Source organism: Doryrhamphus excisus, linkage group LG20, assembly GCF_037039965.1.
Source record: "Doryrhamphus excisus strain RoL-2023G ecotype Guam linkage group LG20, RoL_Dexc_Guam_v1.1, whole genome shotgun sequence".
NCBI classification, from domain to species: domain Eukaryota; kingdom Metazoa; phylum Chordata; class Actinopteri; order Syngnathiformes; family Syngnathidae; genus Doryrhamphus; species Doryrhamphus excisus.
In genome coordinates, this window is record NC_136376.1 from 9,829,717 (window position 1) to 9,973,895 (window position 144,179).

The 144,179-nt window shown below is 40.9% G+C and overlaps 6 protein-coding genes across 13 annotated transcripts; 4 read left to right on the forward strand and 2 right to left on the reverse strand.

The window, feature by feature from the left end:
• Positions 1–1,178: 1,178 nt before the first annotated feature.
• Positions 1,179–7,299, forward strand: LOC131108000 (opsin-5-like). Its single transcript, XM_058058577.2, has 6 exons — positions 1,179–1,399; positions 1,649–1,854; positions 4,723–4,822; positions 5,233–5,337; positions 5,415–5,638; positions 6,689–7,299. The coding sequence occupies exons 1-6, from the start codon at positions 1,261–1,263 to the stop codon at positions 7,157–7,159; spliced, it is 1,245 nt and encodes a 414-aa protein (XP_057914560.2). The 5' UTR covers positions 1,179–1,260; the 3' UTR covers positions 7,160–7,299.
• A 3,176-nt stretch (positions 7,300–10,475) lies between these two features.
• On the forward strand, positions 10,476–44,865 carry vit (vitrin). 5 transcript variants are annotated; one of them, XM_058058320.2, is made up of 23 exons: positions 10,477–10,817; positions 19,862–19,940; positions 22,023–22,088; positions 22,548–22,704; positions 22,777–22,910; positions 22,989–23,066; positions 24,259–24,465; positions 26,146–26,190; positions 27,865–27,903; positions 27,991–28,041; positions 28,391–28,453; positions 28,889–28,951; positions 34,636–34,710; positions 34,850–34,915; positions 35,254–35,316; positions 37,629–37,691; positions 37,845–37,892; positions 39,517–39,582; positions 39,753–39,900; positions 39,981–40,084; positions 40,811–41,037; positions 42,374–42,887; positions 43,804–44,865. In XM_058058320.2, exons 2-23 carry the CDS (start codon positions 19,907–19,909, stop codon positions 43,980–43,982), a joined length of 2,490 nt encoding a protein of 829 aa, XP_057914303.2. In that variant the 5' UTR covers positions 10,477–10,817; positions 19,862–19,906; the 3' UTR covers positions 43,983–44,865. The 5 variants fall into 5 exon arrangements, with proteins under 5 accessions (XP_057914305.2, XP_057914303.2, XP_057914304.2 ...); XM_058058324.2 differs by lacking the exon at positions 10,477–10,817 and adding an exon at positions 10,902–10,964; XM_058058323.2 differs by lacking the exon at positions 10,477–10,817 and adding an exon at positions 11,178–11,367.
• A 1,518-nt stretch (positions 44,866–46,383) lies between these two features.
• Positions 46,384–77,008, reverse strand: LOC131107880 (striatin-like). 2 transcript variants are annotated; one of them, XM_058058325.2, is made up of 17 exons: positions 76,650–77,007; positions 65,139–65,242; positions 62,756–62,829; positions 61,383–61,461; positions 59,787–59,957; positions 59,366–59,501; positions 59,135–59,297; positions 58,146–58,256; positions 55,561–55,704; positions 55,329–55,465; positions 54,869–55,044; positions 52,577–52,624; positions 52,373–52,494; positions 51,923–52,090; positions 51,707–51,847; positions 48,875–49,063; positions 46,384–47,848 (listed from the first exon to the last, which is right to left on the reverse strand). In XM_058058325.2, the coding sequence occupies exons 1-17, from the start codon at positions 76,860–76,862 to the stop codon at positions 47,679–47,681; spliced, it is 2,346 nt and encodes a 781-aa protein (XP_057914308.2). In that variant the 5' UTR covers positions 76,863–77,007; the 3' UTR covers positions 46,384–47,678. The 2 variants fall into 2 exon arrangements, with proteins under 2 accessions (XP_057914308.2, XP_057914309.1); XM_058058326.2 differs by lacking the exon at positions 58,146–58,256 and having other exon boundaries at positions 76,650–77,008.
• A 1,201-nt stretch (positions 77,009–78,209) lies between these two features.
• On the reverse strand, positions 78,210–102,948 carry heatr5b (HEAT repeat containing 5B). 3 transcript variants are annotated; one of them, XM_078787200.1, is made up of 36 exons: positions 102,897–102,948; positions 99,645–99,782; positions 99,352–99,563; positions 98,278–98,386; positions 98,022–98,171; positions 97,511–97,682; positions 96,862–97,019; positions 96,535–96,784; positions 95,647–95,799; positions 95,289–95,539; positions 95,068–95,179; positions 94,850–95,002; positions 94,679–94,778; positions 94,493–94,602; positions 92,661–92,824; positions 92,362–92,537; positions 91,546–91,651; positions 91,268–91,458; positions 90,111–90,270; positions 89,779–89,968; positions 89,493–89,662; positions 89,222–89,366; positions 88,950–89,129; positions 88,569–88,823; positions 88,155–88,336; positions 87,982–88,050; positions 86,081–86,260; positions 85,764–85,998; positions 84,174–84,386; positions 83,848–83,975; positions 82,310–82,454; positions 81,949–82,221; positions 80,394–80,618; positions 80,151–80,302; positions 79,830–80,043; positions 78,210–78,634 (listed from the first exon to the last, which is right to left on the reverse strand). In XM_078787200.1, exons 2-36 carry the CDS (start codon positions 99,768–99,770, stop codon positions 78,327–78,329), a joined length of 6,117 nt encoding a protein of 2,038 aa, XP_078643326.1. In that variant the 5' UTR covers positions 99,771–99,782; positions 102,897–102,948; the 3' UTR covers positions 78,210–78,326. The 3 variants fall into 3 exon arrangements, with proteins under 3 accessions (XP_078643326.1, XP_057914299.2, XP_057914301.2); XM_058058316.2 differs by having other exon boundaries at positions 95,647–95,802; positions 102,897–102,947; XM_058058318.2 differs by lacking the exon at positions 102,897–102,948 and adding an exon at positions 99,914–100,417 and having other exon boundaries at positions 95,647–95,802.
• gpatch11 (G patch domain containing 11) lies at positions 100,418–103,551 on the forward strand. Its single transcript, XM_058058328.2, has 8 exons — positions 100,418–100,539; positions 100,806–101,032; positions 101,126–101,167; positions 101,245–101,365; positions 101,442–101,532; positions 102,068–102,175; positions 102,781–102,862; positions 102,929–103,551. The coding sequence occupies exons 1-8, from the start codon at positions 100,490–100,492 to the stop codon at positions 102,982–102,984; spliced, it is 777 nt and encodes a 258-aa protein (XP_057914311.2). The 5' UTR covers positions 100,418–100,489; the 3' UTR covers positions 102,985–103,551.
• Positions 103,552–103,682: 131 nt separating this feature from the next.
• On the forward strand, positions 103,683–119,175 carry eif2ak2 (eukaryotic translation initiation factor 2-alpha kinase 2). Its single transcript, XM_058058327.2, has 19 exons — positions 103,683–104,127; positions 104,230–104,344; positions 104,413–104,549; positions 104,625–104,739; positions 107,731–107,804; positions 107,894–108,037; positions 108,136–108,268; positions 112,608–112,663; positions 112,739–112,823; positions 112,985–113,016; positions 113,429–113,465; positions 113,562–113,602; positions 113,678–113,797; positions 113,908–114,033; positions 114,121–114,319; positions 114,393–114,530; positions 116,202–116,303; positions 117,667–117,729; positions 117,818–119,175. The coding sequence occupies exons 1-19, from the start codon at positions 104,015–104,017 to the stop codon at positions 117,944–117,946; spliced, it is 1,959 nt and encodes a 652-aa protein (XP_057914310.2). The 5' UTR covers positions 103,683–104,014; the 3' UTR covers positions 117,947–119,175.
• The last annotated feature ends 25,004 nt before the right edge of the window (positions 119,176–144,179 follow it).

Below are 144,179 nucleotides of genomic sequence, written 5' to 3' on the forward strand. Positions count from 1 at the left end.
CAGCTAATTGGTCCACAATAATAAATGGTTGATTAGGGCAAATAGACATAGATATAGACGTCGTTATTGTCATTGCACAATAACACAGCAGTGAAATTGCCAACAAAATGTTGTTGCCTGGCTCCCGTGTGATAATAAATAATAAATAATAATGTGGAGAATAAATAGATTACATCAAATATGAACAACAATGTACAGCGTAAACAGTAATTTGTACAAATAATTTAAATAATTTAGAATAAATAACAATAATTTACAGTTTTGGTTGTGCATGTGGGCAGGTAGAGGGGCTGCTGCTGCTGCACCTTCTTCGCCAGAGAGGAGGTGCGGAGTGACCAGCCGAGGTTGTCTGTGATGTGCACCCCCAAGTACTTGGTTGCGTTCACAACTTCTACGGCCGTGTCGTTGATGCAGAGTGGAGTGTGGCTGGGACTGGATCTCCCGAAGTCGACGATGATCTCCTTTGTTTTGTCAACGTTCAGGACCAGGTTGTTCGCCTTGCACCAATCCACAAGGTGTTTCACTTCCTCCCAGTAAGCCAGTTAGTTGTTGTCCTGAATGAGGCCCACAACTGTTGTGTCGTCCGCGTACTTCAGGATGTGGTTGTTGCTATATCTGGGGCGACAGTCATGGGTCATCAGGGTAAACAACAGGGGGCTGAGAACACATCCCTGGGGTGAGCCGGTGTTCAGAGAGATGACACTGGATGTGTTGTTGCCCACTCTGACATACTGGGTTCTATTCGTGAGGAAGTCAAGCAGCCAGTTGCACAGGGAGGTCTTGAGGCCCAGCGGCTCCAACTTGCATACCTGGTCCTGGATGGATGATCGTGTTGAATGCTGAGCTGAAGTCCAGGAACCGCATCCGTGTTGGTGAATTTTGGTGAATGTATTTTATTTAAAATGCTGTTGTCATATTATAAGATACATATCGGTTTTGAACTTCTCCAAATGATTTTGTAGTGTAGAGAAAAAAAATTGTCTGGTTAAGTCCCCACTGAAGACCCAGGTACCAAACCAATTATCTCTCGACTAGCGTTTCCCCCCAAAAAAGCATCTATCTGCTTATTTGTTAACAAATAGATAGGATTAGTGCTGCAATTATTGGGATGCTGAGTGGTGAGGTATTAGTGGCAGGGTCTAAGCTGGATTTAAAAACGAACAGACCGGTTGTCTGGACTAGAGGATCACAGGAGTGTCCGGTGGCAACAGAAGAGAGTGCAGCTAGAATTCATGCCTTGGTATCATCAACGCGTAAGCCATGGAAATAACAATAAAGAGTTTTCCCATGAAGGTTGTCAATATTCCGTGGAGAAATAACAACTTGAGTAATCTGCATACGGAACCTCCTCTGTCTGAACATGGAGAGACCATCATTGGGGTCTACCTGCTGGTATTAGGTAGGTCTGCTCTTATATATATTGTGAGGTACTGCTTATTGCTGATACTAGTAATATACTTCTTAAACTACAATATGCAAGTCCACTACTAGTATTAGTCTACTTAGTCTACTTAATTACGGTTCATGATTATGAGGTGTACTGTATTTTAACCTCTCTCGTGACTAATGCATGACGTCCGTCCAGTGTAGAATAATATTCCTACGACTCTTCCTCATGTGATTCCAATGCCAATCTATCCCGTCACAGGATGGCTGTCCTGGTTCGGAAACAGCTTAGTGATTTTTGTTCTGTACAAACAAAGAGCCTCACTGCAGCCGACAGACTTCCTGACTTTAAATCTCGCCATCTCGGACGCCAGCATCTCAGTATTCGGCTACTCCAGAGGAATCCTGGAAATATTCAACATCTTCAAGGATGACGGTTTTCTAATCACTTGGATTTGGACCTGTCAGGTAAAACGACCTTACTATCATGATTTTAATTGATATCTGTTTTTTTTTTTTTTTAATTAGTCAATCTCAACCAACAAAGCAAATAAAAGGAATGTGTTTTTGCATGGAGCGAGTACACATGTGAATGTGTGTGTGTGAAAGGGATTATGAGAGTAGCTGCATGTGTGCTGAAGGTTAAATCTGTAATGAGATTACAAACGTGAAGACCTTTACACGGGGGAACCTCTTTGACCAGAATGTCACCTGTCAGAGATGTTTGTTGCATGAACATAAAGGTGCACAAATCAGTTCTATCTAGAAGACCTCCTGAACCCCCCAAAATTCAACTTTGTAGTGATCCCAGGTACCAGACAATAGTACAATGATACTGGGAAGAAAATGAAAAAAACCATCATGATGGAACATGAATAATTATATTATATTATATTATATTATATTATTCATTCTCTACCGCTTTTTCCGGTACACCCTGGACTGGTCGCCAGCCAATCACAGGGCACAAATAGACAAACAACCATTCACACTCACATTCATACCTATGGACAATTTGGAGTCGCCAATTAACCTAGCATGTTTTTAGAATGTGGGAGGAAACCGGAGTACCCGGAGAAAACCCACACATGCACGGGGGAGAACATGCAAACTCCACACAGAGATGGCCGAGGGTGGAATTGAACCCTAGTCTCCTCGCTGTGAGGTCTGCGCGCTAACCACTAGACTGCTGTGCCGCCCTATATTATATTATATTATATTACATTACATTACATTATATCCAGGTGAAATCAGACATGCAAGACAGTCCCGGTAATCTGCACAATGTGAGGGTGAAGGAAACGTGATGACGGACACTAATAGGATTTAGGAGAGATCAAGAAAGGGATCAAGTAAAAGACCTCAAGTGGACCATGCACCTGAAAACGCCACAGCGGGGATCGTAGGGCTTGCACGGTTAGAGCCAGACGGAATCCCAGTAGTATCATTCCCTTTAAGGAGAGCCAGGATTAAAAGATAATCAAACATTTGTCTTTCCAAACAGTGGACTTGAAGACCAGGCGGGTGTTGTTCTTTCATCTACTTTTCAGAACAAGCAGTGAACTTGTCAAAAAGCTTTTTATGGAACTTAGTTTGACATTTACAAGTGTCTTAAAGACAATTTTTTTTTTTTTATGTCCGTGTTGATGTATCATGTTTTCAATACCTGCAGCTGTGAAACATTAGCCAAACAGGGAATGATGCTAAATACTGTCTTTATCTGGAAAAAAGAAAAAAAGCAACACATAACTGAAAGTCAATACATTCTGGTGAATGTTTTCATATTTAATCATGGCTAGCTAGACACACCATCCACCCAAAAATATTACTTTCCTTTTCCTGGTCACTTGTTGCTAGGCAGGATTCATGTTCACAGCAGAGAAAGGATATCATTCCAAATCATATCAATATCATTCCAAAATAGGACAAGTTTGCAATAATTCAACTGATATCATACCTGGACCGAATTATTCTCGTTATTCTTCAAAGGCAGTTGTGCAAGATTTCACGCAAACAATCAGAAAATCTGTCAACAACTAAAAATTCAGTGAGCATGAAAACAGCAGCATTTATTTCCATTCTGGTTTTCTAATTAACAGATGAAGAACCTCAGAGGAGGTTCACTTATTTTTGCACTTGCACACACAGCTGGACCTATCCAATGTGGTGCCTAGGCAGGATTTTATATGATTTATATTCACTTACAAAATAAATTGTATGCATTGTTTTTACTGTTGTCTTTCATTTATAAGATAACACATCATCCAATTTACATGGTTACAAATGGCAAATAAATACCAAAAAATCAGTAACTATATTTAATACAAAGGTTATATAAAATTCTTCATATAAATATAAGCAAACTATGTATGTAACAATACAAGCAGTTGATGTTTGCTAAATACAAGGATGAAGAGTCTTGAACCAGTCATGATGTGCTATACATATCACTATATTGACACTTACTATGGTACCCATTATGTCATTGGATGCTCATATCACCTCATACTTCAGTATGAGGTACATTATTAAAAAAAAAACTTAAACTGTATTATGGAAAGCAGGAAGTGAACAAATGTAACAGTTACTGATTGTAAAAGTACCAGATGGAGGGGTAGGATTTAATAAGCTTTGCTTCTTCCTACTCCTTTTGGACATGTGGAACTGTGAACTGATTATGGGATGCACTCATAGACATAGACATAGACATAGACATAGACATAGACATAGACATAGACATAGACATAGACATAGACATAGACATAGACATAGACATAGACATAGACATAGACATAGACATAGACTTAGACATAGACATAGACTTAGACTTAGACATAGACTTTCTTTATTGTCATTGCACAATAACACAGCAGTGAAATTGCCAACGAAATGTCGTTGCCTGGCTCCCGTGTAATAATAAATAATAATGTGGAGAATAAATAGATTACATTAAATATGAACAACAATGTACAGCGTAAACTGTAATTTCTACAAATAATTTGAATAATTTAGGATAAATAACAATAATTGTAACAATTGTAATCTGATGCATGTTCAAATGAAATAAAACCATTACCATTACCATTGCCATTACCATTACCATTACCATTACCATTACCATTACCATTACCATTACCATTACCATTACCATTACCATTACCATTACCATGTATACATATGTTGTATATGGAGAGACGTAGTTGTTATCATAGTCATATTTGGCGTCACTTGGTTGCCCATTAGGCAATATGGCCGCCCACTGAAAGAGTAGCATCCCACCCCACCTCAGCACCATCTCTAACATCTCTAACATCTTCTTTATGTGTGTCTGACTAGGTGGACGGTTTCTTCACGCTGATGTTTGGCCTGGCGAGCATCAACACCTTGACTGTAATCAGTGTGACCAGATACATCAAGGGATGCCATCCCAACAAAGGTCGAACCCCCTCAACCCCCACCAATCCTCACATTCCACTAGATCCTGAGAGAGCTAATAAAACCTGATGACCAACCTTGTGGTGGTTGTTTCCACCAGCGCTTGTCATGTGACTCCGCATACCAACATGTCATTAAGCTCCTTTAAAGTCAGTTTCTATTTGGGTGTTTGTGTCATGCATGAGAGTGTCGTGTGTGTGTGTTTTTGTGGTTGTTCATAAAAGACAAATCTGTCTCTTTTTACATCGGTGGTTGAACTAACGACATCTGCGGCGCATGTGGGATAGGATTTATCGTGTATCGCTGCCAGCGTAGTCCCCGAGTACTTTCTTACGCAGCATTGTAACCCATGGCAACAAAGAACAGCAGAGTTGCATCATCTGTTGTATGATTGTGTTTTTTGGTTTGTAGGTTGCTGCATCACCATGAACACCATAGCAATATCACTGATCTGCATCTGGACCGGAGCAGCGTTTTGGTCCACTGCACCATTGCTGGGCTGGGGAAGTTATACAGGTCTGTCTCTTTAAAAAAAAAAACAAAAAAACAGCACCTTCATAGATATTCATATTTATGTGTGCGATAATCTGCAGATCGAGGATACGGAACATGTGAGGTGGACTGGTCCAAAGCTAATTATTCCACCATCCATAAGGCCTACATCATCTCTATCCTCATCTTCTGCTTCTTCATCCCTGTGATGATCATGCTCTTCTCCTACATCTCCATCATCAACACGGTGAAAAGCACTAACGCCATGTCGGCGGATGGTTACATCACCGCCCGGCAAAGGAAGGTGGAGAGAGATGTCACAAGGGTAAATAATAAATATTTGTACAACTTTTTCTTAGCATTAGTCTTCATGGAGGAAAAGAATAATAATTGAGAAGCACTGATTTAATACAGACCTCACAGCTAGGAGACCAGGGTTCAATTCCACTCTCGGCCATCTCTGTGTGGAGTTTGCATGTTTATGTGGTGGCATGGTTATTTTGGCTAACTATATATGGCTGCATTTGTGTCAAGGTGAAAGTTATGTTTGTGTATCGTTTTCTCTCCCTTTTTTTTGTTAAGAACTGATATTTTGGGCTGCACGGCGGTCGAGTGGTTAGAGCACAGAACTCACACCCTCGGTCATCTCTGTGTGGAGTTTGCATGTTCTCCCCGTGCATACGTGGGTTTTCTCCGTGTTCTCCGGTTTCCTCCCACATTCCAAAAACATGCTAGGTTAATTAGTGACTCCAAATTGTCCATAGGTATGAATGTGAGTGTGAATGGTTGTTTGTCTATATGTGCCCTGTGATTGGCTGGCGACCAGTTCAGGGTGTGCCTCTTGCCCAAAGACAGCTGGGATAGGCTCCAGCACCCTCTGCGACCCTCGTGAGGAAAAGCGGTAGAAAATGAATGAATGAATGCTTTAATACATGGCGGCACGGTGTACAAGTGGTTAGCGCACAGACCCCACAGCTAGGAGACCAGGGTTCAATTCCACTGTCGGCCATCAATCTGTGTGGAGTTTGCATGTTCTCCCCGTGCATGCGCAGGTTTTTTCCGGGTACTCCGGTTTCCTCCCACATTCCAAAAACATGCTAGGTTAATTGGCGACTCCAAATTGTCCATAGGTATGAATGTGAGTGTGAATGGTTGTTTGTCTATATGTGCCCTGTGATTGGCTGGCGACCAGTCCAGGGTGTATCCCGCCTCTCGCCTGAAGACAGCTGGGATAGGCTCCAGCACCCCCTGCAAAAATGAAAATGAATGAATGAATGAATGCTTTAATACAATGGCCTTATGTGGTGGCCCCCTGCTGGCCATTAGCTGGTCATTACACTCACTTCATTTCTGTTTTTTATGTTGCTCTTTCCAGATCGCCATAGTCATTTGCACTGCTTTCATCATGGCCTGGTCGCCGTACGCAGTCGTGTCCATGTGGTCGGCTTGGGGCTTCCACGTTCCAAGCACAACCAGCATCTTCACCCGCCTCTTTGCCAAGTCCGCCAGCTTCTACAACCCTCTCATCTACTTCGGTATGAGCTCCAAATTCCGCAAGGACGTGTGCACTCTACTGCCATGTTCACGGGAGAACAGGGATGTGGTTCGCCTGCAACGCTTTAAAAATATCAAGCTCAAGGCTGAGGCTACGCTCCCACCGGCACCCCCGCTTGTCCAGGTCCTGGAGGCCAAATACACAGCGAAAGAAGTGATGCAGTACAATCCTGACAGTGACTCAGGAGTCAACAGTCCTCCTGAGACTCCTCCATCTGACACACAGGAGATCTTCCACATCAATGTGCCCTCCCATATTGAAACCTCAGAGTACTGTTGTGACAGACTCTAAAGACTGAAACCATGCGACTTGAACTAATACTTGAATTATGATGGGGAATTCAGAGAGAATTTTCTATTTTTTGGTCTTACCCATGTTAAAAAAGACGTACAATGCTTTGCTACTTTCAATAAAGTTATGTATTGTCTGATGGTTAATGCTGTGTTGTGTCATTGAGCCCCGGCTAATTCATGATCATGTTCTAATCTTGTGACACCTCCTATACTTCAGAACTAACGCTAATCGTTTAAATACTATACTATATACTATACTACTATATACTACTATATACTATACCAGGGGTGGGCAAACTTTTTGACTCGCGGGCCGCATTGATATGACAAAATTTACGGTGGGGGGGGGGGGGGGGGCAGACTATATATTTTACACGTAACAGTCCACCTGGTATTATTGTATCTGTAAAATTGTCATGCAATCTGCTATTATTATTTATTATTTTATATTTATATTTAAATGTTTGAAAAATAATAAAATATTATAATAATTACAATAAAATTAAAATAATAATTATTATATTATTATGTAAAATATGCAAATATAACAATAATATTATATACAATTAATATAATAATTAGCATTAATATAATAATTATAATAATCATAATAGTTTTAATAATAATTATAATAATATAATAATAATATAATAATAATATAATAATAATAATAATAATAATAATAATAATAATAATAATAATAATAATAATAATAATAATAATAATTATTATTATTATTATTATTATTATTATTATTATTATTATTATTATTATTATTATGTGCTTGTGTCCCTTTTTTCAGGAGCACTTTGTAAACAACAGACCATGTCAAAAAACAAAATTGATAAAACCATCAAAAGGTTGGCTCAGGCCATGATGCCAGGTTGTATGTTGAGTTTAAATGAAATACTTTGGAAAGATTGGGCGGGCCGTATTCAAACACTTGGCGGGCCGGATGTGGCCCCCGGGCCGTAGTTTGCCCACCCCTGTACTATACTATATTCTATACTTGTGAGCCAGCGACAAAATGGTAGCTCTTTCTTTACCAGGAGCCAATCACAACCCATCTAAAATAACATGAGGCCATAGAATGCTAAAATTATAACACCGAAAGGGTAGCTAAGAAACATACAAGATAAGTACCAATACCGGAAAATCAGGAAGAGTCACTCATGTAGCTTTTATGCAAGGAAAAACGTCATCAAAATGCCATAAGGGTCACCCCAGTACCAAAAGCAACCAATCAGTAAATAATGGAATGCATCCTGTGTCATCACAGTAAAAGAAGCATAATATGTTCATTCATTCAGTATTGGATGATATCAAAACTGAAACCGATATTGTGTATGTCTAACTACTACGACTAAGTAAAGCACCTCAGTGGCACCAAAAACATCTGGAAACTGTCTGAAACTCATCCCATGCATGTGATGGCGCTCTACATGGTGCCCCCGGCTCCTCATGCCAACGTACTTCCTACATTCCCAGAGGGATGCCAGACTGCCTTCTCTTAAGTATAGTGTCTGCAGCACAGAGAAAACAACATTCATTAACACAATCAGGGGGTCTTAGTTTCACAGTGGTCCGGTTCTTTGCTCCCAAGCTCTCAAAACGAACAATGTGGGCGTGACCTAATCTGTGTGTTTTTCAAGATGATACAACCTATGGAAATTTGTATAGAAGCTTTAAAATGGGCAAAATAACCCAGTACTAATTAACACTCATCTGCACAGAGGCCTACTAATTAATTGATAATTGACATTTGAATGTCGTTATAAGAGTAATATAAATGCACAGAGACTGTATATGACCATCAGAATTCATGCTTCCATTCATCACAGCAAGTCGTCAAAATCCTGAAGCAGCAAAACGGCCCAAGACCATCACACTACCACCACCATATTTTACTGTTAGTATCATGTTGTTTTTCTGAAATGCAACCTTACTTTTAAAAAGTTATTTTTAACCTTTTAAAAGTTAAACTTTTGTCTTGTCAGAACACAGATTTTGCAAAACCTTTCGAAAAAAAAATGGGGACCATCAAGATGTTTTTATTTGAAAAGTCCAGCCTTAATGTTCTTTTTGTTCAGCAGTGGTTTTGGTCTTGGAACTCCGGCATTTCTTATGGTGGAGTTTTGAACACTGACCTTACCTAAGACAAGTGATGCCTGCAGTTGTTTGGATGTTGTTGTGGGGTCTTTTGTGACCTCTTGAATGAGTTGTTGTTGTGCGCTTGGAGTAATTTTGGTTGGCTGGCCACTCCTGCGAAAGTTCAGCCATGTTTTTCAGCCATGTTTTTCGCCATTTATGAAGAATGGCTCTTGCTGTGGTTTGCTGGAGTCCCACAGATGTAGATATGGCTTTTTAAGCTTTATAATTAATCTCAGTTAAGTTATGTTTAAATCTTGGGGCAACTTCGTTTTCACACAAGGCCATGTAGCTATCACTGACTAATATGTAAATGTGTTTGATCATCTGAAACATTTAAGTGTGACAAAAATGTTGTTGTCGGGTCTTTTGTGACCTCTTGAATGAGTTGTCGCTGTGCGCTTGGGGCAATTTTGGTTGGCTGGCCACTCCTGCGAAGGTTCAGCCATGTTTTTTTTTTGCCATTTGTAAAGAATGGCTCTTGCTGTGGTTTGCTGGAGTCCCACATATTTAGATATGGCTTTATTTATGTTTAAATCTTGGGACAAGTATGTTTGCACACAGGGCCATGTAGGTTTTGATTTTTTTTCCTCCCTTCATGAAAAAGATTCATTTAAACACCGCATTTTGTTTTCATTTGTGCTATCACTGACTAATATTTAAATGTGTTTGATGATCTGAAACATTTAAGTGTGACAAACATGCAAAACAGTGGATGAAGTTCAAAGTCGCACTTAATGTAGCTAACCACTCGGTGGACGTCCATACAAAACACAGCTCGTTAGCATTAATGCTCAAAATGAAGCATTCCCAGCAGGGCTAACTAAAAGCACTTTATGCTGTATAAACAATAACAAAGATGACACAGTGCGTTATACAGTATGTTACATTATGTATGTCTGTGTAATATAAATCAACAGGTTTTGGCTGTCAGTCTGGCATTTGCACCCCTCCTTAGGGTTGACATAGCACTTAGTGTGTTTGTGTGCTTATGTGCATGTGTGTGTGTGTGTTGGGGGTGCACGTGCATGTGTAGTGTCACCACAAGTGAGAGTGGACATGAATTGGAGTGTGTCTGTCAAAAAGGTGCTGATTGGTCTATACGTGTGCGTTGTGTGTGTGTGTTTGTGTGTGTGGGTGGGTGTGTCGTGACAGAAGTGAAAGACCACATGAAAAGATAATTACCCATCAAAACACAACACACAAGTAATGAAAGCGTAAAATGCACGCAGGGATTTACTACAGGCTGTAGGGTCCACGCATCCTCTTGTGTTTGAGTACGTGAGGAGCTTGCGTGTCTCAAGTGGGACGGGCAAACAAGGAGAAAAGCTCCGGCCTGCCCTATCCACTTCTCCACTTCTAATGAGCAGCTCGGCTCGTGCAGGAGTTAAAAAAAACACAGTCCAGGTGGAAGCTTGACTCACTTGCATGGAGACGTCAAACTAGTAGTGCGCAAGGATATTAACATCGGTGACGCAGGGCTTCGCTGGATCACTTCAACTCATCGGGTAAGTTTCATTTAATTACTCGGTGGATGTGAAGCATATTTGGAGTGTAAATAAGCAGTTTCACAGCAAATGTTTGCTGATGCCGGAATGAAGGATCTACTTTCTGCGCATAATTGACGTTCACGTAGACTGTGGGACAGTGATTCGGTTTGTGTTCACTTTTGTTTTTAGCCGTTTTCAATATATTTAAATATATATAATATAATAATATAATATTTGAAATGAGTAACTGTTTAATTAGTATAAAATGCTATAAAGTACAGCCCCTACCCGTGGAATCACAATGAATTAGCTTATCCATTCATTTAATGGCTGGTGATTCATTTTTCCTCGATGGGAAGCCATTTTGTACTTCTAAACCTGGCATGTATTTTCTATTCCGAGAAGGATTTTTTTTCCTGTACTGTGTTTAATTTTGGGCCAAATTTGATCAAACTGAAGTGGTCTGTAAACAACATGGCTAGCAGTGAATTGGAACAGGCTGTGGCTTAATTGTTAAAGTAATCCAACATGTACAGTATTGGATCTGATCAACCAACAGTCAGGTTAGGTAGGAATTCTTAATCTACTAAAATGACAGGATTCAAACAAATAAAAGAAGTCATAGTCCAAATACAGTGGAAGCTCAGTTAGCATATGCAACGATTAGCGTGTTTTCCGCTAAAATTCCGCCTCAGTTTACATACATTTTCCGGTTAGTGTACAATATGGCACATGTCTTATTGTCACTACAAAATGTAACATACTGTATAACGCACTGTGTCACATATTGTCATTTCATATTATCACTAAACGTCTTTGCTAATACATGGAAACAGGAACCATCGCCCTTCTATGATGTCATCAGCAGTTTACCATGTAGTTCTTTGCTAACTATCACAGTTATGTCGTAAGTGTCTGGTTTTCTTTTGATCACAGCTAGCAAAAATACAGACAGTTGAAAAGGCCAGTATTTTGATAATAAAAATGTGAGAAACATTAGTGAATTCAGGAAATAACTCATAGCAAAACAGACAGGTGGTGTGTCGCTGCCACATTGCCATCTTTGTCAACAATCACGTCATCAATCAAGGTAGATGTAACGTTCAATGTTAATTTTCCCTTTCATTTCATTTACTATTAGTAAAATAGCGAGGCTCATTTGCGACTTTTCCACAGAAGTGGGTGATCTGTTGATGAGACCCAGATGTCATTCATTCATTCATTTTCTACCGCTTTTTCCTCACAAGGGTTGCGGGGGTGCTGGAGCTTATCCCACCTGTCTTTGGGCGAGAGGCTGGACTAGTCGGCAGCCAATCACAGGGCACATATAGACAAACAACCACTCACACTCACATTCATAGCTATGAACAATTTGGAGTCGCCAATTTTTGGAATGTGGGAGGAAACCGGAGTACCCGGAGAAAACCCACGCATGAACACGGAGAACATGCAAACTCCACACAGAGATGGCCGAGGGTGGAATTGAACCCTGGTCTCCTAGCTGTGAGGTCTGTGCGCTAACCACTCGACCGCCATGCCGCCTCCCAGATGTCATTTTCAATTATTTATTAGCACAAATATATACGGCAATTCTAAGTTCTGCATCCTTTTTGGGTTGCGATCTTCAGTTTGGGAAGCAGTATTGTTATGACATGATCCCCTGATGCTGTCACTTGGCTTGTTGATACAGTACCCGGCACATCCAACATGCTTACAATACAACTGTGGATCCAGCAGTGAATGCTGGGGATTTAGCACTCTGGTCCCTGCACTGTATGTGTGTGTGTGTGTGTGTGTGTGTTCCTCTGCCATCTCCAACTGTAGGATGAGCTGTATTGTAAAGTTTCCATGGCACTGAAGTAAACCTCATTTAGAATGGAAGTGGGTCAAAGCAGGACAAAGTACACTTTTTCTGCCTTTGTGCCTTGTGTGACTGTAAGGTATTATCAGTGTTTGTTTTAGGGGAGGAAATCCATGAAAATGTCTTTCAACATCCAAGTACAGTGCAGGTGTACATGCAGAGTGATAGATGATCGACTTGGCTGCCCTTTGGAAAAGGTTCAAGCAGCCGCCCTACATCCTGTCACCTGTACCTGTACTCCTGCCAGTTGTCTCTTATCATCCCACAGTCTGATTGCCTCTGCAAGTTCTATTTCACTGTGTCATGCATTATGCAACACCTCTCAGTGGTGAAGTCTGCTTTGCACTTGTAATCTACTAACAAGAGGGTTACCCTGACGTGAATTGTGCTATAATTCCTGCAACTATGCGGCCTGTCTGTGCTGGCAGGTTTACTACATAGTGAGTGAAAACCTTTGAACAGAACCTTTCACCTTCGGCCATGACTGTGGAAATAGTTTTTTACCAGCATTTCTGTGCACTTCATGTGTCAAGCGTGTTGATCATGTGTTTGATTTGTGAACCCATGCAGCTGCGAGAAAATTCACTGATTCGTGTCAGGTATGCTCATCCATCAAAGCGTTTAACCCTTTATAGGGCACTCACTGAAATACTTAGAAATTTAAAAATTCAATCCCTGAGTGTTCCACCCTCGGCCATCTCTGTGTGGAGTTTGCATGTTCTCCCCGTGCATGCGTGGGTTTTCTCCGGGCACTCCGGTTTCCTCCCACATTCCAAAAACATGCTAGGTTAATTGGCGACTCCAAATTGTCCATAGGTATGAATGTGAGTGTGAATGGTTGTTTGTCTATATGTGCCCTGTGATTGGCTGGCGACCAGTCCAGGGTGTACCCCGCCTCTCGTCCGAAGACAGCTGGGATAGGCTCCAGCACCCCCGGGACCCTCGTGAGGAAAAAGCGGTAGAAAATGAATGAATGAATGAATGAATCCTTGAGTGTTATTGGGGGCTATAAGAAGACATTTTTTCTCTTTTTACTTTTTAAAAAAGTTTCAGGTTTTGGGTGCAAATCAAGATCAAAGAAGTTACCATATACGGTTCCTTGCCCATTTAGGTTATGGAAAAGGGACAGGTCAAACTGTACAAGGTGACATCAACAGAGGTACTGTAGTTAGAGTGACTGTGATCAACTTATCATGGTTAGTTTTTATGTTTGGGCCAAGAGTGTCGGGCCCCAAGCGTCAGAAAATTGCAATTTCCGACTTTTGAATGAAGAAGGAAGTTTGATACTCTCTGGCTGATTGATCACAGCCCATGATGTCACTTCCTGTGACATTGTCTGATCTTGACATGAGAAAGTCACATGACTCTGTTGCCTTGCTGAGACATGGGGAAACCCTGTTTTTTTTAAGTTACCATATATGGTTACTTGCCCTATAAAGGGTTAAGCAACCGGACACTTCATTAGGTACACCTGGACACTGCAGTGAAGTGCATAAGCAGTTCGAGTCCAATTCAAGCCAAGCTTTGTTTTTCACTTGTAATTTTTCAATCAGTTGCACCAAATTTACACGTTTGGTGTCTGAATGGATATGGCTATAGTAGTGTAGTGGTAGTATATACCAAAAGAAAGATTAGACTATCATCTTTCTACCTTTTTCTGTTTTTTAATAATCAGCAGTACAACAACGGTAGGTTTCACAAAAATATCAGTTCATTTTCTACCGTTTATCCTCACGAGGAGCCTATCCCAGCTGTCTTTGGGCAAGAGGCGGGGTACACTCTGGACTGGTTGCCAGCCAATCACAGGGCACATATAGACAAACAACCATTCACACTCACATTCATACCGATGGACAATTTGGAGTCACCAATTAACCTAGCATGTTTTTGGAATGTGGGAGGAAACCGGCGTACCCGGGGAAAATCCACGCATGCACAGGGAGAACATGCAAACTCCACACAGAGATGGCCGAGTGTGTGAGGTCTGTGCACTAACCACTCGACCGCCGTGCAGCCCAAAATATCAGTTCTTAACAAAAGGAAGAAAAAACAATACACAAGCATAACTTTCACCTTGACACAAATGTAGCCATATATAGTTAGCCAAAATAACCATGCCACCACATAAACAACACAAAAAAATGTTGTGTACAGTTTTCACAATTGACTTGGCTATGTGGCTGTTTTGTCATTTTAAAACTGCACCAAACATGCTGTCTTCTATTGTGGACTTGCATCATCACCTCTTTGTACCTCTTCACCCCAAAAACTGTCAAAGACATATGTATATGTTTACATATACGTCTTTGGGAGCGAATGAGCTAACTATAAACCTTTGCCAGATGAGAGCAGTTATTTCACGCCAAAGTTACACGTTTTAAAAAGCTGCTCTTTGAACCCCGTAAGACTGACTGACTTGAAATTTCTTTCACAAGCCCAGCTTATCCTCTACAAAAAGTCTTCAGACCATAAAGGTTAGTCAGTGGAGAGCAGTTATTTAACCCCACAGTTACACATTTGAAAAGGCTCCACAAGCCGAAGTTTCTCACAGTCCAGTTCTCTACTTGACACTGGTAAACTTCACATTTTGTTGGAATTTACGTACATTATGGAACATACTTATTCCTCCTATAAAGTAATCTCAAAAAGTCTCCACAAAGTACCAATAACGCCCCATTAACATATAATGTGATGTGCATATTAACCAAGCTACAACAACATTCATATTAATTAATTATTCATTCATTCATTTTCTACTGCTTATCCTCACGAGGGTCGCGGGGGGTGCTGGAGCCTATCCCAGCTGTATTCGGGTGAGAGGCGGGGTACACCCTGGATTGGTCGCCAGCCAATCACAGGGCACATATAGACAAACAACCATTCACACTCACATTCATATCTATGGACAATTTGGAGTCGCCAATTAACCTAGCATGTTTTTGGAATGTGGGAGGAAACCGGAGTATACGGCGAAAACCCATGCATGCACGGGGAGAACATGCAAACTCAACACAGAGATGGCCGAGGGTGGAATTGAAACCTGGTCTCCTAGCTGTGAGGTCTGCGCGCTAACCACTCGTCTGCCGTGCAGTCCTAATTAATCATTCTTAATATTATTAATAATATTAACATTTTTATGCCGAGATCAGATGGATGGATGGATGTCCAAGTGCACAAATTAAAAAAAATCACTCTACACTTAACTTACATATGTTTGTTTAAGTTGAGAATGCTTGCTCGACAATCATAGCTACAAAAACGATAATTTTCCCTCATTTATCAATCACCATTTATTCAAGCATCATAACAAATTTGCATTGGATGATGCTGAATAAAATGGCGTATGAGCACAGGAACATTTTGAATTGAACACACTGAGTTTGTGATTTATGGTAACACAGGTATGGCAATGTGTATTTTGTTATGAATGTGTGTCACAGAGACCACAGGAGAGCTTATGTCTCTGCATGTTCCTTCATAATTTATTATCTACTGTACAGGAAACTCCCCACTATGTTTGTTAGGGATCATTCGGAATACATTTCATAGCTTGGAGTGGCTCAAGCTAAGAATACATTTATTCAGGTAGAGACAAGGGCATGCAAACAATAAGTAGAGCTCAACTGTACTTCACGAATGTCCTAGCAGGTGTCAGATCTGTTGATGGAGGTCTGCCTTTCAGGACTGGCGGTACGTGAATCTGTCCTGGCTTGCTCACCGCCTCATCTGTGATATTCATTCAGATAAGTCATTAGACTTGCATGTCAAAACACAACACAGTGGAAAAATGAAGTCAGTGCTCATGCATGTGAAGTTCAAATATAGAGCTGTATCAGGGAAAGTGACGCTAGGTTTGCAATATGGATTAGAAAAATAGACCATTAAAAATAAGACAGGTCATTGTAGAACACGGGTGGGCAAACTATTTGGGCTACGTTGGGTTAAAAAATTAGGCAGAGGGGCCGTCCATATATAGGTTGGCATCAAGCAGAACAACATACTTGCTCATGGTGCAACAACACGGAAACAACAAATCAACAGCTAAACGCTAAACACAACACATAACTCAAAACTGTTTCTTCCAAATGCCCACAAGGCATGCTGGGTAGTCCAGCTGGAACAACAATATGAAGTATGGACAAGATATCAAAAGTATGCTAACTACTCCTTTTTTACCTCTTTGTCAACATATTTTCCAATATAGCATACATCTTCAAGCATTAAAAATGACTCAGGGAACTAAACGTTGTTGGACTGTAGACTGTATCATGTACCCAGAAAAAATATTATGTTTGATTAATGTTCATGTTAAAGGTTAAATAACTGTTAATAGTTAACCTCTCTATCCGTGTGGAAGTGGTAAGTTTTTGGCTATTTAAGTTTAAAGGAAATAACTTGAAGGCTACCGTTTAGGTCGCTAGCTCTCTAGTTTGCGAGTTAGCATGTGTATACATCTTCAAGCATAAAAATGACTCAGGGAACTAAACGTTGTTGGACTGTAGACTGTAGGCACAATAATCATAATAATAATAATAATAATAATAACACGGAGTACAGTTGTAGCCCAACTCCACTTAAAACTCAAATCTGAATCTTCGACATCACTTCCTGTCCACATGTCCAGAAGACATTTATTGAAACGCACACAAGCACGGGTCTTATTTTCTCTGATTATATTTATATTGGGTAATGTAAGGGTAAAGGTGACTATAGGGGTGTTATAGGCGTGTCAGGGGTCTATTTCTAGAGGGCTCTAATAATATAACAAAACATATGTACAAGGTTGTAACCACAATGAACGGCGGAATACTGTATTTTTATTTTTTTTGTTATTTTAAAGGCAGCACTTTAATGCGTACAGACAACATACAGTATTTATTAATTTCACTTTTGCATCTCAAAGCAACTATGTTGTGTTCAAGGACCACTGACCAAAGTATGAAATTGAAATGCTTGACAAAAAAATTAGTGAAGCATAAAAAGAAACATAGACATTTTGTAATTTGACTTTTTTTATATTCCAAGTTTATGCTACTAGGACTTTTTCTCGTTAAATAATTTTTTTCTGTTAATATTGTAAAATTACTGTCTTGCCATTTTTTTTTGTTTGTTTTCTTGTGAAATTATATCTTCAGAATGTACCACAGGCCAACAAAACAACATTTCATACTCACCCTGCTCTAAACCTTATTATACACCTCTCAGCATAACATTACGTTTTGGTGAAATCGCAATAAAAACTACTAATTATTCACAATTTCAAGCAGAGAAAAAAAATCCCAATTATGAGGGAGCACAAAGTTGTGGCCGTGATCTCCTGTATCTTCATACTGTATCACATCCATATTTTCTATTTTCTCTCAAGTTAGTTACAATCCATGATGGCCTAATATTGTGTTTTAAAAGGAACCAACAGTGCGACCGTGGTCATGGAATGGTCACATGTTCCAGCTCTTTCACATTGAATGTGTGTGTGATGAGAAGCCGCCCTCGTGGGAGGTACAGCATTCCAGCGTTAACAGGGAGAGCTCAGTCAACACCTCCTCAGTAAGGAGGTACAGTCAGCAGGCTCAGTGAATTCATCCAGGGGTCTGGAGGTGAAAGGCACTTCTGCTCTGGTTGACATGACAAAACAGCCTAAAATAAATGTGTGCCAATGTAGGATTCATCTTCAAACAAAAGAGGGCATCTGATTGAAGACGGTTCATCTTTGAAATCTAACTTGGTTCATGTATACCCTCTAATTGCATAAGACGTGATGTGGCCAAATAGTCTCTGTTGTTCTGGTGGGATACTACTTTTAGAATAGTTGATGTTGTTTTTGATCAAAACCTGACGTAAATTTAATGTTAGGTTCATTGGAGACTCCAAATTATCCATGAATGTGAGTGGTTGTTTGTTTGTCAGAAAGGTTACCGGACCAGAGCGTACATCCGTGGTCTCAAACACGCGGCCCGCGGGCCAAATGTGGCCCGCAGGACACTAGTTTGAGGCCCTCGCCTTGATATGAAAGTTTAATGTTAGTGTGGCCCGCGTTTGATATGGATGCTGTATGGTATCATGTACCCAGAAAAAATATTACGTTTGATTAATGTTCATGTTAAAGGTTAAATAACTGTTAATAGTTATCCTCCCTATCCGTGTGGAAGTGGTAAGTTTTTGGCTATTTAAGTTTAAAGGAAATAACTTGAAGGCTACCTTTTAGGTCGCTAGCTCTCTAGTTTGCGAGTTAGCATGTGTCTCAAGACCCTGCAGTTGCGCAATATGTTGTAAATAAAAAAAAGTCTAAATGTGACTATAGTCGTGTTTTGTACATGGTGTATTATTTCCTGTCTTATTTCTAGTGGTTCGTGAGATGATTTCTATTGTGCAAAGTGGCAATTGTTTACTTTCGAGAAGAACAACCTTTTTTATTTTGCACACAAATCCGTCCATGTGTTTTGCCTTTGTGGATCATTTTGTGTATTTTTGTGTATTGTGTATAATAAACTATTTTAACGGCTTCTCATCATGCATTTTGTCCCAGCAAAGCATTTCATTGGACAAGGCTAATAGGGCACCACAATAATTCATTTCCTGGCAGCGGTATCCAATGAAATGCTTCGCTGGGACGGAATGCATGATGGGAAGCCATTAAAATAGTTGTTGTTGTTTTAATTTTAAGCTCATATTGATATTTGTATTGGCGACTCCAAATTGTCCATAGGTATGAATGGTTGTTTGTCTATATGTGCCCTGTGATTGGCTCGCGACCAGTCCAGGGTGTACCCCGCCTCTCGCTCGAAGACAGCTGGGATAGGCTCCAGCACCCCCGCGACCCTCGTGAGGAAAAAACGGTAGAAAATGAATGAATGGTATTTGTATTGTTGTTTTTCTTAGCTACCTTTTAGGTGTTAAGTTGCTGTGTGATGATTTTAGTGATGACTAATGTTATACTGACTAATAACCTCCTGCGATTTCCAATCAGTTGACAGGCTCATTGTCACTCATGATTGGTACCTGGTCCTCACAGACCATGCCATTTTATTCTTAATAATTCTTTATTCTTAATATAGTGTGTGTTTCACACACCAGCAATTAGGATAGATATATTGATTATCAAAACCAAATAACAAATATTTGCATCATTTTGCATGTAAAATGTGTCCACTGTTATATACTGTTGTTGCAATACAGTTTTGTTTATGCTGTCCCTCAAAAGGAGCAGTCCAAGGACATTTGGCCCACTGAACCAACACACCCCATCATGATGAGGACATGGGTGACTGCCATCTACCTGGGTGAGAAATATTATTATTTATTTATGGCAACTTAACAATGGAGCTATAAGAATACAGCAAAACATGCATTCATGTCATTTGAACCAAGAGCACTGAGTGCTTCTACAGTTTACAACTTTTACCCAAAATGGGAAAAAGGGAGTAGACCCACTAACACTCTCTAACTAATGCCAAAACACACAAAAATCCCCACACAGGCATTTTATTGTTAAAGATTAGTTGATATTACGTCTCACTGGCTGCATAACACCTCGGCTACACTCTTTTTCTTCCTTTTGAACTGAAGAAATGTTGCGTTCCAGGTCGCGTGTTTGAGTACACACACCAACCCTAAGTGTTTTGATTAGATTCAACAACGCTTTTGCTCAATGCCAATGTAACTGAAGTCATGATCAACTTCATCTGACTAAAGTTGCAGGGCTGAAATGGACTTTGACAAAATACCAGAACAGAAAAGGAGGGAAGTTTACTTTTTGACCTCTCAATGACTCTGGTAGGTTAGTGTACTGTAGAGTAATAAACAATTTGTGGTGTCTGACCCAGAAAATATCTGAAGGACAGCTGGTATTGGCTCTGAACTTTATTTTTGTGATTTCAGTAATGTTTTACTTTAAAATGTCCGCAAAAGAACAGTTAAATACATGTATTTTATTGTGTTAAGAAATGCTGGAGGGTCAGATGCAGTCATCAAAAGAGAACCATAGGTTCCCTACCTTGATCTAGTGTATTTAGTTACATAAATATATATAAATACATATAACAGTTGTCAGTATGATGCAATGCAGTTATACGGCAAACTATAGCCATCCATCCATCCTCTATGCCACTTATCCTCACTAAGATGGTGGGGGTATGCTAAAACAAGATAAATAAGATATGACTTTATCAGCTCCACAAGTGTAAATTCCATGTTTATAGCAGCTAAAGTACAAGAATAGCAGGTACAGAAGCCTATAAGAGCAGAGAAAGTGCAAAAATCAAGGTAATATAGATGTTATATACCAGGGGTCTCAAACTCAATTTACCTGGGGGCCACTGGAGCTAGGGCCTGGGTGAGGCTGGGTTTTCCAAAAAAAACCCAAAAAACGCATTTATTAAAAACAGAAAAATGAATAAACCAATTGCTTTGGTTCCGATATTCTACAAGAAAAGCTCTGATAAAACATTCCACTGTTCTCAAAAATCTTACTTTTTATTTTTCTACACAAAATAAGATGAAAAATAAATAAACAAATCAAGAATAAAGAAAATCAATCAATCAGTAATAAATAAATAAAATAATAATAATAAAACGGCAAATAATAAAAACTTAAGAAACCACATATAGTTGGTGGGTAGACAAATTATTTTTTTCAGATTAAAATGAACAAAGCATTATTAGAGCGCTGTAGACATGACAAAACACGACTATAGTCACATTTATACTCTTTTTATTTACAACATATTGCGCAACTGCAGGGTCTTGAGACACATGCTAACTCGCAAACTAGAGAGCTAGCGACCTAAACGGTAGCCTCCAAGTTATTTCCTTTAAACTTAAATAGCCAAAAACTTACCACTTCCACACGGATAGGGAGGATAACTATTAACAGTTATTTAACCTTTAACATGAACATTAATCAAACGTAATAATTTTTTCTGGGTACATGATACCATACAGCATCCATATCAAACTTGCGCGGGCCGCACTAACATTAAACTTTCATATCAAGGCGGGGGCCTCAAACTAGGACACTAGTTTGAGGCCCCCGCCTGTTATATACACTATTTACAGCTGTGGACATGTCAATCAAGCCAGCGGTTTATTGCATGGTATATTGCATTATTATTGCATGTTTTGTTGCACAGTTATTGCACAGCTAATGTACAGGATTTTTGAAGCAGTTTTGTTATGGAGTACACCCTTGACTGAGGGGGTAAAGAAGACTTTAGTCACTTCAGTTTAGAGAAGACTTTGTGTGCATGTGATTAAGTTGTACATTTGTTGTACATGTTGTACAGTATACGGTTGTATCGCTTCTTCACAAGTATCATTCACTACAACAAAAAGACAATGCTGTCATGTTTTTTCCTCTCCCACAGTGCTCCTGTTGTCCTGCGCTAGTCAGGCCAAACCGAATGGATCAAAGAGCAAGAAACCGAAGCAAGGTATCTACGTACCATGAATGGACACACAAACCTATAATTTGTGTGTCAGTGGCAGCGAGGCTGTCTCCGCCTTCCCGCTCCACTGCTCTCTCTTCACCTTCACTCATTGACAAATGGCTCAATGTATAAATCACTTCTTAAACATAAAAACTGCCACTGATTTATTTTATTTGAGGTTTCCCCTGAACCTATGACTGTGATTTTCTAGGTGGCTAAACTTTAAATCAATGCACTCATTGGAATACATGGAGTGATGATGATTTAGTAGTGTAAATTATAATGCAGGATAATCTCTACCAACAGAATTACATTGTTTGGATTATTTCTATAACAACGAATCAATTGTTAGAATTCTATCAATCCACTTATCTACATACCGATTAATCGCTAATCCTTTCAGCAATTCTTTGTTGTCAAAACAAGTTAACCAACATCTGTAAACATGTCCTCTGTTCATAGTCGTACCTGCCATCGAGTGCGACGTCAGAGCGGGAAAGATCAGCCTTCCGGAATTCATAGTCAAATGTCCTGCACACTGTCGGGAGACCAAGCAGCAGGTGTACGGGACGGGTGTGTTCGCCTCCATCTCAAGCATCTGCAACGCCGCCATCCACAGGTAAACTGCACAATGACTCAGAAAAGCTCACACAGGAAATCATATGCCGTACGTGTTTTTGTATCCCAATAGTGGAATCATCACCAATTCAGGAGGGAAAGTGATTGTGAGGAAAATGGCAGGTCAGAACATCTACAAAGGTAGCAACTCCAACGGCGTGCGCTCTCTGTCACTTCCGAAATGGAGGGAATCATTCGTTGTCACAGGTATTCATAACGGAGCTTCGTATCGAAGGCAACATCAGAGGTGACCCTCTTCTTGACTGATGCTTTGTTGTGTTGTAGAGGGGAAGCCCAAAAAAGGAGTCATCTACCCTTCTACCCTTGACTTCGTTCCTTCAAGACCAACCTACGTGAAGACAAGTGAGGAGGGATTCTTTTTTTTGCATTTTAGAATTGTGTCAGTTATTATTACAGTTTTTCTTGATTGTTGAAACACATTTTGTGAAAGGATGCCTCATATTCTCAGAACTCTACACACAAATCAAAAAAATCACTCACACATTTCTGAAAACCCCTCAATTCTCCTGCAAAATGAAACTTTACATCCAAAACAGTCTTCATTCTTGTCAAAATGGTGTTTTGTCTCCAAATGAGGCACACAAACCACAATATGAACAAACATTTATATGAACCAGTTGAACACTGATGTGCTCAGTGTAAAACACTGTGATTACATCATATTCATCATGACTCGGGCCTTTTTGTGTTCAGTGTGACACTTGCAAAATATTTTAGAATTGTTTTTTGTTTTTTTTGTATTTTTTTGACTCAGAACACAAAATTACACAGAAATATATATATTTTTTTCACAGAAAAACAATCTACAAAGTGTTCAGCACAGTCAACACAAAGTTCCACATACAGTGGTCTACATCTAAATATATACAGGTTCAGTTCAAGAAATAATAATCAAAAATAATAATGAAAAAATCAATCAATAACAAAGCAAAAGACTATGCTGCATCACGTCTTCTGTTTGGGTCAGGCCACAGCTAATTGTAAAAATGTGTGACAGGTGTTTACCCATGTGATGAGTCAGTGTGAATAATAGGAATATTCATTTGACTGTTTTGAGTGGCATTGTGTTCTTTGTGAAAACAAGAAGTTAACGTCATGAAAATTGTGCCAAAACTCAGAGAATTGTGTGTAGTGTTTTGAAAAAAGTGTGTTGTAGATCTGCAGTCTGAGTGTAAAGCAGGAATTGTGCTTATAGTTTAGCAGACTTGGTTCATGGAGTTGGTGCATTGGTTATATGTTGTAGTCATTGGGTGTCAGGCATCACAAATTGTGTGTAAACAATCGAGAAAAACTGTAAGCCAATTAAGTAACACCCAGGGATCAAACGAGGGGACCATAGATGAGACCAACCTTCTTCATTGTGGTCATACAATCAATGATGGCAGGCATTCGGTTCAATGGGAAGTCAAAACACCATCACTCTTTTGAAGAATGTCAGGAATGATTTCAATGTTGTAGCTACCGTAGTTCTTCCCCCAATGCTCATCCATCTTGGAAGACGAATGGCCGCCTTCACCTTGTCATCTCCTCTCAGGTCAAAAGGACAAAGCCCCCGCGGTAACCACAGCGCTTCCTCCAACAACACCAGCACCTGACCCCACCACGACGGTGACCACACCCGAACCTACCACTATCACCGCCACCACTACCACCCAAGCTCCCACTACCACTACAGCTCCTCCGACACCACCACCCACCACCGTCAAAGCTCGTGCCATCGTGCACAGGGTCAGAGACGCAGGTAAACCCGACAGATCATTGCATGTTTTATTGTTCCTCATGGATCCCTGCATGTCATGTGGAGGATTATGTACCGTAATTTCCGGACTATAAAGCGCACCTGATTATAAGCCTCACCCACTACATTTTTAGAGGAAAAGCGATTTTGTACATACACAAGCCGCACCTGTATATAAGCCGCATGTGCCCACATTAAAACATGTAAACATATTTACAAAGAAAGACGAGTTTTCAATACAATAATAATAATATAACTTTCTTCCCAAACGGTTCCTGTGACGCGGCAGTAAAACGGTAGCAACATGGTAACAACACGCTAGCAACACAATAGCAACACGGTATAACAGGTCTGGTAAAACAGGTCTGGTAAAAGAACATACTGGTAAAAATCACGGTAAGCCGTCTTCATCTTCCTCCTTTTGAACTGAAGCCATGGATTAGTTTATGCCAAGTTTACGTGCAGCAGCTCTGTTTCCTTCTTTATCGGACAGCTTGATTGCTTTTAGCTTGAAAGCTGCGTCATATGCCTTTCTTTTTGCATTTTCCATGATGAGGGTATGTTCACGCTAATTTCATTTATGCACACGACGCATATATTCCACCGGTCTTAATCTTACTTTTTCTACTCGAGAGCCCCTGGCGGCCGTTAGAAAAATGACATAAATTGGCCGCATCACTGAATAAGCCGCAGGGGTTGAAAGTTTTGGAAAAAAGTAGCGGCTTATAGTCCGGAATTTACGGTAATCCAATCTACACAGAAGATCCACAGTTCCGTCTGGATGTCTGCCTAACTAACATCTACACAGCAACGAGTCGCTCCGGCCTCTCTATCTCCCAAAACACATCACATACATGTGATTAGAGGAGGTGATTCCAAGTGCTGCTATGACAAATGGCTGCTGCACGGCCGTGCATTTATGCTCATACTCATTTGGCTAACTGACTTCAGTGTACAGTTGACATCACACCTCGCAACACTCATTATTCAGCAGAACCTCGCTTTGCACAGGAGTTGTTTTTTTTTTTTAATCAAACATTATTGCTACAAATTTACACTGCTTCGGTTACTAGTCGAGTGCCAAAACAAATCATTGTTGACTCTGTGAAGGATTTTAGAATGAGGTCACTACAGATGATTTCCTTACAGGGAATTTTTTAATCATCTTTATTATGTGCATATGTGTGGTTTATTTGCTCATAGAGCACACACATACACAATGATGAACTCTATCTGTTTCTTTCCTTCGTCTTTTCAAGCACAGCGCCATGCTCTGATGAGGTGTTCAAGCTCACTTTTTTTTTTAATATAGGACCGCTGAAAAAAAAAGTTGATAAAGAAGGCGAGAAGCACTATTGAATTCAATAAAGAAGTTGTGGCAAAGTACAAATGTAGCCTCTGCTACAATAGGATTGTAATGTAAAGGTTCCTTTACAGGGGGAATGATTTAACGGAGACACATAACAACAGTAAGTGAGCTGGGCCAGTGTATGTATTGATTATTCTACCTGCTGCTGAAGTTGACACTAAAGTTGAAGTAAGTAAGTATACAGCTCTAACCGTTCACTCTTGAAATGAAACCGAGGTTCCACTGTATAAGTAAACATTCGTGCGACCCATTTGGGGTGCACAAAGGTTCCAAATGATTCCGCTTCTTCAGCCGTTTGTGTTTCTTCTATGTAGGCAGCAGTCACCCGTACCTTGCCTCTGTAGCAGCTTCCAGTTCAAGTGAGTGAAGTAAAGTAAAACTACTATATGTTATGATGACATAATGGGGTGTTGGGATGATTGTTGCATTCTAAGCTAACCTATGGCAAGTTGCTCCGAGTTAAAGCCCTTTTCACTATAAACGTGTAAAAACTATAACCCAAAGAATTTTTACTTCTACAAAAGGTAGCTTTAGGGCAATTATTATTTACAGACGCTTAGAACTGTACAGACAGACAGGATAATTGGCTTGTTTTTGATCCTCATATTAATGTAATGTTGTTGTATGATTCACTTTGCATTTTTGCCAAAATATTGTCTGTCTTTGTACAATTCGGCATGTAACAACGTAGTCCGTTTTCCCCGTACTTTATTGTTCTGAGAAATCGAGTGTTCAAACAAAGCACCCTACGCTTCGCTAACTCACTGCCTGTGCTTTTTTTATTGAGCATGGCTGCTAAATAACATGCCATGGGGCCAAAGAAAGTTGCTTCTTTGTTAAAGAAGGTGAAAAACACTTGAATTTGATCTTGTCAGGATGTCCGGTGAAGTCTGCATCAGCAATAAGTTCCATCCATTTGTCGACTACATCACGGTTCGAACATCGTTTCTTGCTTTTTCAGAAATTAACTGATAAATTTTAAGTGTATTGCAACTTAACAATCCGACACAAAATTAAGACTTAGGATAATGCATGTTTCAACATTTTTTTTTAGCACAAGTCATAATGTACAGTATTTACTTAATCAGTGTAAGACTATAAATCAGGGGTTTCAAACTCAATTTACCTGGGGGCCACTGGAGCTAGGGTCTGGGTGAGACTGGGCCGCATCAGGTTTAAAAAAAAAAACAAAAAGCGCATTTATTAAAAACAGAAAAATATACAAACTTTTTCAGTGCTTTGGTTCCGATTTTCTACAATAAAAGCTCTGATAAAACATTCCACTGTTCTCAAAATCTTAATTTTTATTTTTCTGCACAAAATATGAAAAATAAATAAACAAATCAAGAATAAAGAAAATCAATCAATCAATCAGTAATAAATAAATATAATAATAATAAAATAGCAAATAATAAAAAATTAAGAAACCACATATAGTTGGTGGGTAGACAAATTATTTTTTCAGATTAAAATGAACAAAGCATTATTAGAGCCCTGTAGACATGACAAAACACGACTATAGTCACATTTATACTCTTTTTATTTACAACATATTGCGCAACTGCAGGGTCTTGAGACACATGCTAACTCGCAAACTAGAGAGCTAGCGACCTAAACGGTAGCCTCCAAGTTATTTCCTTCAAACTTAAATAGCCAAAAACTTACCACTTCCACACGGATAGGGAGGATAACTATTAACAGTTATTTAACCTTTAACATGAACATTAATCAAATGTAATAATTTTTTCTGGGTACATGATACCATACAGCATCCATATCAAACTTGCGTGGGCCGCACTAACATTAAACTTTCATATCAAGGGGGCCTCAAACTAGTGTCCTGCGGGCCACATTTGGCACCCCCAATTAACATCAAAGTAAAATTCTTTGAGTTGGAGTACTTCAATTGAAAAAGGCTTGTACGGTGAATAGAAATGTGTATTGTATTGATTGAAAGTGAAGTCAGCTTACTGCTGACTCAGTTCCATACATCTTTGCCTAAATATATTTATGTTATTCCACCACCGGTGTAGGACAGTCACAGAGTGCTCAAGGCAAGAGCCCCAGCCAAGGTACACCACTGACTCTGCAGCTCTTGGAAAGTCAGTTTACACCACATGCAGCAACTCTTTGACTCATGTCATGACATTTCTTTGAAGTATTCCGAGGGAGTGCCTATCCGAATAGATTCCCGCAGCGTGCCAGTGCAGGTAAAGCCAACTTTAAAATAACCCCGATGATGCTATTGTTCCTTTTTTTTCCCTTTCATACTAACACACACAACCATGCACAAACCTCTTCTGCTGCTTTCAACACATCTGCTGAGCCTCATTCAGGCCGCAAGTGTTCTGTGTTGTGTTTTCCTAAATACCACTCAATGACTGTTTTCAGCTCCGATCATACTTAATTAGTAAGTATCCCTCGACTTGAATGTCATGCATTACAGATAGAAATACAAACAATCAGTTAAAAACATTACGCTTTGGATTACATGTTATTTTTGTTGCTATTTGAATTACATACGGTCTCATGATGTTTGTCTACTGGTCCTGCCTTCAGGTCTACGCAGAGCTGAGGCTGTGCCGGCAGTGAGGAGACAGTCTGCGTCTCCAGTTGGACCAGGTCAGCCTCCCTGTGCACACACACATACACACACACACACATACACAGGTAGATATGATGTGACCAACATGGAATGTAGGTCAAGGGCAGTGATGCTAGAAGAATGCAGGAGATGCTGGAAGAGTGACCCTGGGGTCCACACCCATAAGCCCCAGCTATCTGCACCCCAAGGCTGCCTCTAATCCACCCAATCAAGCTCACATTCCTTTCCCAATAGCCCCCGTTTTCTGTCATCATCAGCCGCATCCTCTTATTGAAGATAAAAGGTGCCTGTTGGCATGTAAATAGACCCTGTTATAGTCTTTATTCTAATATGAAGCTGCAATAGAAGCTGAAATTGTGGTGTAACCTTCCTCTTTCCTCTCTTCTTTGTCTTCTCTTTGTGTCCCCTCACTTCTTCTTCTTCTTTTCCTGTTTTTCAATGGATGCAAGCAGCTTTGAACAGAGGTCAGGCAACCCAACAGGAGCGAAGTCCAGTCTTGAGCCAATCCAATCCTGGTAAGTGATGGCAGAGCACAAGCAGGAACGCTAGTAGGTGGGGATCAAAAACAGTCAAGTCAAGTCTATTTGACTCATATAATGCACAGCAGGTATCTTGAGGGCGGCACGGCGGTCTAGTGGTTAGCGCGCAGACCTCACAGCTCGGAGACTAGGGTTCAATTCTCTGTGTGGAGTTTGCATGTTCTCCCCGTGCATGCGTGGGTTTTCTCCGGGTACTCCGGTTTCCTCCCACATTCCAAAAACATGCTAGGTTAATTGGCGACTCCAAATTGTCCATAGGTATGAATGTGAGTGTGAATGGTTGTTTGTCTATATGTGCCCTGTGATTGGCTGGCCACCAGTCCAGGGTGTACCCTGCCTCTCGCCCATAGACAGCTGGGATAGGCTCCAGCATCCCCCACGACCCTCATGAGGAAAAAGCGGTAGAAAATGAATGAATGAAGGTATCTTGAGAACCACAGTCTTGTTGCATTAAAGAAAACCAAAGCACTTTGGCGACGGAGGTAAGGAAAAACTCTCTTGAAGTAAGAAACCTTGAACTGGTTATGCAACTGTATGGATGTGTTGCTTTAATTGCTTTAATGCAACATTTTGTGAACCTTATTGATAAACAATACTGTGCACATCTTCCCTATACACTAAAACTGCACATTATGGACTGGCCTTTTATTGTGGCCAGCCTGAGGAACACTTGTGCAACGATCATGTTGTCAATCAGCATCTTAACTCATTCAATACTAAAGACGCATTTATACATTATTATAATCTCATTCATTCATTCATTCATTCATTTTCTACCGCTTTTTCCTCACAAGGGTCGCAGGGGGTGCTGGAGCCTATCCCAGCTGTCTTCGGGCGAGAGGCGGGGTACACCCTGGAGTGGTGGCCATCCAATCGCAGGGCACATATAGACAAACAACCATTCACACTCACATTCATACCCATGGACAATTTGGAGTCACCAATTAACCTAGCATGTTTTTGGAATGTGGGAGGAAACCGGAGTACCCGGAGAAAACCCACGCATGCACAGGGAGAACATGCAAACTCCACACAGAGATGGCCGAGGGTGTGAGGTCTGTGCTCTAACCACTTGACCGCCGTGCAGCCCAAAATATCAGTTCTTAACCAAAAAAAAGGGAGAGAAAACAATACACAAGCATAACTTTCACCTTGACACAAATGTAGCCATATATAGTTAGCCAAAATAACCATGCCACCACATAAACAACACAAAAAATGTTGTTCACATTTGACTTGGCTCTGTAGGTGTTTTGTCATTTTAAAACTGCACCAAACATGCTGTCTTCTATTGTGGACTTGCATCATCACCTCTTTGTACCTCTTCCGCCCAAAAACCGTCAAAGACGTATGTATATATTTACATATACGTCTTTGGGAGCGAATGAGCTAACTATAAACCTTTGCCAGATGAGAGCAGTTATTTTACGCCAAAGTTACACGGTGTACCTGGAGAAAACACACGGGGTGAACATGCAAACTCCACTCAGAGATACAGAGATGTCTGAGGGTGGAATTGAACCCTGTTTTCCTAGCTGTGAGGTCTGCACGCTAACCACTCGACTGCCGTGCTGCCATCAAATCAATTATTTTATGTTTTTCTTTGCGCGAGAGGCAAAAAGAGGTGATGATGCAACTCTCCACTAATGCATTTCACTTCAGAGCAATTTTAAACCACAAAAACAGCCCCAAGGTGGCAGAGGTGTGTTTGCCCTGTGATTGGCTGGTGACCAATTTGGGGTGTAGTACTCCTTTCACTAGCACTCAGCTTGGCTCAGCTAGCTTTAAGTAAGTACGAACATTTTTTTAGGACACAGAAACCCCTGCTTTGGATGTTGAAGAGACTGTTGGTTGCAAATTGAATGTTTTTATTTCCATTGATTGATAGCTCGTAATGTCGGGATGCTGTGGTCCTAAGAGTACAGTACTCAGTAGTATGAAAAATGAGCTATGAATATGTTGCCAATAAGATGAGTGATGGCAAGATAATGTGGCGCTGCATTCATCTTGTGCCATATCTGTTGAGATGATAAGACAGTGATGAGAAAGGTGCTCTCTCAGTATCGTAATCCTATATTCCAGTGCAGCCCATCTGGCCTGGCTTCGTCTTTCCGATCCTTGTAAATGCTTCCAGAAGGGAGAGCCGGTTCTACATAGCGTGGTTTCACATCCCGCTTCTTGGCTCAAGGAGCAAAGTGCTTCTGTTTTTGCTTGTGTGGAATGCAATCATTGGTCCCTATAATTAGACAGCTTGGTTTAAAAAAAAAAAGCCAAAATGAGTTTATCGTACTGACCTGTCGCTCATGACAAGTTTATTAGTAGCAGCGATGGCAGTTAGCGCTCACAACAGCTACTAAACTTGTGTTTAATAAAGTCATGTTTTTATTGATGCCCCTGAGGGACATTCTTTAAGGTTGAGGTGAAAGGTCAGAGGTGGGGTCATGAGGGATCAGTGTCACTCCAAAAAGACACCTCGGGAGAGAGGATGATGCTCTTATAAATTTACGAGTACTTTTTTCTTTGCTTTACTGAACTGCCGCCAACAGATGTAACAGTTTATATTGCACCATGAACACACGTCTTTCTCTTTTCGGTATGTTCTAAAGATATACAAACAGATAAAAGAGACAACTCATTATGATTGGGAACCACTTATTCTGACAATACAGTATCAATGTTATGAAATGCGATGAAAATATACACTCTGGTGGGGACGCACTTAAAAAAGCTATTTTTTTCATATGATAACAAGTGTATTTTCATTCGTATACATGTTTATTAGGTAGATTACTTTTTCATTGGCAATGTAGCATCTTCATATTGAGTGTTGGACGATAATATAAAATCAGTGATGGGAAAGCGCGGCACGGCGGACTAGTGGTTAGCGCGCAGACCTCACAGCTAGGAGACCAGGGTTCAATTCCACCCTCGGCCATCTCTGTGTGGAGTTTGCATGTTCTCCCCGTGCATGCGTGGGTTTTCTCCGGGTACTCCGGTTTCCTCCCACATTCCGAAAACATGCTAGGTTAATTGGCCACTCCAAATTGTCCATAGGTATGAATGTGAGTGTGAATGGTTGTTTGTCTATATGTGTCGTGAGGAAAAAAGCGGTAGAAAATGAATGAATGCTGGGAAAGCCTTTCAAACTCATGGACACATATTTATATATTTATATATTTTGTGAGAAAGGCAAAAAGAAGCAACTGCACAATAGAAAAGATGATATTGAGTGCAGTTTTAAGCGGTTAAAAACGGCCACAAGGTGGCAGAACTGTATTTTCTAAGAGCTCGGCATGCATCTTTGCCATGCAATAACACACTCCACAGCAAGCAGGAAGTACATGTACCTGTTACTGTACTGTACTCTTTACACCTGTCCATCCTTCTAATGCATCCCTTTCACCACAAAAGAATAACCGTCCTGTCTGCTGGACACTACTGGACCTTCGAGCGGCATTAGATTGAGTTAATCTTTGCGTCCTTTCTGTCTACACTGTCATACATTTTACAATAATACTCCCACGCTCCAGTGAGCAAGTGGCGTCGCAATCAACACAAAGCCAGCCTGCTCGCTGCCACAGGATGGGAACGCTGAGCCCAGGCTGTGCATTCGTGTAAGCCACACATCCATTGGAGTAAGTGTGCACTGAAGTGTGTTAAGTCAGTTTGGATAAATGGGATGTTCTGGTCTGGTGTTCCATTACTTACTGTAACCATGCAACAGTTCAGTGTTTCTTCTATCTTATAACATGCAGTCTAGGAGCGTGTGTGCAGACATGGATTGAGGGGAGTTTGCATGTTTTGTATATATAATGTGATTCCCTGGTGCCCCGTTCCCAAATTTGGCTGGGATAGGCTCCAGCTCACCTGGAACCCTAATGACGTTCCATGTTAAAGCAGCAGTATGGGTCATGTATGTTCCTGCAGGACTCCCCTGTACAGCTAGTACACCAATGTCATTAACTACAGTTGCTGTAGTGAAAATGTATGTTAACTTGTCCACCACTAGTATGTACCAGGGTTCAAGGTTGTGAGTCATACCAAAATAATAATTGTTCCTTTTTTTGACTCAGTCTTTGATATTTTGTTGAACCTGTTGGAAATTTGTCCTGTATTTTTTTTCCAAACATTATGACCATTTTTTGTGGAGTTACATGCACCAATGCCGAAAATGGTCCGATCTCGTCATGTTAAAGAATCCTTCCATATCCCATTTTCCGACAATTCCTGAAAATTTAATCCAAATTTATACAGAACTTTTCAAGTGATTTTGAACAAAAACAAGACAAAGATAAAAACAGGCAAAAACATGACTTCTGCACTCTACTTGCAGAGAGATCAATGACCTAAGTTCATTTAAACAAGACACTGTTTCAGCTATATCACAAAGCTGAGATGCAGTTTTTCCTTGAAGTATACATACTGTAACTTCTTAGCACATGCACAAGCAACTGCACAATAGAAAAGATGATGTTGATGAACCTGTTGGAAATTTGTCCTGTATTTTTTTTCCAAGCATTATGACCATTTTTTGTGGAGTTACATGCACCAATGCCGAAAATGGTCCAATCTCGTAATGTTAAAGAATCCTTCCATATCCTTCCATAGTCCTTCCATATCCCATTTTCCGACAAATTTTCTGAAAATTTCAGCCAAATTTATACAGAACTTTTCAAGTGATTTTGAACAAAAATAAGACAAAGATAAAAACAGGCAGTTCATTTAAACAAGACGCTGTTTCAGCTACATCACAAAGCTGAGACGCTGTTTTTTTCTTGAAGTATACATACTGTAACTTCTTAGCACATCTATGTGTTGGTTTGCAAAATATCAAAGTGGACCTCCTATATTTTGTGAGAAAGACAAAAAGAAGCAACTGCACAATAGAAAAGATGATGTTGAGTGTCTTTGATATTTTGTGGAACCTGTTGGAAATTTGTCCTGTATTTTTTTCCAAGCATTTTTTGTGGCGTTACATGCACCAATGCCGAAAATGGTCCAATCTGGTAATGTTAAAAGAATCCTTCCATATCCTATTTTCCGACAATTCCTGAAAATTTCATCCAAATTCATACAGAACTTTTCAAGTGATTTTGAACAAAAGCAAGACAAAGATAAAAACAGGCAGTTCATTTAAACAGTTAATTTAAACAAGACACTGTTTCAGCTATATCACAAAGCTGAGATGCAGTTTTTGTCTTGAAGTATACATACTGTAACTTAGCACATCTATGTGTTGGTTTGCAAAATATCAAAGTGGACCTTTGCATACATACATTTTTCACGATGTGGCCCTCTGTGGAAAAAGTTTGCACAAGGCCTGAATCCAAAAAGCAACAGCATGGAAGGACAATTACATACGCAGCCCATGAAGCAAAGCAACGTGTAGCAATGACAACGACTAATGTGAGACAGCTGAACAGGATGCAAGTGGAGGTAAGGAAGTAATTGGCGTATAGATAATAGATGGATGTGTGTGCATACTTTGGCCCTCCGCTGTCTCGTGCAGCTCAAACATACTTAGTGGATGACTTAGTACAGTATGTTTGGTGTCTTGACTCAAGGCCCAACATCTTGCGCATACTCCACTAATGACGTTTTATGGAGGTCACAAGTATGATGTGTGCGCTGCCTCATGCTTTCTAATCTTCCCTGCACAGTTTTACCCAGGAGGGACTGGGGCCCTCCGTCGTTCCCTCGTCCTGAGTGGTTCCCTGGAGCTAGGCGATCATCAGGTACACATACATTAGTGAGACACATCTTAAAGGAACTGTACGTGGAGGGTTCCTCCAGCCAGACATTATTTCTCTTCCTGCTTTGCATTTGTTTATAGTCTTTGGAGGCCATACGTGTAACGCTGTGCTGTATGTTCAGATGTTATTTATGCAGCTCCAGACTCAGGATACACCTGGAGTGACTCGGACAACCCTGAGGTGACAGGTAAGTCTGGTTGATAACAGTGCGGTGTCAGCTACCCGCTCGTATTGCTGCATGCTGCATGCGCAAAAAAGGCATCATGCATGATCATGTGACTGATACGGAGCACAGACATGTGTGTTGATTGTGTGCGAGTGATGTTCATGTTCATGGAAGAGCGAGAAAGAGCGCGAAGCAGGCTACAATTTGAGCATGTGATCATTCTGCACGATGCCGTTGTTTTCACCGGTGTGGGATTGGGTGGCAATCATGACATGACCAATCGCAACTGTGGAAATGAGTGCTTGCCCTCCGAAGTTCAATGTGGGGATACTAACAGGTCTCAAACCATCCTCCTCTAGCTCAGGATCACAGGCCTGATATCTCAGACTTTGAGCGCTGGTATTATAACATTGGATCATACCGTAAGTGTTTTTCTCTTCTTTTTATACGGGACTAACAAGTCTTGGGAGTCACTTTAGTATGCTCATGTCACAACAAGTAGCCTCCTGTAATTGTAAACATTGTAAACACACCACCTTTTTAAATGGTCACATTTGTTCTCTAGGGGTTTGCTTTTTTTGGGTCGTGTGTTTATAAAAATACTTGACAGGATGCTTGATCTCTTTCCATTTGGCATGTTGGGATTTGGTTAAAGGGTTGGTGAAGTGGGAAATTAAAAGCGGCCTCATTCGGTACAGCAGCTGCACTCTAATTTTACTTTCATCCATTGACCGAGTGCAGTACATGGCAAGGTTTACAACATTACTCTCTAATATTACAAGTTTTTTCATGTTATATTACAACTTTATTCTCATGCATTTACAACTTTACTCTTGTAATATTATGATTTTCTTGTAAGTTAATGACTTTTTGTTGTTGCAAATTGACAACTTGGTTCTCTTTTTTAAAAAACTCCAAAATCTGATATTTCAAGTATTACATTTACAAATTGATTCTCATAAATTTACAACTTTATTCTTTTTTCTTAAAAAAAACATTTTGAGAATAACTTTATATTAAACAAAAATTTTATTTAACGTTAATAAAATGTTAAAACAAACATTAAGGACTTTTTCTTATAATATTATGAATTCATTTTTCTAAATTTACAAATATGTTCTCTTTATTCTAAAAATAAAACCTGACATTTTGAGTATGACGTCTTAAATTTATATTATTAATATTATTTATATAATTTAATTTATTTACGTACATTTACAACTCGAGAATAATGTAATAAGTTTTTCCTTGTTATATTTTGACTTTATTGTTGTAAATTCACAACTTTATTCTCACTTTATTATGACTTTTTTCTGAGATTTTGAGAATAAATAAGTAAAAAAGTAATACATTTATAATCTCATTCTCGTCATATTCTGACTTTGTAATTTCTGCCTTTACTCTCATAATTTTACTAGTTTTTCATCATAACCAGTTATACATCATAACCATAACCTACCAGTTTTTTCTTGTCAATGTAGTACTTTATTCTTGTAATTTTCCAACTTTATTTTATTGTCGTAATAGTTAAAAAAAAAAAAATTCAAACACTAGTTTAACAACACAGCATGTTATATAACAGATGAACTTGTTTGTCATCATATGCTTTCACATTTGGACTACAAGATTTTGAGAATAACTTTATATTAAACAAAAATTTGATTAAACGTTAACATCAAGGACTTTTTTCTCGTAATATTACAACTTCATTTTTGTAATTTAACAAATATATTGTATTTATTCAAAAAAAAATCTGATATTTCGAGTATGAAGTCTTAAATTTACATCTTTATTCTCATAAATGTACAACTTTATTCTCTTTTTCCTAAAAAAAAATTTAGAGAAAGATTTCAAGAATAATGTCGTAAATTGACTACATTTTTCCTTGTAATATTCTGCCTTTATTGTCGTAAATTTACGACTTTATTCTCACTTTATTATGACTTTTTTCCGAGATTTTGAGAATAAATAAGTAAACAAGTAATACATTTACAATCTCATTCTCGTAATATTCTGACTTTGTAATTTCTGACTTAACTCTCATAATTTTACTAGTTTTTCATCATAATACTACCAGTTTTTTCTTGTCAATGTACTACTTTATTCTTGTAATTTTCCAACTTTATTCTCCGGAATTTACAATTTTATTGTCATAATAGTTAAAAATGAAAAAACAAAAATCATGATGATTTTTTTTTTCCAACACTAGTTTAACAACACAGCATGTTATATAACAGATAAACTTGTTTGTCATCATATGCTTTCACATTTGGATTACAAGTTGTTCATTGAAGGCAGTAGAGGTACAGACTTACATCAAGAATACGCTTCAGTGTTAAGTCCCCCTCGCCACAATGTCAAGCTCCACATGTTATTGCTCATTTAGTTCCCCCAGTAAGAGTAAATAATTATATTTTCCGACATGTCAAAACTACTCCCTTATGTGCGATTAGGGCAAAGTCATTTCACTTGTTTATTGGCTCAGTTCCGGGCTGTTGACAAGACCCAAAGAACCCTCGCTGACCGATTACAGGTCGGAGCACCATCTCTTTGATGATGCCCGCAAAATAAATCTGAAAAGAAAGCAAATTCCTTCCCAGCATGCACCATTAAAATCCTAGCAGATGAGAGCCGGAGCCAGTGGGGAGAGGGCCGACTGTCCCACAGCAGCGTGCCTGTTTGGCATGAGACGCATGTCAAAGTGAGGCGACGACTGAGCCTGTGTTCTTTTTAGTGTCCCGAGCCGCTGACTTGGAGGGCAACCGCCAAGCGCCGCTGGATACAACCCATACAAGAGGTGAGTTGTAGTCAATATGGCTGCAAACACCTGCTTGTATCCAGCCAGGCATCAGCTTTCACATCCATAAATCACATTTGACATGTGACAGATTTTCATGCCAAGCCCCTCTTGCATGGTAAGTGACTTGCTTGTATGCTATCATCTGTGCAGTGGAGACAGTGGACACGTGGAGACCAGATGCAAACCTTTATGAATCAGGTGAGATTTGAATCAATACTTTTAGTTGTGCCTATCGGTGGATCTGCACCGGCACCAAGTAAGTCCCCAGCATAGACTCTTAATACAGACCAAGCTGAGGTTACCCGGGGAAAAGCATCTGGCTTTGTGGCCAGACTGTAATTGAAGGGATGTTGAGATAATGTCAAACAGCATGATGGCTGGAGGATAAAAGCGGCCCCGTTTGCTATCATGTTTACCGAGAGCACATGCTGGAAAGTGGACAGCAGCTGTCTTTGTGGGACATTCCATGACAAAATAGACTTTTTGTTTGTTATTCTGACGTTTTTTTTTTTTTTACTCTGATCTACATATTTCCATTCTTTGATGAAGGAGATACTAGCGGTACGTTCCAAAGCCTTGTCTTTAAGATAGCAGAAGTCAGTTGAGCAGGTTAAAAAAAGGTTTTTGTCTTCTGCTGTCTATTCATGGGTTACTCCTTGGATCAAGTTTGGTGTCTCCTGCTAAAAATCAATGCATTTTAGGCGAAGATGGCAGAGGTTTAAAATGTTTTCTCAAGATGTTGAGCCGAAATGTTGGTTTTTTTACATTAGAAAACTTTTCTATTAATTCATTCATTCCTTTTCTACCGCTTATCCTCACAAGGGGTGCTGGAGCCTATCCCAGCTGTCTTCGGGGTACACCCTGGACTGGTCGCCAGCCAATCACAGGGCACATATAGACAAACAACCATTCACACTCACATTCATACCTATGGACAATTTGGAGTCACCAATTAACCTAGCATGTTTTTGGAATGTGGGAGGAAACCGGAGTACCCGGAGAAAACCCACGCATGCACAGGGAGAACATGCAAACTCCACACAGAGGGTGGAATTGAACTTGGGTCTCCTAGCTGTGAGGCCTGTGCGCTAACCACTTGACCGTGCAGCCTCTTTTCTAATCATTTACTTCACAATAAGTTCATAATACAATAGTCCCTTTTTTCATTTAATTGGTTCCAGACTTGACTATGTGTTTCTAACATTACTAGAGCCCTCTAGACATAAACTAACACCCCTATGGTCGCCCCCCCCCCCATGTATTAATCAATATACTAAACAGAATAAGAGAAAATAAGCCATTTGAGACATAAATAAGACTTGTACTTGTGTATGTTGCTGTAAATGCATTCCAGGAAATGACGTTGGGAAATCAGAGTTGAGTTTTAGCTTGCGGGGTAACAGTATTTATGTTGAGAGGTAATTCAAACATGCAATAAAAGCCTGTTGTTCCGATGACCAAGTTCATGGCTTTTGTGTCTCGCCGGTAACAGTACAGTAACATTACTGCCACCTGGTGACCAGAATAGAATACCACCATTGCAACGCCTTTGAATGCATCTTCTGAATATATTTGTGTCAGACACATTTAGACGTTTTTATGCTTGAAAATACCTAATTTAGGCAACAAACGTGTACAATTTGCTTAAATTAAAACATATATTTTGACTAATATTTGTCATGATGTTTTATTGTATTTTTTAACACTTTGATAGCATGACGCTGGGAAATTCGAAGCACAAAGTGGTGGCGACGACTGTAACAATGATATTTATGTAGCATATTTTTAGGTCTTTATCTGTGTTGTGTGAATTGTTTTCCAGGTTTCAATGTGAGAGAGCAGGCACCTGCACCGAGAGCACCAGAACCTGTGTCACAGGGAGACCCAGGTATAAGGGGTGGGGTAAAATGCTAAATAAACCGGGGTATTATCATGTCAAATATATACATACAGTGTAATACTTTTGTGACAGTAGTTGTGTTTGTTGTGGTGTATGATGTGTATTATGTGAAAGTATTGTTTTTATGTATGATGACTGGAAGAATTACCTTCCCTTAGACTGCAAGGTTGACTTGGTCTTCCTGATGGATGGGAGCTGGAGCATCGGGAAGCGTCGTTTTAAGATCCAGAAGGACTTCCTGGCTGAGGTGGCTCAGGTCATCAACGTTGGCGTGGCTGGGCCCATGATGGGCGTCATCCAATATGGGTCGGCTCTCGTCTGTCCTGTTATAAAGAGACATTATCAGATCGAGCTAAATCTAAAGTGGGTGTGTGTGTGGTGTTCAGGGACGACCCTGTGACAGAGATCAGCCTGAAGAGCCACTCGAACTCCAGGGACGTGAAAACCAGCATCGCTAAGATTGTGCAGAAGGGAGGCCTCTCCAATGTGGGTGAGTGCCAGCTGCTGCACACAACGTGTGAAAGCATTATTGTTTTTTTTACATTTTTTTTTATGAGCCAAGCGCATTTTCACATGCAAGGATAGAATTAGAGCTAAATTTGTTGCCAGATGCTGTTTGCTAAATTACAGTCCTGCGTCTGTAAACTGTGTTTTTCTTTGCCTCAGAAAGAAATGCTTTTTGTCAACTCGGAGAGAAGGTCGGGGGTTAGACAGAGGGGGGGGGGTCTGAAGTGAAAGTGGCATGTGTCCACTACCACATGTGGCTTTTGGGTCAGCTTTAAATGTTGCACACTGATACAAATAGCATTGTTTGTGTTTGCTCGCTCTCTAATCATGCAACAGTGTGAGACGTTATAAAAGTCACTAACAGAGGGTCCCGTGTTCTGCCATTTTTAGACTAGCATGCAGCCTTTGACATAGCAAATGACAGGATAACACCAACTGTATAGTTTATAGACATACTAGTGTGTGCTTGTATAAAAGATACACATGTGATTATAGTTGTTATGTCTCACATATGGCGCATGTATAACGGTCAGGAAACACTGGCAAGACCCCCAAACCTCAAGTATTTGATAAACTGAGACTTTATTTTAGCTAAGCGTGGAGAAACTTGTTTTTCATTTCAGTCCTTTGCTATAAATCTGTAGTTCTTCTTATTCATTGCCATATCTGCTGTCTGCCATCGCGTTGCTGCCCTCTTGCGTTTAAACAGGGAAGGCCCTGTCCTACATCAACAAGTTCTACTTCAGTGATGCCAACGGGAACCGAGGGGGAGCGCCCAATGTGGCTGTGGTGCTGGTGGATGGCTGGCCCACAGACAAGGTGGAGGAGGCGTCCCGGCTAGCGAGGGAGTCCGGCATCAACATCTTTTTTGTCACCATTGAGGGTCCTGATGACAACGAAAAGCAAAACCTGGTTGAGGCCAACTTTGTGGACAAGGTACGACACATTAAGGATCGTGTTTGTCAAATGTTACGCAATGGTGTGCACCCAAAACAGAAGCTGGTTCTGGTTTGGTTCAAGTCTGGAGCAGGCCTAGAAACAGGCTCCTCATACAGTACGAGGCTGGGCTGCATCAAGTACTCGGAAAAAAATGTACTAAACAAAAAAAATTGTTTCATTCTTTCATTCATTCATTTTCTACCGCTTGTGCTCACGAGGGTCGCGGGGGTGCTGGAGCCTATCCCAGCTGTCTTCGGGCGAGAGGCCAAGCCAATCACAGGGCACATATAGACAAGGCCGTCCAAGAGACCAACTTCTGGACAATTTAGAGTAGGGGTGTCCAAAGTGTGGCCCACAGCCCATTCTAAAAATATAAACGTACAAGTAACCAGAGAAAAAAAACAGCAAAAAATGTAAAATCAGCAGTAATTTTAAAAGAATAAAGTCTAAATATTAAAGACGAAAAAGTAATATAACATGACAATTGTGTAGTAATATTTCAAGAAAAAAAATATTTATATTTAAATATGTAATTTTAGTAACATAAAGTTTGAAATTCATTCATTTTCTACCACTTTTCCTCACAAGGGTCGCGGGGGTGCTGGAGCCTATCCCAGCTGTCTTCGAACGAGAGGCGGGGTACACCCTGGACTGGTCGCCAGCCAATCACAGGGCACATATAGACAAACAACCATTCACACTCACATTCATACCTATGGACAATTTGGAGTCGCCAATTAACCTAGCATGTTTTTGGAATGTGGGAGGAAACCGGAGTACACGCAGAAAACCCACGCATGCACGGGGAGAACATGCAAACTCCACACAGAGATGGCCGAGAGTGGAATTGAACCCTTGTTTCCTAGCTGTGAGGTCTGCGCGCTAACCGCTCGAGCGCCATGCAGCCCGCAAAATTGTTTCAAGTATTGAAAAAAAATATAAAAAAATAATGTAGTAGTAACCTGACTGAGAGCCATCCTGTGGGAGTTTCTCATGTAACGCTGCTTCAACTTCCTCGGTTCTGTACCGCCACAGGAAACTTGTGCATGACAAGTTTTGCACGTCTTTTTCGTAACTTCCTTTGACAGTGAAATGCCTTTCACTTCCTGGTTGCGGTGGAGCCTGTATTTCAATGCGAGAGATGCAGGCCGAGCTCTTATAAAATGGTCGGCTTAAAACTGTACCAACCGTGCTCTCTTCTATTGTGGCGTTGAAATTGTAGCCATGATTATTATTATTATTATTATTATTAAGAACTTGTCTTATCTCTTGTTTATTTTGGAGCAAGCAGCAGATTTTCCGTTGACATGAAATGTGTCTTGCGGTCCCGCAGGCTGTGTGTCGCACAAACGGCTTCTTCTCCATGCCCGTCTCCAGCTGGTTCGCTCTGAGAAAAGCCATGCAGCCTCTGGTGAAGCGAGTGTGCGACACAGACCGACTCGTGTGCAGCAAAACCTGCCTCAACGCCAACGACATCGCCTTTGTCATCGATGGCTCCAGCAGCGTGGGTACGGGCAACTTCCGTACCGTGCTGCAGTTCGTGGCCAACATCACGCGAGAGTTTGAGATCTCAGACACGGACACGCGAGTGGGCGCCGTGCAGTACACGTACGAGCAGAGGCTGGAGTTCGCCTTCGGTCAGCACAACAACAAAGCCGAGCTGCTCAACGCCATCAAACGCATCGACTACTGGAGCGGAGGGACCAGCACGGGAGCGGCTATCACCTACACGGCGGAGCAGCTCTTCAGCAAGTCCAAACCCAATAAACGCAAGATTATGATCGTAATCACGGACGGACGCTCCTATGATGACGTCAGAGCACCTGCACTGGCGGTCCATAGTCAAGGTGAACACCCGTCTCTCTTTGGACTCTTTTCAGCCGTCCCAAAGGACACCATTGGGCCATTGGCACAATGTGCAGGTTAAGGCCGTCCAAGAGACCAACTTCTGGTCAATTTAGAGTAGGGGTGTCCAAAGTGTGGCCCACAGCCCTTTCTACAAATATAAACGTACAAGTAACCAGAGAAAAAAACAGCAAAAAATGTAAAATCAGCAGTAATTTTAAAAGAATAAAGTCAAAATATTAAAGACGAAAAAGTAATATAACAAGAAAAAGTTTGAAATATTAAAGAAAAATATTTCAAGTAAGAATTGTAATAATTATCAATAATTTAATTATTATTATTAATACTTGTTTTCCCAATAATAATTTCAAAAAACTAAACTAAACTAAATAAAATTGGAATTTATGGAAAATTACATTGGGGAAAAGTTACACTATCAGAATAAAGTAATCATATTACAAGAATAATGTTGAAATAGCTGGAACATGAAAAAAAAACAAAAAACAAAGCAGCTGTAATTTTACCAGAATAAAGTCAAAGTGTTGAGAGAAAAAAAGTTGTATTCTAACGAGAAATATTTAGCAATTTTACAAAAATAAACTCATAATATTATGAAGACAACTCATTTAAATATAAAATAAATATTTTTTAAAATTTTAAGTTGTAATATTATGAGAAAAAACAAATAAAATTAATATTTTGAAAATGATGTTGGTGGAAAGGATATGGGAATTAAGTCATAATATTACGAGAAGAAAATTTACAAAATATTTACGTTGAAATTAAAAAATGGTTGTTAAATTTGACATCAATCAATGTTATCAATCTATGTTATTGTTGGCTTCCAGCTAGAGATGACGTCATCTTCCTCTATCTATTTTTTTATGCGTAAGCATCCTTCCTCCTCCTGTGTTGCAGGCGTGATCGCCTACTCCATCGGCATTGCCTGGGCCGCCCAGGATGAGCTGGAGTACATCGCCACCGACCCCGACAAGGAGCACTCCTTCTTTGTGGATGAGTTTGACAACCTGTACAAATTTGTGCCCAAGATCGTCCAAAACATCTGCCAGGAGTTCAACTCCCAGCCCAGAAACTGAGGACGGGTGTAACGGGGGTCCTGGGCTGTCCTAACGCAACACTGACTGTAAATTTACTCTTTCTGTTGGCCATATGTGCCACATTGGCTGCAGCTCCTTGTATTTGAACAGGGAGGGATGTTCATTTAGGTGAGGATGGGGGGGGGGGGATTCCGACAGAACAAATCTTTGACAATCAGTATTTGTTCCCAAATGGAGGAGTGGTGCTGATGAGAAGGAGACTGAATCCTGTTTGTCTTATGTGCTTGCACTTTCCTAATCCTCTTAGTGGCTCTAAATGTTGTACCACGCTCTAGTCGCCTTTTATGAACACTAAACATCCAAATCAGGGATGTCCCTTTGCAGCCCGCGGCACATACTAAAAATATCATTGAACAATTAAAACTATTTTTAAAAATGGAAAACGAAAACTAGAATGAAACAAAGTATTAACAGAAGAATCTCTAATCTAATAAGAAAGAGTTGTAACTTGAAAGTTGGAAAATTAAGTTGCAGAAAAAGTTATTAATATAGCAGAAATGTTTTATGATCATTACACGAACAACAGGACAGAAGAAATGAAACACATCTCACTAATATATGAATAAAGTCCAAATATTATGAGAAAAAGTCATATTCACCCGAGAACAGAATTTTACGGGAATGAATGATGAGGAAAAATAATGTCATTTTAGGAAAAAAAAACATTTAAAAAAAATACTGTATATATTCTTTTAAAGTTGTAATATTATGAGAAACAAAACAAAAACAATGTTTGGAAAATGACCATATTTTCTGGACTATAAGTGGCACTTTTTTTCCTGGTTTGGCTGGCCCTGCCACTTATACTCCGGAGCGACTTCTATATGTTTTTTTCATGCTAACAGCCAAGAAGGGGGGGGGGGGGGGGGCGCTAGGCTTGTGTGCCAGTATCCTATCACTCGGCTACCACTAAAAATCTACAATGAAAACATCAAAAATCATATTCTGCAGTTTATAAGCTGCAAGTAAACTAGTTATGTTGTTTAGGCGCTAGTACATGCATGCATGTTAAAGTTCATTGGAGGCTCTAAATTGTCCATAGGTATGAATGTGAGTGTGAATGGTTGTTTGTCTATATGTGCCTTGTGATTGGCTGGCGACCAGTCCAGGGTGTACCCCACCTCTCGCCTGGAAGTCAGCTGGGATAGGCTCCAGCATACCCCCGCGACCCTAGTGAGGATAAGCGGGATAGAATATGGATGTATGTAGTATATCTGCAGACTCTTCCAATTGTAATACCCTCATTTGTGATTCATGATAAAAGTTGGTCACACATAGTTGCTTATTGCTAGCTGGTGCTAATTCATTATAATTGCCCCACAGACCAATGAGGGCGGGGGTGGGGGGGGGCTATGAATCATGTTCTTTTTTTTTTTTTCCACATGAAAATACTAACAGTGAAGATGAACAGTGCCCTCTAGAGGGACAAGCCTCTCACTGACCTCCTCACAACTTCGAATTTTTCTCTTTATCACGTTTTTTTCAAAAATATCAATACAATAATCTGTAACATGGGCTAATGTTGCGGCCATTACCTACACCAAGATAAAACTCAAGTACAGTGGTCCCTTACAATATGGCCGTTCAATTAGCACGCCTTCATTATATATTGCTTTTCACAAATTAATGATGGCTGTGTCACGGTAGACTATGGTCTATTATCCGTCAAAACATAATGAAATACAAGTCATATATAGTATTCTGGTCACTCGACGGCAGTAAAAAAAGAAACAATGCGATATTACCTTAACGCTGGCATGTCCGACATGATACTGCAAATTGGAGGTGAACTCGCTAGCTTGCTAGCTAGCGGCTGTCTCGAGTCCCAGCAGCAAATGGTTGAACAATATGTCGTAAACAAACAATAAGAGGCGTGTAAATGTGTATTATTTTATGTATACTGGGCTGTAATAATGTTATAAAACCGTATTTAGAAAGTAATTGGGTTTTCTGTCCAAACATATTCCATATATTGTCTGTGACTTCCTGTTCATAATAGGTGTGCTATTGAAAAGTGGTACCAACATGATTGACCAATGGGAAGCATCTTTACTGGCACGTGGCACTTCCTCTTGTGGCTTCTTCGATTATGTTACTTTTATATCAAGCTCTGTAAAGTTAATGTTTTTTGGGCTCCTTGCAGACTATGGTTCTTATGTTGCTGTGTTGGCATGAATGGTTGTTGGAATGAGGCTTATGGGCACTGCATGACTTCTTTATTAGTTCAGAGTATTTATGAATTTCTCCAATTTGTCATATTTGTACATATTCATATTCACATCTTTTTTTTGTTGTTGCAATTTTTCATAAAATAAAGACAACGTGACAGAGTCGTTTCCCGAACATGTGCATGATGAGAATGATTGACACCAAAGCCGAGTTGATCGTTTACAGCAGGTTTTATTTTGAGCATTGCTTTGATTTACAAACCAGTGACTGAGAAAATGGCTCCTTTGATGCTTGCACTCCTCATCAAATTGATTCGTCTCGCCTCACAGTTACAGTAGGATTAGAACTCGCAGGTCATTTCACCTCACACCGTGTTAGAATGTGAATGTATTATTTGAGAGCGTCCTAAGTACTGCGCTAAGTTCCTGCTAAACACTGGACTACCGTCAATAGCTGGGCATGACACATCACGTTGTAATCGAGCATGTCCACACAGTTGGGAGGGGGGACTACAAACAGTACAAGCCATTCAATTGGAACAAGAGCAAACTGGCCAAGATCAATGAGTTATTCCTAGAATGGACATCAATAACCAACTTTTTTCATTAACTTTAATAGGATAACCAAAAATGGTTTACTTTAGACACAAATGTTTGTACGTTAATCTTACTTGTCAAGTGTACAATAATCTACCAAACAGACAATATAGTGTATCTGCTCTGTGTCACTCTACCAGCCTTGCTGTGAAAATGCACAAAACTGATTCCCAAACACATTTATCAAAAAGGAGCACTCAAACTCACACTGCACAGTTAATTTTAAGACTGAATATATATTTTGTCTATTATAAGCATTTGTCATTTTACACCCGATGTTAAAATCAGCAACCAGATTCGTTTGTGTGCCGTCCCCCTCCCTCCCCGTTCCCCCCCAAAACAAGCTTGTTAAAATAACATTACTGAGGCCTTTTAAAGCAAAGGCACATTTGTCAACAAGTGTTTTCAAAAAGGAAAATAAAAAGGCAGACCAGCAAGCGGAGTCAGTCAGGGAAGCCAAGGAGAAAAGAAAACTTACGGGGCGTGTCTGATGAGGGAAAGGCCTGAGGGGTGTGGGCTGGAGTTTGAGGAGCAGAAGACCGGCTTGAAACCTTCTTTATTCACTCCACACACTTTCTTTCACACGTGTCCTGAGCCTCCTTGCTGTGGAGGTGAAGTCTGTAGTTGCTGCTGGGCGCTGCGAGCGGTCACACCCAGGCCTGCCTGGATGCTAGACGGGGGGTGGGGGGCAGGAGGACAGTTCTCCTCCGGACTGGCCTCCCAGCCCGACCTTCACATGGTCAGCCCTGGCCTGTTTGCAGCTACATAGTCTGACAGGAAACCAGAGGGCGCTGTGGGGTGGAATTGGACCCGTGCCTGAAGGTCTCTTCCCCTCCTGTGCCTCTATTGGTCCCTGATGACGGGAGGCGGAGTCGGGGGAGGGGGCTACGGGGAGAGACGCCTCACTGCGTCATACAAATACCTTAGCGAGAGCGTCCGCCCCGGCGCTGGCGATGTAGCATTTTGACGGATGAAAAGCCACATCGTGAATGGACTCCTCAAACTTCTTCCTGTGAGCCGTGAATTCTTGGATGCAGGTTTTACTCTCCAGGTTCCACAGCCGGATGGAACAGTCGTGACCTGCAACATGGACAGAGTCAGCGTCTCAGGGTGCAACGCTTTATCACTAATATATATATATATATAGGGCGGCACGGCGGTCGAGTGGTTAGCGCGCAGACCTCACATCTAGGAGACCAGGGTTCAATTCCGCCCTCGGCCATCTCTGTGTGGAGTTTGCATGTTCTCCCTGTGCATGCCTGGGTTTTCTCCGGGTACTCCGGTTTCCTCCCACATTCCAAAAACATGCTAGGTTAATTGGCGACTCCAAATTGTCCATAGGTATGAATGTGAGTGTGAATGGTTGTTTGTCTATATGTGCCCTGTGATTGGCTGGCGACCAGTCCAGGGTGTACCCCGCCTCCAGCATCCCCCGCGACCCTTGTAAGGAAAGCGGTAGAAAATGAATGAATGAATGAAGGTATCTTGAGAACCACAGTCTTGTTGCATTAAAGAAAACCAAAGCACTTTGGCGGCGGAGGTAAGGAAAAACTCTCTTGAAGTAAGAAACCTTGAACTGTTATGTAATTGTATGGATGTGTTGCTTCAATTGCTTTAGTACAACATTTTGTGAACCTTATTGATATGCAATACTGTGCACATCTTCCCTATGCACTAAAACTGCACATTATGGACTGGCCTTTTATTGTGGCCAGCCTGAGGCACACTTGTGCAATGATCATGCCGTCAATCAGCATCTTAACTCATTCAATACCAAAGACGCATTTATACATTATTATAATCTCATCCCATCGTCTATATGTGCCCTGTGATTGGCTGGCGACCAAAGTCAGCCCCGAAGTCAGCTGGGGTAGGCTCCAGCATACCCGCGACCCTATTGAGGATAAGTGGCATAGAAATGGACGGATGGACATATAATAATATATCATTTGTACAAATAAAAAACTTCCCCTAGAAAAACCTAACCTCTCTGCAGTTGAGTAAACAAAACATATTAAGTATTTTGACCGTAAAGCAAAGTGTGTATTTTACTGTGTGCCCCTCTTATGTAGTTTTGGCCAGTCAGGTGCAGGTTAAGACACTTACTGCCCGACATGAGATAGAGTCCATTTGGGTCCACAGCCAAGCTGGTGACAGCATCCAGGTGTGCCACCATCGAGTGGACCAGTTTGCCAGTGTTGTTGTCAAAAAATTTGATGTGTCGGTCCTCCTGGGCTGTGATGGTGATGGGGAGGGTGGGGTGGCTGAGGATCTTGTTGATGTGACTGGGAGGACCTGGGTAATAACAGAAGGGCATGTAGAAACTATTATAAAAATACATGATATTGGCAAGACTCACTTTTTAATGAGTCAATCAAACTGTCAAGTCAAACCATTGTCCAAAATAATTTAGATAAGACGAACATGAGAAAAAAAATATATATACTTTTCATTGCCCTCATTAAGCAAATCATATTATTTTGCTAAATTAAACACGGGAGATAAGGTGGGTAAGAATCTGAACCGGAAGTGGGGATCAGCTCCGTCTGCATTAGAGCACACTTCCCTTTTAGCAGGTAAGGCTGCAGACAGGTGGGATCGAAAAGGTAGTCAGAGCTGCGCCCCAAACCTTGCGCAAGCTGGAGCTACAAAACTGAAGAGGCAGCCGGTAAGAAATTCCCCTTAATATTAGCGCTGTGGTTTGATGTGCCCGTGCCACGTAAGGCACAACTCTTTTTTTTTTGGATCACGTCCCTCCAGCGTTGATGCTTTGGGCATGTGTGCTTATATTATTTGGAGCCTTTATAATAATTTTAGTTACTTGACAAGATAGGCGAAATACAAATGGTTTAATAAGCAGATCAAATAAAATAACGAAATAATGAAGAAAGAAATTGAGTAAAGTATAGGTTAATAAATGCAGGTAAAAAAGGGATAAAAATATTTCCAACCGTTGTCAAAAATGTATAATGGTTACTGTACTGCTGAACAACATGACACTGATTTATATACCTTATACAGTGAAGAAAATAAGTATTTGAACACCCTGCTATTTTGCTATTTCTCCCACTTAGAAATCATGGAGGGGTCTGAAATTTTCATCGTAGGTGCATGTCCACTGTGAGAGAGATAAACTAAAAAGAAAAATCCAGAAATCACAATGCATGATTTTTTAACAATTTATTTGTGTGATACAGCTGCTATTAAGTATTTGAACACCTGAGAAAATGAATGTTAATATTTGGTACAGTAGCCTTTGTTTGCTATTACAGAGGTCAAACGTTTCCTGTAGTTTTTCACCAGGTTTGCACACACTGCAGGAGGGATCTTGGCCCACTCCTCCACACAGATCTTCTCTAGATCAGTCAGGTTTCTGGGCTGTCGCTGAGAAACACGGAGTTTGAGCTCCCTCCAAAGATTTTCGATTGGGTTCAGGTCTGGAGACTGGCTGGGCCATGCTAGAACCTTGATATGCTTCTTACGGAGCCACTCCTTGGTTTTCCTGGCTGTGTGCTTCGGGTCGTTGTCGTGTTGGAAGACCCAGCCACGACCCATCTTCAATGCTCTGACAGAGGGAAGGAGGTTGTTCCCCAAAATCTCACAATACACGGCCCCAGTCATCCTCTCTTTAATGCAGTGCACTCGTCCTGTCCCATGTGCAGAAAAACACCCCCAAAGCATGATGCTACCACCCCCATGCTTCACAGTAGGGATGGTGTTCTTCGGATTGTACTCTTCATTCTTCTTCCTCCAAACACGCTTATTGGAATTATGACCAAAAAGTTCTATTTTGGTCTCATCTGACCATAAAACTTTCTCCCATGACTCCTCTGTATCATCCAAATGGTCATATGCAAACTTAAGACGGGCCTTGACATGTGCTGGTTTAAGCAGGGGAACCTTTCGTGCCATGCATGATTTCACATCATGACGTCTTAGTGTATTACCTACAGTAACCTTGGAAACGGTGGTCCCAGCTCTTTTCAGGTCATTGACCAAGTCCTGTCGTGTAGTTCTGGGCTGATTCCTCACCTTTCTTAGAATCATTGAGACCCCACGAGGTGATATCTTGCATGGGGCTCCACTCCGATTGAGATTGACCGTCATGTTTAGCTTCTTCCATTTTCTAATGATAGCTCCAACAGTGGACCTTTTTTCACCAAGCTGCTTGGTAATTGCTCCGTAGCCCTTTCCAGCCTTGTGGAGGTGTACAATTTTGTCTCTGGTGTCTTTGGACAGCTCTTTGGTCTTCGCCATGTTACAAGTTAAAGTCTTACTGATTGTATGGGGTGGACAGGTGTCTTTATGCAGCTAACGACCTCAAACAGGTGCATCTGATTCAGGATGATACATGGAGTGCAGGTGGACTTCTAATGGGCAGACTAACAGGTCTTTCAGGGTCAGAATTCTAGATGATACACAGGTGTTCAAATACTTATTTGCAGCTGTATCACACAAATAAATTGTTAAAAAATCATGCATTGTGATTTCTGGATTTTTCTTTTTAGTTTATCTCTCTCACAGTGGACATGCACCTACGATGAAAATTTCAGACCCCTCCATGATTTCTAAGTGGGAGAAATAGCAAAATAGCAGGGTGTTCAAATACTTATTTTCTTCACTGTATACGTATGTATATTATTATGTGTGTATATATTATATAAATTTATAAATAGTATGTATATTGTATATACTTATACACCCTTTTTTATTTGAAGGTTTTCACCTGTGCTGTGCTGTGCTGTGCTGTACCTTGCCATAATGAGACTTGCGCCTCGCTAAATAAAAACCAAAAAACAGCAAAAGCATAGAGTGGATCCAGTCTTTCTTCAGCGTGGCTACTCAGCCCCCCTTTTCAAGTTCAGGGGATGCGCAAGTAAGGTCGACAATGCATTATGATCCATCTCCTATTCAAATACTCGTGTTAGTAAAGTCCACCTTGCTCTCCATTGGACTCCAGACTGAGGACCTGTTGACGCGTCTCCATGTTGAAGAGGCCGATCTCGCCACTAGTGAAGGATGTAACCAGGTGAGCTGGTTCGCTGCACACCAGATCCACAGAAGAGGGAACCCCCAGCTCTGATGGAAACACAACCACACATCAGTTACACAAAAGTTGCATTGCACATAATGAGATAAGATTCAAATGATTACTTTTATTTTCATTGAATACTGCGAGGGCAGGAGAAGTGCTGTTGGCGTCCCACAGTCTAACTGTCCCGTCAGCTGAGCAGGAAAGGAGGCGCTGGTGTGCGCTGCTGTACACCAAGCCCCAAACCGAGTCGGTGTGTCCACACAGCTCCCCACGCAGCACTGAGGAATCTGTTGACACGCACAACCAAAACTTTAAATTATTGTTATTTATTCTAAATTATTTGTACAAATTACTGTTTACGCTGTACATTGTTCATATTTGATGTAATCTATTTATTCTCCACATTATTATTTATTATTACACGGGAGCCAGGCAACAACATTTCGTTGGCAATTTCACTGCTCTGTTATTGTGCAATTACAATAAAAAAGTCCATGTCTATCTGTCACACAGCAGTACTCCATTAATCTGAATAGTTCTCATTTGACCAAAAAAGGTGGCAGTATTACCATAGGAATCATAAGGGTCAATGTTGGGATTGGGCATGTTCCAACATTGGATGGTGCCGTCCACTCCTCCACTGAAACACTGCTCCCCACTGCTGCTCATGACCACACTCAGCACAGCCCCCCTGTGGGTTGAAGTATAACAGGCTTTTAAAAGGCATGTCTCTCAAACAACATAAAAATGTTTTCATTTGTTAGTCTTTGTACCTGTGGGCCCTGAAAGTGTAGATGGGCTCCACATCTAAAGATGTACTCCTGTGGACACAATTCTCATTGATCACAAACTCGGAAGGTACACGGCACATTGTCTTCACTCTCAATTGTAACACATTAGAGGTAGATGTTCAAAGATGCTGTGATGAAATGTAGTATTCTACCCAGGTCACTAGGTGTCAGTAATGTTACTGTAATGTTGGGTGAGACACACAGTTATCACATACTACAGTATTAATTGGCCCTGTACCCTAGAAACCGCCCATGAATGATACGGAAAAAGGCCGAAACAACCAATCAGAGAACAGCACACGAGTGCTTAGTGCTTCTCCAGTCACCAAAAAACCCAAACTTGATTAATGGAACTTTAATTGTGTGACATTGATAAGATAAGACAGTTGATAAAATATTATTGTTGAAATATTTTTGCAATTGTTGTGTTTACACTGTTTAGATACAGTAAACCTTGGATATATCGGAAATTCGCTCACAACGGACAGATAAAAAAGAACCAATTTTTATGTAATGCATTTCCAATAAAAATTCATTGCAAAAATCTGATTTTTTTATAACGGATTTCGCCTATTTCGGACAAAATCTCCAGTCCTGTTCCAATTTCCCCTGGCATATATCGGATGGCCGCATCGTGGCCTTTGATCCATCTTTGATCCATGTTCACAGCCAAAGGTGAAGATTATAACATCTTTTTATGAATTACAGACATGTACATGAGCATGTACAATGAAATAAAAAAAAAATTCTCAAATCTGTAGAAATGCCTTCTTGTTGCTATTAGGGAGGTTTAGAAACCAAACGATAAACGTACGTAAGTGCAAACGATAATGACGTCACATGCTATTGAAATGTATGGTAACTTGCCGACTTGTCAATAGCCTGTGACGTCATTATCGTTTGCGTTTACGTTTGGTTTCTAAACCTCCCTAATAGCAACAAGAAGGCATTTCTACAGATTTGAGATTTTTTATTTTGTTGTACATGCTCATGTACATGTCTGTAATTCATACAAAGATGTTATAATCTTCAGCTTTGGCTGTGAACATGGATCAAAGAAAGTTCCCCCATGGCATTGCGCGTCCGTGTAATGAATGTGGCAGACATTTTCCGGTATACGCATATAACGGATTTCGCTTATATCGGACAAAACCAGTGGGAACAATTGAATCCGATATATCCGAGGTTTACTGTATAATACATGTAATAAACTGAACATTTTCTGGAAACAAAATGGTCTTTTGATTAAATAGTACGTGATAATAAGCTCATGATTAAATAGTATGTGATAATAAGATCATCAGACCTTCGGTCTCGGGCTGATACTGGCACGCGGGGGCATGATACTGGGCCTGATACCAGACAAACCATGTGATAACCTATAAGTATCAGACTTGATGGCCTGAACAACAGCCTTTTGTTGCAAGTCTGAATCATTTCACAACAGGCACAATAAAATCTTAACACGGGTTACTGCTGCCGCCATAACACACGCCAAGCTAAACTCTAAACCCCTGACACCACTTCCTGTCTGCTTCCCAATTTGTTCACTTTTGCACACATTTACAGCAACACACACAATCTTAAGTCTTATTTACTGTATTCCATTTACACATAAGGAATCCTACTTTGCAGAAACTCACTAATCATGATCAAGCATGGATACAAATACTTGCAATATTAAACAAGTGATTATCCATCCATCCATTTTCCTCCGCTTTTCCGGGTCGTGGGGGCAGCAGTCTTAGTAGGGAAGCCCAGACTTCCCGGTCCCCGGCCACCTCCTCCATCTCCACCGGGAGGACACCAAGGCTTTCCCAGGCCAGCTGTGAGACATAGTCCCTCCAGCGTGTCCTAGGTCTGCCCCGGGGCCTTTTCCCGGCTGGGCATGCCCGAAACCCCTCACCAGGGAGGCGTCCGGGAGGCATCCGGACTAGATGCCCGAGCCACCTCAACTGACTCCTCTCAATGTGAAGGAGAAGCGGCTCTACTCTGAGCCCCTCCCGGATGGCTGAGCTCCTCACCCTACCTCTTAGGGTGAGTCCAGCTACCCTACGGAGGAAACTCATTTCAGCCGCCTGTATCCGCCATCTCATTCTTTCGGTCATGACCTAAAGCTCATGACCATAGGTGACAAGTGATTATTGTACTACCAAATCAGCGTAATGAGTGCAAACCGTCCCCTGAGGCCAACTGTGTCAACCCAGTGGAAAAATCCCATCTTCCCCAGAATGTCATGCACAATGAGGAAATAAAAACAAGCAGAGTGCTTACTTTTTGGCTGGAGTTGTTTTCTGAAGGTTCCACATTTTGAGTGTGTGATCTTCCGAAGCAGTGATCAGGACAGGCTCAACAGGGTGGAAGGTTAGGGCACGAATCCCGTCAAAATGGCTCCGGAGAGTAAATTTAGGATTCCAGGTTTTCCTCATTGCGTCCTTATTGTTGCCAATCTGAGGAGAGAGTCTCTAGTCAGAATTCGCTTTCACTAAGGTTGTGTATGTTTATAGGAAATTCCAAAACAAAAGCTGAAAAGAGAATAAATGAAACTCTTAATTGTTCCTCTTAAAAATATAGTGACAGCGTCCGCAGATACGCTATCGACTCTACATCTTTTCGCTGACACAGTCAATTATTTCACTGTCTCTTTAAGCTCTATTCACCACATGCTCAGAAATAGTTCTGCTCAGAATGATGGCCTTGTGGGATTTCAAATCTATTTGGCCCTCCTACTCACATCGTATGCCAGGCTGTCGGCCTCGTTGGCAACAGTGAGCCCAGCCAGCTCGCCAAGGCCCAGCTCACTCTCCATGGCCTCGTCTGAGCCCATAATGAACGACTTCCCTGAGGTGGGCGGGAAGGTCAGCGCCTCCACTGGAAATAAACAGACAGCTTGTGTCATCACATTGTTACAGGACAATTACAGGCAGGCTAAGACGTAGCGTGCATGTATATTCCAACATATTCACCTTCATCTGGTCGGCCCCCATCATGCTCGTTGAAGCGCACCACGTTTGGCCGTGATTGGGCGGTGGAGGGAGGCTGCATGTGGGACACATCCTCTGCATCTCTGAGGTTAGCCAGCATGTCCTGCAGCTTGGACCGGTTGGGTCCTGTTTAAAGCACACCATCAGGAGTGGTGTTAATAAGAGACATAAATGAAAATACAGAAGGAAAAGAAGTATACCGCATGAAAAAGAAGGGAAAGCAGAACTGGTAAGAAATTGGAAAACAATTAGACGCAGAAAGGAAATAAGGGACAGAATGGAAGTTAGCAGCAATGCTCGGTGTCAAAAGAGAGCAAAGTTGGGGTTTATCAGTAAATGTGGATGTGCGTGGATGGGAGTTGCTGTTTTTAATTTCTGTTGTGACATTGAATTATAAAGATCACACCAGCTCAGTGTGAAGCAGCTCTGCTCTATGCAGGAACATACATGAAGTTAAACACAGTAACAGTGCTTTTTACCTGTTAGATTAACACCTCAGCAACACAGAAATCTTACTTAATTGACATCTGTTTACGTTGTTAGCAATGGCTCCCTGGAAGTGCTTCTTTGGTTGTAAGGGAAAGACACATTTGTTTACAATTTCTGCGGAGAGTGTATCTCACCTACAGTGCATGCCCTTACAAAGAAGCCCGCCTATGTGTGACATCACAAACCTCCAGTTTTACAACGCCCTCTGAAAACGAGCGTTTTGAGCCATGCCAAACTTCTTTCAGGGCTCACTTCCAAATATGCAAACCTCCTTATCTGAAACATTGGCATCGTATAACACGAGAATACAACATTATAATTACATTTATAAGTCAGAAAAGTGGAAAAAACATAATAGGTCCCCTTTAAGTAAAAAATATATGCACATTTTGTGTCTGATTGCGTACAACTGCTTAGCTGATATCAAAACTTGTATGGAACAAAATTTTCTCAAACTTAATAGTGACAAAACAGATATTATCATCATTGGTCCCAAAAACATCACAACACCCACCCATAACTTCTATCTTCAATTTGACAGCGACACCCTCACTCCATCCGCGCTCATCCGCAACCTTGGTATCCTCCTGGACCCCACCCTTTCATTTGAACCCCACATCAAACAGTTAACCCGGACTGCATTCTTCCATCTTAAGAACACAGCCCAACTCCGTCCATCACTTACATTCTCTGCCGCTGAATCCCTGATCCATGCATTCATCACAACCAGAATGGACTACTGCAACAGTATTCTCTACGGTACACCTTCCAAAACCCTCAACAAACTACAATATATTCAGAACTCTGCTGCCCGCCTCCTCACCTCCACCCGCTCCCGTCAACACATTACCCCTGTCCTCCAAAACCTCCACTGGCTTCCCGTTCCCCAACGCACTCACTTCAAAATTCTTCTCATATCGTACAAAGCCCTCCACGATCTGACCCCCCCCCCCCAATATCTCACAGACCTGCTCCATCCACACAATCCCCCCTTCGCTCCTCAGACTCCAACCTCCTGGCACTCCCCTGTAAGACCAAGCTCCGAACCTGGGGAGACAGAGCCTTCTCCATCGCCGCCCCCACCCTCTGGAACTCTTTACCTCATTCACTCCGTGCTTGCCCTGACTTTCCCAGTTTCAAAAAACAACTAAAAACCCACCTCTTTAAATCTGTTTTTAATGTCTAACTTTTTATATCTGACTGCTGTGCCCTGCCCCGTTTTTTCTCATGTTTTAACTGTGTATTAACCAATGAATGTTGTATTTTGGTGTGTCTTCTACTCTGTTTACTTGCTTTTATTCAACTCCATTCTTCTGTAAAGTGTCATGTCTACAGGGCTCTAATAATGCTTTGTTCATTTTAAATCTGAAAAAAATAATTTGTCTACCCACCTACTATTTGTGGTTTCTTAAGTTTTTATTATTTGCAGTTTTATTATTATTATTATATTTATTTATTACTGATTTATTGATTTTCTTTATTCTTGATTTGTTTATTTATTTTCATCTTATTTTGAGCAGAAAATAAGATACTTGAGAACAGTGGAATGTTTTATCAGAGCTTTTATTGTAGAAAATCGGAACCAAAGCACTGAAAAAGTTTGTATATTTTTCTGTTTTTAATAAATGCGTTTTTTGTTTTTTTTTGGAAAACCTGATGCGGCCCAGCCTTGCCCAGACCCTAGCTCCAGTAGCCCCCAGGTAAATTGAGTTTGAGACCCCTGCTGTACACAATCACCATGGCTGCTGATGACAGTGCTAATACAGAGGAACATGATTGTGAGATAACATCACTCCGATATCTGAGTTTTTGAAAGAGACAATAGTATATACTGCAGACCAATACATTTGTGTGGGACAGAAAAACATGCAATGACTGAGTGAAAGGAAAAAGTGGTGACAGATTTGGCAATATGAAGCACAGAACAGAACCCATTCAGGATGAAACGACAGACAAGAAGAAGTCAGAGCAAAGCCAAGTAAAGGGCGTTTGATTGGAGCTTTTTGACTGAACTCAAGAAAGTGAGGCTCTGCGAAGAGAGGACAAGAAGGGAGGCAGTGAAGCCTGTCAGGACTTACTCTTCACCCCCTTTTTCCCCTTGCGTTCCTTTCTGTACTGCTCCTTGAGTTTGGTTATCAGACTCTGGTCCACGTCCCAGGCCTCAGATGTGGGACCTTGATCGTCCTTGTCTACACAGGGGGGACAAAACCAGACCGAGAGGCTGTTGAGGAACTGCCAAGTAGTGAGCCCCAAAAGGCCCTGTGGTGTGGGGGTTTTGGAGAGCAGTGTTTCTGCTGTGGTGATACTGCTCTGGAGGCTCAAGTAGACAGTGGGTATACAAGAGCATCTTTTCTTTAATCCGTTCACTCCTGCCTCAGAGAAATATGTGACAACCTCACACGTATTCTTTATGTGTAGGATTTCCTGCCTGCTAAAAATTCGCCAATTTAGATATTTGGCTTGTGTATCAGGACAAATATGTGTAGAAATGCGCCCCACAAAGAGATAATTTAATTGTTGGAAAATTATGAAAGAATTGTTAAATTTTGTTTCACTGGAATTAGCCCATCATGTATAGGCTCCTAACTGACCAACTCAATACTGCAACCCGTTTCCCTATGAGACCACAATCATATTTCTATTTAAATATACTATATATAGCTACATCATACTTTTCTTTAAATCTGTTTACAAGCCTGCTAAGATTGAAGTGAAATTAGCACATTGGAACAAGTAAGGCCCAAATACAAAGAAAAAGCCCAGCGTTTTTCAGCCCGTTTTTGTCTGGCTTTAGTCTGAGGACAAGTGGGAGACGTAAACATCAGACTGATTAAAGACACAGGATGTCAGAAATTGGTGTCACAGGCCGGCTATGGGAACACACAGTGGAAGACGGCACACAATATGAGATCAATTCCATTGGTTGTGATTTATGAGCACAGGACAAATGAATGAAAAGTACAACAAAGACATTACACATAAGAGTCAAATTAGCAAATGAAAATAAACAGCTATCTCTTTTTGTATATTGCATGTGTATTCATTTGTATAATTCCTCCAGACTCACCCCAGTCGGTCCCGTCGCCCGTGCCTCTGCACTCAGGAGAGATGTCCATCTCGTCAGGACTCGACAAGAAGTCAAAGCCCTTCAGAGCATCTTCTGTGTCTGGGTCCTCGCTAGTGTCCATGCTGGCTGGCGGTGTTGATGATGATGGCTTCTTCCTAATGATCTGTACGGGACATGCAGGAACATCAATTATATCATTAATAACCTTGTGATTATCAAGTCTATTCTTACCGTCCTGGACTCCACATTAGTCCTATCTCTCCCCTCACTATCTTCGTCATCATCCTCGTCACTGAACTCAGCTGCCGCATTCTCGATGAACTTGAAGGCCTCCAGTACTGCGCTCGTGTCCGAGAGCTCAGTTTTCCTGTTGAGGAGTATTGGTGCATCGATAAACACATTCACAGTAACAATTTCAATACTTGCAACTGTGTATCTGCTGGAAAATGGCAGACAAAAACATTCAGTGAGTGACCTCATCATATTAAACTGCATCTTATTCATAGAGCTGTTAGCTGTTTGTAGCAGCCACTTGATTAGTTTCCAACAATTACTTAAGTTAACAGTACTACAATGAACCACAATGGCAGCAGAAATACTCCTGGGTGCGTATTTTGGTAATATGACAAGCAGTACTGTAGGAAGAACTTACCCTCGAGTGCCCATGCTCTTTGTCGATGTGTCTGTCCCATTGACCAACGGCTCGGGACCCATACGCTCACCAGTCTTCCCACTTCCATCGCCGGCTAGTCCTAACAACGCCCGGACACGCTGTGACTTCACATCTAAGATGGTGTCTGTGTAGCCCACCTCCTGAAGGTATCTAGAAGATGACACATTTAAATAGTTAGATGGTTGTTTGAGGTCCAGCTTAAAGGAGCAGATGTAATGTGGACTTGACTGATTCTCCTGCAAAGTGGGAAAAATTGTGTAATGGCATTGAAAAGATTGAAAAATGCATTTTTTTTTGTAATTGCACACCACCACCAGCGTTTGGAGCTTCAACGGCACCCTGTGTGAGACCCTGCCATTTAGCGTCACTGAAATGAAGCAAACCGCTGAGTCAACTGTTGTTGACGTTAGTTTTTCACCTGCACAGATGACGGTGAGTGTGTAGCTAAAATGCTCATGTGTGATTGTACCCCAGAAGATGCCGACACAGCCACCTGCTGCAACTACTTGAAGATGATACTTAGTGGGCAACTTCATTTTGTTCAAATAATACATCACTCCTGCATGTAGGAGTAACTAGCAAAAACCGTCACCTGAATTGGGTATCAAGTATCAATTAAAAAGCAGAATACATGCAGGATACTGTGTATTACTACAGTAGTGCTGCTGGTTTGTTGTACATTTCATTTCCGATTGATGAATTTATTACTTAGTAATCACTTTATTAAAATTATTTAATATGTCCTCTAGTATAATAATAATAATAATAATAATATTTAATGTCACTAAATTGTAGTTCAGAGACTGTTTAAGCACTGGCACAACTTCAAAAGTACCAGTTGGGCCCTGGTATTGAATAATATGTAAATGATATCCAATATCCAGTGCCGACCAGAAAAGGTCTGATTAACAGCATTTTAGACAAGATGATTCTCATCATATTAACACTTTGAATCACAAAATATGGGCTGTGTGATCGGCCAGCATGTTGGGGCAGATGATGTGTGAGGCTGCAGTGTGGAGACTAGAGAAAGATCTTCCTCAGCTTAAAGGGACGACATGGCAAAATTACCAAGTGAACAGATTTAGTCTCGGATCTATGAAAATTCAAAAATTTGGATGAACAATCCAAGGAAAAATCCTAATCAACTCCCACATAGCACAACAAAATTCTGAGATGATGGGATTTCACCAAGATCCAGCATTTGAACATGTCAAATGTAAAATCTGGATCACATCTAGATGGATCTTAGTTTAACATGCCAATTTCTGACCTTGCTTAAACATAGATTATTTTGTTTAATCCTAATAAAATATTTAAAATGAATGAATAAAAATACATCCACGCTGATAAAAACAACCTACTGTGTACTGAAACGACAGAGAAGTAATGACTGGTGCTGCCCATGTGAGGGAGCTCTTGTCCACGGACAAAGATGTACACCTTACACACCAACTGTAATTTGTATGCAGTCATGCATGCCAGGTAATTACATTCACACCTCATGCGTGTTTTGCAGCTCCCCCCCACAAAAAAAACCAACTGTAATCCTAATATGAAGGTTTGCGTTCTTACTGTCTGAGGAGCTGACGGCCTTGTTTCCAGGACAGTTGATTGTTCAATGATCCAGAAGTCTCGTTCTCATTCGTCTCGTCTGGAGGAGAAGAGAAGGACACAAATCAGGGCTCCACAAAGAGCATGGCCTGACATAATTTCCACTCGCTAAATTCAACCCAAACATTCTTGCATCACCACATTATGGCAACAGCAGTTATTTCACTTCCAGCGTCTCAGCAGAATGAGTGAATCAGTCAATAGAATTATATATAATATTGCTTAGTTTTATATGCCATACAGGAAAGAGCAGTGATGTGCTTATGCTTGCAGTATCCAGTATCCTCTAATAATACCGTAGGACTCAAAGCTCACTGTGATATTCATTATCATTCGCGCTCTGCTTGAGAGTCAGCTGGAACGTTTGCATAGGGCCATAGATAACTAACAACCATTTGGATGGGGGTGGGACGGGTGTATCACAGGGGGGTTGGGGTGGTAGTGCCACATACCTAGAGTTGTTTGGAAGTGGGTCACATGCCTAAGTCGGGGAGGTGAGCATTGGGCAGATGTGTCACCATATGAGCAACACCTCCCACTTCGTGTCTCTGTGCCACCCACCCCTCACCACCTAACACCTCTTCCCTCACCTCCCGTCATCAACACTTCAAGGGTTTTGGAGCTTTGAACAGCATTCATGATTAGAGAGCATTGGGGAAAAGAATTAACTTCATGACAGCACAGGACTTGACCAAAAGACCATAAGCTATTCAAATAATAATAATATATGGGGGTATGTGGCATACAAAAAGTGAATCGTTTTAGACAGTTCACATCCAATATACACTATCCTGTTTACACTGAAGTAAACCGTGATAAAGTGGCCTTAAATCAGTTACCGTGCACTTGTTAGAAAATGGCGTTGAACTACCATGTGGAAATAGGAACAATTTACATTTAAACAATGTATTATTCAGTACAAAAAGTCACAAACTATGGGTGTCTCATGATGATGTTACTTTGATAGATGTAACTTGAAGTAATTATACAGTATTTACAAAATTAGGTTATGTTTATCACAATTTTCGTGATTAGCAAAACAATACTCATAGAGGTCCAGAGTTTCTTGTGCTGCAGTAGAGGTATGAAAACTGCTTGTAAATAAACACATGGGTTACATAGTTGTGTGACAGATTCCCTAACGCAATACTAAATGTTGCCTAATGGCAGAAATGACACTGTTTCCATATTCAAGGACATAAAAGGAAACTACGGAGACAAACAAGATTGGACATGAATGAAGCCTTCCCATGTGAAACGGTGATGTCATGAAAAGGTATGCGAACACAATAACAGTGATTTAGCAGACAAGATGGAGGCAACTGCAAACTTACCGGAATCGTAGCTTGGAGGTTTCACATCTCCTTGATTTAATTCTGTCCCATATTTTAATTTATGGTACTTTGCTCTGTAAGTAGAACAAATGATAAAGATTCACATGAGCAAGGCCCACACAAGGCTGATTAGACAAAGCTGCAATGAAAAGCAAAAATCTGAATTACATTTCAAATGTAACTTTTTTGGAATTTTGCCCATCATTCACAATCCTTATGTGAAAAATGAACACATATTTATTTTCCTTTTCTGTGCATTATAACTCGAGAACCTGAGTTAATATGAGCTAGCTAACATTGAGACACACCTATTTCGATTATGCCCTGTAAAAAAAACGTTGCATCGTTTGATATACTTGCTGTGATCAACACATACAGTGATGATAACATGTAATAGTTGCAGTATATTTACATATTTTGACGGTTTAAAACACACACACTAATACACATACTTATGCTAGTTCTGTCAACAGCAACAGCAGCGATGTCCGCTCTCAGAAAACAAATTAACGATGGCACTTTGAAGTAGTTTCCTACTTTCTTGCATCAAATTCACACATGTATCAGCAGCCCAGCCTCGTTCCAAAGAGTACTTTCACACCTTTCAGTTCCCACAGCTCCAGCACACGACTCTCTTCATGTTTTAAATTCATTTAGAGTCAGGTACAACCTACATTCAAACCAATATCTCACACCACTTTTCAGAAGCTCTTGGAGACGTGACCGGTTGCCAAGCAACCGGTGAAAGTGGTGGAGTGGTAGTAATTCTGGGTTAAGCGTTGCTTCTGAGGCAGTCGTGTGCTCTCACACTGGGGAAAAGTGGATAAATACACATTAAGCGCTAGAGGACAATCCCACGCTTGAAAGACCGGCCAATGAGATTCTTCAAATTGTAGGGGAAGTCTAACAGATCAACAGCTCAACATTGCCTTCTAAAAAAAATCTTAAAAACAATTCTTAAAAAAAATCTAATCACAAGTGGACATCTTGAGACCCAGCTGTGAGCACTTCGAACACTGGGAGATCTGCACACTCAGCACTTTGAGGTTGTCAATAGTGATTGTGACTTTCACCATCATTCTTTGAGAACAAAAGTGTGGCCTGGGCAACACCGTGGGACCATATAATGTCTTCTGTGTAAGCAGAAATAAGTAAATATAATCTGTGGGTCTGTTTGGAAAAACACAGTATATGACCTCCTATGCTCACATTAACCTCTAAGTAGGTTTGGTCAAACAAGACGTAGATATTGTAATGGAAGTGATCAGTATTCCATTCATATGTGGAATGCAGTTGTTCTATGGAATAAACACTGTACTGAAACCAGTGCACATTTTGGAGGTGGGAAACAAGGAAAAGAGACACACAGTCATAAGGCAATACATTCAGGTCGGCAAAATTATCAAGTTAATTTTAATTTATTGTGTGATTTATTTATTATTGGGGCTGCACGGCAGTCAAGTGGCTAGCATGCAGGCCCACAGTTAGGAGACCCAAGTTCAATTCCACCCTCGGCCATCTCTGTGTGGAGTTTGCATATTCTTCCTGTGAGTTTTCTCCAGGTACTCTGGTTTCCTCCCACATTCCAAAAACATGCTAGGTTAATTGGCGACTCCAAATTGTCCAATGATATGAATGTGAGTGTGAATGGTTGTTTGTCTATATGTGCCCTGTGATTGGCTGGCGACCAGTCCAGGGTGTATTCCGCATTTCGACAGCTGGGATAGGCTCCAGCACCCACGCGACCCTCGTGAGGATAAGCGGTAGAAAATGAATGAATTAATAATTTATTATTATTAGTGCCCATAAAACAGTTTTATTGTTTTTGAATGAGAAATCTTGTCATATTTTAATCTTTCAAGACCTTGTGACACCCCTAATGTGTGACAATGTCTTGGTGGAGGAGTAAAAACTGTTTTATACGTAAGGACCAAGTGAGATGGTGACAGGCCGGTACACTTAATATAAATCTTTGGATTTCTCAAGAAAGAAAGCTTTGGCAGTGACCTTGTTTTGCCTAAAGAAAAAATAATACATTCTCGTCCTCATTCTGACCATCTTGCTGACACATATTCCCTGAGACGTCACTCAACTCGACCCGGGAGAATGTCACACCACTACCAGCTTATGCTGACATCAGCTGAGACACTGTAGGGGATTTTCTCATGAAATGATAGCATTACTGAATGAAACACCCCCACAGGTCCAACAGTTGATTTATTGACCTGTGAGAACCACTTCCACTCTACCTTTTCCGCATTTCTCTGGGCAAAGAGGCCTTTTTTTCAGCAAGGAAATTGTGTAAACCATGATTGTAAGCAACTTGCAGAGGTTTATGAGTTTGTAGGAGGGTTGCAGCAGCAGTAGGCGTTATGGCACTCACCTCTCTTGCTTCAGCGCATACTCCAACATTTTGATCCTCCTCACAAGGTCTTTCTTCAGATTCTCCTGGCCCTTCCTCTCCCCTTGTAGGAAGGCGATTTGAGCCTGAAAATGCAAAAATAGGTGGCATTTTAGAGGAAGAGAAGAAACACATCCATTACTTTTATAAATAGACATTTGGTTGGTTTGCTGGTATCCTGTGATAGATGTGCAGTTTCTTGGAACAAAGACCTGATGTGAACCTCCACAAGGGTACAGCACATCAGAGGAAAACTACTTTTGTGGAGACTGAAATAGGACGATGTCAAATCAATATGCGTGGCAGGATGGGAAACAATAAGTAAATGTGTTCCCTTCTATTTTAATCGAACCTACTCGCTGTCCTACGCTATAACAGCTCCCTCCTCCAGAAAATCATCTTTTTAACAGGCAGCAGCTGTTGACGAACTTTTGAGTCAGCATTACACACACACACAATATAACACTTTTTCACAACACAGTATACCCGTTCATACAATACATTACTTAACATTGTTTTCACTCATTTTTACAGTGTGGCGGATTTATTTTGTTGTGGCGCTGCACCCCCATCAATTACATGTAGCGAAAACCCGGCTCGATATGGGCATAATTGGCTATGGTTCAATTAATAATTAATACAATGAATTGACTGTGTCAAATTGATAGCTGAATAATTGCATCTTGAATCAACTAAGGCAAAAATGAAGGGAACTACTTGACCGCAACTAGCAGAAGACTTGATTTCGTCTCAACAAACAAAACAACATGAATTAATGGAAGTTGAGCTGCATACATGCAGACGTCATCTGTGGCACACCAGCTTGGAGTTACTCTGATCAATATCAGCAGCATCGATTGTAAACATGACAATGATTGTTAACAATAATTGTTCATTTTTCCATGCAATTCATCACTCATCACCAGTGTGCATGTGAAGGACTTGTTTTACTTCCACAAGGTTTTATTTTTATTTGACTTTGGAGCAGCTCTGCACTCCGAAAAAGAATGATGACATACTAACGAAGTGCAATGCTTACTTTGGATTAACTATGGCAGACAAATTGGTAGAAAGGAGCAAAAATAAGATGGGGACGCATCCCTTTTTTTTTGCTGTTAATGTCCCAGAGGGAATGAAAATGGAATTCCTGCATTGGAATCTAAAGCAGAGGATGGTGTGAGTTTGAGTGGGCTGGACGACAAGTTCACACGGATACCAAGCGGAGCTGCTGCAGCCTGCAACAATGAGTCATGACTGCATTTCAGTCTGGCTCAGATTGAAGGCAGCACTCTAACCGTGCGGTTCCTCTGCAAACTAACTTACCACCGGACTGTTCACTCACTCAGTGACAGTTATTGGCTGTAAAATAATGACAAATAAACATTTTCCATGCATGTCAACTACTGATGATCAAATCTATCCGTCATGTCTGTTGTTACTAATGACTTATTCATCATCATCCCTGACTTGACAATGCGTTGAATCCATTCAAATGCACCCTGCACTGACAACAATGTTAGCAATGTTCACAATGTGTCTGGCTTTCCACATAAATCAAGGCACACTAGTGTGAAGGCAGCTAGAAAAACAGCTACAAATGCGTTAAAAGGCCCCTAGAGCACATTTTATTTATGAGTTCAGTTGAAATCATTTACAGTTAAATAATTAATGTCAACAAAGTACTGAATCAATCATACAATCCCCATGTGTTGAACTTGTTTGAAAATAAGTTCGGGTCCAATAAAATCTGATCCCAAATTCCGTCATCCAGACCACGATAAAATAATGTGATATAGGATTCAATGTTAATAAATGTTGTATTTACATAGTGAGAGCACAGTTAGAATTTGTAAATATGTTTTGTTAAACATTTTAGAGCCCTGTAGACACAAAATAACACCCCTATAGTCACATTTACAATCCCATTTGTTTACATCACATTACACAACTCTGCAGGGACTCAACACAGCAGCTAGCTAGTAAGTTAGAAAGCTCTAATCTAATATATTTCTTCTAAACTTAAGATGCCAAAAACTTACCACACCATTTCATTCACATAATGTCAATTTCCGCCAGAGTTCACGTTTAACAGTGGTTTCCGTTTTTATTGAAAAAGTGAGCGATTCCATTTGCAACTACTCGTAACATGGAAATCATAGGGCCCTAATAAGTGCATGCTGGTGAGAGAGATGAGGCACATGTAAGTGTTGTTCGAATAATACTGCATGTAGCTTATGACTATTGTCTCCAAAAATAACATCCTCAGGCTTCAAATCTAATATCAGTCAAGACCAATGCCTCATGGAGTTGAAAATATAGCACAAGAAACTGATGTGTTCAACCACACAAATTCTTAATTTAGATCATTATGCAGTTCCTTTCCACCAACTCGCTTTCAACTCCCAGACATGATTCCAAAGAGAGTCACACCTGATATCTACTGTTCACTTCCTTATCCACCTGACGCACTGGACCGGAGACCCGGGACTTCTGTGGTGGCAGACACTGAGAAGACTGAAGCTCTGTGAATCTCTGGCTCATCATCTATACCCCCGATCAAACATTAACCTTGGGAGGAATGTAATGAGTCAACTAAGGCTGTAAAGAGACACAGGAAGCTTTTAATCCTGGCTTCACACTGAGTGCATTATTGGGCTACGGGATAAGAGCTCCTCAGTGTGTCCGAGTGAGGGACATGTAGAACAGGGCGTCCATCTAGAGTGTGGGGCTTTTCAGAGACAGGAAAAGGAGAGCGTAGTGATGGGGTAATGGCTACAGAGGACAACAAACACAAGACAATTTTGCAAAGCCAAGGTAAGAAAATGTGTAATGTCATTTTTACAGTCTTAGTTAACTAAAATGAACAAGGAAAAACAGATGAGAGTGGATTATACACATCCATATTACTATAATTAAAATATGGTTCCAGATCTCCAATACAAAGAGTCCATTGGTTGATCTGGAAACATTCGACGCAGTGAAATGCAGACTTTTCCACAGGAATGTATGACAATACTCATACAGCCTCGGTGCTTCTACACATGGTGCACCTTTGAGACTAGCTGGTGTAAATCACATATTTACAAAGCAAACACTCCTTCTCCTGATGAGCGCAGTTAACTCAGCGACCCACCATGACCCCACAAGCAACATGATGGTCAACCTGATAACTTGCCAAGTACATTCCACACATGCCATTAAACTGGTGGATAAAAGGGTAAAAAGAAGCCAGACAGGTGTAGGGGCGCTATCAATAATACCACTAGTAAAAACAAATTCAGAGGGGCTCAAGCATGGTTGTTTCCTTGGGGGGGAATGAGGGCGGGAAGTATAATTTGTATTCATGTTACTTAACAGTACAATTACTACTACTTAGAAATTCATCAGTATTATTGTGGGGAATTTAAGAACTGGCTTCCATACAAGAGCTCAAGAGTCACACAATCTCAGTACAAGAGAGCGCTAACACTGATGGCATGTGGGAGGTTTACACTGTGCCTTGTCGCCATCAAACAAACTGCAGCATTGAATACTCATGCGTTTTGATAGCCTTGTGTTAAGATGAGAAATAGCTGTGCTAAGACCTGGAGCTCACCTTCTTAAAATACAGCGTGGTTGTGAGGTGCACTAGAGTTTATTTTAATTTTCAGTCAAACCTCTGCCTTTCTCATGCGTTTCATAGACATGTTGTTTTCCTTGAGTCACGGCTTCCCAGTTGAGCTTTGTTTTACACTGTGCCATCACACTACTCAAGTCAGCTCTGCACTGCAATGCTTTAAAGTGGCACAAATGTAGTGCATCATCCTTCACTCAGGTTACAAACAGTCGGTTTCTCCATTTCACACTTCTATGTTAAGACCCAGTTTACATGTACTCTCTCTAATTCGATGGGGAGCCAAGTGCTATGTGCCTTTGATACGCTGGGAGCAATTGTGGTCATTTCAGCTTGTGATTAGATTAGACTACATTAGAGGAAGAAGACACTACATGCCAATATGGGTCAATAGTAGGAAGATCGAACTGAATGATAAGTTATTTCCTTCCATTTTAATGTGCAAATGACTTCTGCTTTGGTTCTTGTGGTTATGTTGTCAAAGGAAACTTTAAAAATCTGCATTGCGATGGCTTGCTTTGGCCAATACTTGAAAATACATTCTGCCACACAGGGAATGATTATGAATTTATTAATTACATGTGAATGACATTGTCCAAATTGTTGTAAATGCATATTTCACTACCTAACTGAATAAAGTATGATTAAGAATGCTGATCATGACTTTCCACTTTTTACTATTCCTTTGTTTGGGATGCTGACAGCAGCGGTGCCCTTCAATACTGAGGAACTGAGCACGCCGCTGTTCACTGATTGGTCGACAGAGGATTATCCACCTCCTTACATGTTACAATGGGTATAAAAGGAAACAAAACAATACCGTGAAATACTCTGGATTACAACAAAAGAAAGATTCAAAGCCATGTTTTCTTGTGTACGTGTATCAGCATCCTAATACTGTAGTTTCTTAGGCCTGTCTTTGTTACAATGGATCCATGTACTCTCTTTACTAAACTGCATACTGCAGCATTTCGCTTACCATTATATTGGGGGTGCGGCTCATTTCTGTCTCTACATGGTCGCGCAATTTTCTTTTGCATTCTTAATGGGTGATTGAAGCTACATGCGTGTATGTTAACCAATGAAGTCAATTGGGCCAAATGAAGCTGTTAGAGAGCCAACCTCAGAGAGTACGAACACGGAAGCAGCTGCTGCCCTTTGGCCTCTTCTGAGTGGGTGTGGCTTTGTAGGCTAGAAAAGCCCATCACTATCTGGACTGGTTTTCAGGCATGTCAAACAGCAGTACATACCTTCAACTCTACATTACACCTCCAATTTCAGCACTAGAAGACCTGAGAATTTTCTTTGTTGTTACTCGTAACCCTGGACAAGGAAATAAAATCTTCCTTTTTAAACTACAAAACTATGACTAGTGGGAGTAGTTCAGCTCAGACGCCCAGACTTTAAAAAGAACATTTTATAGGACATGCTGTTATCTGGACAGAGTGGCTATTTGTCAAAGACTGCAACAGTGACTTTGTGGTACCTCTAATGACTGCCTTGGTATAACTATGAGTTTATGAGAAAGAATGTGAGTATTCAGTCTTGTGATCTTCGCAAGTCCTGAAATTGAGCTTTTGTTGTATTTTCCCAAGCTGGTGTACATGCAAGAGAAGTAAAAATAACTACAGCTAGGGGAGTGGACAAAATATTGAGTGAGGAATGACAGTGACAAGCCATTTCTGAATTTCTGAATGCCGCAGTAAGTGAGCGTGTATGTTTGAGCTTGGCACAGAGTGTTTTTTTCCTGCGCTATCCAGCCAAATTGGCCCCTGACTTTTTTTTTTTTGTGCAAGTCAACATAAGAACACACTAATAAGTCATCTTACCAAGACAGGCTAATACCAAGCTTCTCCAGCAGCTAACTGTAGTTGTTGCTGACAAATTACAACTACAAAACACACGCTATTGTTCATGTGAGTTTTTCTTTTTGGAATAAAATAGACGTTTCTGAGTGTGTCCATGTTTCAGACTGCACCCACACAGCGCCACCTTTCACTCTGAGCCACCTTCAGCGGGGTGTCAAATTATGGCAGCAGACAGATTCTTCGGGGAAGGAGATATAGCATGAAGCAGGGATTCCCCCATTACAAGAAGGATCTAAGGCAGGGGTCTCAAACACGCGGCCCACTAGTTTGAGGCCCCCGCCTTGATATGAAAGTTTAATGTTAGTGCGGCCCGTGCAAGTTCGATATGGATGCTGTATGGTATCATGTACCCAGAAAAAAATGATTACGTTTGATTAATGTTCATGTTAAAGGTTAAATAACTGTTAATAGTTATCCTCCCTATCCGTGTGGAAGTGGTAAGTTTTTGGCTTTTTAAGTTTAAAGGAAATAACTTGAAGGCTACCGTTTAGTTCGCTCGCTCTCTAGTTTGCGAGTTAGCATGTGTCTCAAGACCCTGCAGTTGCGCAATATGTTGTAAATAAAGAGTATAAATGTGACTATAGTCGTGTTTTGTCATGTCTACAGGGCTCTAACAATGCTTTGTTCATTTTAATCTGAATTTGTCTACCCACCAACTATATGTGGTTTCTTGAGTTTTTATTATTTGCCGTTTTATTATTATTGTTATATTTATTTATTACTGATTGATTTTCTATATTCTTGATTTGTTTATTTTTCATCTTATTTTGTGCAGAAAAATAAAAAATAACATATTTGAGAACAGTGGAATGTTTTATCAGAGCTTTTATTGTATAAAATCGGAACCAAAGCACTGAAAAAGTTTGTATATTTTTCTGTTTTTACTAAATGCGTTTTTTTTTTTTGGAAAACCTGATGTGGCCCAGTCTCACCCAGACCCTAGCTCCAGTGGCCACCAAGTAAATTGAGTTTGAGACCCCTGATCTAAGGGCTGTCCCATCAAGGACATAACTTGTTTTCTGCCATGAGACTGAGGTGATGAATGATGTGTTTAAGAAAATACTACAATATTGACAAGGACACTCTTGCTCTTTTTTTTTAAGTTAGGTGTGATTGATTTGGCCAAAATTTAGAGCTTTACAATTCACACAAGACATTTTCACCCGAGAGGTAATCTTTTTTTTTTTTTTTAATACAGTACCCTTGGTGCACTTGTGTCATTCTGTCAGCATCCTCGATATTCCTCACAGATATCCACTACATTATGAAATAGCATTAAAAAATGTGTCGGCACTTAAAATCACAATCAATACACGTACTTCCTGGGTATTTCCAACCCCCTTCCTGACATATTACAGAATAAATTATAGCACAGCTCATGTATTATCACTCATCAGCTAGTAGTAAGATGTAAGATGCTGGCAGTTCCCGGGCAAGTGCTGATTAAAATAATCAGTGTCTTGTCAAGTTCACCAAGAATAAAATATCAGTGTTTCCCACACCTTCATTTAAAACAAAATTTTGATTTGTCGCTAACTGTTGAGAATATTTCATAAGAGCCTTATTTTGAAACCTTTTGAACCTTTGAAAGTCTCACTTCCTGTTTGTGTGTCTGAACACCGGTTTAAATCGTGGTTGACAGTGTGAATACAAGTAAAGCAAATGTTTTCGATTTAAATTGTATTATTTAAACACCAATTAATTGTGTTAGGTGGACTAGAGTTATGCTACACGTTCTAAAAAGTGTCGCCCATTAAGGTATCCTAATATCCTAAGCATGGGGTCTCTCATCAACGGATACTTGATGAGGGAACCCACTTAGCCTCTTAACCCGCTTAGCCCTCAAATTACTGACTTCATGGTAAAATCAATTTGTCAGAAATCGCGTTCCAGTGGAGATCATCCATCATTATAGATCTACTAACAAAAACATCAAAGAGCTGCAAACTTTCACAGGCACGAATGAACAAAAGAACTTGACCAAGACAATGTATTGATTATCTATGACCACTCGACTCTAGTTGAATCTTAACAGACAGAAGCCTCTGCATTACAAAGCATCAAATCTACAAGTTGAGTAGCTGACATGTACAGTATGGTTTCAGGGCTGCCCACATACACGGGAGTGGCTCTTAGTGGGACCTAACAGGCTTGCTGGACAACATTCTTGTGAGCTGTGGGGTTTGTCTTATGCCCAAACAGCAAAATAAGACGTGTAGTCAAATGTCCTCGATTTAATGTCGAAACAACCAATAACAAAAAGCTGATAAAGTCCTACAATTTTGGTCCGTCCCATTAAGAGTAAATTTCATTTAAGAGTAATTTCACAGAATACATTACAAATTAACGATAATAAATTAAATATATATTATAGAAGTATCATCTACATTTTTAATTACGTGGCGTTTCCCACAGGACTACAATCGATTTGTGGCAGTTGTTTGTCTTGGGGCTAGAAGATGTAATCGTCTAATTTGCATGATGCACGTGCATCACACATACAGTTGTCCCTCGCTACGTCACAATTTGACATGACATGACATGATCTTAACAGGGCGTGAAGTCATCCATGGCATGTATGACATGATAGTGAAAGAAAGTTATTCTCCCATTTGGTGTGGAAGTGGTAAGTCTTTGGCTTTTTTTACCCCCCACTCTGTGCCAACTAGGTAACTTGCTAGCATGTGATGCTTAAAGCTGTGGCCGTGTCATGTGTCCCCGCAGTGATCCCCTAGCCTACGCATTTATTTGTGGCGGGTTGCAGACACATTTATTTACATTCAGTGTTTCCCAGCGGTTGACAGCTTAGTGAGAGCGGCAGCGTATAGCGTATAGCAATTGCTCCTTCAGAGTTATATTTCACAAACTTCACAAATAATAGAACGCACTAGAAATTGCATTCAATACAATTCCTGGGATTACTTTATCTGCCTGTGATTCAGAGAGCAGCTGAGAAACGGTAAAGGTGTGGCCATATGGAGACGTAAATGACACGTTGGCATGGAAATGAGATTAGGTCTTTTGTTCAATGAAAGAACCATGTATAGACCTGTTATAAAAGATATTGTAAGAAGGGCTAAAAAGGCAGTGAGTTGTCAATGTTAGTGCAGACCTGCAAATACATACAAATCTATTGTACTCAACATGCAATTTGTTGCATTTTTCTAGTTTCAATTTCTGTTGGTACAGTACAGATAAATAAATACATATTATTCAACGGTATTTCAAATCAAGAAGGCATTAAAACAGTTCTGTCCCCGAGGGGGGCATGACAGAAAATAATTGAGAAATAAACCCAACTAGATAGCCCTGTGATTTACCCATAATTTCCTGGATAAATTATACAGAAAACAGACAAATGAATGGGAAACAAACCCAGAATAATACCACACAGCAATTCAAAATGTTTACTATAAACAAGAGATAAGTCTGGTATGCTGCACTGCACTAACCCAACATTTAAATAACATTCAGAGCATCAACCAGTCTTTGGGGAAAGATACCAACCAAAGCTGAGCCAAAAATTGATTGTGCAGCAGTTTGCCGCCACAAACAAGCCATTTAGCAACCTCACTATGCTTTGCCAGAGTTGTTGCTGCAGACAAACAGAAGGTTCAAAACACTGGCCACACTGACAGCAGCAGGATTTCAGTTGAAATCTATGATCATGGCCAGAATATTTGCTGGCAATGTATACGACCAGGGTTTCTCATACTTAAGGCTGGCACCTAATGTGGGTCAATTTTTATTGGGTCACCGATTGCGAGAGCACAGTACTGAAAGCTATTAAATCAATCATCAATTAGGTGACTTCCTGGTACATGATTTTAATGTAGTATATCACTACTACTTGCTCCTGTATTTTCCCAAAGGTCTTGGGCATCATCAAGATAACTGGTATAATTGGGAAAAACCTTAATGTTCATCTTTGAACTGTGCCATGCGGGTCATTGTTGTCTAGTGTCTTTCTTATGGGTCCTGAATATTGACCTGAACTGAGGCAAGTGAGGCCTGCAGTTCTTTGGATGATGTTGTGGGGTCTTTTGAGTCGTCCCTAGACTCTAGGGAAGGGGTCTCAAACACGCGGCCCGCAGGACACTAGTTTGAGGCCCCCGCCTTGATATGAAGGTTTAATGTTAGTGCGGCCCCGCGCAAGTTTGATATGGATGCTGTATGGTATCATGTACCCAGAAAAAATTATTACGTTTGATTAATGTTCATGTTAAAGGTTAAATAACTGTTAATAGTTATCCTCCCTATCCGTGTGGAAGTGGTAAGTTTTTGGCTATTTAAGTTTAAAGGAAATAACTTGAAGGCTACCGTTTAGGTCACTAGCTCTCTAGTTTGCGAGTTAGCATGTGTCTCAAGATCCTGCAGTTGCGCAATATGTTGTAAATAAAAAGAGTATAAATGTGACTAAAGTCTAGGGGCAATATTGGTTGGCCAGCCCATCCTGGGAAGGTTCAGCAGCTGTCCCATGTTTTAAACATTTACAGATAATGACCAGATTGTTGGAGTCCCAAAGCTGTAGAAATGGATTAATAACATTTTCCAGAATGGCAGATCTCAGTTACTTTCCTTCTCATTTGTTCCAAAATGACTTTAGATCTCAACATGATGTCGAGCTTTTGGGGATCTTTTGGTGTACTTTTTGTCTTCAACATGATTTCTAGCTTTTGGGGATCTTTTGGTGTACATTTTGTCTTCAGCTATGTTGTCGATGACTAACGTTTACATTTTTTGATGAGCGGAAACATTTAAATGTAACAAACGTGCAAAAAAAAAAAAAATCAGAAAGGGGGTAAACACTTTTTCACACCACTGTACCGCGAGGGAGCGATAATCAAACCGCTATAAGGCAAGGGACGACTGTACTTTATGTTTTGTTTTTTTTTTTATTAAGGAAAAATAATCTCTGATTGGGTTCCTGAGTTGAGAAAGTCTGGGAATACCTGATGCTACCCTTGGCTGCGATGCACTCAGCTTCTTCTCAAATTGTAGAAATAAAATGAAACAAAAAAGCAGCATAAAAATGAAGCAAAAGGGTATAAAGCAAGGAGAAAACCTCATCCTCCAAGGAAGTACAAAACAAACAAAATCTTCGGCATGGAGACGTAATTAAATCATGAAATGGAACCTGTAATTCTGGCCAACCTCCTACTGGAAGTAGATGATGCGGTCTGCTTATGCTTTGTGTTCAAATTAGGGTTCTATGGATATGCAATTCATTATAAGTCGCTATCCAAAGCAGCCAGAAAAGAAAGTGCAGTAGTGGTATCATAAAGTAGCACCACATTAAAAAAAAGCAACAACGTGTAAACATTTGTCGCATTACCACAATTCACCACATCAAAAAGCTGTGAGAAATGTGCCTACATATTAACAATCAGGCGTGACAAACAGTAGACGAATGCATTTGAAAGCTTTAACCTTAAAGCCTGGGGAGTGGCAACAGCTACCATATGATACATTCCATAACAATACAGTACATCGTGACACGGTGCTCTGCTATGGGCGCTTTTGGAGGCGACAGTTATTATCACAAACAATAATCAAACAGTTACAGTCGGTTTAGTCAGGATTCTTCTCGATATTTCCTTACCATCAACAAAAACCGAAGTGTCACATTAAAATGTTCCACACATGATCCAGCGCCCAGTCAAGTTAGCCGTGGTTGTTGTACACAGCAGGCTAGCTAACAACTCTATATTACTTTGCAAGCTGATTTAGAAATCTATACACTTTTTAGACCTGTCAATTTTAATAAAAATAAAACAAGAACGTAAACAAGCACATTCAGTGTGATTTCGGTCAGAGTAAGAGGAATAAAACCGTCGTCGTGCTGTCGGGTCAAGGGGGCGCTATAATAGCCTTTAGCTCCGGAGCTAATGCTAACTAGCTAGTCTAGCAACGAGAACAATCACTTCACAAGACACTGTAAAGAAATAACGCCGTGCCCCTATACTGTCACAAGAAAAGAATCATAAAAGAATAAAATGCGGTGCTTCTCACCTGTAACTCGGCACGCTCCACATCCCATTGTGCTCGCTCTACTTCGAATCGGGCCCATTCGTGCTGCAGGAAGTGTAAGATCCCCGGGATACTGTACTGCGCCCGAGCCGCCTCCCCTACGTCGCCATCAGGCAGTGGTCCTTTACCAGCGCCCGGTAAGACCGAGTTGTTATTATTGTTGAAGAACACGCCGGGGCCCGCCTGTTCGTCCATGGCCGGGCTCCGTGAAATGAATTGTCCTCTTGGCTCACTGTTTCTGGTCGATAAATGCAAGCATTAAGGGGGTAAAAGCTCTCGACAGCGTACCGTCTTCTTGAGTCCGGGGAATGAACTCACTTTCTGACAGCTAGCTGTCATCCAATGACGTCAGTGCATAGGCCACGCCCACACTCTGGCTGGCTGTATGGGTGGGGGTCAGACTCATTTTTATTACATTACACCAGCAAAGAAGCACGGAGAATGATCCTCAATACACTGTATATTATTGTTATTATTATTAAAAACCATCACTTAATACATGTGGAATCAGCCTCAATATACAACTACCAACTAATGATGTAGAAAAATCAGTGAGGCAACATGAAGATGAGGTCAATGCAACTTTATTTACATTTGAATGCAATAACTGAGTAATAATCTATACCCGTCTTGATTGCCCTCAAGGGACAATACCCATGTATAAACTACTCATCATCATATATCATCATTTTTCAACTACTATATTGTAGTTTTGAAAACATTTTCCAACTGCGGTACAAATTTTCAGCCATAATTAAATGAACTGTATTTACCAAGCAGGATGAATTACTTCTATCAAATTAAGCATAGGAGCTAATTCATAAAAAAAAACTAAATTACAGAATAGCCTTATACTTTTTCCACTTTTGTGACCTATAAATGTTTTTAGAGTGCAGTATTCTTGTTAAACAAGGACAACGTTTCAAACAATGACATTAGTGAGCCCTGAAAGAAGTTTGGGATGGCTCAGTTTGAGTCAGCCTTCCTTATGGGCATGCCCGGGTGCATGCTGTAGGCCTGTTCTCCTCCCCACACTGCTGCACTGTTTTGCCTTGCAAGTGTGATCAATCACAGCGGAGGCCGATTGCAGGAATACATGAAAACAGACCATTCTGTAAATCCACGGAAATACAGCTGGAATAGGTGCAGAGTCTGGATGATCTAGAAAGCTTTCTGTGCGGATGTGTAGCTGCTCTATAGGAGCCCAGGACTCAATACAAAGGGCCCAAAATGAGCACAATAGTCCTCTTTAACATTCTGTTACAATGTGCAGTGCTCTATGTCAATTTAAGCCTAAAACCCCCAATCAATCAAATAAAACATGGCATTGGAACACACAGAATTTAACAACAAAGTCAAATCGAAAAAAAATATTACTGTAAGGCTTGAGGTGATGGGGGAAAAAGGGCAAATAGGTAAAACAGAATTGAGTATGGGGGGAAAAGTACTTCATAGTATAACACCTGCACCATGATAATGTACAACAAATTTTACAGGGAGAACCTTTTCAGTGAAGATGGATCCAGTACATTCAAGCCACTCTACTTGTTACAGACATTCTGTGTTTATGGTTAAATTGGTACTTGTGGACATAAATCAAAGCAAACTTAAAAGAGACATTAATGCAGTCAGTCAGAGTGCAAAGAGCATTTGAAGGTTTTAGAAGAAGCTTGTCTTGAGTTTGATAGTTGGTGCAGCTTGGATTGTTGGCTGAGCTTGCCGTGCTGCATCTTTGGCTTTGCTGCTGGCCTGGTTCGCCCGAACAGCAGATTCCAGACGGGTTTTAAGCTCTGGTGCAGCACCAATTACCATCTTGAAGGCAGCTGGATATAGAGGGCCGATACGCATTAAGTTCTGAAGGGCAAAGTCATGCAAGCCTTTGGAGGCTTGGGAGGCAGAGGGAATGGCATTTTCATCCAAAAGGTAGGAGATGAGAGTTGGAACAAGGAGAGCCACTAACTGCACACCTATAAAACATTTTAAAGGTGCGTTAGTCGCTTGGCAATTCAGAAAAGGGTGATTTATGTATGTATAAAATATCTGATGCTGTAGCTGTACTTTAGTGTGTGCTGGATAGTCAGCAAACGGTATTATTAAAATCGAAATGTTCTGTGCAGCTATGTAATGGACTTTTCAGAGGACATTAAAAAAAGAATATTAATAGAACCAACAAGAACAACATTGCCGGTAAACTGGAGCTGGCGTTCTACAAATAGTCTCTGACGCTCTTTTGTGCTGATCTCGTGCACATCTACAGACACTCAACTAAATACTTTAAGACAAGGGTCTCAAACTCAATTTACTTGGGGGCCACTGGAGCTCGGGTCTGGGTGAGACTGGGCCGCATCAGGTTTCCCCCCCCCCCAAAAAAACAAAAAAAACAAAACGCATTTATTAAAAACAAAAAAATTAAAAAAAACTTGGCGGCTTTGGTTCCAATTTCCTACAAGAAAAGCTCTGATAAAACATTCCACTGTTCTCAAATATATTACTTTTTATTTTTCTACACAAAATAAGATTGAAAATTAAATAAACAAATCAAGAATAAAGAAAATCAATCAATCAGTAATAAATAAATATCATAATAATAATAAAACGGCAAATAATAAAAACTTACATATAGTTGGTGGGTAGACAAATTATTTTTTCAGATTAAAATGAACAAAGCATTATTAGAGCCCTGTAGACATGACAAAACACGACTATAGTCACATTTATACTCTTTTTATTTACAACATATTGCGCAACTGCAGGGTCTTGAGACACATGCTAACTCGCAAACTAGAGAGCTAGCGACCTAAACGGTAGCCTTCAAATTATTTCCTTTAAACTTAAAAAAGCCAAAAACTTACCACTTCCACACGGATAGGGAGGATAACTATTAACAGTTATTTAACCTTTAACATGAACATTAATCAAACGTAATAATTTTTTCTGGGTACATGATACCATACTGCATCCATATCAAACTTGCGCGGGCCACACTAACATTAAACTTTCATATCAAGGCGGGGGCCTCAAACTAGTGTCCTGCGGGCCACATTTGGCCCACGGGCCGCATGTTTGAGAACCCTGCTTTAAGAGATCCCCTTTCCTGAAGGTTAACACTTAAATGGAAACAATACAGCACATTAGTGACCCATTAAGCAAAGAGATACTTACGGTTCTGCTCCTCACCCATACCGACCAGATTCTCTAGAACCTTGATGCCCTCCTGCACAGCCTGCAGCTCTGCAGTAGTTTTTGGCCGACTGCACTCCACTGCCTTCAGTTTCTCCACCATGAGGGGAGCAAGAGTGTGAATGTACGGGGTGGAAAGGGGACGGCTGGAATGCTGAAACACTGACAGCAGCAACTGGTAACACCGTGCCTGAACCTGTAGTACAGCAACAAAAGTGGAAGAGTGGAAAATGAGGAAAGTGAAGAAGCCACATCCATGATTTACAACGTTCCAAAGGAAGCTTCTTCGTTTCAGGCACTTACCCAAGGATCACTGGAGTTGAGGGCATTACGGAAACGCTCCATGCAGCCCTTCTGCAGGACCGTCACCCCTACAAGTTCATTACTGGCAGACAGCAGGAATAGTGTAATTGCCGTCAACATGCTGATCTCATCCAAGTCAGGTCTGGACTCATCTAAAAAAAAAAAAAAACACAAACGTCTGAAATAGAGCATGTCCTCTCCTCGTGGGTCATTATTTCATGAGTGTGTGCAGTATGTACAAACCTGGCTGAGAATCCTCAAGTACAGAGGCCAGGCTGCTTCTCACAAGGGCCGTCCACTGCGTCTGCAGGCTATCCACATGAGCCAGCGGGGAGGTGATGATGGTCTTGATGCCCTGCAGCGCAGCAGACACAGACGTAGGTACCGAGTTGTCAGCAGTCTTGACAGCAGTTTCCCTCAGCACCCCGGTAATTAGGAAGAGCACTGTAGGTAGAATGGTCATGCTTCCTGTGAACAGAAACCATGACAACATGGACGTAAGCTCATGGTGAATTTTGTGCAATGACAGGCAAGGGCGATTCATTTTTTTTTTTTATGTCACCTCCTGGACTCTATATAGACGAGCGTTGATTACATTTAATAACTCACTGTATTGAGGAATGGAGGTATCAGACTTCATTAGTCAGCTTTTGCAGGCTCATTATTGGAAAAAAATATGTGACAGCTTACAAATAATTTTTGTGTATGTACATAGATCTTTGTGATCCCGGAGCTAGGAGGAATACATACATTTTTACAAATGTCCAAGACATTTGGGGGAGGGGAAAAAAAATATTTTGTAATTTGTATTTAATTTTATTTAAAAAACAAATATAAAAATATATATATATATATAAAATACTGTATATTGATAAAGAGTCTTGAACCAGTCATGATGCGTTATATGTAGTGTATATATACACATATGCATATATACATATATACACATATGCATATATACATATATATATATACATATATACACACACATATATATACATATATACACACACATACGCATATATATACATATATACACACACATATACACATATATACATATATACACATATACACACACATATACACATATACATATACACACACACACATATATATATACATATATATATATATATATATATATACACACACATATATATATATATATATATACACATATACACACACATATATATACATATACACACACATATCTATATACATATATACACATATACATATATATACACACACATATATCACTATATTGACGGTTACTATGGTACCCATTATGTGGTCATATCACCACTTCAGTATGTGTCAAAAAAATTAAAAAATAAATACAAATTACAAAAAAATTTACAAAAAATACTACAATTTTTAAAAACTACTTTACATTTATATCAGAAAGGCAGGAGGTGACCAAATGTAACAGTTACTGGCTGTAAAAGTACCAGATGGAGGGGTAGAATACATTAAGCTTTGCTTCTTCCTACTCCTTTTGGACATGTGGAACTGTGAATTGATTATGTGATGAACTCAATTGTAACCTGATGCATGTTCAAATAAAATGAAGCCATTACCATATTTTCATATATAAATTGTAAAAAATGTTATTCAACATTTTGTAAAAATGCAGTCTTTTCAGTGAGGCAGAGTGTGGACTGTAGCAATATAAGACTACAAAATGGCGCATTTTTAGTGAAACAACAACATTGTTTTGTTTAAATTTCTATCCTATATGCCTCATAGTGTGTGTGTGTGTAAGTGCATGTCCTATTGTAAAAAGCCATACCAGCAGGAGAGCAGAGCGAGGGCAGTTCGGCCAGAATGGAAACTGTGTTTGCCACAAGGCGTGCGCCCTCCTCAGGTAGTCGCTGAGGCCTCATCGGCACATGGCTCGGTGAATCTTTCACACGTGTATTGAGCTGTGGTAAGTGACGAACCAGGATAAAAACCAGCAGCTCCATTGCTGCAAACACCAAAGAGCTGCCTGGGACGAGCTCGCCTGTCTGTCCTCCTTCCCCGAGGATGGATTGAGAATCAATCTGGCCTTCCTCATCTTTGCCTGTGAAAAATACATATCTACATTTTCTGCAGAAACACAGTAGTGACTCTGCATAGTAAACAGACATGTAGAATATGATAGTTCTGACCTTTGTTGATCTTTTGTTGCTGCAGATGGTCTAGTGCAGCTCTTATGGTCTCCTGTACGACAGCAGTAACTTGGAGCTGGACAGTAGGAGGGTCCCGGGTCAGCAACAGTCTGTGAAGTACATTCAGGAGCTCCACTGCTAACAGCTAGAAAACAAAAGGTGACATGTTTAATGGCAGAAGACAAAGATCAAGTAAGCAAGAAATGTTGTGGCCCTCCAACTATTTTCTTAACACATAAGATCCTCCTAATCAATTAACTCATAATGAGTTAAGCTATTCTTTGATGGAGTCCTCGAGTGGCCTTTGTCACCTTGCAAAGGCACTAAATATCACATGGCCATGTTGTATTCATCATATGTTTGCACCGAGGAGATCCTGGCAAATTTGTCACTTGAACTACAACTGTGAAAGAGCTACAGTGTATCGACACTAGGGATCGACCATAATGGTTTTTTGGGGGTCAATGCCGAGACCGATTTTTTTCCATCACCCTTAGCCGATGGCCGATTTTGCTTGGGCCGATACTGCTTTTGATCCCTCAATTTACACGAAGAAATGACCATGATAACAAATATTAATTGAAATGTAAACACTGAACACAGTAGGATTCAGCTTACTTAAACACACATTTAAACGGCATTATCAACTTTAAAAGGAATAAATATTCAACCATGTGCAAAACATTTCTGTCCTAGTTTAAGTTTTATCTAGCATTGATGTTGACTGCTCCTCCGCAGCGTGACGCGCAGCCCCCCCCCCGCCTCCACACACACAAACACATCACACTGACACAATTTAGTACGATATATAAAACATTTCTCTCATCATTAAAGTTGGTGTTGTGCATGATGAAGACCTCTCATAAGCAGACACGGCTGCTCCAATTCCTGTGTGTGTGTGTGTGTGTGTGTGTGCGTGCGTGCTCGGAGAGAGCGCACACACATAACACGACACGCATTTAAAGTTGCGTTGGTATGTGATGTTTTTGGGCTTTCTTGTTGTCACACCGTGACTTAAACTGTTATGCCTAGCGATCACCCAGTGAAATGTGATGGGCTTAGTAAAGTGTTAAAAGCAAGCTATTACTTTTGAAATTGCGCCCTTGTTGTGATTCAACAGTGGGGGTGGGGTAACGCGACTACGTGTGTTGCGGGGTCCTCTACCTGGCGGATGCCTGACTGTAAATCATGTGGTGGAAAAATACATCGGCGAACCCACGCGCGTATCGGCCGATACCAATACAAGGAAAAAACGCGAATGTCGGCCCGATATGTTGGTCGATCCTTAATAGATACTATGTTAAAACACGCAAAATTTAACTAAAAAAGAAACACGACATGTCTGCGGTGAAACATTGCAAATCATACAAGCATCTAGTCATATTTACACCATTAAAGGCATAGAAAAAAGGCTATAAAACTGACTACTGACTGACATTGCTCTCTGCAAAGACTGCCTGGCTCCAACAAGCAAAGTACAGCCCTCTTCCTGCTGCTATTGCAACATTTTTCTTACTCATGTGTTTTGCTCGTTTTACCTGGTCCTCTGCGATATGTGTCTTCGCATAGGGAGACTCTAGCAGAGTGGATAAAGCCTGGAGGCAGGACATGACATGCTCAATGGGTTCCTCAGGTCTGGGGAAGCAAAGGAACTCTATACTGACACCTGAAAGACAGATGGACAAAAATAAGCCTTCCACAACATTTTAATTCAATTTTATTTTTAAACGTTAACGCTAAATAACCCCACCTGCATGCCATATGAATGAAGGCACAAAGGTGATGCCACCTTAAGGGTATTGTGAGCAACCAACTAAAGAAAATCCTCTACGACAGTAAATTGTGTATCTAGTACAGTACATACCTAACATTAGATGCATCCTGTCTTTGACAGACTCCTCAAAGGTCTTGGCGCTAGATGAAGCTCCTGTGTTGAGGGCAGGAGCCTCTTTTTCCTCACAAGCTCCAAATCCAGTGCTGCTCAACCACAAAGCCACAGCATGCAGGACAGGAGCCCATGAGCTGCGGTAATGGAGCCTTGCTGTGTCTATCGTCTCTGGAGTATAAAACGCTCCTCCTGAAAACACATCAAGTGAGGTTTTACATTTCTTGAACTATATTTCATCCATCCATCCATCCATTTTCCTCTGCTTATCCGGGTCCGGGTTGCGGGGGCAGCAGTCTTAGTAGGGAAGCCAAGACTTCCCGGTCCCCGGCCACCTCCTCCAGCTCCACCGGGTGGACACCAAGGTGTTCCCAGGCCAGCTGTGAGACATAGTCCCTCCAGCGTGTCCTAGGTCTGCCCCGGGGCCTTTTCCCGGCTGGGCATGCCCGGAACACCTCACCAGGGAGGCGTCCGGGAGGCATCCGGACTTGATGCCCGAGCCACCTCAACTGACTCCTCTCGATGTGAAGGAGAAGCGGCTCTACTCTGAGCTCCTCACCCTATCTCTTAGGGTGAGTCCAGCTACCCTACGGAGGAAACTCATTTCAGCCGCCTGTATCCGCCATCTCATTCTTTCGGTCATGACCCAAAGCTCATGACCATAGGTGAGGGTGGGAACATAGATCGACCGGTAAATTGAGAGCTTTGCCCTCCGGCTCAACTCTCTCTTCACCATGACGGTCCGGTACAGCGACCGCATTACTGCCGAGGCTGCACCGATCCGTCTGTCGACCTCACGCTCCCACTTTCCCTCACTCGTGAACAAGACCCAGAGATACTTAAACTCCTCCACCTGGGGCAGGACCTCATTCCCAACCCGGAGGGAGCACTCCAACCCTTTTCCGACTGAGAACCATGGCCTCTGATTTGGAGGTACTGAGTCTCATCCCAGACGCTTCACACTCAGATGTAAACCGTCCCAGTAAACGCTGAAGGTCACAGCCCGAAGAGGCCATAAGAACCACATCATCTGCAAATAGCAGAGATGAGATTCTAAGGCCCCCGAACTGGACTCCCTCAACACCTTGGCTGCGCCGAGAAATTCTGTCCATGAAAATTGTGAACAGAATCGGGCAGCCTTGGCGGAGGCCAACGTTTACCGGAAACAGGCTCAACTTACTACTGGCAATGCGAACCAGATTCCTGCCCTGTTTGTACAAAGACCGGATAGCACGTAGTAGCGCGCCACCAATCCCGTACTCCCGGAGCACCCCCCAAAGGACGCCACGAGGGACACGGTCGAATGCCTTTTCCAGATCCACAAAACACATGTAGACTGGTTGGGCAAACTCCCATGCACCCTCAAGCAACAATATTTCATTGTTGTGTATTAAGCCACTTTAAATGTATATTTTTCGCCCGTTGTATTGCCGACAACGACATGCCAAAAAAGAAACTATTTAGCTGGAGTAACGGCAAGTCCAAAAGTAAAAGAAAAACATAACACAAAAGAAAAGATGGGAATCAGGCATCAAACAGAAAAGAGCATTTCATGGTCTGGTGTCGTACCATCAGGAGGCAGCTGACTGGAAAACTCAGCAGGGAGAGTGAGCAGAGCGTAGTCACGGAGCATGGCCAACCACAGCCGACTCAGCGAGGGCAGCTCAGGCTGCACTAAAGTGATGAGACTGTCAGGTGGAAGAACATCTGCACCCAGATCATCCTCTTCCTCATCTCCACTTCGGACTGCTTTGTCAGGCTTGGCCTCTGCCTCTTTCTTGATCTTCATTGCCACCACATAAACCTGCACAATAAATACCCGTGCATGATTATATTCTATATTCTTTACATAATTGAAAGTGAATACACCTTGTCTTCTGTCTCACCTCTGCCCATGCTTTCAGCACAGCCAGTTTCTCCATCGTGGTGGCGCTCTCACTATATAGCTGACTGGATGAACCTTTCCCAGCTTGCACCTTGTCCAGTGATGACACAAGCAGATTGTGGACTCGCCGCAGGTCGTTGAGGTCACTTACGACACCACTGCCAATCCAAGTGCTACACACCTGTGGTCACAATCAGAAATGAAAGTTCATTATAATTCATTAGATGATGCACATATACTCACATTGTACATACACAAGGTTGTTTATGTGGATGGCACAGGAGATCACTTCTGGTACAATTTAAATACAATCCTATTTATGGATGACAAAAAAGTGTAAAAGGAAAGACAGACCAGAAGAAAAACTGACATAAACACATAGAGCATGTCTCTCTTTTCTGTGCGTTATAAAGATATAAAAACAGATAAGAGATAGCTCATTACTGCACGTAACACACCTATGCCACCTACTAAAAAACGTGATTAAAACACCTCCAAAAACCTCCAATAAGGTTTCATAGTCTGCAGTTGGCCGGAGACCAGTACAGGGTGTAGAACAGGGGTCTCAAACTCAATTTACTTGGGGGCCACTGGAGCTCGGGTCTGGGTGAGACTGGGCCGCATCAGGTTTTAAAAAAAAACAAAAAACGCATTTATTAAAAACCAAAAAATTTTAAAAACTTCGCTTTGGTTCCAATTTTCTACAAGAAAAGCTCTGATAAAACATTCCACTGTTCTCAAATATCTTACTTTTTATTTTTTTTCACAAAATAAGATGAAAAATAATAATAATAGTCACATTTATACTCTTTTTATTTACAACTTATTGCGCAACTGCAGGGTCTTGAGACACATGCTAACTCGCAAACTAGAGAGCTAGCGACCTAAACGGTAGCCTTCAAGTTATTTCCTTTAAACTTAAATAGCCCAAAATGTACCACTTCCACACGGATAGGGAGGATAACTATTAACAGTTATTTAACCTTTAACATGAACATTAATCAAACGTAATAATTTTTTCTGGGTACATGATACCATACAGCATCCATATCAAACTTGCGCGGGACGCACTAACATTAAACTTTCATATCAAGGCGGGGGCCTCAAACTAGTGTCCTGCGGGCCACATTTGGCCCGCGGGCCGCGTGCTGTAGAAGGTAAAGTGTATAAGGTAATAAATTCATGAATAAGGTGTCAATATGCTACTAACATGGTTTGTTCGGCATAACAAAGTTAATAATAATAATAATAACAACAATGTTGCTGTAGTTTGGTTGATATGCACATCAATAGGCATGGAGTGTTGTTGCCAGTTTTTTTCAGAAGCCTTTATCAGTGTGTCCCATTATGTGCATTCTTATTGATATCTTTAGAATGCACAAAAAAGAGAAAGACACTGTATGTATGTGTTCATGTCTCATGTAAGAACTGTGGATGATGGCCAAAGGCCACCCCCACCCAAAAAAGAGAAAAACATCCTTATTATTATGTTTTTTTCCCCAAAACAGAAGAGACTCACATTTAGGAGCTAGTAATATTATGCAAGAAACTAATCTCATTATTTACCTGACCTCATCTGGCTCCTCTGTGCTCAGCAATGTTTCAATTCCATGAGTAAATGTGCATGTGTATGTGTGTGTGTATGTGTGTGTAGCAGTGGTATGGCATTTGGAAAAAGGGGTTATTTTTAACTTTGTAAAGCACTTTGGTTTGCATTTTATGTGTAAGAAGAACACTTCATAAATGAAGTTTGATTTGACTTACTCAAAATCTTCATATATTCACGTTAAGTGACTTAGTTGATCTGTGATCAAGCTATAAAATAATGCAAAGGTATTGACGACAGGGAAAATGAAATCAATTAAATTGATAGTATGACTAAAAACAATCAAAGTGTCTTACCTGGCATGCTTTAGCTGTTATATCAGATGGAGTATCAGGCGAAAAAGCAGGTCTAAGAGCAGCTCCAACCTAAATAAATGTGATTGACAGTTCAATGTTTACATTTACTGTGTACCTACGGTCTATTTTGACTTTTGCAATTTCATTGAATTCCTACTAAATTCTTGACTCACATTGGCCTGGTACTGTTCCAAGATAACGTGCCCTGGAAACTCGGGCTCGGGAACAGAGGCAAACTTTTTAATAATGTCTTCCAGGGCCTGCAGACCAGCCATCCTCAACTGGTTACTGTGGTCTGTGGCAGCCATGAAGGCCATTCGTATGAGATCAGACAAATGGAGCACCAGTAGATCTCCTAGGCAAAGAGTGATGCGAAGGAAATTGAAGGATAGGGTGTGGAATGCACATGAATGGAAGGACTGTATCTTGAGTAAGGCAGCCATTCATCAGTTGGAAAATAGTTGAAGGACTGTCCATTTAATTTTTGCAAGGCATTGTTACATGTTCTGTGGGCACTCAGGCTTATACAGTATATATCTAAATGTTTACTCAATGTTACAGGTCTTCCAAAAGGTGAGGAGTTTTACCTTTAGGGTTCTTAGTTTTGGCAGAACGGGCCGCTGCCAGGTCAAAGTGTGCTTTGTCCGCATTCTCACACAGAAGGATGATGCGGCACAAGCAGTCTGCAGCAAACACTCGCGTCACCCAACGAGGAGCCACTGAAGGCTTAGACTTTTCATCTTCGCCGAGACCTGTGAACATGATGTCATCGTCCATCTCGTCTTTTTTCTCAGAGTCTTCTTCATCTTTTTCCACCTCAAATGCAACAGGTCCTCCTACATCTGAAAGAGCAGATGGACACATATCCATGTACTGGAAAGAGAAGAATCTCTTCACTGAAGCTCATCTTGATTTCTTTAGAGAAAGAATGTGATAACGAGCCATGTTCTTCTCCATTGTAGAGTCACCTGTTGTTGCTGCAAGGACATCCTTGCAGAGCTTAAGCCAATGCGAAAGCTTTTCCACAGCAAGCGATGACAGCATGTGGCCCAGTGTGTCATGAATATCAGAGCACAGCTTCCTGTCGGTTTCGTGATCCAGCATACCAAATAGAGCCCCCTCCAGACCCGTCTCAGTGATGTTCAGATCTGAACCAGGAACAAAGTCAAAAGAAGCAAAGCACCGGAGTCTCATTGGAAATCCTGACTGCGCAAAATATTCTTGTCAGATTTGTACTCACATATTGCTATGTCTTTACCATCCCCTGCCTTCTTTGCCAGGCTCATGGCATACTCACACACCTCAGAAGCCTCTCTCTGAGCAAGCTGTCTCAAGCAAGCTACAGCAGCACGGCGCAGCAACAGGTGAGAGCTGCATAGGTGCACCTGTGAGGGTTCCCATTATATGGCAAACATATTACTCCAAATACTGTAATTACACTCAAAGACCAAAATGAATAACATGCATACATACAGAGTGAAATGTGCATTATAAATTGTCAGTCATCTTACACAAAGACACGGCACCAGGCTGGAGAGGTTGACGTGACGAGGAGCAAACATGTGTAACTGCTGTAGACATGAGATGGCAGCTGCTTGGACCAGCGAGTCGGAGTGATCCTGCATTATGGCACAGCCAACCAGGCAGGACGAGCGGATGGTGGAGATGGTGGCACCATTTCCTAAATAATATAGTGTAGGTGGGGGCGACAAAAAAGGATGGGAATTAAAGTTGGTAATACTACCACCTGCTGGTAGGGAAAATAGAGTGCAGTTCTAGTTTCACTTTTTGTCTGACCTTGTAATTCTGGTCCAACGGTAGTTATGAGAGCACCTAAGCAACGACCCAAACACTGATGCACCTCTGTGTGCGATGGGGGCACTGTGAGAAGCAGGGTAAGGACCAGGGACAAGGTGGGCTCCACGTAGCCTCTGTACATGGGACCACTTGAGTCCACAATGAGAGCCAAAGAATGCAGAGCCCATGTCTGTAATGAAATAAAGTATTTATATAGACATGTATGTAGTGAAGAGTGAACTTTCACCCTTGATACAGTTCAAAAAGAAATAACATACACAGGTTAAATCACTCCCAAAACCTAGATGAATCTTTTCCTGATTTTACTGTACCTGGACCTCATGAGAAGATCCATCTTGGGCCAATGCCAGTAGGATGCTAACACTGGTCTTTAAGTGCTGGCCAGAGCCAATCCCTCCAACATATCGATGCAGACAGCCGAGAGCCAGTGAATGACCTGTCCTTGACACCACATCACGGGCTGACTTTAATCTGAAAACAAGAGAATATATAGATCATTTTAAGTCACAGTTGGAACTCAATATTATTAAATATAATACTAAGAGTTATATACTGTATAGTACATGTGCCAAATTTAGGCCCAGAGGTCAAATCTGGCCCGTTGGGTACGTGATGGACAATTGGCGAAAGTGGAAGGTCATGTGCCTGGCGATTCTTTCCGTGGAGGACATCGAAGACGTCTACCTATTCGGGACCATGATAACAGGTCTGTTGCTGATAGTACCACACTGTACTCCTTCATTAAGAGTCTAGTTTGGAGTTGTTTTTTTTCCGTCCCCTCTCCTAGTGTTGTCTTCCCCCCCTTCATCGCCCAATTATCCCGTCCTGTCACCCCTTGTCTCACTGCATAGTATATTGTATATGTATGGACGGATGATTGTACAATTTCGCTTGTACTCCTATATAAGTGACAAGAATAAAGGGCTTACTTACTTAAAAACAGCAGGACTTTAAGTGATCATTCAAACTACAGCAAAGCATGCTGGGGAATGCGTAATCTGCCCATTCCACAGATACAAACTCTTCCGGTTACGCATCTCACAGGTTATGTTTTTGTGTTGATATAAAATACTATAGCTTTTGCCAGACAAGTCAAAACTTCAAGCAGGAATGAATAAACACAAAAAATGCAAATTTCCCCACAACGATGTAAAAATATCTGCATGAACCTGAAATAGGTTTTATAGTTTTGGCCCCCTGTGCGATTTGACACCTCTGACGTATAGGTTTCACTTTTGTGCAACTATGGTGTGTTCAAGGACTGCTGAACAAAGTGAATCTAAACTATAGTATAACAAAATAGTGTAAAAGAAACTATATAATTACTATTTAAAAAATATATCTTATTGACAAAAAACTCTTGAGAATTTGCAGGGCTGTGATTGCTGGATGGCCAGTATGGGGGGGGGGGGGTCCACTGTATGCTGACTAAGTCTATTCTCAAAAGGAAGGACAGTAAAACACTTACTTGTCAAAGCTGGTCTGTGCCATTCTGGCAATGAAAGTAGCCTCCCCCACCACTTGAGCCATTCTGCCGAGGGCCTCACCAGCAGCGCAGCGCAGGATGGGATTGGGATTGTCCAGGGCCCCCATGACCAGGGCCAGGGCTGACTTGCGGACCTCCTCTGGGCCCAAACTACTCTTGTTCTCAGCCAAACCCTTCAAGCAAAGCATAAAAACAGAAATGCAATTTATCCATTTGTACTAGGTGAACAGGAAAATGATGATGGCTACAATTTGTCTTACCTTGAGAGCACTCAGCACTGCAGTGAAGATGTTCAATTGGACAGACTGCTGACGAACACCTTTAGCCTGCTTGATACATTCTGCAAAGTGGTCTAGCATCTGCAACCTGAAACATGCAGGCAAGACCGATGAAGGTCATTTATCATTTGCCTAATTTTATTAATGTTACAACAACGGCAGGGAACACAAACAAATTAAAGCAAAAAAAATAATAGTCAGATTGTTTTCACACTTTGCAGTTTGAGTTTTGCAGCTTAATTTTATCATGTTTTTTCCTAAATAAGTTAATTAATTAATAAGTGATGCTGTTTTGTGGTTGAATATACTCTATTAGTTAAAACATATTGATATTAAAGCAAATGTTACATATTTTTACACATATTTTGCATTTTCAAACATAAAAATGGCTACATTAAAATAGAAATATAAGGCACTTAAAATATGCATTGAAAGATTTGTACACTAGTCACTAGGTGTCAGTAATGTTATACTGTAAATGTAATGTTGAGTGAGACACAGTCACCAAACTTCATCTCCAAAACAACAGGCAAGTTTGAATTATCTCACGAATAGAATAATTCCTAGCACACTGTTGCGACCGTAACCCACGGTAAGCTGAAACTCAACTCTGGACTCCCAACTTCCTGACCGCCACTCTCCTACCCTGTTAATAATGTTAAAAACTGTATATAGAAGATTGCAAACAGATATTCTAAGCTCTATGAATAAGTAATTTGCGGAAATTCACTTATCATGATCGAGCCTGGAACCAATTAACCATAGCAAAGAAGGGATTATATGCACTCAATTGCTCACCTGTGCTTGAAAGACACATGGGGGAATACTACACCAAAGAGAGCCACAGAGGCATCTATGACCGACACTCCCAAAGGAAGCGGCCCCGGAATGGCTTCACCAACGGGCACTCGCAAGTAAATGGAGGAAGGATCATGCTCCAGAGCCCCGCTGCCAGATGCACTGTTAGGCTGCAGCTGTAAGGCAAATATAATTAGTTTGGAAATCAATAACAATGGTAAAAATTTTAACTAAATATCTCAATTCACACAGCACACATGGTAATATATTTTTATTGCGAAAATTCTTAGTCATCTTACCTGATCCTCTATAGACTTGTGGTCAGTTTCCTGCAACCAGGAGCCCATGAGCACACTGTCATCATAGTGACAGAGAGAGCGCAGCAAAGAGGTGGTGGTGTTGGACGGGTTGTCGGTCAAAGTGAATTCTGCCACCAACTCCCTGAGGAGGGCATTGAAGATTCCTGCAAGAGTGCGGTACAGGTTTTAAAATGCAATACATTGATTTGTTCTTATAGGGGACATCATCATCCCCATGGAAACAATGAGGCATGTATTGTGAAAATGACTGGAAGCGTTGGTTCAAGTGGACAGCGTAGTACACACCTTGAATGCAATTTTCAAAACACAGAGGAACCCCGGTTACCATGTTTTCAGTTAACGTCAAATAACTATGGCACAGTTTGCATGCATTCTCCAGTTAGCCTACAATACGGCGTGTGTCTTGTCCTATGATTAATACGCTGCATGAGTCCTACTGTGTTCTTCATGTATTTCTTTTAAATCAGAAAAATACTATTGGCTAGCTAAACAAAATGGCTACTGGAACCGGAAAGTTGCATTGTCCGTCTATGATGTCATCAGTGGTTGGCTCCCCAAAATGTTAACACAAAACCTATTTTTTATAGTTTTACATGCATACAAAATTCTAAATTCATAAAAGTCATGAATGAAATGAACATTGAAGCAATTTTTTACCTCCATCAAAGACATCCGCCACTACCCTCCTTAAATGTTAATTTAACCCTTTCATTAATCACTTATATGTATTTATAGGCATTTCAAATTGCAAGTGTATGTAAAATTATAATTGTAAAACTATAAAAATGTGTTTTGTGTTAACATTTTTGACTTTCTGGATCATATTAATTGGATTTACTATGGGACCACCTGCGGGGGAAAGCATGAAGGGTTTGGTGCACTGCGCGTTGGGTGGCGGACTAGGGCGAGTGCCTGGGTGACCTGGTCTTCGGTGGCCAAATCTGGTTCATGAAACATAGACTGTCACTTCTCTGGTGGGGAAAGAGCCCGAACTTGTGCGAGGTTGAGACATTCCGACTCATCTCGACCCACAGTCGGGTTCTGGAACCAAACTACAGAGTCTCCCGATTGTAGAGTCTTCAACTCTCCCCTTCGGCAGAGTTTCGCCTGCATCCCTAGGGAGGACCAGGATATTGAGTCCAAATGGGTCATATTCTGTGGCTCCATTGCTGAAGCAGTGGATCGGAGCTGCAGCCGCAAGGTGGTCAGTGCTAGTCGTGGATGCAGCCCCGAACCTGACGGTGAACACCAGAGGTCAGGGCTGCCGTCAAGCTGAGAAGGAGTCCTATCAAGCATGGATGGCTTGTGGGACTCCTGAAGCAGCAGCTGACAGGTACCGTCAGGCCAAGCTGCTTGCGGCTTCTGCGGGACTGCGGCCTGCTGACCTCGATTGGGGATGAAGTCGGATGGTGGAAGGAATACTTTGAGGCCTGTCTCACGGACATACCTTCAACAGAGTGGCAAAGTTGCCGGGGTGGACGTGTTTTCGCCGTGAATTCCTCAAGGGCCTGGATGTTACACCCTTACTAATTAGTGGTGCGGTATTTGACTTGAATAAAAATCAAGAATTCAGTGTTATGCAACATTTACACATAATTATTGTTCAGGGAAGCACTCAAACCTACGCTCAATCTGATGCACTACAAACACTTGCTCAGAGTTGTTATATTGTCAATTGCCATGCAGCTTGTGAATCATTCACCTGCTTGTGAGAGTGAGTGGGAGGACACGTTTGATGTGGTTTACCTAAATAGAATTGGTTACAACACATCTTCCAGTATGAAACAAAAAATGAAATGAAAACATCTTACCTTCATATGTTTTAGGAGGTAATAGAGCCAAAATGTCGTACAGCCTGAGTCTCACCATGGCTGCACTTGCTTTCAGATGTGCACCATGGACTTTAATAATGGCAGGGACACTGGGGAGCAAACATAACATCTATTATGACATATGAAGAACAAAAAATAATTTCAACAAAGGCATTATATACTCACTGAGATATCATAGTCATAGCACATTCAATGGGGGTCATCAGTCTCCGAATGACATCTTCTGTAAGCAGCTCGGGACAGTGGGCCACAAAACTACGCATGGCTAAAACAGAAAAAGACAGGATTGAGTGTGTTGATGTTGAGTGATTGAGAAGCAGGACTGTGTCTGTTTACCACAGAGTGCTCCAGCTCGGCCTTCCAGGGTCACCTGCCAGGTAAAGGAGTCTCCTCGAGCTTTTTCTGCCTCCAACTCCTTCTGGGAGCGAGGGAAGACGTTTCTCCACAATAAGAGCATTTTGGGAAGGTGATAACGCACCAAGGAAGGACCTGTGTATACATACAGATGTAGTCAGACCTACCCCAGGAGAAAGGATTACAACTGTGACACTAACCCAAGGTCATGAGGGCACCGAGCAGCAGCCATCCAGCCTGCGTGCGCTGCAAGGAGAGTCGGCTATTCTGAGCCGCTGTCCGCAGGAGGTCTTCAGCTATACTCACCACCAACTAAAGTAAAGCAGTTTTATTTTTATCTAAATCTGATGAGGTCAAACATTTGGAACAATAATGGAATTGCATGTGCGTGTGTGGGGTTTAAAATATTTCATTCACACACCTTGCCCTTGGAGTGCGGGATTCCCAGAGGGCACTGGTGTACACCTCCAAGAAGAGCCGCCATTGCAAAGCTGTATCCGCTCACAGCCTCGGGTGAACTCTTGAGATTGTTAATTCTCTCAGCACAGCGGTCCAACAGCGGGGTTAACTGATAAGGTAGTGCCACGGCAACACAGCGCAGGCACCAAGCTGCAGCCAAACGAGCTGCCATGCTGGGATGTAGCAGCACTGAGGTCACGGTTTCAAGAAGTCCTGAGGAAGATGACAATAGAAGCAGGACCCGATATGTACTTCCACATGAAAATGAGTTGATTGGGAATGGACAGTTTTAAGACTATCACGGCACACGTCTGTCATACCTATGGAAGGCTCCTGGATGAGAGGTGAAGCTGTGGCGCTCAGACTCTGAACAAGGCTGCCTAACTCTTTCAAAGCACACACCATAACGTGCTGGCTAGCCGCTACATCAGCTGCCCCGGTCTTGTTCTCTCCATTGAGGTCATTCACAACTGCTTCTGAAAATAAGTTCCAGAGAAAGGCAAAATAGATACATTTTAGTGGAGCAAAACAAAAAGATATCAAACATAGTGGTGACTTCTGTAAGTCAATAATGTGATCGTAAACATGGTCCAGAAAAACAGCCTGAAAATGACCTTCTTGTTGACTCTGAAAACTGCATGAAAATGTTTTCAAAAGTGTTTCAACAAATTAAAGGAGTCACATTATACATGTACTATTCCATATTACATGTTTTACAACATACATTTGCAAACTTCAGCAACCATTCAATCCCCACTGATAATTTACTATGTGCCAAAACTAATTGGTCGGCAATTTTATATTTTATAATTTTTTTTGGGACGGTTGTAATCAGCCAAGTAAGACGTTTATCTAAATGCCAGCAACAGTAATCCTCTGGATGTAAATCTTGAGAATGAGAATCCTCAGTTTGGAATGAAATGCACAAAAATGGTTGGAGAAATGATGCAATATCTTGGTGCAATGAGTGTGCACATTTAGTGGCCTATGCAGCTTCTGTATTCAGTGAGGTTTATGTGATCGCTGAATGAATGAGAATGAATGGGAATGATTAAGTATGATACTGATGAGATAGGTCAATAGTAAGTAAGCAAAGAAGGTCAATATAGTCCTATGTATGTAATACAAGCGCAAACCATGCAAAATATCCACAGGCTACTCTGGATGAATCCTTGTTCTGTGACCCCCCCCAACCCCATCCTCCTTACCCACAGCCCTCATTTGCTTGCTGATGGCTTGGCAGATTTCTTTGCCAGCTGCAATCTGCGCCTTCTCGCCGAGTAAGCCGCCCAGGGTGGCACGTAGCATGAAGGAGACACAGCGCCTCGAGTACACAGCTTCCACATGTGTCTGGGTGGCCCGTGGGTGAGACACGAGGTCCAAAACATGGGAGAGGAAGGTGGCAAAGTTGCGCTCCAGCCACTGACCACCGAGCGTAGTCACAAATACAACATAAGCCTGGCAAAAAAGGTGGAGGGGTGTCAGGTGGCGGTAAAAGATACAGATATATTTTCTTTTTTGAGAATTCAGCTCACCTGTGTGACGCCCACTCGGACTTCTCTGCTGACTGAAGCCCCTCCTTTCAACATCTCCCCTCCGCTCTTCAAGAAACCAGATCCACCACGCAGAAAGCCTGTGGCCATTAACTCCAATACTTCCTCAAGTGTGGCCCGTTTCACGTTCTGACGCATAACTTGAGAAAACATAATAAAAATAGAAATCAATGGTGAGGTACCATATTAAAGTATGTAACTTGAATACCATAAATGCTTTTAATTCAACTGGGGAGTTCATGGAGTTCACGGATGTGTGGAGCAAACTGCTTGGTCAGCATTACTATTGTCGATGAGTTCACTCTAAACAACTGCATGACTATTGTGATGAGTTTCCCGCCAACAACCAACATTTTACAGTGCATGCAGAGGTAGACAAAGCTGCTGGATGCAGACCACTCGTAATACATCAAAGACAGCTAATGCCGTTTTGTGGTATTAATAAAACCAACATCAGGGGGTTGCCTCCAGCCACATCTGTTAATGCAAATGTTTTTGGCCCACCACTAATTTGTAGTTATTTGCTTTGTAGACCATTCAACCCACCACAAAAGGATGGTTAACTTGAATAGAAGCATTAATTGGAGCATTTATGGTAAGCGTGACTGTACTTATCAATGCAAGGTATTACCAGCAGCTTGTTTGGGCATCAGAGCTGTGGCCATGACAGTCCCGAGCAGTTTGGCCACAGCAACCCGAACACCATAGTTGGAGCCTTCCAGAGCCTTGAAACACAGTGTGGCTATGTTCTCCAGTTCTGTGGTCCACATGAATACAGCCTCGTTCTGCAGTTCCAATAGACACTGCACAGGCAGAATGAATCAAAATAGAGTTATGTTAGCGACATTTACTGAATGTTTATTTTGTCTGCAGCCACACATAATTATAAACATGTAGTATAGACCTTTTTTTATGTTAATTAATATTTCTCAATAGAGGGCGTAATTAATTTTCACAGTGTAGCCTATCTAACATGACCTGATGTACCAGGGCTTTACAGTATCATATCAGTACCAATTAGAAGTTATTGCTACAAGTATTGTAGTAAGTTTGAACATCAAGTAGTGTCAGTTACATGCTTTAGAGGTCCTACAAATTGTGATTTTTTTTTTGTATTGTATTGTGCTTTCACAGTGAAGTACCTTTGCCACTGCACAACGCACAGCCATGGACCTGTCTGTGAGTAAAGAGCGGGCATTCTTGTAGATGTCCCTGTGACATGAAGCTGCAGCTCCACCTAGTCCATTTAGCACCTTCTGCAGACTGAGGAGTATCTCACCTCTGCCTTGGGACTGCATATAACAAAAGAATTACCAGAACTGACATACATGCATTATTTACAGAATCATACACGAACACGAGTTCCAATACACTCACGAATGTAGGATGCTGACATACCTCTGCACTCTTTAGTGCCTTCAAAAGATTATTAATAGTGTCTGGAAAGGAGCTTCCCAGCATCCTGCCCATCTTCTCATAGAAAGCACCCACACATGCCACAGCAGCACTACAACCAAAAATAATCAGATGATGTTCATTATTTAGTAAATAACCATACAGTACATTGCATGATCACATTCATACCCTTTTACCATAGTCAATATGCCACTATAATATGCATCATGAGATAGAGCGAACCTGAAAGCCCCGACTCATCATTATTGTAACACAGCAGATGAGAGCTGGACATCATTCATTCATTTTCTACCGCTTTTCCTCACAAGGGTCGCGGGGGTGCTTGAGCCTATCCCAGCTGTCTTCGGGCGAGAGGCGGGGTACACCCTGGACTGGTCGCCAGCCAATCACAGGGCACATATAGACAAACAACCATTCACACTCACATTCATACCTATGGACAATTTGGAGTCGCCAATTAACCTAGCATGTTTTTGGAATGTGGGAGGAAACAGGAGTACCCGGAGAAAACCCACGCATGCACGGGGAGAACATGCAAACTCCACACAGAGATGGCTGAGGGTGGAATTGAACCCTGGTCTCCTAGCTGTGAGGCCGTGCCGCCGCTGGACATCATAATCAGTTAATACATAGTTAAGAATTCAGTCGATTGTGTGATTGTTGATAAGCAATAGAGACAGACAACAGAGGTTTTGTCGACTTGGTTTCAACTAGAAGCTAGTTACACCTATACACAGCAGCATTATTATGTTCAATTCCCCAATCACATTACAAATAATATTTAAAAATAACATTGTATGTTACATGAAGGACTGTGACATTGACATGCAATAATTATTAGACTGCATTAGTGCCTGCTAGAGTATTATCTCTTCATGTACGCTTAATCCCCCCATTAAAACATGGACCATGCTTCTGCAGACTAACATTTGGCTTAACGGTGAAATCCCTTGAATAGGGAAACATGGCACAGTATATTGTTGGAACTTTGAACAAAGTTCAGAAATGCAATTAAAAATGTGTCAAAACAGCTGCTGTAATTGAACAAAATCTTACAGTTTTGTGGGCAAGTAGGCAGGTGTGTCATCCTTGCTTTTGATGATATCGTTGCATTTATCCAATGTCTGGAAAACAGTGAAGGTGTCTCCAATGCTGTAGAGTGTGGCGAGGTTTTTCGCAAGCAGTTTTCTTGTTGGTGGACCTGGAGCACTGCTTATCAGTCCTGTCAGCTGCTCCACCAGCTTCTTCTGCTTCTCCTTTACGTCCACCTGCCGTGCAAACACAAACTCTGTAGCCATTTGTAATCTAATGAAGCCTGCAGAGACGAGTTCATTGAACAACGCAGTCACCTTATTTGCTGCTACAAGGACTTTATCCAAGAAACGAAGCCATTCGAAAATGAAAACAGGCCTCTTTGCTTCGGTGATCTGGGCTAAAGCTTCCTCATTGAGCAGGAGGCTGTGAGCCAGCTCCATAGCGACTACTTTCTGTAATAAACAGCGTTAGGGTCATCAAAACATGATAGTTGCGAGCTGCATTACTTCGAGGTACCGTTACCTTATTATAATTGATGTTATGAGATCGGTTCTATTATCACATTAAATGTAAGACCACTTACCGTGTATATTTAAGCCGCCCGACGCCCCTGTTTTGTGTTGACAGCTCCTCCCAGCTGTTTGATAGGCGAGCGAGTTAGCAACTTAAGCTAGCGAGTCTTTACGATGACAAGCTAAACTTCCTCACCCCCACAATGGATTATACCATCGAATAATACACAATTGGGCTTAACACACTTAGTTTCAGTGAGCAGCGTCACAAAACGTGAGAAATATGCACTATAACCAAGTCATTCATTTTGTGACCAGGGGAGACTGAGAAGCGAACCTGAGGAGAATTATGACGAGGATACGTCACATGGTGTCCCATTAACAAATGTCCGATGTGAAACTAACGAATCTCCCGAATACGGCTCTTGTACAAAATAAACTGTAAAAAAAACATCCTATACGTACTAATGTTAAAATACGACAAATCACATATCTGCTTATTTTCTGATAACCACATTACAAGAGAAGGAACATAAAAATTTACTATTTTGCGAGTCGGAATGTATTGTCGACGAACCAAACATTAGCGGAACCACTACCGACAATTCAAGAAGGCAGCAAAGCTTCTTTACCTCTTTATTTTCGTAATGTCTGACGAGGAAGAGGATTATATGTCCGATGCTTTCCTCAGTCAAATGTAAGCGTTGTTACTGCAAGTGTTTGTATTGAAACTGATGAGTGTTGCTGTTCTAGTGTGGGCATTTTGATATATTGTGTGATGTATGCAGTATATAGAATGATGCACTATATAATACTGTATACATGGACATTTTCCTTTGGACGCACTCTTCATATGTTGTTCACATGCAAATGCAGTGCTGTGTATGAGCAGGCATGCATTTTATACGTCATTTTGTATCAATTTGCAATTTTAATTTTGATACCCCTTTCCCCCTGTAATAGACAAGATGTCAAACCAGGTGTCTCCATGGTAAGGCGAGTAAAAGAAGCCATAAAAAGGGAGGAAAAGCACAAAGAGAACAACATTAAAAACCGTCAAAAAACCTACAAAGAGCAAGAAAAGGAAAGTCGTGAAGCAGCTTTACAGAGCTCCATTACCAATCAGAATAAGGGATTTGCACTTTTGCAGAAAATGGGTTACAAAGCTGGACAAGGCCTCGGAAAAGAAGGCAAGATTTCCTCTTGTTTGTCTTATTGAATTTGGATATGCTTTTGTATTTTTGCTTGCATTTATAGCAGTAACCTACTGTGTTCCATTTTAGGGGCTGGTAGAGTTGATCCAATTCCACTGAATATTAAAACAGGTAAATAATTACTTCTGTTTATCATATTTAAAGTATGGTCTATCTGTACATATAATTGTTGTGCGGTAATAAATCAGACAGAGGTGGAATTGGTATGGAGGAGGCAAAGAAAAGAAAAGCTGAGGAGGAACTGGAGCAGTATCGGAAGAAAGTACAGGTCAAACACCAGAATGAAACCAAATCGCTGGAAGATTTCAGGTAAAAACTGAAGCGGGAGTTTTAGGTACATTGTCATCCTACAATGCCAAAATTTCATAGTCTGTCTTCTCTCAAGGTCGAGAGTCCGGACTGAGAGAGAGGAGCGAAAGATTGAGGGAGACCTCAGAAGAAGTCAGCGAGCCTGTGAGCAGTTAGATTCTCAAAAGGTTGGATATTGTTTAGTTAGAGCACAAAACGATCTTAACATAAGAATTGACATGATCTACCAATACAGTTGGTGCATACAGGGGGGGAAAAAAAGACATATTTTGATAATTTACATCAGGGGTAGGGAACACATGGCTCGGGAGCCAGATGTGGCTCTTTTGATGATGCTCAGACACCATAAAATGTATTTATTTAATTTGTTTTACAGAAATCAGTTAAACAGAGCCAATGCCAGCTGTCATTTCTCTATTTTTTGTGTCACACACCAAAACTTGATTATTACTGAATAATGCATTGCAAGGTTAAGAAGTAATCTTTCCTCCCTCCTTTTGATGAAGATGGTGGAAAAAATACGGCATACTGTGCAAAAAAAACTGCAAAAATCACAAGTACTTTATTCATTTTGGCTCAAAAACATGTGGCTTTTATGGCTCTCTTAGCCAAAAAGGTTAACGACCCCTGACTTACAGGCTGCTGTATCAGTACGGAAACAACTATTGAAATTTTCTGTTCCATTTGCCCTTTTCGTTTTAGGGCATCACAGCCCCTCGGGAAGAATGGTACTGGCCTAAGGTCTCTGCTGAAGAAGATGTTGATGGTCTTCAGGAGGAGGATGAAGAAGAGGATATTGCGGAATTAACTGTTAGTCGTAAAATGACTGCCAACCTAAATGTTGTATTCAAACTAATATGGTATCATGGTGATATGGGGCTAGCATGTAGGTCACACAGTCAAGAGATCGGGAAGACCTGGGTTCAAATCTCCACTTGGACATCTCTGTGTGGAGTTTGCATGTTCTTCCCATGCATGTGTGGGTTTTCTCCGGGTACTCCGGTTTCCTCCCTCATTCCAAAAAACATGCTAGGTTAATTGGCGACTCCAAATTGTCCATAAGTATGAATGTGAGTGTGAATGGTTGTTTGTCTTTATGTAGTACCCTGTGATTGGCTGGCGACCAGTCCAGGGTGTACACCGCCTCTCGTCCAAAGACAGCTGGCATAGGCTCCAGGATACCCGCAACCCTCATGAGGATAAGCGGCATAGAAAACGGATGGGTGGTGATATGGGGCAATTGTTGGATTAAAGGAGGCACCAAACCCCACCTGCAACTTGCCATACACTTCATTCACCAGCCTGTCAGTGATTTTATATTCTATTGTATAGCTCAAATAATAATAATAATATATCCGTAATGTCTGAGGTTGCAACTAATAGATGTCATTCATCCAGATGAATCTTTCTTTCAGGCCTTTGACCAACTGCAAAGTGTAACACTGTACTTAAGAGGAATCCATTTTTACTGCATATGGTGTGGAACCACCTTTAATGGTAAGTTAACATTACATTTGTTGTTGTGTATTACCTTTGTTGACCGAAATGTTTTCCTTTTTTCAGATGAAGAAGACCTGTCCTCTAACTGTCCTGGGGAAACAGCAGCAGACCATGAATGAACTAATACTTTTACATTATGAAACAGACAGTAGAATAAGCCAAATTGATGCAGTGTGGAGCTAAACTGGCTTGACACCATAATTGATAGAAATTCAATTTGGGATTTTTTTTTTTGCAAAATACTGGATGATGTTTTATTTAAATGGATGCAATTTCTTGCCAATTTGCACTAAAATCCATTTTAAACCACAATGTTTTGTGCTGTATGTTCATATTAACATTTATTTTTGTGTGGGCAGCTGCGTTTTGGTTAGGACATCTGCCAAAAACTAAAATTTTAGTTAATTAGAGATGGTACATTTTCCAAAGGTGTCAATGTTTGGTTGTACTGTACCCCCCGCTCGGCCAAAGTCAGCTGGGATAGGCTCCAGCTCGCTTGTGAACCTTGAGAGGAAAAGCAGTACAGTATAAAAAATGGATGGATGTTTACTGAGCTAAAATTATTCAAGACACATTTTAGGCAAAAGAGTCTGTCTAAAGTTTATACGTATGCTTGTAAAGGCCAATCAATATCATATTACAATTTTTGTTTCTATTGTATTAAATACGTTTAATAGTTGAGTATATTTGTATGTCCATTTGTATACCTGTGCGTTATATGCAGATTCGCCGTAATTTACTACGTATGCTACTGCGACGAAGAACTACATTTCCCAAGAGTCTCTGCTGTACCGTTTACTTCCTGGGAGCGTAATCTGTCAATTGTATTTCATATTTTACTACAACTATTCCAGTTACTGTATTCTAAACAGAATATATGGACGATGTTTTGAAACATTTTGCACTTTATTCACGATCCAGTCTTTCTTGGATAGCGACTGAAAGGAATTTTGTGGATTTTCGGATCGCCTTGGGAGGGATGAATGGGAAGTGAAAAGTTTTAATTTGTACAAAATGAAACCGAAACCTATTATGAGCTAAGCTAGCTTGAATGGGCGATAAGCACCGATTTTTTCTGTCCGTAGAACCTATGTTCTATACATGTAATTCATGGAAGTTGCGTTGTTTTAAGGGACCAATTTATGATTGATGATGGCTGCGGAAAATTACGTAGCTAAATTAAACCAGTATATTCAGAAAAAGGATTTCTCGGAATTCAGGTATGAAGACGTTGGAACCGATGGCCCGGATCACATTAAAACGTGAGTTGAAATGAATCTGGTCGGCTACGGAATGTTTGTCAGCAAAATAATTCCATGTTGTGTAAAATGGCACAACATATTAAATAATATTTGTCCTCCCAGATTTACCATAAGAGTTGTCGTGAATGGCAAAGCCTACCCTGAGGGAGTGGGAAACAACAAGAAGGACGCCAAACAGCAGGCAGCCAAACATGCTTTAAAAGGCTTATTGGAAGAGGTTGTTATCTAAAATGATCATTATCACATCACTGCATGTGGTCATGTTTGTGTCATGTATGTTTACAGAGTCAGAATGCATCCAATGCATCTGTTGGACTGATCCAATCTCAAAATGATTATGTATCCTGGCTTTATTCCTATGCTCAAAAAATCAAGATGTCATGCTGTGTCAAAGATATTGAATCAACAAATAAGACTTTTCAGTAAGTTCCAAAAATGCACCTCAGCTATGTTGACGAATGCTCACTGACTAATGCAAACTGTTTTGTGTGTAACAGATGTAGATTCATGGTTGCAAAGATTGAGTATCCAGTTGGGACTGGGACAACAAAGAAGGAAGCTAAGGAAGAAGCTGCAAAGCTTGCTTATCACGAGATAGTAGATGGTTCACAGGTAAGTTATGCACAACGGCAGTGGTGCTTCAAGCTATGGGCCATGTGGTAGTGGTGGGCCGATCGATCCATATCTACAGTAAAGTCTCGTTATATCGATATCGGTTATATCGATAGTACTGCTTATTACGATACTATTTTCATTTCCCGGCAAATTTCTAGTCTTTTATGATATAATTAGTTCCGGTTAGTACGATACCCGGTTATTATGATAATCCGGTTTAAAGCTGAATCAATATTTGCTTAAGGATTTCAATACCACCATTAGCGAAATCTGTAAACGGCGTATTGTTTGATTTTCGACTAACACCGTTTCGGCTTTTCCACCGACGGACGGTAATTAGAGGATTACAGGTAATTAATATGAGGTAAGCATTAAACAATCTTTTGAAGTAAAGGAGTAAATATTTGTATAATTTAGAGGGAAGATTCAGTGAATAGTCTTAGTGTTTTCATGACGAGGATGACGAGGATGACGAGGATGAAGAACCAACTGACATAGCATACACACCTATTCCAACGAAGACACAAGCGTACAAATACATGTATTTAATTGTGTTGTATTCAGATATCTTTTTATCGCCTGCAATAATCACTGTTTTTCATATGTACATGCTGGCGTTCGTGGTTTCTCTCGTGTGTATAGAACAATGTCGAGTGCATTATTGCCCACTTTTAATGCAGTTCGGCGCAGGATCGGATATATCGATAGTCCGGTTATATCGATATTTTTTTCGACTCCCGAGAATATCGATATAACGAGACTTTACTGTATATGTGCCCTGTGATTGGCTGGCAACCAGTACAAGACGTACCCCACCTCTCGCCTGAAGACAGCTGGGATAGGCTTCAGAATACCCGCAACCCCAGGCAGACAAGCCCAGGCATACCACAGAGAGAGCAGGAGGATGACAGAAAGGAGGTTATATTTTCAGGCCAAAAACAAGAACACGGGAAGTCCTAAGAAGCCTGTGGAACAAAAACTTTTCTTGTGCTAATAAAGTATTTTATATTAACTTATAAACTCTGCCCCAATTATTTCCTGAATTTTAACTGATTAATAATATAAAAGGCAAATCCAAAAAAATAATTTTCAGTGCTCATCAAGTTGTGGGCGCCCTCTACAGACAGGATCTATGCTAGTCAGCTGTCATCACATGGTCACCATGTGACCAAACCAAACAGGCTAAGGTAGGGGATGGGGGTGTCACTCCACCTGTGCTTAAACCAGGGGTCTCAAACTCAATTTACTTGGGGGCCACTGGAGCTCGGGTCTGGGTGAGACTGGGCCGCATCAGGTTTTCCAAACACATTTATTAAAAACAAAAAAATTTAAAAACTTCGCTTTGGTTCCAATTTTCTACAAGAAAAGCTCTGATAAAACATTCCACTGTTCTCAAATATCTTATTTTTTATTTTTCTACACAAAATAAGATGAAAAATAAATAAACACATCAAGAATAAAGAAAATCAATCAACCAGTAATAAATAAATATAATAATAATGATAAAACGGCAAATAAAAACTTAAGAAACCACATATAGTTGGTGGGTAGACAATTTTTTTTTTCAGATTAAAATGAACAAAGCATTATTAGAGCCCTGTAGACATGACAAAACACGACTATAGTCACATTTATACTCTTTTTATTTACAACATATTGCGCAACTGCAGGGTCTTGAGACACATGCTAACTCGCAAACTAGAGAGCTAGCGACCTAAACGGTAGCCTTCAAGTTATTTCCTTTAAACTTAAATAGCCAAAAACTTACCACTTCCACACGGATAGGGAGGATAACTATTAACAGTTATTTAACCTTTAACATGAACATTAATCAAACGTAATATTTTTTTCTGGGTACATGATACCATACAGCATCCATATCAAACTTATGCGGGCCGCACTAACATTAAACTTTCATATCAAGGCGGGGGCCTGAAACTAGTGTCCTGCGGGCCACATTTGGCCTGCGGGCTGCGTGTTTGAAACCCCTGGCTTAAACCCTCTGATTAATTATACGATGAAAAAGGTAAATTTCAACAGTAATTTATCAAATTTCCTCCCCTCCTAAATAGACCCCCAGGGGGACATGACAGAAAATAACCAGAACCACTGCCCTACTCCTCAACATCATCACCCTTCATCACTTGCTGGCTGTGACACAGGCAGATCTTTAAATAAACGGCACACATTTTTACAAACTGTGACGTTTATTATGAAACAACAACAACCAGCATTGTAACAAAACATTTATAAACATAAAAAATGTACTAAATATACATTAATTTATTCATTTTCTACCGCTTATCCTCACAAGGGTCGCGGGGGCTGTCTTCGGACGAGAGGCGGGGTACACCCTGGACTGGTGGCCAGCCAATCACGGGGCACATATAGACAAACAATAATAATAATAATATTATGGTACTAATTGTTATTACTTAATAATATTATGGTACCCATTATGTCATTGTATGGTCATATTAAAAAAACAAAAAAAACAACCTTAAACTGTATTATGGAAAGCAGGAAGTGAACAAATGTAACAGTTACTGATTGTAAAAGTACCAGATGGAGGGGTAGGATTTAATAAGCTTTGCTTCTTCCTACTCTTTTTGGACATGTGGAACTGTGAACTGATTATGGGATGCACTCAATTGTAATCGGATGCATGTTCAAATGAAATAAAACCATTACCATTATCATATTTTTTCAGAGAAACCAGTGCATTTTTGATTTAAGTTAAACATTAACTTGTGTTCATTCATTGTTTGTACAGTTAAACTTTTTCCTATTCATGCGAAATGTGGTCCAGTTTTCTTTTAAATCCAATATAGGTGTCAACATAATTGTGTTGGAGGGTGATGCGAGGCAGTCTGATGCAATTTAAGCAAAATAAGCTGGGAACAAAAATTGCACCTTAATCAGTTTTAATTGCTTGTAAGTATGCACCGTTCGAATGAAGCCATTAATGTTATTTTAATGTTGCTGAAGACTGAAGACAAGAACGCATCTTTCACTTTCAATCAACAAATGGAAGAAATGAAGAAAACTCCATCAGAGATCTGGTAAGCACACACTAGCTGTATTGATTAAACTGTATCGCCAGTGTACATTGTTTATTATCTTATTGATAAATATTTATTTGGTATTGCAGTGACAAGGGACCAAACCTGAAGTCTGAAGATGATGGCTTTGCTGAGCCCAATTATATCGGACTTATGAACTCTTACTGTCAGAAAAAACATTGCAGTCGTAATTTCATCGAAGTGGGGAGAAGTGGCCCGTCTCATAACCCAAAGTATTTCTCAGCCTCAAGTCTGGCTATTCAATAATATGCAATATAAAATTCTAGTTTCTATAATAATGGCTTCAACTGTTCCATTCTTGTCAACACAGATTTTTCTACAAGGTAGTGATCGATGGTGAAGACTACGCCGTGTGCGAGGGGAAGAGTATCAAGGAAGCCAAGCAAAATGCTGCCCAGTCAGCCTTATCTAGCCTCAATGAAAAGTCATCTTTGGACATTGAGGTATGACTTATTGACTGTTGGCTTTTTAAATTACAGGTTATAGGTCAACCTTGGCACTTTTTAAACTTGAGGCTCTCTTGCTAGGTGCTAGCATGGTAGGCGTTAGCATGTTAGCATTTAAGCTAATTTACTCATGTCTCAAGGCAAATACACACATGGCATGATGTAGGGATGTTATAGGACAACTTTGGTTCTTTCTAAACTTGAGGCCCTCTTGCTAGGTGCTAGCATGGTAGGTGTTAGCATGTTAGCATTTTAGCTAATTTACTCGTGTCTCAAGGCAAATACACACATGGCATGATGTAGGGATGTTATAGGACAACTTTGGTTCTTTCTAAACTTGAGGCCCTCTTGCTAGGTGCTAGCATGACGACTGTTAGCATGTTAGCATTTTAGCTAATTTACTCATGTCTAAAGGCAAATACACACATGGCATGATGTAGGGATGTTATACGACAACCTTGGCACTTTCTAAACTTGAGGCCCTCTTGCTAGGTGCTAGCATGGTAGGCGTTAGCATGTTAGCATTTAAGTTAATTTACTCATGTGTAAAGGCAAATACACACATGGCATGATGTAGGGATGTTATAGGACAACTTTGTTTCTTTCTAAACTTGAGGCCCTCTTGCTAGGTGCTAGTATGACGACTGTTAGCATGTTAGCATTTTAGCTAATTTACTCGTGTCTCAAGGCAAATACACACATGGCATGATGTAGGGATGTTATAGGACAACTTTGGTTCTTTCTAAACTTGAGGCCCTCATGCTAGGTGCTAGCATGACGACTGTTAGCATGTTAGCATTTTAGCTAATTTACTCATGTCTAAAGGCAAATACACACATGGCATGGTGTAGGGATGTTATAGGACAACTTTGTTTCTTTCTAAACTTGAGGCCCTCTTGCTAGGTGCTAGCATGACGACTGTTAGCATGTTAGCATTTTAGCTAATTTACTCGTGTCTCAAGGCAAATACACACATGGCATGATGTAGGGATGTTATAGGACAACTTTGGTTCTTTCTAAACTTGAGGCCCTCTTGCTAGGTGCTAGCATGACGACTGTTAGCATGTTAGCATTTTAGCTAATTTACTCATGTCTAAAGGCAAATACACACATGGCATGATGTAGGGATGTTATACGACAACCTTGGCACTTTCTAAACTTGAGGCCCTCTTGCTAGGTGCTAGCATGGTAGGCGTTAGCATGTTAGCATTTAAGTTAATTTACTCATGTGTAAAGGCAAATACACACATGGCATGATGTAGGGATGTTATAGGACAACTTTGTTTCTTTCTAAACTTGAGGCCCTCTTGCTAGGTGCTAGTATGACGACTGTTAGCATGTTAGCATTTTAGATAATTTACTCGTGTCTCAAGGCAAATACACACATGGCATGATGTAGGGATGTTATAGGACAACTTTGGTTCTTTCTAAACTTGAGGCCCTCTTGCTAGGTGCTAGCATGGTAGGCGTTAGCATGTTAGCATTTAAGCTAATTTACTCATGTGTAAAGGCAAATACACACATGGCATGGTGTAGGGATGTTATAGGACAACTTTGTTTCTTTCTAAACTTGAGGCCCTCTTGCTAGGTGCTAGCCTGATGACTGTTAGCATGTTAGCATTTTAGCTAATTTACTCGTGTCTCAAGGCAAATACACACATGGCATGATGTAGGGATGTTATAGGACAACTTTGGTTCTTTCTAAACTTGAGGCCCTCTTGCTAGGTGCTAGCATGACGACTGTTAGCATTTTAGCTAATTTACTCATGTCTAAAGGCAAATACACACATGGCATGATGTAGGGATGTTATACGACAACCTTGGCACTTTCTAAACTTGAGGCCCTCTTGCTAGGTGCTAGCATGACGACTGTTAGCATGTTAGCATTTAAGTTAATTTACTCATGTATAAAGGCAAATACACACATGGCATGATGTAGGGATGTTATAGGACAACTTTGGTTCTTTCTAAACTTGAGGCCCTCTTGCGAGGTGCTAGCATGACGACTGTTAGCATGTTAGCATTTTAGCTAATTTACTCATGTCTAAAGGCAAATACACACATGGCATGATGTAGGGAGTTTATACGACAACCTTGGCACTTTCTAAACTTGAGGCCCTCTTGCTAGGTGCTAGCATGGTAGGCGTTAGCATTTAAGTTAATTTACTCATGTGTAAAGGCAAATACACACATGGCATGATGTAGGGATGTTATAGGACAACTTTGGTTCTTTCTAAACTTGAGGCCCTCTTGCGAGGTGCTAGCATGACGACTGTTAGCATGTTAGCATTTTAGCTAATTTACTCATGTCTAAAGGCAAATACACACATGGCATGATGTAGGGAGTTTATACGACAACCTTGGCACTTTCTAAACTTGAGGCTCTCTTGCTAGGTGCTAGCATGATGACTGTTAGCATTTTAGCTAATTTACTCATTTCTAAAGGCAAATGACACAAATGGCAACATGGCATGATGTGGGCACACTATGGGACGGCATCAACCTTTTCGGTACTTGAGGCTGTCTTGCTAGGTGCTAGCACGGTAGCCGTTGGCGCACCGGGCCCGAGGTTCACAGCACAGGTGGCAAGCCCATCAAAATTTCCGCAGGAATTTTCTAGTTTACAAATGCAGCCTGAACAACCAATGTTAAAGACGCCGTCTTTTTTTTTCTCCAACTCTTCAATTTTCTATGTTTTCAACTCGTCCTCTTACGGTCGTTTCTCAACCGATATACAAAACGAGCAGATCTATGCAAAGCCCCGACTCTCAGGCCGCTCACGGTCATCTCATGGTGTCGATATCTCGAATCATTTGGCCGTAAGAAGCTTCTGTTCGACATGAGCGATTCAGCCTTTTCAGTCCTTTGTGCTGATTCACTGTCATGGCCGCCATCTCCTCCTCCTCACAGCCCCTCCCTTCAAAAACCACGGTGTGTTGACGTGTGCGATTACAATGATTCCCTTCCCAGCTGATACCATACAGCTCATGTATTGTGTAGATTTTGAAAGTTTGATTTTTCTAATTAAGCACAGCGACTCCAGGCACCTCAAAGACCAGAGTATCAAAATATCAACATTTTTATAGAATCCATGATACAGCATTAAGATGTGTTATCATCATGTCAGGAATCGATAGTTCAGTATCGACCCGCATGTCACTCACTCTCTGCTCTTTAGTCCTCCATGACAAGGCAAGTGCTGCTTTCAATTGGAAAACAACACATGACATGTACGGACAATCCCCCCCTATTGCGCAGGTTCCATTGAAAATGAATGGAGTAGCGGCGATGTCGCCTCCCATGTTTGCCGTATTTGTTTTTGACAAATAAAATGATGTAAGAACACGAGTGATTATCAAGAAAATCATGGAAATGGTTGGATACCAGCTCTTAAGTTAGTTATAGATATATATATATATATATACAGTAAAGTCTCGTTATATCGATATTCTCGGGAGTCGGAAAAAATACCGATATAACCGGACTATCCATATATCCGATCCTGCGCCGAACTGCATTAAAAGTCGGCAATAATGCACTAAGCTGCTCGACATTGTTCTATACTATAGAACAATGTCGAGCAGCTTAAATCAATCTTTGCTTAAGGATTTCAATACCAAAAAAGAACACGGCGAACGGCTGCTTCCAGTCAACTTTATTTTTCACACTTCCACCACCAGAGCACAGCACACACACCGATTCCCGCACTTCCCGGTTCACAGGTCATGATCAACACGCCCCACATAGCTGGCCAAACACATGCCTGCAACAGAAGAACCAACTGCGTTCGTGGTTTCTCTCGTGTGTATAGATTCTATACAGGCATGTGTTTGGCCAGCTATGTGGGGCGGGTTGAGCATGACCTGTGAACCAGGAAGTGCGGGAATCTGTGTGTGTGCTGTGCTCTGGTGGTGGAAGTGTGAAAAATAAAGTTGACTGGAAGCAGCCGTTCGCCGTGTTCTTTTTTGGTATTGAAATCCTTAAGCAAAGATTGATTTAAGCTGCTTTTGTATCGATATAAGCAGACCAAATTGGCTGGCGGGAGATGAAAAGGGCATCGTAGTAACCGGATTATCATAATAACCGGGTATTGTACTAACGGAACTTATTATATCATAAAAGACTAGAAATTTGCCAGGAAATGAAAATAGTATCGTAATAAGTAGTAATTCGTTATAACCGATATCGATATAACAAGACTTTACTGTATATGAGTATTGAAGCCAGACCAGTAATCAATGTCAGATTCTCTCATTACTGTTAATTAGACACAACCTACATTTGATTGCAGTTAGACCCAACTTTGCTGTGCTACAGTTTCTTTTGTGTCCGACAGGTCAGATCACCTGCCAATAGTGCATCAAAAATCCTGGCCGCCTCTCCAAACATGCAGTAAGTGACTGAGAAGAACCTGAAATTGTAACATCAAATAAGGAAAAATTTAGCTTTTTTTCATTTTCAAAACAGGTCAAGTGATTCAATTCAATTTCACAGCATAAGCTCACCTCCAGGTTTCTCACGTCACTTGGCTGAGTCTTCTCCCAAAGTTCAGGTTCGTTCGTACCAACAATAAATGTTATTTGTTATTCATCATTATTAATTATGTAAGGGAAATGCTGTGATCCTTCAAAGAGTAATGTAAAATCACAGTTTGATATTTCGTGTTTAATTTGATTTACCTGATTTTAATGTTGATAACTTTTCTCTCTCAAGGGTAAAAGTCCAGACTGCAAACCTAAAATTAAGTAAGTCAACCTCTGAGCTCAACTGTGAATAAAACTTTCATATTTACATATTTGGAATCTCAGTTTTCGTATCCACACGATTTTCATAGGATTCGCTTTTTGTTTGAATTACTGCTAAAATGTGTCGCTTTTCATACGTCTTGGTTATCGTACGGCCAAACGGGTGGTTCCACTGTACTGCTGAAAAAAGTAAAAAAAAGATGGTCTATGGTCCTGTGTCTCGAAAACAACACAGGAGGAGTTATGGTGCCAATTTTAAGATAATGGCCATCAAACAACTGTCGATTAGATAAGAAACACCAAACCATTTGTATTTCAATCCACCAGTTTGAATTGACCAAAAACAAGTGTTTTCTTATATTTGGGTGAATGTCACATTTGGTTACTGTTGTTTCCTTTGTTTTCTTTTTAGAATTGCAGCAAAGTTCCACGATGCATGTAGCCCAGAGGTAAAGAAATAGAAGTCTCATTTGAAACCATTTGCTGTTGTTGGGTGACTATTTGCTTCAGTGTGTCAACTTCAATCCATAATTGTATTGTTTAAGGAAGCAAAGCGTGCGGATATCAAAGGCCAGTATGTCTCGAGGTATGTGAATTCAAATGCTTTTGAATTATATCAAATTAATTTAGCATCAGTGACGTATTCTATTCTATGCAACAGGTTCAAAGAAGACTTTGACTTTAAGGAATACATTAGCCGGGGAGGCTTTGGTGAGGTTTTCCGGGCAAAACACAAGCTTGAAGGAAAGGACTACGCTGTGAAGGTTGTCCCTTGGGAAGAGTAAGTCAAGTCGTGTGTTTCATTTTGCTAAAACTATTGCGGTCCGCCTTGAAATGTAATCAAAATAAAATACGGGGCATGTTAAATTAATCAAAGGTCATTCTTGTCAGAAACTCTATACGCGAGGTATCAGCTTTATCAGAGCTTCATCACAAAAACATTGTGAGATACTACACTTGCTGGTTGGAAGAGACTGATTACCAATGTGACAATAAAGCTCGCAGTTCCTTTCGCCGGTGAGTTCCATTCAAGCCTTCGTTCGATCTGTTCTCCGCAGAACATATTAACAACATCAGCATCCCTTTTTCTTTTCAATGGTACAGAAAAAATCAATCGAGAGGGTTCTTGTATATTCAGATGGAGTTGTGCAACACCAAAACACTGAGGCTGTGGATAGACGACATGAATGCCACGGATATCAAACCTTCACAGAGAAGGCAAGGAAGTCTTGAGATTGCGCAGCAAATAATTTGTGGGGTTGAGTGCATTCACGACAAAAAGTTAATCCACAGAGACCTGAAGGTGAGTTAATGTACGGGTAATCATCACTGACAGATGGGAGGTTCTTATTTGTTTTTTTTTTCTCAATGGTTAGCCTGCCAACATCCTGTTTGGGCTGGATGGGGTCGTTAAGATCGGGGATCTTGGCCTTGTTACTGTTGACTATGAACCTAAAAGCCTGATGGAGAGAAGTGGATTCAAGGGAACTAAAACTTACATGGCCCCAGAGCAGGTGAGTGATACCTTAGTATTTTCTATATAATATAGTATTTTTGCTTTTCAATATGTCTCCATTATTTATGCTATAGCATTAGTCCAAAACAGTGAAAAGATTACATGGGAGTATTTCTCATGTTTACAGTTACACAATTCAGCATGTCCGAAAAGGAGTAGAAATAGGCAATATATATTTAATCAATTTTGCGTTCACTTCCTGTGTTCGATATACACTACAGTAATCCTTTGTTTACGGTGTTTAATTGGTTCCAGACTCAACCGTGACAAGTGAATTTCTCTAGGATTTCTTATTTAGAAATAGAATATATTCATAGTTGGAGCACAGAAAGTGTTTACATTGTTAAAGCCTTCTAGACATGAAGTAACACCCCTATATTCACTGTTACATTCGTAATACCAAATATAGTAGTAGATATAATAAGATTAAATAAGCCATTCAAGAACGGGCGGCACGGCGGTCTAGTGGTTAGCGCGCAGACCTCACAGCAAGGAGACCAGGGTTCAATTCCACCTTCGGCCATCTCTGTGTGTAAATGTAAGACAGTGTGTGGAAGAAGGACGGAAGTAAGAAGTCGAAACTTACCACTTCCGCACGGAATGGGAGAAGAACTTTTTGTCACTCAATCATGTCATGCAGTGTGAAGGTAATGTAATCTAATGTCTCATCAATGTAACATCACTGATACCTCGTGTGCACGGTGGTCTAGTGGTTAGCGCGCAGACCTCACAGCTAGGAGGCCAGGGTTCAGTTCCGCCCTCGACCATCTCTGTGTGGAGTTTGCATGTTCTCCCCGTGCATGCGTGGGTTTTCTCCGGGTACTCCGGTTTCCTCCCACATTCCAAAAACATGCTAGGTTAATTGGTGACTCCAAATTGTCCATAGGTATGAATGTGAGTGTGAATGGTTGTTTGTCTATATGTGCCCTGTGATTGGCTGGCGACCAGTCCACGGTGTACCCCGCCTCTCACCTGAAGACAGTTGGGATAGGCTCCAGCACCCCTGCGACCTTTGTGACGAAAAATGAATGAAGCCATTCAAGACTTCAAGACTTATAAGACTCGTGTTTGTGTGTGTTGTTATAAATTCAAAAGGAAGTGGTGTTGAGGGTTCGGATTTGAGTTGTCAGCATTGCGTGGGTTAATGTCCATAAAAGTAGCCCGCGTTTTTATCAGGGATTTTTATTAGGAATTATTATGACTATTGTGAGATCATTCAAAGCTGCAATAAAAGCCTCTTGTTCTGGCGTGTATCGCTGATCATTACATTACGTTACATTACTAACGCTTAGTGACAAGTGTAGAATGCACCATTGTAGACTGTAGAACCGTTTTGGAGTGCGTCACACATTGCCAGTGAGTGATGCTGGAACACTGAGTGCAAGTAGGATTGCAAGGTTTATAGCATGCGATGTGCCGTTTCAATCCCACCTCACGCATTGCCACTTCGATAGCATGATGTGTATTGTCATTCACTGTAGCAATGCCGTAGCTAACAGTCTGATAGACTTCTGGGTGACTTGTTCCCGCACAGCAGCGCTCTTTTATTCTCCTGCAGATAGCGCCATCAAACCACTTTCTTTTTTAAGTTACATAGAAAAGAAATGTAGAATTGTGAATAAGCAGAAACCCTTACTGGTCTGACTAATGCCTTCTTCATTCATGGCAGAAAACCAAGAACACCTACAACCGAAAAGTGGACATATTTGCTCTGGGTCTCATTTATTTTGAGCTCCTCTGGAATGTGTTTACCGTCACTGAAAAACAAAAGGTGAGTGTTGCACCTATTGAGCTGTGATGTCATCCTAAAAGGCTCACAATGCGCTCATATTAAAGTTAGTTCAAGTTAAACGAGAAGTTTATTAACAATGACAACTATGTGAATGTTGCCATTGCAGCACTTTTATTGGAAGTGAATGGCATTAATTGATTAAATTGTTTAGCTATGTCAGACTTCATGTTGTAACTGTTCATCCATTCAACTTTCAGCTTCCGAGTTTTATTAATTATCCTGGTTTTTATCCTGGAGTTTTATTAATTATTTCAACATCAACACCTATTATGCTTTTTCCACTTTTCTGACCTATAAATGTAGTTAGAATGTTGTATGCTCGTGTTAAACGATGCCAAAGTTTCAGATAATGAGGTTTGAGCATTTGGAGCCCTGAAAGAAGTTTGGGGTGGCTCGAAACGCTCTGTTTCAGAGGGCGTTGTAACACTGGCTGTTTAGTGATGTCACACAGATAGCCTTCCTTATTTGGGCGTGCGCTGAAGGCGAGATACGCTCGCTTTGCTCCTCTGTTTACAGTGTTGGCAATGGCTCCCAGTAAGTGGTTCTTTGGGTGGAAAAGAAAGCTAATATGTTTCAAATTTTCAGCAAAAAAATAAAAAATTTAATCTGTGAACGGCATTTCACGCTGGACTGTTTTGTGAACACGGGCCAGTATGGAGCTGGACTAGCCGACAAACTGTTGCTGAAGCCTGACACCTTTTCAATGTTACTTGATGGTGTGAAAGAGTAACAGCAAACAGTAAGTACCAATTTATCAGTGTCCTAACAGTATTTACTTTATGTAAGTCATGGAACAAAAGCGCTTATATGTGTAGCAGTATAAAGTGTGCATACAGGGGGCCGGGTTGCTAATTGCCATTTCCCACCACAATCAGTGAGTCTACCTCAGTTTTTTAAACACTGTTAGTCCCGTAAAAACCAAATGCTAAATCTACTTACCATTCAGAGATGTCTTCTAGTAACCTCAGACTGTCCAGTATCCGGATCCGGAGTACTTCCGGATCGGCTGTACGTTAAAAACAGACATTTAAAAAATATAAATCACTGTTTATTATCAATTCTTATACAGATTTTTGGGTGAAGTAGCTGTCCAGAAGTCCCAAGAGTGGGCGTGCCTGGAGGCGGGCCGTGGGTGGAATAAATTAAAACTGTTTTCGTGGGAAGCACGAAATCCAAGAAATACAGCTAGAATAGGTTTCTATACTGGTTATTGTGTGTAGCTGCTCTACAGGTGTCCACAACTCAATACAAAGGGACGAAAAATGAGCATAATAGGTCCCCTTTATGAATGAAAGCTTCATTTGACATATTCTTATCCCCCCTGCCATTTCCTTTATACCAGCTCTGGGATGATGTCAGAAATCAGATACTTCCTCCAGATTTTTCGCATCATTTTCTCGCAGAGGTACAGTATGTCGACATCATTATAACTAAAAAAAACTTTTAAAACAACAACTGAATTCATTAACATGATTTTTATGCTTTTCTTGCAGGCAGAACTGATTAAGTCGATGCTTTGCTTCGAGCCAGAAGACCGTCCGGAAGCAAGTGAACTCAAGACCAAGCTTGAGGAGATTGATCTTGTAGTTAAACTTAATCCTACCGACAGAAATACTGTCTGAGTAACAAAGGCCACACACCCTCGCCTTTGCTGTTGCCTTCATGCTTGGGTGGGTTTTTTCGCACTTCGCTATTTCCTCCCTTTTAAAATAACCAAGACTAGCTTAACATTTTTCTAAAGCTGCTGCACCTTACCACATTTTAAGCCTCTGCCTTAATATACTATATTTTTTTAATTAGTGTTGAACATGAACGCGAGTGGTTAGCGGACAGGCCTCACAGCTAGGAGACCCGAGTTCAATTCCACCCTCAGCCATCTCTGTCTGTGTGGAGTTTGCATGTCCGAGTACTCCGGTTTCCTCCCACATTCCAAAAAACATGCTAGGTTAATTGGCGACTCCAAATTGTCCATAGGTATGAATGTGAGTGTGAATGGTTGTTTGTCTATATGTGCCCTGTGATTGGCTGGCCACCAGTCCAGGGTGTACCCCGCCTCTCGCCTGAAGACAGCTGGGATAGGCTCCAGCACCCCCGTGACCCTTGTGAGGATAAGCGATAAAAATGAATGAATGAATGAAATACAAACATGAATTACTATCAACAGCAACTCAGCCAATACAGGAAGGTGTTTATTTTCCTCTTTTGATCTTGATTGTTTCATATGTTATGTTTTTTTAATGACTTTTTATGATTGCAATATGAGCTATGTAACATTTTTCACAGACACGATCATCTGTAGAAAGAGATTAGCGATAGATAGCGATTTTAATTGGTATAAACTGGTATAAATTGGTATTGGTATAAACTTTATCATTGAGGTCAATTTGTCACGCCCTGTGTGGGTTCCCACGTGACAGTTTGTGTATGTTCCCTCTCTGGGCTTTAGTTTCCATTTTTTACACTCTTATTTTGTATTTGACTTCCTGTTTTGCCTTGTCTGCCTTCATTGCCATAGTCACCCACAAATGTCCCTGATTTCTGTCTGTATTTAGCTCAGGTGTGCGCTTCTCCCCGCGTGGCATCATTATCGTTTGCCCGTTTGCTTCCTGAGTTGCTTTATCCTGCTGCTGCAATTATTGCTAAAATAAATATTTTGGTCCTGTTCTCTGCATCCTGGGATCGAACCGTAAAGCTCTCGAGCCCCATCGTGACACAATTGTAATTCAAGGTATGATTGTCGAGGTTATGCAAAGCAAATACCCCTTCTCATACATTCTTTATGTTATAAAATTATAATTGGTATGTTTTTAGATGTAACTGGTCATTGTTCCATAAAAACCTCTATTGCTGAGTGACTTTTGTTGTCTTTTTAAACTACACCTGTAGGGGGAGCTGTGGGTCTGTCATTGGCGAGAGTGGAGTGTTTCACATTGAACATGAAAGGCCAGCAGTCTGTGTGTGACGTCTAATTATCCCGTAGTGGATCATTTGCATCATCTAACAGGCTAACAAGAGCCAAATGCAGTCACCTGGCTGAAAATAAGAGTTAAATATGAGCTCCATCAGTTCTAAGATATACTTGGGGAGGACTTCATCCTATGTATACAGTACAGTATCCCGCCCACTCTCTGTGCCGATGCTGCTAGCCACGCCCCCCGCAACATGTGACCAAGGTTAGCTACAAGTGTTAGCTATCATTGACTATACAGTATATCGTCCCATACTGTCAAAGACAGCTTTGGGCATCCAAGGAATGTGTTATGCTCATTCCTTTGCAGTGTGCTTATATTAAACTGGAACCTTTAAAACAGGGGTCTCAAACACGCAGGCCAAATGTGGCCCACAGGACACTAGTTTGAGGCCCCCGCCTTGATATGAAAGTTTAATGTTAGTGTGGCCCGCGCAAGTTTGATATGGATGCTGTATGGTATCATGTACCCAGAAAAAATTATTACGTTTGATTAATGTTCATGTTAAAGGTTAAATAACTGTTAATAGTTATCCTCCCTATCCGTGTGGAAGCGGTAAGTTTTTGGCTATTTAAGTTTAAAGGAAATAACTTGAAGGCTACTGTTTAGGTCGCTAGCTCTCTAGTTTGCGAGTTAGCATGTGTCTCAAGACCCTGCAGTTGCACAATATGTTGTAAATAAAAAAGAGTATAAATGTGACTATAGTCGTGTTTTGTCATGTCTACAGGGCTCTAATAATGCTTTGTTCATTTTAATCTGAAAAAAATAATTTTCTTAATTTTTAATTATTTGCCATTTTATTTATTTATTATTGATTTTCTTTATTCTTGATCTTATTTTGTGTAGAAAAATAAAAATTAAGATATTTGAGAACAGTGGAAAAATGGGAACCAGAGCAAACTTTATTCATTTTTCTGTTTTTGTAATGATTGTAATTTGGGGGCGGCACGGCGGACTAGTGGTTAGCACGCAGACCTAACAGTTAGGAGACCAGGGTTCAATTCCACCCTCGGCCATCTCTGTGTGGAGTTTGCATGTTCTCCCCGTGCATGCGTGGGTTTTCTCCGGGTACTCCGGTTTCCTCCCACATTCCAAAAACATGCTAGGTTAATTGGCGACTCCAAATTGTCCATAGGTATGAATGTGAGTGTGAATGGTTGTTTGTCTATATGTGCCCTGTGATTGACTGGCGTACCCCGCCTCTTGCCCGGAGACAGCTGGGATAGGCTCCAGCACCCAACGCGACACTCGTGAGGAAAAAGCGGTGGAAAATGAATGAATGATTGTAATTTGACTTTTGCCTCATAAAACACAAATACATCCAATAACACACAATAAAAATCCCTGTTCGTGAACAACATGGAGCAGCATTGTGATCATTTTGATTAAATATGGTGTCCCACGGTAAACAATGATCATGGAACTGAAGACTCGAAATTGACAACAAATCAATTAAAACCCGCACCATGGTTTCAACGAGTACAGCTGCATATTCGCCATGAATGACACATCTAGAAGCGTGTGAATATTATTCATTCATAGATGTATTTGTTATTTGTCCGCATGACTGAGCATTCTCCCGCTGACATTTACACCAGCCCAAAACAATGGAGTCTCATTTGAACAGATAAGAAATCTGCTATATCTCCAATCGTGCAGAGCGTTTTCGCACGTGCGAGCAGAGTTATTGGCTGTATTGAGGTCACATCCTCTGAGAGCAGCATGAGCACCGAGGCAGTGATCTAGATCCAGACTGGACCACGTAGCCGGGAGGCAGGAATGGACTCACTCAGTATCGTACAAATCATGAGGGTCACGGCAATTTGGTCCGCTTTGCGTGGCCGTGCAAGCCCCCCCCCTCGCTCATCGTATTCAATGTGACCATCTTGGATGCTCACGAGTTGTCCGTTCGGCCATGCATCTATTTTACAAGTTGTGCTTGCACAGTTTTAGAACACTTAACCTCTGCTGAACTCGGGAACTAACTGGAGCATGACCGCATGGCGTGCCTCGGCGTGGGCCGCAACTGGTGTTTACGGTGGACAGCCTGTCTCCGCAGAAGCACGTACTTCCGCTGCCCTCTATCAAGGACTCGGTTGAATGAAAGGATGTTGTATTTGTATTCAACACATGCTTTTAGATTAGGGACACCGACCGGCACAATCTAACAAGATCCAATCCCGGAACTGTCAGAAATGATGAAAAAGATTAGAGGGTTATGTAGTTGTAGATGTGCTATGACTTGGAGGTAGATAAAGAGTTCTCACCTCACATTTCATCAGCCATTTTTATTAGTCTTCTTAATACTATAAAAATGCAACACAGATATACATCGGTGGTGGATCACAGAATTGTCCAATGAAAACAGAATCTACTGTTGTTGAAAATGACATCATTGAATTATGTCAGGCGGCACGGCGGACGAGTGGTTAGCGCGCAGACCTCACAGCTAGGAGACCAGGGTTCAATTCCACCTTCGGCCATCTCTGTGTGGAGTTTGCATGTTCTCCCCGTGCATGCGTGGGTTTTCTCCGGGTACTCCGGTTTCCTCCCACATTCCAAAAACATGCTAGGTTAATTGGCGACTCCAAATTGTCCATAGGTATGAATGTGAGTGTGAATGGTTGTTTGTCTATATGTGCCCTGTGATTGGCTGGCGACCAGTCCAGGGTGTACCCCGCCTCTCGCCCGAAGACAGCTGGGATAGGCTCCAGCACCCTTGTGAGGAAAAAGCGGTAGAAAATGAATGAATGAATGATGTCAATGTGTTCCCGGAGGACCGCTCAATTGTGGCGGAATCTCATCCCAAACACTAACCCTCAGTCACCAACTAAACATGTTAAAACGGCAAGCTGAAAAACAGAAGCTAGATGGGTTAGCTTTGTCTCACCTTCACCTTGGCCCCGTGGCGGGTTATTTAGCAGTCACACTCAATAAAATGCAAGGACAGTGAGTCAGCAACACATAGGGTGCGTCGAATGATAGAGTATAGGACAAACAGACTTATTTGTTACTCAATCGTCCTCTACAATGTAGACCAGGGGTCACCAACCTTTTTTGAGGCCGAGGGCTACTTTGTGAGCACGGATAGTATGAAGGACCTACATGACCTGTTTGACAAAACTGCACGGATCATTTTTTAGTAATCAGAACAAAAGCAATAGTAGTGGTAACACTATGTGAAGCGACTGCTCACATTCATTCATTCGCGGGGGTGCTGGAGCCTATCCCAGCTGTCTTCGGGCGAGAGGCGGGGTACACCCTGGACTGGTCGCCAGCCAATCACAGGGCACATATAGACAAACAACCATTCACACTCACATTCATACCTATGGACAATTTGGAGTCGCCAATTAACCTAGCATGTTTTTGGAATGTGGGAGGAAACCGGAGTACCCGGAGAAAACCCACGCATGCACGGGGAGAACATGCAAACTCCACACAGAGATGACTGCTCACATATCAATGTTAATTATTTTCCACAATAATGGTAACAAAAACATATTTTTTAACAAGAAACATTTATTTATGTGCTCACATATTTGAAAGTCAGAGGGAACACCTTTCTGTGATTTTTTCACCTGCCTAGTGAAAAAAGTCCTTTGTTTATCCAAAGCTGCCTTTAACAAACAGGCCTTTTCCGTCCTTAATGCGCTGCCGGGTGGGTAACTCACATTGAAGCTTTCGTGACAAGTTTTGAAGTGTCTCTCCACATTGTGCCGCTTTGGTATTGCAACAGTCGTCCGGCAAATAAGACACACATTTTTCTTCAAAATACGTAAAGAAAAATTCATCCTCCCAATCACTGTGGAAAATGTAAGTCCTTTTTCACTTTTCTGCCATGTTTTTGGGGGCTAAACTGCAAGATTAAGCTAACTCCTCATCACCGCTGCACTATATCGGAAAAGCGGTGCGCGGACGTGTGCGCACACATGAACTTTGACTTGAGGTAAGAGTTCGTTATAAAATATTTTTGTTTTAATTTTTGATGTTATAAGACGATAAAAAAATACATTAATGTAAGCAATTCTGATTCAAAATTTAAAGCACAAAATTAATTCATTCATTCATTCATTTTCTACCGCTTTTTCCTCACGAGGGTCGCAGGGGTGCTGGAGCCTATCCCAGCTGTCTTCGGGCGAGAGGCGGGGTACACCCTGGACTGATCGCCAGCCAATCACAGGGCACATATAGACAAACAACCATTCACACTCACATTCATACCTATGGACAATTTGGAGTCGCCAATTAACCTAGCATGTTTTTGGAATGTGGGAGGAAACCGGAGTACCCGGAGAAAACCCACGCATGCACGGGGGAGAACATGCAAACTCCACACAGAGATGGCCGAGGGTGGAATTGAACCCTGGTCTCCTAGCTGTGAGGTCTGCGCGTAAAGCACAAAATAACAATGATAATTTGTGACCAGTGCTATTTTTAGAAGATGCCTTGCGGGTGCCTTAAGTGGTCCACGTGGGCGCATGGACGCCCGCGGGCACAGCGTTGGTGACCCCTGATGTAGACCCTTTGTTATTTATTATTATTTATTCTTCTAATTTCTATATTTTGTACTGTCTTGCACTGAAAATGGAGCTGCTGCAATTTCATTCTAATATATGTAAAATGACAATAAAGGGTATTCTGATTCTGATTTGTTAGTATTGCATAAACAAGAGTGGAGGAAAACCGGGGCAAGATTTTGGCGAGAACTAAAACTGAGGTTATCCAGGAAATGGAGCAAAGCCTGTAATTACTAAAGCTTGAATGAGTTTGTTGCTGTTTTAATGGGCCAACAGCATGAAGTGCTCCTGTTTGAGTGCTGCTTTTAGACATTCTCTCTTTGTGGCAACCGAGGGAGCCGTCATTGCAAACTTGACTTACGGGGGGGGGGCCCGTAATTTACTACAAATGATATTGCGTTCTCTGTGCTGACAGCCTGCCAAGCGCTGTCAAGTGGCAAACCCAGCAATGTCGTTATTCAACTTCCTGCCCGCTCAAATTGCCACACACTCCCTCTCTTCATGCAGTCGCAGCACTGAAGGTCAAGGGCGCAGCAGAAGACTCAGCTGGTAAATCTTTAATAAGTGAGCCGGTCTGCCCCATCTGGAGTTCACTAGTTCATTGGGAGCAGCAGGGGAGGTGACAAGTCTGCCAGGCGGACCTTCTGAAAGCATTTTTTTGTTAAAAAAAAAAAAAAAAGGACACTTTCTGACAGCCCTGTTGTTTTGCTAACTCCATGACTGCAGGAAATAAAATATGGTGTTCGCCACACAAGTCCCCTACGAAACAGCGATCATTTATCAACTCATTTGCTACCAAAAGTATTAATACACTTTTTTCAACCTGACAGCTTGATGCTATGTTTTGTTTTTTTTGCGCAAGAGCACATTTGGTGCTGTTTTAAGATGACAAAATGGCCACAAAGTGTCAGAAGTGCATTTTTTCCCATTGAAATACATGCTAGCAGGAACCAGGAAGTGGAAAGGCATCTCGCCGTGTTGTGAGGAGGTTACGCATCGAAGGGAAGTGTTAACGCATACACACACACCTAGCTCAGTTGCAAATGTGAAAATGTCAATAGTTCATGGTGTTATCCATCCATCCATCCATTTTCTACCACTTATCCTCACTAGGGTCACGGATATGCTGGAGCATACAGGGCACATATAGACAAACAACCATTCACACTCACATTCATACCTATGGACAATTTGGAGTCGCCAATTAACCTAGCATGTTTTTGGAATGTGGGAGGAAACCGGAGTACCCGGAGAAAACCCACGCATGCACGGGGAGAACATGCAAACTCCACACAGAGATGGCCGAGGACGGAATTGAACTCGGTCTCCTAGCTGTGAGGTCTGCGCGCTAACCATGAATTAATTAATAAGTGAATTAATTAATACATGATCGATCGCTGGTCACTAGGCAGCATTCATTCATTCATTTTCTACCGCTTATCCTCATGAGGGTCACGGGGGTGCTGGAGCCTATCCCAGCTGTCTTTGGGTGAGAGGCGGGGTACACCCTGGACTGGTGGCCAGCCAATCACAGGGCACATATAGACAAACAACCATTCACACTCACATTCATACCTATGGACAATTTGGAGTCGCAGTTGTCAAAAAAAATATTTTCATGTAAAACAAACGTTTTGTGTTTTGTTTATGTTGTGGCAATAAAGTTTTTCTTCTCCCTTTTGTTGTTGAGAAATGATATTTTGCTGAAACCTAGCTATGTTTGACTGCTAATAACTAAAAGGTGAAAAAAGAAACTAAACAAATTAGTCTAATCTTTCTTTTGGACGCCCAGTGCTTCTCAAATAGTGGGGCGGGACCCCCTGGGGGATTGCAAGGAACTGTCAGAGGGGGGGAGAGGCTTTCAATTCAATGCAGACCTACCAACATGTACAGATTTATAGTAGTCAACATGTAGGTTGACTCTTGAATATTCTCCAGTGTGTTGTATTGTACTGGTTTCATTTTTAAGTTCAGTCTGTACAGTATAGATAATAAATTAATATTATCAGTTTTTCCAGTATTTCAAATCGGGGGGGGGGGGGGGGGGGGGGGATTTCAGTCCCTTAGGGGGGCCAAAAACAGAAAATAATGGAGAAGTACTGACATAGCCCAAGAACACAATATTATATAATATTAATAATACAATACAATAGAATACAATAGAATACAATAAAATACAATAGAATAGAATAGAATAGAATAGAATAGAATAAAATAAAATAAAATAAAATAAAACACAAAACAAAATAGCATAGCATAGCATAGCATAGCATAGCATAGCATAGCATAGCATAGCAAAACTGAACAAAACAAAACAAAACAAAACAAAACAAAACAAAACAAAACAAAATAAAATAGAATAAAATAAAATAAAACAAAATAAAATAGCATAACATAGCATAGGATAGCATAGCATAGGATAGGATAGCATAGCATAGCATAGCATAGCATAGCATAGCATAGCATAGCATAGCTAAACTAAACTAAACTAAACTAAACAAAATAAAATAAAATAAAATAAAATAAAATAAAATAAAATAAAATAAAATGGAATAAAATAAAATAGAAAAAAATAATTAGGGATGTCCGATATTGGCCTTTTTGCTGACAACGAATATTGTCCAACTTTTGACGAAACTTCCGATACCGATATGTGTAACATGACATATCTCCTCTGGTGGAATGAACACACGTGTTGTATACAGCATTTTTTTATATCGGTTTTCACGATTGGGAAAAAAATCAGATACCGATGTCGATTGATATAACATTTTTAGGCTGATATTGGTGACAAACAAAAAAAAAACACTATAAATCGATGTTGGAACCGCGATGTAGCAAGTGACGACTGTACAACCTCTAAAGTTTTGTGCGTGAATTCCAAACCGTAACAACTTGAGGGGCGGTTTGAAATGAATGAAAAGAAGTAGTAGAGCGAAGCTGTAAAATAGGATTCAATCAGCATGTTTATTTTCTAGCGTAATCAGGAACTGGCAGGGTATAGCGAGGTGATTTCAGATGACATTTTAATGTGACACATTTCCTGCCGACGGGGATGTTTCATTGAGCCTTGTTATCAAGGGCATAAGCATGTATGATAGATGCATTTGCGTTCATCGACCTACTTTTGAATTAAAAGATAAAATGAATGGACGGGAATGAATGTATTTTTGTCGTATTTTTGTGCATTCATGTTTTCCTTGTTGTGTCGCTTGTAATTACACAGGCACCAAGGGGAGCAGCAGGGAGGGAGATGAAAGCGCTGGTGAAACGAGGCCGTGAACAAAGCCAGGGACAGATAGAAGGGCTTGGACACCATGCTATGACAGACATCCTTTGGGCCTGTTTTATTCAGCTGCCAGGAGCTTTTTAGGATTTGTTTTATCTGAGCTGCCTTTCCACCCATCTGCACGCCCACCCCTTCTGGATGCTGCTCCGAATCATTCCTGTCCATTTTGGCTTCACTCGAGCTTGCCACAGCCACTAGTCTCTGATATCAGCCTGCGTGTCATCATGTGTCTCAAGGCTGTAAAACCGAGTCCGGTCCGTGCAGTGGCGAAAGCTGATTGGTCCAGGACTCCAGCCTCGAATGTATAAAAGACCAGGCAGGGAAAGGAAAGGTGCTTTTTAATAATAAGACCCGCTTACTTGTAGGCATACAGGGACTGCAGATAAGCCCGGACGTCTGTATTAGGTATTGTTGTCAGGAATAAATAATCTGCTTCTCATTCTGTGATTTGGTTCTTTGAGATTCCCTTATCCTCTATTCGAAACCCACTTAGAGTCCTCGGGGGGAGGATTTCTACAGGTCCAATAAATATGTCAAAACTTTACCATCTTTACCACGCAAACAGAATGACAGTACTTGTGGTACTCTGACAGTACTCTGACAGTACAGAGGAGCGAACCAACCTAACCCCAACCGCTGCCCGTTAGTTGTGAGAACACACCATTTACCCTCCTCACAGGGGTCGCTTGGGTGCTGGAGCCTATCCCAGCTGTCTTCAGGCGAGAGGCGGGGTACACCCTGGACTGGTCGCCAGCCAATCACAGGGCACATATAGACAAACAACCATTCACACTCACATTCATACCTATGGACAATTTGGAGTCACCAATTAACCTTTAGTTAACTAAATTAACTAACCTTTTTTTGGAATGTGGGAGGAAACCAGAGTACCCGGAGAAAACCTACGCATGCACAGAGAGACCACGTAAACTCCACACAGAGAGGGCCAAGGGTGAAAGTGAACTCGGGTCTCCTAGCTGTAAGGCCTGCGTGCTAACCACTCGACCGCCGTGCAACCAAGACCACACCATCTGCAGCAATTCTTTTCCATAAAGGATCTTTCTTTAGGTGCCAGGGAAAGCTGAATGCCAAATAAGCCCCTCTACCTGCCCACACACACACGCAAAACTTTAAATTATTATTATTTATTCTAAATTATTTGTACAAATGACTGTTTACGCTGTACATTGTTCATATTTGATGTCATCTATTCATTCTTCACATTATTATTTATTATTATACGGGAGCCAGGCAACGACATTTCGTTGGCAATTTCACTGCTGTGTTATTGTGCAATGACAATAAAGTATCTATCTATCTATCTATCTGTATATCTATCGATCTATCAAATGCAGCAGCTTCAGAAGAATAAAGAAAAAAACAATTTCAAAAAATGCCTGAGGGACCCACCATCAACACCATCAACATTTTTGGTTATCCCATGTGGAATGAATGGCACTCATGGCTGTCACTCGCTGCTGTCTAGTATTAACATACACACCCATTGCACGTGTACATGCACACCTGCGGTCTCGGAGAAGCCACCAACAATTTATAGTCATCATGTGGTTATGATGCATTCATTAGCTTTAACCAAGGCAGACAGCACCTTTAAGATGGTGATGAGCAATGGAGCAGTGTACAGTATCCACAGCAGGGGTCTCAAACTCAGTTTACCTGGGGGCCACCGGAGCTAGGTTCTGGGTGAAGCCGGGCCGCATCAGGTTTTCAAAAAAAACAAAACAAAACGCATTTATTAAAAACTGGGAAAAAAATCTATAAAAAAACTATCTTCAATGCTTTTGCTTCTGCTATACCCTACACTTTTTCAGTACTTTGGTTCCAGTTTTCCACACCAAAATATCTGATAAAACATTCCACTGTTCTCAAATATCTTAATTTTTATTTTTCTATACACAAAATAAGATAAAAAAATAAACAAATTAAGAATAAAGACAATATATCAATCAATCAGTAATAAATAAGTAAAATAATAATAAAACAGCAAATAAGAAAAACGTAAGAAACCACATACAGTTGGTAGAGAAATTATTTTTTCAGATTCAAATGTACAGTATTAACAGTTATTTAACCTTTAACATGAACATTAATGAAACTTAATAATTTGACCCAATTAGCAAGTTAGCATCGTACTCAGTTCCATCTGGGAGCAGCGTCGTAACTTTAACAACATGTTTGATGAGATGCTTTATCTTGACGTGTATTTTCCGTTTGATTCCAAAATCATTTCCTGCTTTTATTTGTACCCAGCGTCATAAGCCTTTAGCTTCATTGCTAATCCAAAGCAAAACAAGGCGGGGTAACAGGGTAGGGGTAACAGTATGGGCGGGGCAAAATCATGTTAATTGTGTCCGGTGTGCACACAGCTTTCATTTCAACATTAAACTTTTGTATCAAGGTGGGGGCCTCAAACTAGCGTCTCGCGGGCCGTATTTGGCCCGTGGGCCGCGCGTTTGAGACCCCTGATCTACAGTGTCATTACTCTTATATTGAAAACATCAATTTAGTCTTTTTTCTCTTAAAATATATTCTTCCAAAAACAGGTCATAGAATAGAGGGGGGGGGGGGTCTCAGGTCCGTCTCTCAGGTCCTATCTTCATTAAACCTAAAAATAGCCATCATATAAATGGATTTTGAAGCCTTAAAGGGGAAGCAGTGCACCATGTGGCCATCTGTCTTTGTACTTTAACCCAGAGCCACCATTCCCAGGAAGCAACATTCTGCGGTCTGAATCACATTGGTCATCCTGCCGTCTGCGTCCCGCAACCCCCCCCGTTGTGGTCTGAGAACACTTTCAACTGCTTTATTTCTCTATGAAGGCACGCTTTGCCGTGTCAGTGCAGACATGTGTTTCTGCAGACAGCATTAAAGACCATGTCACTCTGATGGCGAGATTACATCATTTCTGGGGAGCATTGCTGGAAGATGCTGACATCCTACCCGATTATTCGATTAATCGAAACAACAAGCTTCAGAAAGAAAATAATCCTTAGTTGCAGCCCTTGTATCGAGTAAATAAATGATGGAATTAATCATTTCTTATGTCATCATCATTTCCAGGAGATAGCTAGGTACCACCAGTCCAGGGTGTACCCCACCTCTCGCAAAACGTACTCCCGCGACCCTAGCGAGGATAAGCGGCATAGAAAATAGCTGTATGGAGGGTAGCTAGGTAATGTAGCTCATACAAAGGACTGAAGGAGGATAACAGCAGATGGCTGGCCATTCCACTTGTTCATTTTCCCATTTTCCGGGATGCGTCGGCAACTGTGTGCTCTCACACAAACATCTTAGCTGCCCTAGCGAGCGCCCGAGAAAAACAGATCAAGCCATTTTCTAATTTATTTTTGTTATTTAGAATTTCGTCTTTTAATAATAAAACATTTTATTTAGAAACGTTTTTCTGAAAACGCAAAAAGGGGGCAGAGAAACTAAAGGCTCGTCTCCCAGGGTGACGGTGGGGACAGGAGGAGAAAACAGAATAGTCTTAACAGTCTTGGAAACATGAATATTTTTCCATACTTTTCCCAGGCTTGGAAAATTATATAATCACATTCCATACTTGCATAGGAGCCCTGTATTTAATGCTAAATTAAATACATATACAATAATCCCTTGTTTATTGTGGCGGGTAATTGGTTCCATACCCCACTGTGAGAACATTAATTTCCACGAAGTAGGATTTATAAATTGAATATTTTCTTACAGCATAGAAAACCTGTTTACAACCTTCTAAATTAGGTTTTGAACATTATTAGAGCCTCCCTGACAGGAAATAGCATCCCTATATTCACCTTGACGCTCGTATTACCCAATCTAGTAGCTGTAATCAGACAATCAGACATATATAAAACTTGTGCTTCTGTTTTTTTTTTTTAATTAAAGTGTACAGTACCCCGTGTTATCGTTAATATTAATCACAGTTAATTGAAGTAAATGAAGTAGGAGTCAAAATTAATTCATGGAATATTTTTGTGGGTCGCACGGTGATCGAGTGGTTAGGGTGCAGCCACACAGCTAGGAGACCCGAGTTCAATCCCACCCTCGGCCATCTCTGTGTGGAGTTTGCATGTTCTCCCCGTGCATGCGTGGGTTTTCTCCGGGTACTCCGGTTTCCTCCCACATTCCAAAAACATGCTAGGTTAATTGGTGACTCCAAATTGTCCATAGGTATGAATGTGAGTGTGAATGGTTGTTTGTCTATATGTGCCCTGTGATTGGCTGGCGACCAGTCCAGGGTGTACCCCGCCTCTCACCCGAAGATAGCTGGGATAGGCTCCAGCACCCCTGTGACCCTTGTGAGGATAAGCAGTAGAAAAGGAATGAATATTTTTGTAGTTAGAGCATAAAAATCCAGTTTAGGACTGTTTTAACATTATTAGAGTCCTGTAGTCATCAAATAACACCCCTACAGTCACCTTTATATATATCATATCATATTACCTCATAGACAAAAATAATAAGACATAATAACTCACGGTTAGCATTGGGAAAGTTCCTTGTTGGAGTATCTAAAACATAATATGGTTCCATTGATCAAATAAAAAAATGGACATCCATCATCACTAAGATGTGTCACTTGATTGATACGTACAGCACAGCCAGTTTAACATGGATCTGCCATACTTGGACAGACAGCCGCAGTTTTTAGCATAGCATGCTACTGAGCTAACTAGTTAGTCTCCAATTAATTTATTCTAAAATAGGTTTGAAACTGATTGGGGAAGAAGGACAACGTATGAAGTCAATAACATACTACGGGAGAACTTTTTTTGTTGCTATGTTATGTTGACCTGTGTGGCCAGAATACTACATATACTACACATAGACTACATACACTTGCATATTGTCTATATGTTTGGACTAACAACAGGCCATAGTCACCCTGTATTGATAGAAACTACACTGCATCATACTGACCAGGTTATTAATATTCTCTCTCTGCTTCAAACTGGCTAAACTTCACTTGGAGCCACAGTTGGCATCCCTGTGGAACTCCAGTGTACTTGCCAGAAAGCCCAGTTGTTGTGTTTTCCTGTTTTGCCAGTGACAGCCGAGTGAGAAGGGCACCGGAATACTACTGAATAATGGTAATGGTAATGGTAATGGTAATGGTTTTATTTCATTTGAACATGCATCAGATTACAATTGAGTGCATCCCATAATCAGTTCACAGTTCCACATGTCCAAAAGGAGTAGGAAGAAGCAAAGCTTATTAAATCCTACCCCTCCATCTGGTACTTTTACAATCAGTAATCAATCAATCTGTTACATTTGTTCACTTCCTGCTTTCCATAATACAGTTTAAGTTTTTTTTTTTTTTTTTTTAATAATGCACCTCATACCGAAGTAGGAGGTGATATGAGCATCCAATGACATAATGGGTACCATAGTAAGTGTCAATATAGTGATATGTATAGCACATCATGACTGGTTCAAGACTCTTCATCCTTGTATTTAGCAAACATCAACTGCTTGTATTGTTTCTTGAATTGGCTCATCGTTGTGCATTGTTTGAGGTCCTTACTCAATCCATTCCATAGTTTGATTCCACATACTGAAATGCTATGGCTTTTTAACGTAGTCCTAGCATAGAAGTGTTTCAAATGTACTTCTTCCCTGAGATCATATTTCTCCTCTCTTGTAGAGAAGTATTGGATGACATTTTTAGCTAATTGGTTGTTTTTAGCCTTATGCATTATTTTATAATAGTCAGTGCTTTCAACCAGCAGACCAGCATAGATGTTATACACCAGGGGTCTCAAACACTCGGCCCGCGGGCCAAATGTGGCCCGCAGGACACTAGTTTGAGGCCCCCGCCTTGATATGAAAGTTTAATGTTAGTGCGGCCCGCGCAAGTTTGATATGGATGCTGTATGGTATCATGTACCCAGAAAAAATTATTACGTTTGATTAATGTTCATATTAAAGGATAAATAACTGTTAATAGTTATCCTCACTATCCGTGCGGAAGTGGTAAGTTTTTGGCTATTTAAGTTTATAGGAAATAACTTGGAGGCTACCGTTTAGGTCGCTAGCTCTCTAGTTTGCGAGTTAGCATGTGTCTCAAGACCCTGCAGTTGCGCAATATGTTGTAAATAAAAAGAGTATAAATGTGACTATAGTCGTGTTTTGTCATGTCTACAGGGCTCTAATAATGCTTTGTTCATTTTAATCTGAAAAAAATAATTTGTCTACCCACCAACTATATGTGGTTTCTTAAGTTTTTATTATTTGCCATTTTATTATTATTATTATATTTATTTATTACTGATTGATTTTCTTTATTCTTGATTTGTTTATTTATTTTTCATCTTATTTTGTGTAGAAAAATAAAAAGTAAGATATTTGAGAACAGTGGAATGTTTTATCAGAGCTTTTCTTGTAGAAAATTGGAAGTTTTTAAATTTTTTTTTTTTTTTTGGAAAACCTGATGCAGCCCAGTCTCACCCAGACCCGAGCTCCAGTGGCCCCCAAGTAAATTGAGTTTGAGACCCCTGTTCTACACTGAGTGCTGCATGACCTCTCGGGGGCACTGTTGTATCACGCTTCCTCCCAGCACTTAAGCCTTTGGATGGTGCACAGTGGCAAGGTTGTCTGGTATCCTTCTGTTTGTGTCCTCACTTTGTAAGACCGTGCGGCACTATATTCTTATCCAATCTAACCCTTCTACTCGGTACTTTCCCTCTTGCGGCAAATTAAATCAGAATTCCATTATAGAAAAAAAAAAAAAACAGATAACACTCCCACAATTCAATGGAAGCATGGAGCATGTTGACTGCAGGTTATATATCGTTTGAAGACTCCATTAACTGATTAGATGCATGATTGTGAATGATAGCTGCTGATGTCATTCTTAATTATATTTGAATTATTGGAAGAGTGTTGACACCCGGTAAGAACAACAGGTCCGACCTCAGTCAAGGGAAAATCTTGGAATGTGGTGCACATAATGTCACATTGTTATTCTGAAAGCAGAGCGGGAAGCTTTTAAATCATGCATAATGTGCTGTATAATTTCTGTGACCTTGACCCTTACATTTTTATTGCATCACTATCTTGAAAACCTTTGATTGCCCCCCCCGTCCAACATCTCACCTCACTCTTTTCATTCCCTCATCAGGTATTTGAATATGGACGCCATCTTTCATAGTGATATTGCCCCCCCCTTCATCCTTTATTACAAATGATCTCTCAGCCCTAATGAGTACGTGTCTAAAAATACACAGAGAGCTGTATGTGTCATGGTGCATATTGGGGCTTTTACAAATGCTAATGGCTCCGGAGCATCAGAGAGGAGGAGGGAATGGGAACGGATGTACGGGTGCTCCGACTTAATTTAAAGCCAATATTCATATTCAACACGCATCCTCACTCACCAGCAGAATTACGCTGCCATCGTTTCAGTTCAGAGACGCCCACCCCCGCCCGCTTCAGGCTACCTTTTTAAACATACTGCTGCTGCTGCTGCTGTCCCGTGTTGCCATGGCAACACCACATAACCTTTCCAGGGAGGTCGAGCTATGTCAGTGTTGCTGTTTAAAAGATTTCATTCCGCTCGAAAGGCTCGGCTCAAGTCTCGTCGGTGGGATCTGCAGTTGGAAAACCTTCTCCCGCTTGACAGATCGGGGTGCAGGGTTGGGGGGGGTAACATCCTAGTAGGCTTGGTCTGTGGGTTGATGGATGTTGCCATCACCGCCCTCGTCTAATTAACTGACAGGATCCCCTAATTTCCTGCATGAAGCTCCAAGGAGTCATTTCACGGACAAACGTGTGGGCAAAGCCGTATTTGCTGATGCCAACCCTGATGCACAAAGGGAAAATTAAGTTTATCTTTATTTGCTGGCACTTGATAATGAAAACCTGATCTGAAGACAGTGTTTAGGAGATAGGATGTACCCTACCACGAAAAAAAAATGGTGCAATATATTTTGTTAATGTTTAAAAAAACAGCTATAGGGAGAATTTACTGTAATTTCAGGTGTATTAGGCCAGTGTTTTTCAACCTTTTTTGAGCCACGGCACGTTTTTTTACATTGGAAAAATCTTGTGGCACACCACTAACCAAAAATGTTACAAAATGTCACCACGACCTCACACGTGCATCAATAAGTCTATCGGAGGAACAAGGTAGGTGTTGCCACACGGACCAATATTACATTGCTCTGCCAGTCTTTACACCACAGACACTCCACAGTAGCCACGTTTTTACATGACCACTTTTTCTCTTTCCGAATGACCTTTCGGGAAACAATGGTATCCATGGAAAGGAATATTCCAATCTCTTGTCTACATGCGCCGTGAAAATCCAACAGAAAAGTCAATAGGGCATGCCCAGTAAAACGTAAACATCAACATCACGTGATACCGACTTCCCCAAGTTATTCTCTGTTGGAATAACTCCGTATTGACAGTTTTTCGTCTGTCCAGTCTTGAAATTTAGTTTGAATCAAAAACAAACTTTGCTTAGTCCAGTGCCGATTGCTGGCCTCCATTTTTAAAAGTGAAGAACGTCTGGATCTGCGTGTTACGTCATATCTGAGCATGCGCTGAAAGAACGCACCCGGGATAAATTTAAACAGGAAAAGATCAAATTCAATCTTGCTAATATTTTATAATTAAACTCAGGACATGTTTTATATAGATATATATTTTCTTTTTTAATAAAACTGCACTTGTGAATGGCGTATAGAAGGGTTTAGATTCTGTTCCACAAATGGCGGTAATGCACACGAAAGCTGCTTGCCAACCGCCAATAAACAACAGAAGAAGAAAAACACCACGAAGAAGAACGCACCCTGACAAATTTCCATTTGAGCGGACACAAGATTCCTGAATTGGATTGGGGAAAGGAATATTCCATCCCTGTTCAATTCTTTCCGTTTGAGTAACTAAACCAAATGCAATTGGAATATTTGGGTCCATGTATACTATTGACATAATATTTGCAAATGATGATTGATCAATGTTAACTATAAAAAGTGATATTGGATAATTCCTCACGGCACACGGCACAATTCCTCAAGGTACACTAGTGTGCCGCGGCACAGTGGTTGAAAATCACTGTATTAGGTTCTACTTTTTTAATGCTTTGAACCCTGCAGCCACAGTAATGTGGCTAATTTACAAATAAAACTACAGGTACCATGATGCTTAGAGTGTCGCTTCTGGAATCAGTGAATTGGACGAGTGAAGTGACCGTTTTGAAATCTTGTGCAGTGATCGAGTCTTAAGTAACTTTGATGAACCTTAGAATTACTACAGCTTCTGTATGGACTCCTCGCACCATGGCAGATGTTGAAATTGGAGCTAACGAGTGTTGCTAATTTGCCTAAGATGAAAGTGAAACTGGCAGTGACACCGTGTATCGCAAAGGAATTATGAGGCTGTTCAATTCTGACACTGAAGGAGACGATTTTAGTAGTTTTAGTTTCCAGGAGGAGGATGTTAGACGACGATGAATGACAATTTACTTAACGTGATTAATATAATGTGGCCTTAAACTAATATGGTTTGCTTTATTCTAAACATCAAAGTGCGGCTTCAATTACATTATCATATTTTTACTCCGGGCGGCACGGCGGTCAAGTGGTTAGCGCGCAGACCTCACAGCTAGGGTTCAATTCCACCCTGGTCCATCTGTGTGTGGAGTTTGCATGTTTTCCCCGTGCATGCGTGGGTTTTCTCCGGGTACTCCGGTTTCCTCCCACATTCCAAAAACATGCTAGGTTAATTGGTGACTCCAAATTGTCCATAGGTATGAATGTGAGTGTGAATGGTTGTTTGTCTATATGTGCCCTGTGATTGGCTGGCCACCAGTCCAGGGTGTACCCCGCCTCTCGCCCGAAGACAGCTGGGATAGGCTCCAGCACCCCCCATGACGATCGTGAGGATAAGCGGTAGAAAATGAATGAATGAATGAATGAAAACAACAGCAGCAAAAACTGAAAAATCAGCAATATTTTTTTGATTGAAGAAGAAGAAGAACAAGGCCTAAATTTTAAGAAAAATAAGTTGTGATACAACATGAAAAAGTCATTTTATAGGAAATGTACGTATATAGAAATTTCATAGCATAGAGTTAAAACATCAAAGAAAAATAAATATTAACAAATAAAACAAATATTTTTAGGTAATTAGCTTGGGATTAGCTCCTGTGATTGGCTGGCGACCAGTCCAGGGTTTACCCCGCCTCGCGCCCAAAGACAGCTGGGATAGGCTCCAGCACCCCAGCGACCCTCGTGAGGAAAAGCGGTAGAAAATGAATGAATGAATGAATATTTTTGTTGCAGTGTTGATTTACATCCAAAACGTATTCATCAAATCTGCAGAATCGGGTATCCAGGGTATCGGGGTCCAGAGAGAAGGCATTTAAAGCAACGCTGCACATAGATAGACACACTGAATCCCACTCCAAGTGACTTCAAAGATGTTCCACAGGCAAAGAGCCATGACACCACTTAGCAAAGGAGCGATTGCACAGTGACACATGATGACTGGGGGGCCACGTGGTGAACAACAACTGATTTCATCAGACCAGTGACTTCATCATGACCAGATCTATGAGTGCCAACCCTGAAAAAATGTTTGAGTCAGTCAGCAGAAGGCAAAGGACCCCACACCCTTTTCCTCCCTTCGTGAGAACGCGAGGAGACATGGACAAAGCGCTACCCTCCCCCCACCTCCTCCACCCGTCCCTTGCCCAAGGGTTTGACTCTAATTCGCACAAGATGTTCGATGTTCAACAACCTCCTGTTCTCATTCGTGGTGCGGATCGTGATGAAGAGGTGGTGAGCGGCACACGGTGGAGGGGTTTCATTAGATATTACAATATAAGCTTCCTCCAAGGCCAGGGTCAAAGATGGCTCCTATTTGCACTTTATTTCATGGCCAGAGAGATAATCGACCCACACCGAGTCCATCTGGTTCACATGAAGAATTGCCTTTGTACCATTCAACGTAGCACAGGTCTCTAAACCCCGCAGAGAAGCAAATAAGAACCATGAGGGTGGAATGGAGATTCATTCATTGGCCAGCCAATCACAGGGCACATATAGACAAACAACCATTCACACTCACATTCATACCTATGGACAATTTGGAGTCGCCAATTAACCTAGCATGTTTTTGGAATGTGGGAGGAAACCGGAGTACCTGGAGAAAACCCACGCATGCACGGGGAGAACATGCAAACTCCACACAGAGATGGCCGAGGGTGGAATTGAACCCTGGTCTCCTAGCAGTGAGGTCTGCACACTAACCACTTGACCACCGTGCCACCAAAACGTATTATTATTATTCATTCATTCATTTTCTACCGCTTTTTCCTCACAAGGGTCGCGGGGGTGCTGGAGCCTATCCCAGCTGTCTTTGGGCGAGAGGCGGGGTACACCCTGGACTGGTCGCCAGCCAATCACAGGGCACATGTAGACAAACAACCATTCACACTCACATTCATACCTATGGACAATTTGGAGTCACCAATTAACCTAGCATGTTTTTGGAATGTGGGAGGAAACCGGAGTACCCGGAGAAAACCCACGCATGCACGGGGAGAACATGCAAACTCCACACAGAGATGGCCGAGGGTGGAATTGAACCCTGGTCTCCTAGCTGTGAGGTCTGCGCGCTAACCACTTGACCGCCGTGCCGCCAAAATGTATTATTATTATTATTATTATTATAAGGAAAATGTGATAACCACTACACTATGGAAACCTGGTGGAATGGAGATTGTTTTCCTTATTTACGCCTTATTATTAACTTCAACCGGATGAGATCATTGTTCTATTGCTGGTAACATGTGACAATCTCATGAGCGCTATCAGTTCGTCGCTTGTCTTTGTACCGTCTCGCTGAGCACAACGCCAGCGTCAACCCCCCCTTCTGCCCTCATGCTCTGCTTTTTGTCCTTCACGGGCCCGTAATCAGATACAGCGGAGTGACTGTGGAGCAAACAACCCGGGGGCGATACAGCTGAACAGGAGTCCATTTTCAGCCTGAAATGATGATGTCATCACGCCCATGTGACAGGGTTGGGTTTCACTGTCAGATCAATTATTCACAGCGTTTAATTGCATCAACTGAATCCGGATCGCACTAGGGATTCGTTTCCAGTAAGAGCAGCTGCAAATATACCCTGCGAGCCAGCATGTGAGGCATAAAGCTTCCGATCGATAGCCGCAGTCTGCAGGTTAAGGTTACTTAAGGGAAAACCGTGCATCTGGTTTTAGATGAATGGCGGCCGCTACACACCGTAAGAGAAAAAGAACCGAGTGGGGTGGGGGGGTGATGATCTCAGTGTGCAGGGTGAAGGCCAGTCTGTGATGATGCTGCATTCATTAATCACACAGTGGAGTACAGTGTCGTTCACAGCCTCTTAGTCATCACATATTCCCCTGGCCTCGACTCCCCACTCCTGCCTTCAACTCATCAGGGGCCTCCCAGGCATAGGTGGCCTTTGTGCACACAACTAACCGGAACAGTACTCCGCTTATTAGTGCCGGTTTTCAGGCCATACTATAACACAGAGAGGCTTCCATTCATTCATGAGGCGGAGTTGGAAACACAAGGCCCATATCTCTGCGGACGTGCAGAAAGAGCAGCCCATTCATCTTTTAAGCAGCGGAGTCTCACATGAGAAGGTCTTGTTTTTTGCCCCCCCTCCCGAGTAAACACAGTCATCTCTATGATTTCACGTGAAACCCACTTTCATTAAATGTCCTTCTTGCTGACGCAGCCTTTTGTTTCTATTGATTAATGGAAAATGGTGCGTTAGCTAATCCTATGTTCACTCCGGTGAACAGCCTTGTTAATCAGCGTAAGCACATTACTTGCTGAAAAGATTTATAGGATCCCAGGTAGCCAAATTGGAGTAGCCCTCAAGGCGTGAATACACCTCATTCATTCCCTCAGTCAACTCACACAGTCCTGAGTGTCTTTTGGCAGCTTGTCAGACATGCTTGTGTGCGTAAAATAGCAACAAAAGTGACCCGAGCTGTGTGACCCCCCCCCACCCCCACCCCCGGGCATGTTGGAGCTTTGGGAAACATGACTGTGCTTGATTGTGAGACTTGTCATGTAATCACACCACACAAATAGGCTCACGCTCAACTCAGTGACCTTAAGTCTTTTTACACGGCATCAAAATACTTGAAAAGACCAACATTCAAACCACAAAAAATGATGATGGTACACTATGGGACTTTTTTAGATAGAGTAATCACTCATTTATTACGGTGAATTGATTTTAAGTATTACTTATGAATAAAATATTTTCATATTTAGAGCATAGAAAACCTGTTTACAAGCTTCTAAATGTATATTTAACATCATTATAGCCCTCTAGTCACCATTAGCCAATATAGTAGACATCATAAAAGAACATTTGCCTAAATTCTGCCACGCCAAAATGCAAGTAAAAATTTACTTAAAGTAAATTTACGTAAAAAATATTTTAAGTAAATTTTAAAATAAGTAAAATTTTAAATATGTATAAATAAATTGGGCACAAAACAATTGAAACAATGGATGGGGCGCCCTTGGGTGGGACACCGCATTCTGCTTGAGAGTCTACATCCCAGTATAGGAAACAAAACTTTCAATGTCATTTTTCACACCCCAAAATTTACATACAATTATTTTTTAAGTAAATTTAATTTAAAATTTAAAATTTAAAATTTAAAATTTAAAATTTAAAATTTAAAATTTAAAATTTAAAATTTAAAATTTAAAATTTAAAATTTAAAATTTAAAATTTAAAATTTAAAATTTAAAATTTAAAATTTAAAATTTAAAATTTAAAATTACTTAATGATTTTAAGTAAATTTTGGGGTGCGAAAAATGACATTGACAAAATGACAAATTTAAAATGTATTTAAAATTTACTTGAAAATGATTTTAAGTAAATTTGGGGGTGTGAAAAATGACATTGACAAAATGACAAATTTAAAGTTTATTTAAAATTTACTTACAATTTACTTAAAATGTACTTAAAAATTATTTTAAGTAAATTTTGGGGTGTGAAAAATGACATTGACAAAATGCCAAATTTAAAATGTACTTAAAATGTACTTAAAATGTACTTTTAAATGATTTTAAGTAAATTTTGGGGTGTGAAAAATGACATTGACAAATTGACATATTTTAAATTTACTTAAAATGTACTTAAAATGTACTTTAAAATGATTTTAAGTAAATTTTGGGGTGTGAAAAATGACATTGACAAAATTACAAATTTAAAATGTATTTAAAATTTACTTAAAAATTTCCTTAAAAAGTGATTTTAAGTAAATTTTGGGGTGTGAAAAATGACTGACAAAATGACAAATTTAAAATGTATTTAAAATGTACTTAAAATTTCCTTAAAAAATGATTTTAAGTAAATTTTGGGGTGTGAAAAATGACATTGAAAGTCTTGTTTCCTATACTCGGATGTAGAGTCTCAAGCAGAATGCAATGTCCCACCCAGCCACACACCGTTCTGCTACTATGCCAGAACGGTGTGTGGCTGGCTTTTGCTCAAACACTCACGCAGAAGGTTTAAGCTTGTTCCCCTTTCCAGGATAGTGCAACAAACGCGAGCAAAATGGACACTTTTAGATGTGTCGGTATTGTGCTCGGCACTTTGAGGACAATTGTTTTGATACTATTCCTCAGGAAAGTTACGTTCACAAGCGCTCAAACGTTTGACCGCGTGCTAACAATTGTATGCTCCATACTGTATATTCTATCAATGTTAGAATAATATGTGTTTTCATGTCAAATTTCAATGCTAGCATACAAGCTAAGGAGCCATCACTGCTCACTAGCCTTGTAGCTTATAGTCTGCATATACTGTATCTATGTAGCAACCACTGCCAGACAAATATTTCTATTTATTATTCATGTTTTTTTTGTTCTATGTATATCAGATACAGGCTTCGCTACACATCTTAAAACAAAGCCTCAAGCTCTACTTTTGCATACTGAGGGTGTTGATTACCCCAACTAAGATGACTCATTGCTCTTGAAAGTACATATGGCGATATCTTTCCCAACACAGGGTTCTTCAAATACTGGGAAAGCAACAATAATGTGAACATGATTCCTTATGACTTGGGAGTTAATAAAAATCTATAAGATTTATGATCGATCCGAGCCAGCGGGAAGTGCCGATCAATATTTCCCAGAGTCTGCATGCACTAATCAAATGTGCCAAACGGGTTGAAGACCACCTGAGTGCATACTAAAGAGCAGGTCCACCAGGGCACGCTGACCTTGTGATTGGTGACCTTTCATGTGGCGCTCTTCAGCCTGAAGAGACATGCTGTGGAGACACGGCTAATCTGCTTTGTTCGCCACTCAGCTGAAGCTCTAATAAGACTATTGATCTGACAATGCATTGATTCAGAGCTCTGGCAGGAGCTGGCCTGATTTGGAAGGTTGTTTAGGTAAGTGGTGGGTGGAGACGTGGTTGGATTTGGTATGATCAATCAAGCTAATCATTTGTTTTCTTTCAATTTGTTTTAAGGCAAATTTTATTTTTAGGGCATGAAAGATCATAAGTAGCAGTATACTGGCATTGTTTCCTGATCTAAATCACTTTAACCATATTGGGGAGGAGAAATTGTAGTACGCCTGATCAAAATTTAAGACTAATTTAAATACTGCAAGAATTTTTGAGTATGCAATCTATTGTAAACAACCATTAAACGGAAATAGGCTGTTCAATAGTTGATTGAAATGTTTAAGACCATTGCTAAAAGAACAAACAAACCTGAAAACCCTCCTAAAATTGTCCAAAAAGTACTCATTAATGAGCAGCTGCGTCGTTCTTGTTAATCACTTCAAAGATCACTTTGGACATGCTTGATGCCAGTGTTTCCAGGAAGCTAGTAGGAATGTTGCTCCAGGTAAGGGAAGATGACTTCACGGAGGGCATCCACGATCTGGAAACGATAATGATCATTTTTGTAAACCATCCATCCTCAAATGTTCTTTATTGGATGGAGAAGATCAAGGGAACACACAGGATGATGTTATTCCTCAGACGGGCATTGTGAACTGCAGCATTGTCCTGTAGATGAGGGTTCTTCAGTCACCACGGATGCCCCCCCCCACCCTGCAACAACTGCACAACCTGAAGGTCCATTGTTAAGCATCTCAGGTTAGATCTCCATGTCATGTCAGTCACATTGGAAGCCATCAGAGAATGGCTTCCAATGTTCCACCTTTCAATGTCCCATATTTGGTGCTCTCATGCAAATTCCCATTTTAGTGGCAATGAAGTAGACAGGCCTTTAAAGACATTTTTAGTTCTTAAAACCCTTCTCTCGCAGATGCCTTCTGATGGTTATTGGACTGTACTCGGCACCAGTATCAACCTTCATTTGGGCCGAGGATCATTCTGTCTTAGGGCCGGTGACTTTTTTTGGGGTTTTTTTTTGCTCCACGACCCTCAGGATCAGGATCAACATCGCACTACGAGAGGCTTCGCTTATGTAGCTCAACAAGCTAACTGCATTCAAAGAGAGAAAGCTTGTTTGCCTTTGCCATTCTGAGGTTTTCATCCAACACATTGGAGATCCTCAAGAAGTGCCATCAGAGGTAGTACATGTTGAGGAAGCTAAGTTCCTTTGGAGTGAACAAAAAGATTTTGCTGACTTTCTATTATGCTTTTATTGAGAACATTTTGACCTTTTCATTCATTTCATGGTTTTATTCACTGCATCTACAGGACCGGACTTGGTACTTATTCGGTATTTCAAGAGTTTGTTCCAAAATCATTGGCCATCCTGTGACAGCTCTTTGTCTACACTGCGATCAGCAAATAACCCGGACTGCATATAGGATTCTACAGGACCCCCCCCACGCTACACCCCGTGTTTGAGTGGCTTCCATCAGGTCGGAGACTAAGATGCCCACAATGTAGAACACAAAGAAGGAGGGCTACCTTTGTCTCTACAGCGGTCCGGCTACTGAACTTGGACCCCTCCCTATCCAGATTTCACACAACCTCCCTTTAGCTTGTTCATTCATTCATTCATTCATTCATTTTCTACCGCTTTTTCCTCA

Coding starts and splice junctions, on each gene's coding strand:
- LOC131108000 (XM_058058577.2), top strand. CDS start 1,261: ATGGAAATAACAATAAAGAGTTTTCCCATGAAGGTTGTCAATATTCCG. Junction 1,400..1,648: donor GGTCTACCTGCTGGTATTAG/GTAGGTCTGCTC, acceptor ATCCCGTCACAG/GATGGCTGTCCTGGTTCGGA. Junction 5,338..5,414: donor GGGCTGGGGAAGTTATACAG/GTCTGTCTCTTT, acceptor GATAATCTGCAG/ATCGAGGATACGGAACATGT.
- vit (XM_058058320.2), top strand. CDS start 19,907: ATGATGAGGACATGGGTGACTGCCATCTACCTGG. Junction 19,941..22,022: donor GGTGACTGCCATCTACCTGG/GTGAGAAATATT, acceptor CCTCTCCCACAG/TGCTCCTGTTGTCCTGCGCT. Junction 22,089..22,547: donor GAGCAAGAAACCGAAGCAAG/GTATCTACGTAC, acceptor CTCTGTTCATAG/TCGTACCTGCCATCGAGTGC.
- LOC131107880 (XM_058058325.2), bottom strand. CDS start 76,862: ATGGACGAACAGGCGGGCCCCGGCGTGTTCTTCAACAATAATAACAAC. Junction 59,298..59,365: donor CTAATGTGGAGTCCAGGACG/GTAAGAATAGAC, acceptor TGTCCCGTACAG/ATCATTAGGAAGAAGCCATC. Junction 52,625..54,868: donor AAAACAACTCCAGCCAAAAA/GTAAGCACTCTG, acceptor TTGTGTCCACAG/GAGTACATCTTTAGATGTGG.
- heatr5b (XM_058058316.2), bottom strand. CDS start 99,770: ATGGAGCTGGCTCACAGCCTCCTGCTCAATGAGGAAGCTTTAGCCCAG. Junction 95,540..95,646: donor CATCCAGGAGCCTTCCATAG/GTATGACAGACG, acceptor CATCTTCCTCAG/GACTTCTTGAAACCGTGACC. Junction 86,261..87,981: donor TAACAGCTAAAGCATGCCAG/GTAAGACACTTT, acceptor TTGTGACCACAG/GTGTGTAGCACTTGGATTGG.
- gpatch11 (XM_058058328.2), top strand. CDS start 100,490: ATGTCTGACGAGGAAGAGGATTATATGTCCGATGCTTTCCTCAGTCAA. Junction 100,540..100,805: donor GATGCTTTCCTCAGTCAAAT/GTAAGCGTTGTT, acceptor CCCCTGTAATAG/ACAAGATGTCAAACCAGGTG. Junction 101,033..101,125: donor ACAAGGCCTCGGAAAAGAAG/GCAAGATTTCCT, acceptor GTTCCATTTTAG/GGGCTGGTAGAGTTGATCCA.
- eif2ak2 (XM_058058327.2), top strand. CDS start 104,015: ATGATGGCTGCGGAAAATTACGTAGCTAAATTAAACCAGTATATTCAG. Junction 107,805..107,893: donor AAAACTCCATCAGAGATCTG/GTAAGCACACAC, acceptor TTGGTATTGCAG/TGACAAGGGACCAAACCTGA. Junction 113,603..113,677: donor AAAGGCCAGTATGTCTCGAG/GTATGTGAATTC, acceptor TCTATGCAACAG/GTTCAAAGAAGACTTTGACT.